Below are 144179 nucleotides of genomic sequence, written 5' to 3'. Positions count from 1 at the left end.
CCATCTCTGTTATAATTTATTTATCTAATTTTAATTTGACATGTAATTTTAAAAAGTTATGAATTTTTCATTTTATAATCTTAAACTAGATTTATGTAAATGTACAAAATAGTTTCTAATCTTGTGGTTCCAAACATATCAAGGAAAAGTTGAATTTTTGGAAAAAAAAAACTTGTTTTTTTTAAACAAACTAAAAAAGGAAAGTAAAACAAACAAATTAAAACTAATGAAATAATTAAATAAGAAATTAAAAAGAGAATTTTTTTAAAAAATAATTATCATTTGAGCATCATTAAAGATCTATCTGACCTCACCGAAAACATGATACGTTACATTTACTTACATTTCAAAAATCATATAAGGGAATTATTTTACAAATAAACTTAAAAATCATATAAAGGTTTTAAAATTGCTATAAGCTGGTAATTGAGACTGTAATTTAATTATTTTGATATATGAAATTGCACCACCAATAATTGTGGTGCAGTAGGGCTGATTTCGAGTTTTAATTATGACAAAAAAGTGCGATTATTCTAACTTACATAAATTTGAATTAGCTGAATTTTAGAAAAATTTACTACTTCACCTAAACGGAATGTAATAACTCAAATAATTACTTAAATCTTAATAGAATACCAGCATAACAGAAAGTCACATTAGCCTCTTTCATATGCATTGTTATATTTTATTTTTTATCTTAATAAGTGAAAATCAAACTTATTCATTTTTATTCTCATTTGGTATTTGGAGTTTGGATTGCACACTGCATGCCATATTCGATGGTGTGTCTTTTAACAAGATTTTGTTCAAATTTAAAATTTAAACTAGAGATCTCTAATTAAAAATACTAACAGTTTTACTATGCACTCATAAACTTACCCACTTAATTCTTAATATTTCAATAGATTAGCATCATTGTTAATGATATATCCAATTGTAAAATTCAACACTAATAAGTCATAACAAAGATTCCACCTTTTCCTCAATTTCTCAACAGACTCCATCAATAGAGGACTAAAGTTTAATTTGTTCAATTTCTTCAAATAATTTACTTGGCTAGTATGAATAATAAATTAATAATGCAGTAGGTTGAGTACAAATCACTTCAATGTATAATAACCAATATTTGAAACTTCAATGATGAGTCTGGGTTTTCAAAAATAAATAATAATAATAAAAAAAAAAATATAATAATAATAATAATAATAATAATAATAATAATAATAATAATAATGTAAATCCATGTTAAACTTAGGATTCATTCTAAGAGAAAATTGTGCAGAATAACGAACATTTAAATGATATAGCTATTGTCTTGAAAAGTTGTAATTCATAATCATAGTTTCTTCAAATTTTGCTATTTGTTTAATTTGTCAAATTTATATAATTCGCCTGATTGTAAAATTTAGAATTTTGTATAATTTGGTTTTTAATTGTATATGTCCAAAATTTGAATATGTTTACCTTAGCTATTTGTATACGATTTATGAAAAAAATTCACAATAACTTACCCCGTTTGTATATTGACAAGGAAATATCCAAACGAAATTCTGAAACTTCCTAAACATATAAATACATAATTTGTATATACTTATTCTATTAGTATATTCACAAGCGAAATATGCCATGGACAAGCTATACAAGTCGCACGAAATATACCACGGTCAAGCTATACAAGTTGCACGAAATATACAAACCACAACCTCTATAACAAACAAAACTATTAGATATAAAATGCGATTATCAAAACTATAACAATAAAACCTTATTATGTCTATTATATTTACTATTTTTAAAATTTCCTTTTTAATTTAATGACATGAAATAGTCTTTAAAATATCCATAACACTCAACTCTTGGTGCTAGGGATTTAGTTGTATTTGCTTTCTGGGAGAAAAAAAAACTTAAAATGAACTTATTTCTCGAAGTCCTCATCCTTGTGTAGGTCGTCCTTTAGCTTGGGATCAATCAAACGTTTGAGAATTGTGAAATTTTTATATTTGGTATAGGAGTAATAATTATAAGTTATGGTATTATTCTTTTTATTTTTCAAGTTATAATAATAAATTTTGCAGATTTTGATATTGCGGTAAAATAAAAAATGATTTAAATAACAGCAAAAAATAATTAGTATGAAAATTAAATAAGATAAAACGGATATATTGGTAATAAATAATTTGATAACTTAATGATAACTAAAATGAGGCATAGAAATAAGAGATTCTGTAAAAGAGTTAAACAAATGCATTGATGTACATTGAAAGTATATTGAAGCATATAGTATATTATGGTGAGGATTACATACTAGATTATAGCTAGGAAGAATTAGTTACAAGTTAGTTACAAAGTTGTTAGTTAGTAAGTTGTATATAAATGATGTATTGTGTGACATTGAAGATTAATGAAGAAATTTTCTCCCTTCCAATTGTCTTGCACTCTCTCTGCGTGTTCTTGAGCTCCAACAGAGCTTTGGCTATGGATTCTTGTTAGAATCTGTAACCTTTACATGGTATCAGAGCCACTGATTCTGTAAACGAGAAGATAAAGTTGTTAATTCGATGGTTTCTACTGGAGATTCAGGAGGGGAAATCACAGGAACATCAATGGCATCCACGACCGTTGATCATCTTCATCTTTTGTACTTGCATCCATCTGATGCACCTGGCTCACTCAACATTGGAATAATGCTTACAGGAACAGATAATTACACTTTGTGGAGCAAAGCAATGCAGTTGGCTTTGCTTGGGAAGAACAAAGTAGGATTCATTGATGGAACAGTGAAACGAGATCAGTTTTCAGGGAGTTTAGCTCAACTGTGGGATCGATGTAATGCCATTATTGTTTCATGGATTTTGTGCAATGTGAGTAAAGATCTACACAGTGGTGTTCTTTTCTGTTCAGATACACATTTGATTTGGGGAGATCTAAAAGAAAGATTCAACAAGATCAAAAGTTCTCGTGTGCTTCAGATCTTCACACTTGTTCAAGGTGTGTCTTCTATCTCAGTATACTACTCAAGACTCAAAGATCTTTGGGATGAATATGATAGCATCATGCCACCACCAGCTTGTAATTGTCCTAAGTCTAAAGAGTTTTTTGAGCATCTTCAATATCAGAGAATGTTGCAATTTCTTATGGGACTTAATGATGGTTATGCTCAGGCTCGTAGTCAAATTCTATTGATGCATCAACTTCCTAGCATTAATCAGGTTTATGCCATGATAAGTCAAGATGAAAGTCAGAAACTAGCAGCAAATTTAAGTAGGTCAATGCCAGAAAGTTTAAATCCTACAGCAATGTATGCATCGAGATCTAATTCTAGGAATAAGAAGCCATACAATCCTAATGCCTTATGTGATTATTGTCACATGAAGGGGCATATGAGAAGTGATTGTAACAAACTATTGAAGTGTGATCATTGTCACAAAACTGGCCATGTAAAGCTGGATTGTTTCAAACTTATTGGATATCCTTCAGAGTTCAAAGGAAAGAGGGACACAATTGTTGCAGGGAACTCAATCTATGAGGAATCATCCATCCATCATCATGCTCCACAAGCTACTGTTTGGCATCAAAGGCTATGTCATGTACCTATGAGTGTAATCAGGAAGATTCCCAGTTTAAATAAGTTTGGTAGTAAATTTACACTGCATGATTGTGAAGTTTGTCCACTTGCTAGACAAACTAGGCTGCCCTTTCCTAACAGTACTAGTAGATCAACAAATATTTTCCAGCTGGTTCATTTGGATGTTTGAGGACCATATAGAGTTGAAACTTTTGATGGTATGAGATATTTTCTTACTATTGTTGATGACTATTCAAGATGGACATGGACTTTTCTAATGAGATTGAAATCAGATGTTGTTAGTTTGTTAAAACATTTCTTTACAGAAGTTGAAACTCAGTTTGGTAAAAAGATTCAGAAGATAAGGACAGATAATGGTTCTGAGTTTTTTAATTCTAATTGCAATGAACTTCTTAAGTCACATGGTGCTATCCATGAAATCTCTTGTCCATATACACCTCAACAGAATGGTGTAGTGGAAAGAAAACATAGACATATTTTAGAGACAGCAAGAGCTATTAAGTTTCAGGCTGGTTTTCCAGATAGATTTTGGGGTTTATGTGTTCAAGCTGCAGTGTATGTGATCAACAGAGTGCCTTCTACTAGTTTGAATGGTGTATCATCTTTTGAGAAACTATACAACAAGCCTCCTTCAATTGATCATTTAAGAGTGATAGGCTGCTTGTGTTTTGCTACTAATCTTACTAAGCAAGACAAGTTAGTCCTAGGGCCATAAAGTCTGTCTTAGTGGGGTATGAGACTACACAAAAGGGCTACAAATTATACAATTTGGAGAGTAAAACATTCTTTGTTAATAGAGATGTAGTCTTTGTTGAGTCTGTGTTTCCCTTCAAAGACAATTCTACATCATCAACTGATCCTGTTTCCAATACAGAGTTGTTCAATTATGATGAAATGATCACTATAGTGCCACAACCCACTATATCTCATTCTAGTTCAGATAGTGTTGCTCCACAAATGTCACTCCATCAGGATGTTCCTACAATAAGAAAGTCTGCTAGGAGTGTTAAACCTCCAATCTGGCATAAGGATTACATTACTACAAGTGGGACTAACAGATGTTTGTATTCAATAACTTCAGTACTAGATTATTCTGGATTGTCCAACAAGTATCAAAGTTTCGTTTCAAAATTATCAGTTGAAAATGAGCCAGCTACTTATGAAGAAGCTATACAAGATGTTAGATGGGTGGATGCAATGCAAAGTGAAATAAAAGCTCTAGAAGATAATCAGACTTGGGAATTAGTAGATTTGCCAAAGAACAAGAAAGCCATTGGCTGTAGATGGGTTTACAAGGTGAAGTATAATTCAGATGGTGGTGTAGAAAGATTCAAGGCACGACTGGTGGCCAAAAGTTATAATCAAAAGGAAGGTTTTGATTACCAAGAGACATTCTCACCAGTGGTTAAAATGGCCATTGTAAGGTCTATTATTTCAATTGCAACTGCTAATCATTGGCACATTCATCAAATGGATGTGTACAATGCCTTTCTACAAGGAGATCTCTATGAAGAGGTATACATGACATTGCCTCAAGGTTTTAGTAGAAGGCAGAACAACAGCAATGGAAACAATCAAGTGTGTAAATTGCTAAAATCACTCTATGGCCTGAAACAAGCATCAAGGCAGTGGAACATCAAGCTTACACATACCTTGATTGAATCTGGATTTCATCAAAGCACAAGAGATTATTCTTTGTTCACAAAGAGAAAACAAGACAAGATAATGATAGTTCTTATATATGTAGATGATCTGTTATTGACAGGAAATGATCCAGTGATGATTCAGCAAACTAAGGAGAGGTTACAACAAGCTTTCAAGATCAAGGATTTGGGAGAACTAAGATACTTTCTTGGGCTGGAATTTGCTAGAAGTGATGCTGGAATTCTAATACATCAAAGGAAGTATGCTTTGGAACTCATATCAGACATGGGGTTGGCAGGTGCCAAACCAGTCTCAACTCCATTGGAATTGAATCAAAAACTTACTACAGTTGAATTTGATGCTAATATTTCATCTACATGTCCTGATGAAACATTAAAAGATCCTACAGGATATCAAAGGTTAATTGGGAGGTTGTTGTATCTCACAACTACTAGACCTGATATATCATTTGATGTACAGTGCTTGAGTCAATTTATGCACTCTCCAAAGACTTCACATATGGAGGCTGCAATGAGATTAGTTAGATATGTGAAATCAGAACCACGACTTGGTATTTTGATGGCGTCAACAGGTGGAAATGATTTGCAGGTTTTTTGTGATGCTGATTGGGGTGCATGCATTAATAGTAGAAGATCAATTACAGGATACTTGGTACAGTATGGAGGTTCACCTATATCTTGGAAATCTAAGAAACAAGTGACAGTGTCTAGAAGTTCAGCAGAGGCAGAATATAGAGCAATGGCATCTACAGTTGCTGAGATTGTTTGGATTGTTGGTTTGTTTGATGAACTTGGAATCAAGATTAATCTTCCTGTGCCATTGTACTCAGACAGTACTTCTGCGATTCAAATAGCAGCTAATCCAGTGTTCCATGAGAGAACAAAACACATAGATATAGACTGCCATTTCGTGAGGGAAAAGATACAAGAAGGATTGGTTAGTACAACACACTTAACATCATCTGAACAGCCTGCAGACATATTCACTAAGGCACTTGGACGAGATTCTCATATACATCTTGTATCCAAGCTAGGAATGAAGAACATCTTCATAGTTCCTAGCTTGAGGGAGGGTGTAAAAGAGTTAAACAAATGCATTGATGTACATTGAAAGTATATTGAAGCATATAGTATATTATGGTGAGGATTACATACTAGATTATAGCTAGGAAGAATTAGTTACAAGTTAGTTACAAAGTTGTTAGTTAGTAAGTTGTATATAAATGATGTATTGTGTGACATTGAAGATTAATGAAGAAATTTTCTCCCTTCCAATTGTCTTGCACTCTCTCTGCGTGTTCTTGAGCTCCAACAGAGCTTTGGCTATGGATTCTTGTTAGAATCTGTAACCTTTACAGATTCATACAAAAAAAAATACTTTATTTTTCTTATTTCGCTCAAAATAGTTAAAATTCTTTGAAAACAATTTTTTTTATGCAACGTTTCTCTCTTCTTAACATTGTCTCTAGTTAGTAGTCACTCTCATCTAAGTTCTTTTCATTTTTATTTGATAATCTTCATTTTCTTATAAAGAAACTTCTTATCAATATTAATATAGTATAGTTATAGATGTGATCTTCAGATTAGTGTTTTTTGCAATGTTTTATTTGTATAAAAGTCAAACATAAGAAAAAAATATGAACAGTGATAGTAAAAAAAAGTATTCAAATTTTGTTTGTGTATAATAATTTTAATTATGGCGTTGAATGTTGATATGAGGAAAGATTACTGGAAAATGCAGTGAATTTTGTGAATGAATACTGATTAAATATGAATTTTGTATAATGTTTTTATTGATTAATTTGTGAATGAATACTGATTAAAAATGTTTACAACTAATGTTCATTCTTTGTATGGGTAATTATTGATTTTTTGGTACGACTGGTAAAAAATTGATGTAAATTTTGTCTGACATTGGGATATAATATATCAAATTTGTATGAAAACTTATAATTTTTATAGCACAAATATAATATGATTCAATTTTTGTTTTAACATTATATTGGTATGAAATTGTGTATAATAGTAGGATTGAATTAGTTTACTGAAACAAACAATTATAGTTGTAAATTGTATGATTTTGTATTCTTTTCTATATGAATCTGGTATGAATTGGTGTTTACATTTGGCATGAAATAGGTATAAAAAGTATGCATAAAATGGTATGAAATTTGTATACTGATATAACATATGTATAAAAGTTATTTGTATTTTTGTATCATGTAATTACTAACACAATAATTTATGATAAAACAAGAAAATATGCAATTCAAAAAATTGGGTCGGAGTATAGATTAGTGTGATTTGATTAAAAAAGAAGGGAAGATTGTATATAATAGCAAACTAATAACCTAAAATAAATGAAGTAGTTAGGGTTTGATTTAATTATGCTCCATATCAAACGTTTACAAGAAATTGCCAGGCGCCTCTCTCCCAAATATCTCGCTCGCTACTCTCCTCCAATCTCTCGCTCGCTTCCTCACTTTTTCTACAAACACAAGTGTATAAAAATTGTTTCTAATTGTATAAAGCAGAGAAAATTGTATAAATACATATATTTTTGTTCCCCTCTCTCCCCTCTTCTAGATCTCGCTCGCCACTCTCTCAAATCCGCTCGTCACCCTCGCCTTTCTCACTTATACAAACAAAAGCGAAATGTATAAATTGCGTTATTGTTTGTATAGAGCGTGAGAAAATTGTATATACACATGCAAGTACATATATTTTCGTCCTATACAGTTATAATTATACAATAAAAGTACTCCGCTGCCCAGTTTTTTTTGCCTTTCTCTCTTTCTCGTTTTATACAATTTTCAAATTGTATCTAATTTCTCTCTTTCTCGTTTTATACAGTTCGATTCAATTGTATATTCCTTGTCAAGTCTCTTTTTCTTTCTCTCTTTCTCGTTTTATACAGTTCGATTCAATTGTATATTCCTTGTCAAATCTCTTTTTCTTTCTCTCTTTCTCATTTTATACAAATTCAAATTGTATATAATCGTTCTGTACACTTATAATAATACAATTTGTTTTATACACTTCGTTTTTATACAGTTCTCTGCCCAAGTGTCTTTCTCTTTCTTGTTTCATACACTTCATTTTATACAATTTGCTTCAACTGTATATGTATAGCGAATTACACAATTTCTATGTTTGCTATGGAGCACAATTATGCAAACTTTGCTATAACATACAAATATGAATTTTTTATTTGCTATATGTGAAAGTTGTCCCAAAAAAAATTGTTGGGAGACCACAACTTGAACGCTGAAAAGAGTTTGCTGATGTGAAATTTAAGACCTACGTGTAGTACATGTTCTCGGGAGGAACACACTACATGAAGACATGTTTAAATTACCCTAATGAAAAAGACATATTTTTTTTAATTATGATTTGATCGTTTTATTGTGGCAAACTCATATTTTCATTTATTTTATCTTTTAAGTTAATGATTATGATTTTAGAACATTTATTATGTGTACTAATTAATCATTTGTGTTTTTCGTATTTTTAATGAATAGTAAAAAATTATGTAATGTTGGTATGCAATTGATATTGACTGAAAAAATTAAATCAAATCTTAGTATGAAATTGATATACATTTGGTATCCAACTGATGTCGCAATGAAAAAATTGAAAAAAAAATATGTAATTGAGATTTCAAATGAACTAGCCAAAGCTAAATCTAGTTAATGTTGTATCCAATTTGTATAAGTTGGTATCAAACTGATATCCAATAGAAAATTTTGAAAAAACAACATGTAATTGAGATTTAAATCGAATTAGCCGGCCAAAGCTAGTTAATGTTGTACCCAATCGATATACATATGGTAAATAATTGATATCCAATTGAAAAAACTATATGTAATTGAAATCTCAAATGAATTAGTTAGTCTAAAATAAGTCAATTTTGTATCCAATTAATATAAATTTGATATCAAACAGATTTTTCATTAAAAAAATTGAAAACCCAACATGTAATTGAGATTTCAACTGAATTAGTCCGCCAAAAATAAATTAATGTTGTATCCAATTGTTATACATTTGTTATCCAACTGATATCCCATTGAAAAATCATAAAACCAACATATATACGGTTGAGATTTCAATCAAATTGGACAACCTAATGTCACGACCCAAATCGGGTCGCGACTGGCACCCAGACTTACCCTCCTATGTGAGCGAACCAACCAATCTAAACCTTAACATTTCAATATAATATCAACAGAAAGTAATGCGGAAGACTTAACTCATTAATAAAAACCAATTCAATAACTTCTAAAAACTCAACAACTATTATTATCCCCAAAATCTGGAATTCATCACCACAAGAACATCTATGATCAAATTACTAAACTAAGAGTATTCTAAGAAGCTAAAATAAGTAAAAGCTAGTCCATGCCGGAACTTCAAGGCATCAAGACATGAAGAGGAAGATCCAGTCCAAGCTAGAAGTATTAGCTCACCCTGATATCCGGAGTAATGAAGACTGGCTAGAGTTGCGGTTGAGTTGAAGACGACGGTACGTTTGCTGCACTCCACAATTAACAAGAAAACAAAACATAAAAGTAGGGGTGGTCAGTACAAACACAAGTACTGAGTAGGTATCATCGGCAACTCAAAATAGAAAACAGTATATATCAGATAACAACATAAAATCAACTAATATCCTTAGCATGCAGCATTTACAATTACCATAACCCTTGGTTACAACACCAAGCACATCAATGAGGACTCACGCCTCCTCATCATACTCATTTGGGAATTAGATTCATTAGATTGAGTATATTAACATCTTTCAAGATTCATTATCTTTATTCCTCTCGTGTCGGTACGTGACACTCTGCTCCTCATATACTATCCTGGTGTCGGAACGTTATACTATCCTGGTGTCGGAACGTGACACCCGATCCATATTCTATCCTGGTACCGGAACGTGGCACCCGATCCATATTCTATCCTGGTGTCGGAACGTGACACTCCGATCCTCATTCTATCTTGGTGTCGGAACGTGACACTCCGATCCTCATTCTATCTTGGTGTCGGAACGTGACACTCCGATCCTCATTCTATCCTGTGTCGGAACGTGACACTCCGATCCTCATATACTATCCTGGTACCGGAACGTGGCACCCGATCCCCTAATCTCACTACTTTCGTTCATCAAGCCTTATTTTACACTAAGGCATCATCATTAACAAAGTAGATTAGGGTTTCTCAAGATTTAGGATTCAATAGCTTCATCATGCTTATTTTATCACAATTACATAATCACATTCATGCAAGCATACAATTAAGCATATAGAAGGGTTTATAATACTACCCATACATATCATTCTCTATTACGAGTTTACTACGAATAGTATAAAAACCATAACCTACCTCCATCGAAGATTCGTGATCAAGCAAGCAATTTCCCAAGCTTTGTGTTTTTCCTCTCGTTCGATCCTCTCTCTATCGTTTCTCTTTATTTCTCTTTGTTCTTTCTATTTTCTTTATTCAAACCCTCTTTCTTTTACCCTAATTAGTATATAATTAAGAATAAAAGATGGCAATAATAACCCACTAATTAACTTAAGGTTACCTCTTTTAACCCCCAAGTAATTAGACTTATTAACATTAACTCACTAACTTTATAATTAAAGCAGGAATAGTCAAAAACGTTCCTTAAAATGTATAAAGAAATCCGACCCAGACTGGGATTACGCAATCTGCGACGGCCCGTCGTGCCTGCGACGGTCCGTCCTGCAGGTCGTCGCAATGTTCAGAGACTGGATTTCCACTGAAGACTCCGTGACAGTCCGTCACACCTGTGACGGTCCGTCCTGCCATTTCGTTACGAAGTTCAGAGAGTCGATTTTCAGTACCTAATTTCAGATTTTCTAAGTGTTTTGAAACGAGACCCTGCGACAGTCCGTCGTGCCCATGACGGTTCGTCGTGGGGTCCGTCGTCTCAGCCAGTTTTCCAGAAATAAAATCTGCTGCTCAAAAACGACTAAACAGGTCGTTACAATAGGTACCAATTTACCCATCGTTCGTCCTCGAACGATCAAGAAGAAGGAAAACAAGGGCGAAAAGGGGTACCTGAATCTGTAAACAGGTGTGGATATCTTTCTCGCATATCGGCCTCCTTCTCCCAAGTTGCTTCTTCAACCGGCCGATTCTTCCATTGCACCTTGATGGATGCAATCTCCCTTGACCTCAACTTGCGCACTTCTCTATCTAAAATAGCTACAGGCTCCTCCTCATAAGACAATTTTTCGTCAAGCAAAACTGAATCCCAACGAATAATGTAGTTTCCATCCCCATGGTATCCTTTCAATATAGAAACATGAAATACCGGATGTACTCCGGACAGCCCTGGAGGCAAGGCTAATTCGTAAGCCACCTCCCCTACTTGCTTAAGCACTTCAAAGGGACCAATATACCTTGGGCTTAGTTTACCTCTTTTACCAAACCGCATCACCCCTTTCATTGGCGAAACCTTCAACAAGACTTGTTCACCCTCCATGAACTCTAAGTCTCTAACCTTTCGATCTGCATATTCTTTTTGCCTACTTTGCGCCGCTAGAAGCTTTTTCTTGAATAGATTTCACTTTCTCTAATGAATCCCTCAAAAGGTCAGTACCCCAAGGTCTAACCTCAAATGCATCAAACCAACCAATGGGAGACCTACATCTCCTACCATACAATGCTTCAAATGGGGCCATGTCAATGCTTGAGTGATAGCTATTGTTGTAGGAGAACTCTGCTAAGAGTAAGAAGTTATCCCAATGGCCACCAAATTCTATCACACATGCACGAAGCGTATCCTCCAACACTTGAATCGTTCGCTCAGACTGACCATCGGTCTGAGGATGGAACGCAGTACTAAGGTCCAACCTAGTACCCAATTCCGCATGCAATGTTTTCCAAAACTTAGAAGTAAACTGCGTACCTCTATCTGATATGATGGAGAGTGGAACCCCATGCAACCGAACAATTTCTGAGATATAGATTTTGGCTAACTTCTCGGCATTGTAAGTCACCTGGACCGGAATGAAATGAGCAGATTTAGTTAACCTATCAACAATCACCCAAATAGAATCAAACTTTCCCAATGTCTTTGGAAGACCAACCACGAAATCCATCGCAATCATTTTCCACTTCCATTCAGGAATGGGCATTCTCTGAAGTGTTCCTCTGGGCCTCTGGTGTTCATACTTTACTTGTTGACAGTTTGGACATTTGGCAATAAAGTCAACAATATCACGCTTCATTCTTCTCCACCAAAAGTGTTGCTTTAGGTCACGATACATCTTGGTTGAACCCGGATGTATCGAATACCTTGAACTATGAGCCTCTGTCAGAATAGTGTTGATCAAATCATCGACGCGGGGTACACATACCCTTCCCTTAATCCTCAAAACACCTTCCTCATCGATTGTTGCTTCTTTAGCCTCTCCTTGCAACACTTTTTCTCGGATCCGGATCAATTTCTCATCATTAAACTGCTTTCCCTTAATCTTGTCAAGGAAGGAAGATCTTGCCTCTACACAAGCCAACAATCCTCCCTTCTCATTTATTTCTAACCTCAAAAGGTCGTTAGCCAGCATCTGAACCTCTCTAGCCAAAATGCGTCTAGAAACTTGCAAGTGAGCTAGACTTCCCATGCTTCTCGCTTTTCTACTTAAAGCATCTGCCACAACATTTGCTTTTCCCGAATGATACAAGATAGTGATATCGTAGTCCTTTAGTAGCTCCATCCATCTCCTCTGTCTCAAGTTCAAATCTTTCTGAGTAAAGACATACTGAAGGCTACGATGATCCGTGTATACTTCACACTTAACCCCATATAGATAGTGCCTTGCTTTAATGCAAACATTACCGCAGCCAATTCCAAATCGTGGGTCGGATAGTTACGTTCATGCACCTTTAATTGCCTTGAAGCATAAGCAATCACACTCTTTTCTTGCATTAGCACTGCACCCAAACCAGAATAGGATGCATCACAATAAACAATGAAGTTCTTACCCTCTACTGGCAAGGTAAGGATAGGTGCGGTAGTCAACAACGTCTTGAGCTTCTGAAAGCTTTCCTCACATTCGTCCGACCACACAAATGGAACATTCTGCTTAGTCAAGTTCGTCAATTGGGAAGCAATAGAAGAGAATCCCTTGACAAATCGGCGGTAGTAGCTAGCTAACCCAACAAAGCTCCTTATTTCTGACACATTAGTGGGTCTTACCCAATTTTTCACTGTCTCAATCTTAGAAGGATCCACCATCACTCCTTCCTTAGAAACCACGTGCCCCAAGAAGGACACTGCATCTAGCCAAAATTCACACTTAGAGAACTTGGCATAAAGCTTTCTCCCTCAACATTCCCAATACCATTCTCAAATGCTCTTCATGTTCCTTCTTGCTCTTTGAGTACCAATATATCATCAATAAATACGATCACAAAGAGATTCAAATATGGCTTAAAAATTCCGTTCATCAAACTCATGAACGCAGCAGGGGCATTCGTAAGACCAAAAGACATCACTACAAATTCGTAATGCCCATACCTGGTTCTAAAAGCAGTCTTTGGCACATCCGTTGCCCGTATTTTCAATTGATGATAATCGGATCTCAAGTCAATCTTAGAGAAGACACAAGCACCTTGTAACTGATCGAACAAGTCATCAATGCGAGGAAGAGGATACTTGTTCTTAATAGTTACCTTGTTCAACTGCCGGTAGTCTATGCACATCCGAAAACTTCCATCCTTCTTCTTCACAAACAAAACCGGAGCACCCCAAGGAGATGCACTTGGTCTAATGAAGCCTTTGCTCAACAACTCTTGAAGTTGGGCCTTTAACTCTCTTAACTCCGCGGGAGCCATTCTATAAGGGGGTATAGAAATGGGGCGAGTGCCCGGTTCAAGATCAATGCAGAAGTCAATATCCCTATCTGGTGGCATACCAGGAAGATCTGCAGGGAACACATCCAAAAACTCACGGACTATCGAAATCGACTCAATCGAAGGTACTTGAGTAGTGTCATCCCTGAGATGTGCCAAGAACACTAAACACCCTTTACTAACCATTTTCTTAGCACGAAGAAAGGAGACGATACGAACCGGATTGGAAGTGTAGTCGCCCTCAACACTAACGGATCCGTCCCAGGCTTGGCTAACGTCACAGTTTTAGCATTACAATCCAAGATTGCAAAATTCGGAGAAAGCTAAGTCATACCCAGAATTACATCAAAATCAACCATTTCTAAGATAACCAAGTCTACATAAGTGTTGCTCCCCACAAAAGTTACCAAACAAGACGTATATACTTTTTCAACTATCACAGACTCACCCACCGGAGTAGAAACACGAATAGGTATGTCAAGTAATTCACAAGGTAAATTAAGACCATTAGCAACTGAGGAAGATACATACGAAAATGTAGAGCCAGGGTCAAACAATACAAAAGCCATGCAATCACAAACCGAAAGATTACCTGTGATGACAGCATCTGATGTCTCCGCTTCTGACCGCCCAGGGAAAGCGTAACAATGGGCCCTCTCACCTGTCTGTCCGTTGCCCCTACCATGTTGTGATGTAGCGGCTCCAGTTTGCCCATCACCCCGGCCGTTTTAGTGACCACCATTACCTCGACCACCGCGTCCTCCAGAATGACGGCCTCTTTCATAACCACCTCTACCTCTAACATTTGGAGGTCTGTAACTCTATTTCGGACAATTTCTCCTAATGTGCCCAGTCTCCCCACATCCATAACACTCTCTGGATTCAAGCATAGGTCTTTCAGAGAAGTGTTGACCGGTCTGAGGTGGTCCCCCAACTACAGTCTGTAGTGAAGACTGAATTGGTCGAACTGAGTAACCTCCGGAACCCTGTCCTCTAGAGTAAGAACCATTAAACTCACCTCCCTTTCGAAACCTTTTTGATGTAGTTGCCATGGTGAAGACATCTGGCTTCACTCCCTCTACCTCTATCACGAAGTCTACCACTTCTTGAAAAGATTTCGCTATAGCTGCTACCTGTAAGGCTGAAATCCGCAACTCTGATCTCAACCCCTTCACAAAACGGCAAATCCGCTCTTGTGGACTGAAACATAGTTGGGTGGCATACCGGGATAATGCACGAAACTTAGCCTCATATGCAGTAACCGACATGCGACCTTGCTCTAGGCTCAAAAACTCATCCCTTTTCCTATCCCTCAAAGTCCGGGGGATATACTTCTCCATAAACAAACTAGAAAATGATGCCCAAGTCATAGGTGGTGCCTCTATTGGTTGACACTCAACATGTGACCGCCACCACATTTTGGCGTTCCCTTGAAACTGATAAGTCACAAACTCAACACAAATCGTTCTACTATACCCATCTTGTGTAGTAGCTCATGACAGTCAACCAGAAATTCGTAGGCATCCTCGGATTCAGCACCCTTGAAGACTGGAGGTTTCAATTTCAAAAACTTACTGAAAAGTTCATGCTGATCATTTGTCATTACAGGCCCTGCAGTCAGACGAGGAAATGTGCCTATTTCCAATGAGGCATCCATGCGGGGAGCTACAGTAGCCGCATGTTGTACCTCCGGACCCTGAGGTGCTGGTGCAGAAAACACTGGAGGTGTTTGACCTTGATCAGATAACCCACTAAGATAAGCAAGAACCTGATTGATCATCTCTGGGGTAGGTTGGGGAGGCAATCCCTCATTCTGTACTTGTTCAGTTTCCCCTTCCTCACCCTCTCTTACTACTTCTTCAGTTGGTGGAGGAGTCACTGCCCTAGTATCAGATGGGCTAGGTGCTCGTCCTCTTCCTCTAGAGGACGTCCTCCCACGACCTCTACCACGGCCTCTTGCCGCTACTCTTCCTCGAGCTACAGCCCTAGTGGCTGGCTCAGACGCTTCTTGTCTTGTCGATGTTGATGTTGGCGCAGTCGTTGCTCTAGTTCTAACCATCTGCGAAATAGAGTGAAGATGGTCAGATACCAATTTGTATCACCTAGATACCAATTGGACCCAAGTAATAGCACGAAAGAAAGAAGGAAAGAATGGAATTTTCCTAAAGTCTTATAGCCTCTCAAAGAAAAGTAAAGGCGTCCCCCTACCGTTCCTTAAAACTCTACTAGACTCGTTCTTGTGTGATGAGACCAACGAACCTAATGCTCTGATACCAAGTTTGTCACGACCCAAATCGGGTCGCGACTGGCACCCACACTTACCCTCCTATGTGAGCGAACCAACCAATCTAAACCTTAACATTTCAATATAATATCAACAGAAAGTAATGCGGAAGACTTAACTCATTAATAAAAACCAATTCAATAACTTCTAAAAACTCAACAACTATTATTATCCCCAAAATCTGGAATTCATCACCACAAGAACATCTATGATCAAATTACTAAACTAAGAGTATTCTAAGAAGCTAAAATAAGTAAAAGCTAGTCCATGCCGGAACTTCAAGGCATCAAGACATGAAGAGGAAGATCCAGTCCAAGCTAGAAGCATTAGCTCACCCTGATATTCGGAGTAATGAAGACTGGCTAGAGTTGCGCTTGAGTTGAAGACGACGGTAGTTTGCTGCACTCCACAATTAACAAGAAAACAAAACATAAAAGTAGGGGGGGTCAGTACAAACACAAGTACTGAGTAGGTATCATCGGCCAACTCAAAATAGAATACAGTATATATCAGATAACAACATAAAATCAACTAATATCCTTAGCATGCAGCATTTACAATTACCATAACCCTTGGTTACAACACCAAGCACATCAATGAGGACTCACGCCTCCTCATCATACTCATTTGGGAATTAGATTCATTAGATTGAGTATATTAACATCTTTCAAGATTCATTATCTTTATTCCTCTCATGTCGGTACATGACACTCCGCTCTTCATATACTATCCTGGTACCGGAACGTGGCACCCGATCCATATTCTATCATGGTGTCGGAACGTGACACTCCGATCCTCATTCTATCCTGGTGTCGGAACGTGACACTGCGATCCTCATTCTATCCTGGTGTCGGAATGTGACACTCCGATCCTCATATACTATCCTGGTATCGGAACGTGGCACCCGATCCCCTAATCTCACTACTTTCGTTCATCAAGCCTTCTTTTACACTAAGGCATCATCATTAACAAAGTAGATTAGGGTTTCTCAAGATTTAGGATTCAATAGCTTCATCATGCTTATTTTATCACAATTACATAATCACATTCATGCAAGCATACAATTAAGCATATAGAAGGGTTTACAATACTACCCATACATATCATTCGCTATTACGAGTTTACTACGAATAGTATAAAAACCATAACCTACCTCCACCGAAGATTCGTGATCAAGCAAGCAATTTCCCAAGCTTTGTGTTTTTCCTCTCGTTCGATCCTCTCTCTATCGTTTCTCTTTATTTCTCTTTGTTCTTTCTATTTTCTTTATTCAAACCCTCTTTCTTTTACCCTAATTAGTATATAATTAAGAATAAAAGATGACAATAATAACCCACTAATTAACTTAAGGTTACCTCTTTTAACCCCCAAGTAATTAGACTTATTAACATTAACTCACTAACTTTATAATTAAAGCAGGAATAGTCAAAAACGTTCCTTAAAACGTATAAAGAAATCCGACCCAGACTGGGATTACGCAACCTGCGACGGCCCGTCGTGCCTGCGACGGTCCGTCCTGCAGGTCGTCGCAATGTTCAGAGACTGGATTTCCAGTGAAGACTCCGTGACGGTCCGTCACACCTGTGACGGTCCGTCCTGCCATTTCGTTACGAAGTTCAGAGAGTCGATTTTCAGTACCCAATTTCAGATTTTCTAAGTGTTTTGAAACGAGACCCTGCGACGGTCCGTCGTGCCCATGACGGTCCGTCGTAGGGTCCGTCGTCTCAGCCAGTTTTCCAGAAATAAAATCTGTTGCTAAAAAACGACTAAACAGGTCGTTACACCTAAAATAAATTAATATTATATTTAGTTGGTATTGATATCCAACAGATATCCCACTAGATAATAAAAAAATTAAATGCAATTGATATTTCGATCAAATTAGACAAGCTAAAATAAGTTAATATTGTATCTAATTGATATCCAATTTATATACATTTAGTATCCAACTTGAAAGTTTAGAACAAATAGTATAAATTTGGAGAATAAATCTCACAATATAAAACAATGCATATTATATATTGTTGTAAAAAATTGTAGCAAAAAATATATATCATTATCCAAAATTCAACGCATGTAATAATTAAAAGTCTAAACTAAAATAATTAATATAAAGTACTATAAATTTTAAGATTTTATTAATGATATGAGATCATAAAATCTTTAATAATGAGTGTATATATATATATATATATATATATATATATATATATATATACACGCGCGTAGTTATAAACACCAAATTTTAGAATTAAATATATTTATTTCACCAAAAAAAATGTATTTTAGATATGAGAAAACACACCAGAAGGAGTTCAAAATTTAAGTTTAGGATTAAAAATAAAATAAAAAACGAAATAAAATTTTAAAAATATCTTATTTATAAAAAAATCAGACTAACAAAAACATCAAAATTTAAAAAAAAAAACATCAAGAAAAGCAAAAAAAGATAAATTAAAGAGAGAAAAATTACTTGTTCAAACCTACGGTGAATAGTAATGAATATTTATCTTTGGAATAATATCAAAATAAGAGTCAACTACTCGAGAAAATCAAGGGAAAAATTTATCTTGTCAATTACTAAAAAAAATAGGACTCTGGATTCACATGTGATAAGTTTTTTAAAAAAATTAAAAGGTGCAACAGATAATTGCAAATTGTTTTTCTCTTATTAATATTATTTCTCACGTATTAATTATATGACATTATATAATATGTATTTAGTTAATAAAATATAATAGTTATTTAATTTATAAATTAAAACTAATATGTTAATACTAGTAATTAATTGAACTAATTACAACATATCATATATATTCTCTCTATCAATACCCTCACAAAATCTGATTTCACATCAATCAACGGTATTTAAAAGAAACAAATTATGGATGATTTAATAATTTAATAAGAAAATAAAATAGTTAAAGTATCTGAAGAGAAAAAACCAACAAATTTATAAATCCATTTATATATTTGGCCTTATCGAAGTAGTAATTATAACAATCATTCATTTGTAGCGGTCAAATATTATTTGAAATCAATTCTTTCATGTTATATTTTGGAGTTACTATCTCATTACACAAATAATTTATTAATTCTTTTTCTAGTTTGAATAATTTTGTTTTGTCTTATTAATTAATAATTTCACATCCTATTTTAAGTGAGATACACCTAGAGACATGTTTTTTGCAATTAGATGTATTGAAAAAGGGAGAAATGAGTGAGATTTGTCTATGTATCTCATATACATGCTATATACAGTAGGTATATACTACATACATGTGTCTAATGTGATTCACATGTATCTAAGATACCCGATATGCGAGCGAGATAAGAGAGCGGCGAACTAGATTTGTATGTCTATCCACATACATGTGAATCCACTTGAATATAGTATATCTAGAACAAATTACATATAATTTTGACCTCATGTATCCCAAAATAGATATACAAGGACATATCTGGACACATCAAAATTTGATGAGATTTGTAATATAACAAAATAACGTGCATCTAAGTAATAGCACATACACTAGTTAGATTTTTTGTCAATTACCCATGTATTTAACTATATTCATATAACTATTCTACCTATAACAACAATATCCGTCACTATCTACCTTAAAAAAGGAACAACAAAAAATTTGTAAGTGTAATTTAAAGGATAAGATGATCGAATTGGTTAGATAGACGAACCAGTACTGTTGAAAATAAGAACAAACATTACTGTCTAATAAAAATAATTACATCGACATAGTTCACATTTTCGCATTACACCCGCATAGTCCATTCTCGTATGATATAGAATAAAGTTTTTTACATAATTAGACATATTTCACTATCACATTTACTATTATTATTTTTAATTTTAAGATATTACGTATTTTGCCCCTTAGTAAGAGTTTCCTACAATAATTGAGAAAGATACACTTAGATACATGCATTTTTGCTATCAGATACACTAAAATTAGAAGAGAAGCGAGCGAGCTAGGGAGAGAGGCGCAAGAGATTCGTTATCTATCCTAGATACATGGAAATCGCTCTCTCTCTCTCTCTATATATATAGTTTGTTTATTTGGTGTGATTCACATGTATCTGCGATACTAGATATATAGGAATACAAGCATTCCACTTGAATACACAATGTATCTAGAAAAAATTACATCTAATTTTGACATTATGTATCCCAAGATATATGTACCTAGACGTATCTAGATGCACCAACATTTTGTCAGATACATAATATTACAAACCAGTGTGTACCTAAATAACAATAATCCATAAACCATTAGTAAATCATGTTTGTAAAAACTTTAGAGGGCATACCACATCACAACTTCTAAAACAATCAAAATATTTCTTTTTTGTGATTCAATAAAGTTTAAACTTATTAATAAAATGAACTCTTATTCAAATATACATGAGTGTATTTTGTCATATATATATATACACGTAATCAGACACAACAATAAAAGCTAGATACACATAATCTTAATTTGATAATGTGTCAAACACATACATAAATCTTTCACAAATAGTCATTTTTTTTCAAGCAACATTAAACCTCAAAGTAGAAAAAAATGATAAACAACATAATACTGACCACGATGGTGTTTGCTCCATCCTTTGGTTTGTTACTGTGAGCAACTGTGCTCCGTGGCTATGATTTATCGTCAACATTGACGGAGTCTGAGAAAGAATAACCGGTGCTTACAATTTTTTTATTTTTTTAAATGCCACATAGAATTGTCATGTCATTTTGACCTTACCACATGACATTTATACGAAAATAAAAAGATATTCTGATTCATAAACACCTAATTGGACCCATAAATCAACTTCTTTTAAATTCACTATCCGACTCATTTTTAACAATTTTATTTAATTTTTATTTTTTCAATAAATCTCAAAAATGAGTAATTGATTAATAAAAAAAGGAAAAATATAAAAAAAAAGTGTTTTAAAACAACTTCAATCTTTTCAAGTTAATACATATTTTAATAGAACTTCAAGTTTAAAACTATTCCAAAAAGTTTTTTTTTTTTTTTATTCTTTTATAAAATTAATCTATAATTGAATGCTAGCTTAATAAAATTGTCAGATTCAAGTTGAAACTCGAATACTATTCCAAACTAGTTTTCCAACCTCATTTTTCAAAAACTGCAGAAAGCAAAAAGTGTATACAATTCCGTATTTAACTTCAATTGATAAATTTCAAAGTAAATGATAGGTGTATACATTCTCATTCAGTCTATTTATCTTCCTTTTCTTTTTAATCTATTTTAAATAACATTTATTTTTTATAACATTTTAAGTTGAATTATGACATGACATATTTAAAATTAGAAAAAGGTTAAAAATGCCTTCCTTCCACTTACTAGTCAAAAATGTCATTTCTTTCACCTATTAAATTAAAATGTCCTTAACATATTGAAAATAGTTAAAAAAAAATGCCCCCCTTTGAATAAATAATGCCTTAATCCATTAGAATGGTTCAAATTTAGTCTTCCTTCTACGTATTAGATAAAAAAATTCCCTAAGCGTATTAGAGATGACTCAAATATTTCTTAATTCTAATTATACATTACAATAATTTTTTTACTGTACCTTGACAATTATTTAGTTTTCTTTTGATTCATAACATTTTTTCTAGAAAAATCTAAATTTTTGTCTTACCTAATATAAGTATTTGCTTTAAATAAAATATATGAACTAATGTGTGAATTAACCTGAATGTATGTTGTATAAAAACATTATCCTCCTAGTCATGGAGAAAGAAGAATTTCATTATATATGCCCATAGTAAGATGGTTTTTTTTTGAATTTTTCTGAGTGTAAATACGGTAATATCTCAGTATTTTTAAATGACTAAAATGGTTACATAATGGAAAAAGAATATAAGTAAGATGCTAATACAAGTAAAATGAATTAAAAAATTGAGTTTTACTCTATTTAAATTTGAAGGCTAAATAGAATTTTTAAAACTATTTTAATATTATAAAAATATTATATATATTATTAAAATATAGTAAGATCACACAAAATGCGGGTATATTGAATAACATTTATTAGTTGATAATCATATTTTTAGGTAGAAAGAGGGCAAATTTGAACTATTTCTTATAGGTTATGAGATTTTTTGACCTAATAGGCGAAAGGAGGGCATTTTAATATTCGAAAAGGGTTAAAACTATTTTTTAATTACGATAAATAGATTAAATATATTGTTAAATTATATTTTTTATTCAAAAATGTCCTTTCGATCTAACTATTTGACCCTTCTATTTAATAGAAGAGTTATGTGACATCTCATGTTTGTGTTAATATGCCACATCAGGTACACCGTATTGAGGGTCCGATTAGACATCCTTTATTCGAAAATATATCATGTATATAAATAAAATAATATTTAAATAATCAAATAATATATCTTGGACAACTTTGAACAATAAAGTCTCTTATACTACTGGTTTCTGTTGCTCAGCCAACGATAAGGCCTTTGCCACCAGCCGTGTAGGATTGATTCCCCTTGCTACAATTTTTATTACATTTCAAAAATGCTCCTAATTAACTTCTAAATCATAGTTAATAGTCCATCTTTTATTTTTTTTAAAAAAATAAAAAAATAATATTATCTATTAAATTATCTTAAATTAGAGACTTACAACTTAAAAAATTAGGGGGGAAAAGGTTATTAGCCAATTGAACTTTTAATTGATTCACTTTTGATTTTCCATAAACAATTAAATAAAATTCAAAAGTAATTATTTAATATAAAGTTAATTAGCAAATTCTATTTATTTAATTCTATAAAGCTACTAAAAGTGATAAAGGTTTCATATACAATTTCAATAAATTCCGTTTAATTCTACTTTTTGTTTTCATGTCTCGTTGTTAGTCATCAGAGGTTCGTGAAATCTTGAAGCATAAAACCCATGGGTAAACTAAATTTTTCTTTTGTTTTCTTTGTCCATTCACTTCCTATTAAAAAACATGAATATTAAAGCTAAATAATATGTTGTTTGATTTTAATTTTTTGGTATATTTTTAATTAAGAAAATTAATCATTAATGTTACATAGTTTGATTTACAAATTTTAGTGCACCCGTTTGTTAAATTATTTTTATTTACCTATGCGATTTTTGTAATATATATGTGGCACATATATGTTTTTTCTTTCTTTTAGTATAGATTCCTAAAGTTTAGTCTATTCATTCCTGCGTGGTAGTAAGGACATGGTCTTGATGCCCTTGTTCATAATGACTTGTTTGTACGTGAATATGTATCATATTATCACAATTGGCAATGCCCTTTTACTTTGTTTATTATGGATTGTTTGTTTAGATTTTTTCCCTTAACTGTTTATGTTGTAATAAATAAGTAACCCATGTATGCTTTTCTTTGTTTTAGTACATATTTCTAAAGTATAAGCACTTATTCATTTCTACAAAGTAGTAAGGACTTGATCTCAATGCCCTTTTTCATGAATGATTTGTTTATATGTGAATATGTATTATTTTCATTGAATTTGATGTGTATGGTCCCAATGCCCTTAGTTTATTACGTCCTATGTTTAAATTTTTCCTCTATTGTCTAAGTGTAATAAACATGTGGCCTTTATATTTCTGCATAGCAGTTTGGACTTGGTTCCAATGTCTTTTTTCATAAATGTCTTATTTGTTTGTAAATTTTTATTGTCTTACTTGAATTCGATGTGTGTGATTACAATGGCAATTTTCATTGTTTACTATGGTCCATTTGTTCAAAGTTTTCCCTTTATTGTTTATGTCATAATAATCATATGACCCCAGTATGTTTTTGTCACAACTCAGGGGTACATCTTTTGTAACGATTTGAAAGTACCCCATAGAAGTTAGGGAGAACCCACGGGTCGGAACAATTGCGTACTTGACCTTTCAGAGGTCTTGTACAAGCCTTAGCAAACATTCATTACATAAGACATGATAAGTAGTGTGAAATTAAAATTTTTCACGAATAATTAATAAAGGGAACATTTTTCATAAAAGCTAAGGATTTGATCTCGTCTACACAAGCCAACTTAAAGACACGATATAATACCTTAGGGACACGGCCCTTTACATTAAATAAAAAAAAATAATAAGTCTTTAAAATAGAAACTAAGATATACGACTACGCCTCGAATATATAAAGACATATTTAGTCTTGAGAGAATCTTTCCCAAGCTTGTCTTCTAGTCTTCAAACGCCTCCAACCTATACTTATTAAGTTTAGAAAAATATGGGATTAGTACAAGACAATTTACTAAGTATAGCATATGCAAAAACATGCGAAAAGGGACATTTTAGTAAAAATAAGCTTTCATGCCAAATAAGTAAAACTTTCATGATTTAAGAGTTGAAATAGTATAATAGTCATCATTTAGCACATAATAAAAGAATTCCATAATTTTAGAACCAAAGGACACATTACAGTAACTTCAAGAAATATTACAGTGAAATAGTGACATGTTACAGTGAATAATTTATTCCAAGCAATGTGAAATCATTTCCCAAGATGTTTCCCTAATCAAGTTATCCTAAGAATCCATAAGGTAAGACAAGAAGGGAATACCCATGCACCCCCTTCAAGACACACCAAAGTGATCCTTAAGAGTGCCAACCATAGGGTTACCTAGTTCGGGAATCAAATCCACACTCTTGGCTAGATATTTGAGACACATTCATACAAGAAGGATTTCATGTAAGTACCCTTCTCCAATAGGACCTATAAGTTACACTAAGTGCAATGTGAGAATAGCATCCCATACTATTACTCCCACTTAATGCTCCTTGAAGATTCCCTTGGATTAAGCACCCTACATTAGTCACTTCTAAATTTTTCACATAAAATTTCGTTTTAACATACTTTCTTAACAATAGACCTTAAGTTATCTAACTTCATTTAAAACACATGATAGAACCCACCAAAACTCCCTTTCAGAAGGTCTACTTAGTGCAATGGATAGATAGCGTCACATACCATCACCTACCCTAAATAGTAACTTCTTTTAGGAGACTTAATTCATAAATTTCATATAAAACACACCAAAACTCCCCTTTCGGAAGGTCTACTTAGTGCAATGGATAGATAGCGTCCCATACCACCACCTACCCTAAGTAGTACGTTCTTTTAGGAGACTTAGTTCTTTCATTCTTTTGTGGGAAAATATCTTTAACCGACATAGACCATGAGAGCTAGACATGGAATACCGATACTACCCTTATCGGATGAGAATCCCCCCACTTGCCTAGGGTGGGGTCTTTCTCTTAGCTTTTACATGGCTTTGTCCAATAGCTACACCTATGCGGGCGCATAGTTAAGGGTAAGGAGATTACTACTAAGTAACTCGCTCTCTACTAACAAGGGATACTCATCTCAAGAGTTACATTGGGTACGATATCTCTACTCACAATGTGCACCCACCCCTTCTTCATATCCTCTCCGTGCTAAGCATAATTTCCCCCACGGAGTCTTAAACATTCATTACTAAAGGTCAAGGATAACTTTTGGACATTCCATCTCAACTCACAATGGGTATCCATCCTCCAACCTACATTAGAAATCTCTTGGGAGTAGTGAGATTTCTACTAACCACTTCATCTGAACTCACAATGAATGCTTACCCCAAAACTCTCCTTTTCATTCACATTCTTTAACTTCATTCATTCATTAATTCATTGAAAGTGTGATTGTGTGTGTACATGTGAGCACACCTTTCACATAAATCATTACTTTCATAACATTTAATTCTAGGCATGCTTACATATTTATTCATCATTTCTCACACACTAGCATGCTCAACATATACGTTTATTTCTTTTAGACATAATCTAAGCAAGGCATTCACTTCAAGTTTCATAATACATATCAACAAGAATCAACTTCATTATCACTTCTTTTCACACATTAGGCCTTCAAAGCCATACTCACAATACATACCAAACATATCCAAATACATCAAGTAAACACTGCCACCAAGAAGGTGGACCATACCACTCAAGAGCAATTTATAATAAAAATTATACAATGTAAGCAACTCACCATTTAACCAAGCCATCACCACCTATAATAAATTCCTCAATATTTCATCATAATAAGGTCCTTAGGGAAGTATCAAAATCATAATAACAACATAAGAAAACTAAAGTTCCTACACATACATGTTTGTTTTACCCATCCCTTAAACTAAAAGTTGGATATTTTCGTAAACATGAGTTCATTAGGGTTTTGAAATTAAAATTATCAACTAATACTAGAAGAAACACATTTGAATCATTAAAACACTTTTACAAGAGGGCCCATGCTTAGAAGTTGAGTTTGAAAACTCTTTTTGAAATGACTCCTTGAATGGAAAAGGGTTCAAGAATGGATACCATGCCTCAATGAGAAAGAAAACCACTAATTTTTATAAAAGAAACACTTCCAACCATCCCTCCTAGTTCTTCCTTGAGTCTTAGCTCTAATGGTGACTTGAGAGAGTTTTTCTTTTGAGAGGGAGATTGAACATTTTAAGTGAGGGTTCTTGTCTAGGTCTAGGACTTAAAACTAATCTCTATAACTTAAAAACCCTAAAAATATCATCCTAGGGTCATAAAAGACTTGGGGTGAATTTACAAAATACCCCAAGTCATTACAGGAAAAACAACTTTTTTGGACAGCCTTCAATCGACAGATTACAAGCAACGGACCGTCTGTCCATGAACGGTCTGTTGGTGGCGTTTCGTGGGTGGACACTTAGATCCATTTGGGGATTGGATAGCCTACCTTTCAGGTCCATTCGACGGGGCAAGTTGACGCGCCGTTGGTTGGACCATTGGCCGTCGTTTGCACTAGTTGGTGGACACTACCAAGGCAGTTTTAGGTCCTTCTCTTGGGCCCTTTGTGGGTCCTAGATGGGGTATTACTTAGACGTTAAACCCTTAAATATAGTATTCTAGGTCTTAGGAACAACCCCCATCAATTTCGATTCAAACAAACACGTAAAATTTGCTCAAACACATCAAGACACACAAGCACTATCTAAGACACACTTTGCGAACGTCATGGACGTTTGGCCTCCAAACGTCACCAAACTTCACACACTGCCTAAGAACATCAATATAACTGATTTTAACTTAAAATTAACTCAAGAAACCATCACGTAGCTCTAGTTCACCTTAGTTTATTTTAGGGCGTTAGATCTTTGATGTAACATGGCGTATAGATACCCGAAGGACTTCATACAAGCCACTTAGCTCTCATAAAATAAGAAATAGAACAATAAGATTAAAACAATAGTCCAAGTTTAAAATATTTTATAACGAAAGCTGAAATTTAACTCATATGTCATCATAGTCATCCCATACATCATGTCCAAAAAGGAAATACAAGAAAGAAACTAAAATAATACACTCCATCCTTGAATAATTAGGACTCACCAAGCTCAGAAAAATAAGTAAATTCAAGCTCTAGCTAGGATATTGGGAACCTTATCTGTCGGACCCTATATTTGGGGGAAAATGTAAGCAAGAGTATGCGTTAGTACAAAATGATGTACCAAGTATGATAGCTATGTAATAAAGATATTTAAAACATGCTAAAAGGTACATTTCATTTTATAACATGCAATTGACCAACTAAACATAATATAAGAGAGTTAGAAAACATAAGTCATAAAATCACATTCAATGCAAGTTAACATCATCATAAAAAACCTTTGAACTCATATGAGATAGTTCTTGAAGTAAACTTAGTTTATTATTCATCTTGTTACGGGGAAATTAGCCTTAACCGACATAAAGACCATGTGAGGTATAACATGATCCTCCGGTGTCTGCCACACCGAATAGAGTTATTCTACTTGCCTAAAGTAGAACCATGAACTTCTAGCTTAAGTTGATCCAATAGATAATCATACTACGGAGGCACATCGTTTATGTGATAAAGGAGATTGTTACTAGAAACCTGACAACTACTAATGGAAGAGATTCGATCTCAAGAGATTACTTCTAGAAACACGACCTCTAGTAATGGGAGAGCTTCCATCTCACATCAATATCCACTCGGTGCTAAGCATATTTTCCAAGAATAGTCATTTCTTACTTATTCTATCATTCATGGAAAGGAATCCTAGGATAATCAATCCAAAACAAGTTTCATTACTATACGTGTTGCTCTATGATTCAATTAGGCGAGAAAGCCTTTCAACCTAAGAATCTTTATTATGTGAGAAAACCTTTCACATCATCCTATTACGTGTTTATGAAAATAGCCTTTCACAACACAACATTCAAACATCATCATTGACACTTTACTCTCAAAGCACCCTTAAAACAATTACATAGATTTCATACAAATCATGCATAACTCATACTTTGTCCTTTCAAGGTTCAAAACTTACTTGCAATCACCACATATAGAATTAAAGATTATATCATAAATTTATGTGATTTTATCACTTCATGTTTTAGTTCATAAAACTGTTCTTTCATAATCAACAACCCACATCATATGATCACAACTTGGAAAACACGAGAGTTTATATGGGTTCATAAGGGAGACATCATAAAAGAATTCTAAATCATCATTACATGCATATTAAAACATAACTCAATTATTTTAGATCAATAATCAAGAGAATCCATGGTAATTGAAGAAAATCCCAGCTAATTTGGGAAATTTTACTTTGAAAATAGAGAAATTTGGGGATTCCATGAATGAAATGAATAAATGGATGAAAACTACTATACCTCAAGTCCAATTTCTACCCTTCAATGGAGGAATTGGAAACTTAGCTTGAAACCCTAGGTTGAATCTTCTTCTTCAAGTTCCAGTTAGAGTAAGTTTTGGTTGTCTTTAGAGGATTTGGAAAAATGAATTAAATGAGGTGAATTTGAGGATAAAAAAACTCATATGAGATTTTAGACTTAGGCAAAACAATATAGTATATGAATTAATTAATTAGGAAAAAATGCAACTGCCCCTACAAATAACTACCACTCATCAACGAACCGTGAAAGAACCCACGGTTCATCATGCAAGACCATTGATGGTGGTCAGGGAGTTGGAATTTGGCTATCAAACCACGGACTGTCGTCTGTTCGATGGTTTGTTGGTCAGGCCATGGTTTCATGGCTAAATGGAGTTCTTGGATGCTCAGTCCACAGACCACACCTACAGTCCGTGGTCCCATCCACGGGCCGTGGGTGGCCTCCGTTGGTGGCATCTGCAACCTGTTGTAATTTGTTTCAATTTTATTTTTCAAATACGGGGTGGTACAATTTTTTCTTTCTTTGAGTACAGATTCCTAAATTGTATGTTATTCATTTTCGTTTGTTCAGAATTTTTTCCCTTTATTATTTATGTAGTAATAAACAAGTGACCCTTGTATGTTTTATAGCAGTAAGGACTTGATCTCAAATGCCTTTTTTCATAAAGTGTACCTTGTTCATTCCTGCAAGTTTTTACTTCCTTTATTTTTTTTAGCATAAGTTCCTAAAATATATCTTATTCATTTTCTGCTCATTATGTCACTTTGTCTAAGGCCCATTACGTTTGCTTATTTTTTCAAAGTTTAGTATGAAAGATCTTTTTGTTGACTCTAGATTGCATTATGGGGGTAATGAATTATAAAATCGCAACTAGAATATGATAAGAAGTATGGTGTAATTAGGAGAGACATTGATAAAAATTTCTTAGGCTATGATAAGATAATGTAAGAGCACACACATAACTTAGAGTTTGTGCTTGTGAAACAAATTATTTGTGAAAAGGTCTTCTGAAATATCTTACTTGATTGAATGGTTTGAAGGTATTGTGAAACTCCAAATCCTATTGAATGAACAATTTAAGGTTCTTTATTTCTTTGTTGCGGATAATTTTTGAAGACACTATTTTTGTACCAAATATAATTCACCATAGTGAAGCATACTTGATTGAGTGTAAATATAGAAGCAATGCTGAATTAGAAAGTGGTTCTAGTGATAATGACAATTCTAGTAACTGAGTTGTTCATTTACTTCTCTAATTTTTTGCATCTTAATGAGAAGTAAATGAACAACTCAGTTACTACAAAGAACTTCATCTCTCCATGACTTTCAAGAACTTTAGCACAGTAATTTCAAGCCTATAGTAGTGGAAAAAGTGGCAGAACAAGACTGAATTATAAATGCATGATTGGTTGTTCTTTTGTCCTTCTTATTTCACAAGATGATAAGGGTCCAGGTTTTAAGGTTAAAACACTTAAAACAAATCACAATTGTCAAGATGCATTTAAAAATCCTAGAGCTTGCACAACTATTTAGCGCAATATTTCAAGAGTAAAGTGCAGAATACTCCTCAATACAAGCTTAAGAATATAAGACAAGGCTTGAAGGACCAATTCAACTTAACTGTTTTTTCTCAAAGTTGAAAAGGGCCAAAAGGATGGCTTTTCAAAAATTACAAGGAAGTTTCTTAGATGATTACAAAAGACTTAAGTCTTATACAAATTAACATAGGTTAAGCAATTTTTGACAGTGATATTGTGATTAATTTATTTAAATATGGGTTGAAACAGGTAAAAGAAAGTTTCATAGAATGTGGTTGTGATGGAAAGAGGATTGAGACCCTTCATTAGACTAGATGAGACCTTACTGAAGGGTCAATACAAGAGATAACTTTTGGTGGCTATGGCACATGATTGCCAGAGTTTCTTACCTATTAGCATGAGTTATAGTTGATAAATAGACAACCAGGACATGGATGTGATTTCTACAATTTTTGAACAATTCACTGAAATTTGAAAGATGGTGAAACTGTCACCTTGAATAACCTTGTCCTATTTTTATAACAATTTATAGTTGTATATTTAATTATTTGACATGTACAAAAAACTATAAAAGTAGTAAAAGATGTCATTCCTTTGTCTAAAAACAAGTACTTTAAGTTGCTTTAATTATTTTGTTCTCTTGAATTTATTATCTATCAAAATTTTATTGATTGTAGGTACTGTGTTATAAATATCAAGGCCAACTGGTTAAAGATATTTAGGTCAAGAGAGATGAAGAAACTGCTTTGGTAGCTTCTTGGAGTACTTATGAAGAAGATTTCAAGGATCAGTTGATGCAATTGGTGCATTGTCAAATAGTTCTGACAAGAATTTTCTTAGGTATCCACCATCTACCATAGAGATGATGCAAGACATATTTGGATACTATATGAAAAAATCAAATGGTGGATAATAATTTCACTAAGTTCTTCAACTTTAAGATCCTGCAAGCAACATGCAGGACAATTTGAAAATGCTTGAAGATATAAGAATCAAGATAATGAACAAACTAAAAGAGATAATGCAAGAAAATGGACTACTAATACAATCTTAAGTGCATGAAATTGTTCACTGCATATATGAAGATAAGCCAATTATGTAATGTTGATTTCAATGGTGATCTTGGATATGAAGTGCCTAAGGGAGAAGATAGGCACGCATTAAACTTGGTGGAGAAAAAATACATGTCATGACAGTCAACTAGCATTCCATATCCTCATACCATCAAAGTTATGTTGTACCGGTAGATAGAATCAAAGAAAGAAAATTAATTAGTGGTACAATAAGAAAGCTTACTTGATGACATATAGGGCCAAGTTGATGCCATTAAGAGGTGAACTTTTTTGAAATGTGTTACCAAAACATGCAATAGATCCATCTGATCTTCTGAAAACAGTTAAAATACCAAAGATCAAAAGAATTAAGAAAAACGATGCAATAATTAAAAAAGTAAGAGAGTGGACTTACTCAAGAAAAAGAATTAAAATAAGATGTAGTAAGTGTGGTGCATAACCCATAATATAAGAACATGCAAGGTAAGGAATTACTATGTAGTTTGCTATACCATTTAAGTTTTTAGCTCATCTTATTTTAGGTTGTTGAAGAAGATCAGGGGGCAACATTGATGAAAAAGGGGGGGGGGGGGGAGAATAGAGGAAGAAGTTGAAGAAGAAGAAGCTCATGAAGACGTTTATGATTTTAATAGTTCAGTCCCTCAATCAACACAGTATGAACCATTGGGTTTTGCTAGAGAGCCTGAAAATGATCCAGATATAAGGTCTTAAGTCATATATAAAGATCACACAAAATTGAAGATGATGATGAATCTACAAAGGGCAACCGAATATAGAGATATCTTTTAGAGGTGATCAAGGAATCAGAGAACTTACAAATTTACCCTTCTCATCTACCAAGATCACTTGAAAAGGGTAAGAAGTTATCACTACCAACTAGTTGAAATGAGAGTGAGAGAGAAGAATAATAATATGGGCAAGTGTAAGAAAAGAAAAGCTAATGAGAGATCTCAAATTTAAACTATTTTGGATAGTGCAAAAATTAAAGTTGACTACTTTAATTTATTTTTGCTTGAAGTTGGTAAATGCAAAACAATGATTGTGTTTGTTTATTTTGGGTTGGATTTGGTAGATGCAAAATAATGATGTTTATGTTTATTTTGGGTTAAATTTGTAGATGCAAAACAATGAATGTTTGTGTTTGTTTTTGCCGTGAAGTTGGTGTTAACTTATGAAGTTTGGTGAAACATTAATTTTTGGTTTTGTGCAGATTTTATGAAGTTTATTTTCAGTTTTTACTTATTGTTGTTAATGCATTTCTTCATCAGTTCTCTACTTAGTTTATGTCCAGATTCTGTAAATTTAGTTTCAATTTCTCAATTCAATCTCGTGAAGCATTAATAATTGATTTTTATTCAGATTTTGTGAAGTTTATTCAGATTTTACTTAATGTTGATACTGCATTATCGTTTCAGTTCTCTATTGTCCAACTTTGGTACTATACATATATCTCACTTATGTAATAATTAAGTAGTTTTTCAAAACATATTTGTCCAATTTATATTTTTTCAAGTCAACTTCATTACAATCAAATGAAATATTCAGTTCTACATAAAAACTACAACTTCTTTACAAAATACAAATTTCATAAGTAATACAACATGAAAAAAAATTTAATTCATACATTGAATCCTAAACATTCACTTCATTAAGAACATTCACTTCATGATCCTCACAACAAACACAATGAACAAAACATATGAAATGAAAATGATAGTTTCCAACTTTTTGATTTTATGTACCAAAAGCAAAACTTTCCTGTCTTTTGGGCTGAAATAAATTTTTTTTCTTCAAATTTTTTTTTTCAGGTTGTCCTTTTCAACCTCGTATATTCCATAGACAATCTTTTTCAATTTCTTCTTTTCAGCCTTCTTGACATATAATTTATCATTTAGATCTATTATGATTTAGGGTTTAAGGTTTAGGGTACACTTACCGCTCTTGGTGTGAGTTGTTTATCTTGCCATTCCAATATGCACATGATGTGACATGCATGTATTGTAACAATTCAACCATCAAATTTGCAGAAATATTTATTGCTAATTTAACCAACAGATGTTCGAATATAATCATATAAACCTCCAATTAATTTACAACTTATGTTGCGTCTTGGACATTTGTAGAACCCCTTGCATCCAAATAAGTTCTAACCGTCAAATTTTGTGCATTGAGACCACAATGATATCTTCTTGCATACGATGTTTCAAGTGAATTAACAAATGATTCTGACATTGTTTTAAAGTCTATGTGGTGAATGAAATCTTGTTAGGTCTTTTAATGGAGAAAGAGTTGAAATGAGGAAAAGGAGTGAAAATAAGATTGGTGAAAGGATGAAATGAGAAAAAGGGTGAAATTAGGGATATTAAAACGTCGATGTAGAGGTAGATGAAATGGGTATGCACATGTGGAGGTCCATATGACATTTTAATACATACCTGGAATGACATATCACTCTATTGTTAAAAAAATGGTAAGTTTGGTCCAATAGTTAGACAGAAATGATACTTTTAAATTGAAATATAATTAAGAGTATATTTAAAGAGATTAACATGTGTGCATTGTTAGTGTAAAGTTTTTCTACACAATCAGGTAAATTTAACGGTAACAACCGCACTCGTTAAGCGATTAACTTGTGTACACTGTTAGTGTAATTTTTTTTAACACAATCAGTTACATTCAACGGTAACAACTAGATTCGTTAAACCTCATTTTTATTTTATTTATTTTTAATATTTTTAAATACTCATTTATTTAGTTTTTCTCTCTCTCAGACTCCATAACGATTGTTGGACTTGAAATTCTTTTATTCGTGGTTCTCTCTCACCTAAGCTCTTCATCTAAGGTTTTATGATCTCTTTTATTTTTAACACCTCGTATCCAAAACAAACCATAAATCAGCTTTTCAGAAATCTCCAGGTGCAATCAACCGTTACCATCGATGGACTGTAGTCTGATCTATGTCCAGTATGTTGCATCTATCGTTTTCCACTGAAGCTTCGACAAAAACTCAGCCCAGAAAATTGACAAGTGTCGATCCACAGACAGACTTACGGTCCGTAAGTCAGACTACAATCCGTGTCTGTGTCCATGGATTGAGGCTCAAGTTACCCAGCCTCTGACATGAACTACGGATGACCAGCACGGACCGTCATTCGATCTACGGTCCGTAGGTCTGATCGTAGGTGAGGTTAGCAGTTTGTTAGGGGGAATTTGCTGATAGCGTCGACTTCAAAGGGTTATAACTTTTATCACAAAATGAATTAGGTTCTTAATGACCTATTATATGAAAGATAATTGAATTATATTTCCATAGACACCAAGCTTGAAAAAATCCGACCTCTGAGTAAAATGGTATGCTCATTTTAGTGAAAGTATGTCGAGCAGACCCAAATGACAGACCGTCGATTGAACGACGGTCCGTCAGTTCAGGTCGTCGATTGGTCTGACAGCAAAATTTTCAAGGGTATTTGTTTTTTTCCTAGTTCGTTTAATACCTAAAATACGTCATTTAAGCCCTAAATCATGAGATTTTGTAAGTTTAAGCCTAGAAACATAACAAAAACTTACCCAAGTAAAAGTCATAAATCAAAACTTAGAAAATTTAAAACATGAGTAGAGAAAAAGGTCAAGACCCTTGTTCAATAATGTATCAAGATTCTATCAGTTCCAGCCCCGAAATCTAAAGATTTCTCCGTGGATATCATCACCTAGTATGTGTGATTTTACTAGTGGGTTTCTTTCACCCATTAGATCCTTAGTTTTCTGTCAGTTTCTTGATTACCATATCATGATTAGACCTAGGGTTTCTAGAACTTCATTAGATTATCATGAATTAGTTAGTTTTATGTTCCAAATTAGATTACCACGTTATTACTTATATTATTACATGAATTTCAGAACCCTATCTATGTATTTATTTAGTTCTTGAATTACAAATGCCAGGTCAGATATTTCAGTTACTTCAGATATACATGACTCAGTTATTAATGCATTATCAGATTAATTATTGCATTCTCAGTTTGCATGTTCAGTTTTGAGTATCCAGTATTTATAGAAACTCAGTCATAGTATGTTAATCACTTAATTCATTGAGAGTAGCATAATACCGAGTTGGACTAGGGTTCAACGTACCAAAATAGTCCTAGAACTACTAGCCAAGTAGGTTGTAAGTCCCCTATGTGGGCATCAATTTAGTGATCACGCCATTATGCCTTTATACCTTTTTGCAGGGTATATTGGGTCCTCTAGATAGGGGGCGTATACATCGCATTCCACATTTATCTCATGTGGTTTAATTATCGGTTATTAGTAGCTCCCACAATTCAATTAAACTCTATTGCATTGACCATATTTACATTTCAGTTAGTATTCAATCTCAGAATATCATAAATTTGGTCATTGCATCAAGTTGCTTAGAATTCAGTATATCATGTTCAGAATATTATACTTGCTTTTGTGCTTGTTCAGTTATGTTTTATTTCAGCTTTACTCTATCCTACATGCTCAGTTGCTTTCAAGTACTGACGCATACGTGCGCTACATCTTCTCAGCATCCAGATCACGCTTAGATCGATTTCCAAGTTCAGCAGAATTAGTGGTGAGTCCTCATTCTCCGAGGACAATATTCATGAGTTATTTATAGTATTTTAGTTCTTTAGTTTCAGTTTTTGCTAGACTTAGTTGGGGCTTGTCCCAACATTTCTAGTCAATTAGAGGCTATTTTCATACATAGTTAGTTTTAGCTTAGTATAGAGTTAATATTTTATTTGTATTAAACTCATCGGTTTCAAATATCTCACTTATAGTATATGGGTATTCCCCATCTTTTAATTTAAATTATGATTTAGCTTCCGCATCAGTTAATTATCTTTTGTATGCTCATGATTATGCCAGCAGGGTTAGCTTAGGATCATTTGTGGTCCTAGGTCCTGTGTACGCGTCTCGAGGGGAGCTCAGGGCGTGACAAAATTGGTATCAGAGCACTAGTTTTAAGTTTCCTAGGATGTCTGAAAAGCCGCACTAAGTAGAGTCATGTTCATGTGTGTGAAGTGCACCACATCTAATGAGAGGGAGGCTATGAAGTGTTTTAGGAAAAATTTCACTTCCTTGTTACTCTTATTGTACGTAAGGTATGATATAATTCCATTCTAACTCGATGTTCTACGTTTCAGATCATGCCTCCCTGTAGAGCTAATGCTAGGAATGAGAATGCTAGGAATGCAAATGCAGCTACTATAATCCCAGATCAGGCAGTCTCCATGCTGAATTAAGAAATTCCATTCAGACGTTGGATCAAAGTGTTGCCAACCAGAACAATCGGGTTCAAGCCCCTTTGAATACTAATGGTGGATCAGCAACAGCAAGGGTCCATGACTTTGTTAGGATAAATCTGCCAGACTTCTTGGGATCGCAGAGTAGTAAAGATCCACATAATTTCTTGGATGAGATCAAGAAGATCTTAGAGGTGATATAGGTCACTGGAAATGATCGGGTTGAGTTGGCATCATACCAGCTGAAAAATGTTGCTCATATCTGGTACACTCAGTGAAAGAAAAATATGGGTACATATGTAGCTCCTATTACTTGGTATTGCTTTAGTTAGACCTTTCTGAAGAGGTTTTTCTTAATAGTGTTAAGAGAAGCAAAGGCTCCGGAATTCATGAATTTAGGGAAACATGACGGTCCAAGAGTATATGCTCAAGTTTAACAAACTCTCCACGTATGCTCCTCACATGGTTGCTAAATCCAGGGCTCAATTGAATAAGTTCTTATATAGAGTGTCAGATTTGGTGAAAACTGAGTGCAGAAGTTCTCTGTTACTTGAATATATGAATATCTCTAGGATTATGACTCATGCTCAGCAGGTTAAGGTTGATAAAATTAGGGAAAATGCTAATGAGAATAAGAAGGCTAGGACTGGGAACTATGACTACTCTCAGCAAAAATCTGGTGGTGGAAATCGCTCGTAGAGTCAGCAAAAGTATTCATTTTCCAGCCCCTTCAATAGCTAGTGTTCTATCATCCAAGAACAGGTATGATCAGAAGGTCAGGGCACCAAGCTCTAAGTCTTAAGGAAGTGTTTTAGGCACTAAAACTTACCCCACCTTCCCTAAGTGTAGTAAGAACCATCCAGGCGAGTGCCTTGCAAGAAAGGAAGGATGTTTTGGGTGCGATCTGTTTGGTCACATGTTGAGGGATTGTCCTTCTAGACAAGGTCAAGGAGGTGGTTATGGTAGAGCTCAGTCTACAACTTCAGTAGCACAAACAAGTCACCCGACTTAGTAGGGTAACTCGGTTAGAGCTAGAACAGGTTGTATGCTTTTCAGGATCACCATGATCAGGTTGGTCCTGATCTAGTCACCGGTACGTTACGAGTCTTTGACCTTGATGTTTATGCATTGTCAGATCCAGGGACTACTCTTTTCTTTGTAACTCCTTACATAGCAGTCCAATTCAGTGTTAATCCAGAAACTCTCTCAGAACCTTTCTCAATCTCTACTCCAGTTAGTGACCCAATTATAGCTAGATGGGTTTACAAAAATTGCCTATCACAGTCTCTCAAAAAGTCACCTCAACAGATATTGTATAGTTAGAAATGGTATACTTCGATGTCATTCTAGGAGTGGATTGGTTATTTCATGTTATGCCTCGGTCGATTGTAAAACTATGATTATTCTTTTTCAATTTCCAAACGAACCAATCTTAGAATGGAAGGTTAGTAGCTTAGCGCCTATGGGACGATTTATTTCTTACGTTAAGGCTAGAAAGATGATCTCTAAGGGCTATCTATATTATTTAGTTCAGGTTAAGGTTTCTAGCTTTGAAACCCTAACTATTGAGTCAGTTTCAATAGTCAGTGGGTTTCCAGAAAATCTTCCCGGAGTCCCTTCTAAAGGGAAATCGACTTTAAAATTGATCTCTTTTCAAATACCCAACCTATTTCTATTCCTCCTTACAAAATAGCTCCAACTGAGCTTAAGGGATTGAAAGAGTAGTTGAAAAATATTTTAGATAAGGCCTTCATCAGACCTAGTGTTTTGCCATGGAGTGCACCAGTGTTGTTCGTAAAGAAGAAAGATGAATCTCTCATAATGTTTATTGACTATAGATATTTAAACAAGGTCACAATCTAAAATAAGTATCTCATCCCCAATATTGGACTTGTTTGACCAACTTTAGGGTGCTAGCCATTTTTCGAAGATAGACCTCAAATTAGGTTATCATTAGCTTAGAGTCAGAGATAGTGATATTTCAAAGACAACCTTCAGAACTTGGTATGATCATTATGAATTTGTAGTTATATTGTTTGGACAAACAAATGCTCCTGTAGTTTTCATGGATTTGATGAATAGAGTGTTCAAATAGTACTTAGACTTGTTTGTTATCGTCTTTATTGATGATATCCTCATCTACTCTAAGAATAATGAAGAACATATAACTCATTTGAGAGTTATTCTGCAGACTCTCAAAGATCGCCAGTTATTCACTAAGTATAGCAAATGTAAGTTCTGGGTTGCAATCTTTTGCATTCCTTGGTCACATTGTATCTAGCAAGGGGATCCGAGTGGATTCGCAGAAGATAGAAGCAGTGAAATAATGACCCAGACCTAACTCTGCTATAGATATTAGAAGTTTCTTAGGTATAGCGGGTTATTACAGAAGGTTCGTGGAAGGATTTTCATCTATAGCCTCACCATTGACTAGGTTGACTTAGAAGATGGTCAAGTTTCATTGGTCAAATGATTGTGAGAAAAGCTTTGCACAATTGAAAACTAGATTGACTACATCTCCTGTCATGACTCTACCAGAGGGTTGAGATGGTATGTGATCTATTGCGATGCATCTAGGTTTTCCCTAGGTTATGTGTTGATGCAACGAGATAAGGTTATAGCTTATGCTTCTAAACAGCTTAAGGTGCGTGAGAAGAACAATCTAACTCATGACCTCGAGCTTGCAGCAATGGTTTTGCACTCAAGATCTAGATACAGTACTTGTATGGTGTTTATGTAGATGTGTTCACAGACCATAAGAGACTTCAATATGTGTTCACCTAGAAAGAGTTCAATCTTTGCCATAGGAGATGGCTTGAGTTCCTTAAAAATTATGATATGAATGTCCATTACCATCCTGGTAAGGCGAATATGGTAGCAGATGCTCTTTGCAGATTATCTATGGGTAGTGTAGCCCATGTTGAGAAAGAAAGAAATGAGCTAGTGAATGATGTTCACAAGCTTGCTCGCTTGGGAGTTCACCTTATAAGCATATCAAAAAGTGGTGCAACAGTTTAGAATAGGCAAAATCTTCTTTGGTAGTAGAGATTAAGGAAAAGTAAGACAGTGATCCAATCTTGCTTGAACTTAAGGGTGCAGTCCACAGTAAAAGAGTAAATGTTTTATCCAAGGGGGAGATAGTGTACATCGCTACTAGGGTAGATTGTATGTTCCTGACGTGGGTGAGTTAAGATAGCATATTCTTGAAGAAGCTCATAACTCCATATATTTTATAAGAGACACTAAGATGTAGTACGATCTGCGGGAAGTCTACTGGTGGAATGACATGAAGAAGGAAATAGTAGATTTTGTAAGTAAGTGCTCCAATTGCCAGCAAGTCAAGGTAGAACATCAGAAACCAAGGGTTATGACTCAAGATATCAACATTCCTACTTGGAAGTGGGAAGTGATCAATATGGATTTCATTACAGTGCTACCTTGAACTCGCAAACAACATGACTCCATTTGGGTGATAGTTGACAAGATGACTAAGTCTTCTCGCTTTTTGGCGGTCAAGACTACAGATTCGGCGGAGGACTATGCCAAGCTTTACATTAATGAAATTTTGAGGTTGCATGGGGTTTCGTTTACTATTATCTCAGATAAAGGTCCTCAGTTTACCTCTAATTCTGGAATTCATTTCAGAAGGGTCTTGGTACTCAGGTTAACCTTAGCACATCATTTCATCTGCAGATGAATGGACAGGCAGAGCGTACCATTCAGACTCTAAAGGATAAGTAGAGAGCTTGTGTGATCAATTTCAAGGGTAGTTGGGATGACTACCTTCCTCTTATTAAGTATGCCTACAACAATAGCTACCATTCCAGCATTCAGATGGACCCTTATGAGACACTGTATGGGCGTAGATGTAGATCTCTTGTTGGTTGGTTTGAAGTAGGTGAAGAAACTTTGATAGGGTCAGAGTCCTTTATGATATGGAGAAAGTGAAACTCATTAGAGATAGACTTTAGACACCCAGAGTTGTCAGAAATCTTATGCAGATGTAAGAAGAAGGGAACTAGAGTTCCAAGTTGATGATTGAGTTTTCCTAAAAGTGCCACCTATAAAAGGGGTGATAAGATTTGGTAAGAAATGGAAGCTCAATCCTAGATATGTAGGCCATTACAAGATCTTGAAAAGGGTTGGCAAGGTGGCATATGAGTTAAAGTTTCAAGCTGAACTAGCAGCAGTGATCCAATCTTCCACATCTTGCTCTTGAAGAAGTGTGTCGGTGACCCAACTTCTGTAGTGTCATTAGAGAGTATGGCGGTGAAATATAGTCTTTCTTATGAGGATATATCAGTTGAGATTCTTGAACATCAGGTTAGAATGTTGAGAAACAAAGAAGTCACTTCAATCAAGATTCTGTGGAGGAGTCAGTACGTAGAGAGAGCTACTTGGGAAGCAGAAGCAACCATGAAAGCCAAGTATCCTTACCTCTTTCCTTCCAATTCCACTCCAGCTTGATGTAATAGTTCCTCTTCAGTTCTTCAGTCATTCATGCGGGAATTCAACCATAGAATCATGTGCCCTCAGTTTGTACTTGCATTTTTCAGTGTATTTACATGTTCTTGGAACTCAATTCAGTCAGAAACTCAGTTCTTAGTGTTAAGTGGTAGGGTTTGCAGCTCTCTCCCTCTATTTCAGCTAGTTTAGTCTTCATTCGAGGAAAAATATTTCCAAGGGTAAGATAATGTAACACCGGTATCCAAAATAGACTAGAAATCAGTTTTTCAGAAATCTGCAGGTGCAATCAACTATTACCATCAACTGACAATCATTTGCCACTGAAGCTCCCCCAAAAACTCAGCCCAGAAAATTGATGAAGTGTCGATCCACGGACAGACCTATAGTCCGTAAGTCAGACTACGGTACGTGGTTTGTGTTTATGGATTGAGACTCAATTTACCCAACCTATGACATGAACTACAGATGACTAACATAGATCGTCGTTCAACCTAAGATCCCTAGGTCTGATCGTAGGTGAGGTAGCAGTTAATTAGGGGGAATTTGCTGATAGGGTACTTCAAATGGTCATACCTTTTAGCACAAAATGAATTAGGTACTCCATAACTATGGACCGTTGATTGACGACAGCCCGTCAGTCGAGGTCATCGATTGGTCAAACAGTAAAATTTTAGAGGTATTTTGGTCTTTTTCTAGTTCGTTTAACCCCTAAGATACGTTTTTTAAGCTACCAATCATGACATTTTAGTTAGTTTAAGCCTAGAAACATAACAAGAACTTACTAAGTCACAATCATAAATCAAAACATAGAAAATTAGAAGCAAGAGAAGAGAAAAAGGTCAAGAACCCTAGTTCAAGAATGCAACAAGGTTCAATCAGTTCCAGCCCCGAAATCTAAAGTTTTCTCCGTGGATTTCATCACCACCAGGTATATGGGATTTCATTTGTGGGTTCCTTTCACCCATTAGATCCTTAATTTTCAGTCAGTTTCTTGATTCCCTATCATGATTAGACCTAGTATTTCTAGAAATTCATTAGATTATCATGAATTAGTTAGGTATATATTCCAAATCAGATTATAGTGTTATTACTCAAATTATTGCATGAATTTATACAACCCTAGATATGTATTTCTTTAGTTCTTGAATTACACATGCTAGGTTAGATATTTCAGTTACTTTAGATATACATGCCTCAGTTATTAATGCATCATTATCAGATTAATTGTTGCTCAGTTTGCATGTTCAATTTTGAGCTATCGAGTATTTATAGAAACTTAGTCATAGTATGTTAATCACTTAATTCATTGGGAGTAACATAATACCGAGTTGGACTAGGGTTCAGCATACCGAAATAGTGAGTAACATAATACCGAGTTGGACTAGGGTTCAGCATACCGAAATAGTCCTAAAACTACTAGCCAAGTAGGTTGTAAATCCCCTCTGTGGACATGAGTTTAGTGATCACGCCAACATGTCTTTATACCTCTGACAGGGTATAGTGGGTCCTCTCGATGGGGCGTATACATCGGAATCCACATTTAGCTCATGTGGTTTTATTATCGGTTATTAGTAGCTCCCACAGTCCAGTCAGAATCTATTGCATTGACCATATTTACAGTTCAGTTAGTATTCAGTCTCAACATGTCATAAATTTGGTCATTGCATCTAGTTAGCTCATAATTCATTACATCATGTTCAGAATATTATTCTTGCTTTTGTGCTTGTTCTACGATGTTTTATTTCAGCTTTACTCTATTCTACATGCTCAGTACCTTTCAAGTATTGATGCATACGTGTGCTACATCTTTTCGTTATGTAGGTTTAGGTTCTCAGCATCCAGATCACGCTTAGATTGACAGAACCAATGGTGAGTCCTCACTCTCCGAGTTCAATATTCATGAGTTATTTCTAGTATTTTAGTCCTTTATTTTCAGTTTTTGCTAGACTTAAGTAGGGGCTTATCCCAGAATTTCTAGTCAATTAGAGGCTATTTTCAGACATAGTTAGTTTCAGCATAGTATTGAGTTAATATTTTCGTTGTATTAAACTCATCAGTTTCAAATATCTCAGTTATAGTATATGGGTATTCCCTGTCTTTTCATTTTAATTATGATTTAGCTTTTGCATCACTTTATTATCTTTAGTATGCTCATGATCATACCAGCAAGGTTAGCTTGGGATCACTTGTGGTCCTAGGTCCAGTATCCGCGTACCGGGGGTAGCTCAGGACGTGACATTATTCATATGAAAATATCCAGAAAAGGTCATCAACTTTGATTTCTTGGGGGAATGATTTTAAATGTGCAATGGATATTTGTATTTGAATCTATTATTGATTTGGTTAAGCTTTGTAGATATGTGAAATCTCTACGAAAAATTCTTAACACTAAACGAGTCATATGAAACAAGTCTATGAAGGGAAATTCAGAGTCTTCAAATTATATTCTAAGTTTTACCTCAATAAGACAAAATGTGAAATTGTTAGACACCTATTTTTGCACATAAAATCTCTGAAAATTTCACCTATTCATAATTTTCTCTCCTCCAATGCCCTCTCTGAAGAAGGTCTGTCAATTTTTTTGATTTTCTTCCTTTTGTTTTTGTTACTCCTACCATTTTATGCACGCTGATTTCTTCTGATGAACAAACATATATGTAAGCACCTGTGTTGATACATTTTTATATTTATATGTATATGTTTATACATTTTTATATTTAAGTTGAAATGTATTTTTAGTGTGTATGTATTTATCTATGGATTGATTGATTGACACATATAAATTGATATATATATAGAGTGATATATATATATATATATATATATTAGATAGGTTGATATATATATCTACATATAGAAATAGAGATAAATTGATAGAGAGAAGTTTTCTAAAATTTAGTGACTTTTGGATGCCTTACGTCATTATGTGTTACAAGATATCTACAACCTATGTTGCTTGAGATTTTAAAAAATGAAAAAGGGTCAAACAATACCCTTGTACTATGAGAAATAGTTTAATTATACCCTTTGTTATACTTTCGGGCTAAATATATCCCTCCCGTTATACTATTGACACATATTTACCCTAATAACTAACAGAATGACACGTGGATGACTAAGATAAAAACAACTCATCCAATATAAATCATACCCAATCATAAGTTAATCCGCCCCACCAAATCAATTTTCCCTAACCCAATTCATATTACCCGACCCAATTTCAACTTCAAACATAAAAAAAATCTAAAGACAGTGTTATATTTTGTTTAAGATTTGAAGAAGAGTGTCCAGGTTTTTGTTGAGATGATTTTGGATCTTGTAACTTGGGTTCTGCTAAGAGTTGCGTCAAGAGAGCTACAATCAATTACACATTTAGATATTATCACGACTCATTTTTGTTCTACAAGCTCCAAAGAATTTTATGTAATTTTTCTTTTTGAAAGAAAATAATTTAGCAGATTGTATCAAGTCCATGACTGACTTAATTTTTATAAGAAAAAAAGAAAAAAGATTGCAATTACATTACAACAGCCAAGAGATGTCATGTTGAAATTAATCAACGTTGGAAGTTTCTAAGAAACGCGACCAGACATCTAGTATTTTGGAACAATTTATCTATAAATCACCAAACTGAAGATTGAATTAGAAGCTTTCTTGCCTTCTCCTACAGTTTCGACCGGCCTTGGACCCAATTTTAGGTTTTTTATATTTGAAGATTAAATTGGATTGGGCAAATTGATTCGAGCGGGTGGGTTAGTTTCAAATTGGGTATGGTTTAAATCGAATGAGTTCTTTTAATCCTAGTTGTCCGTGTGTCACTTGGTTAGTTATAAGGGTAAATATGTGCCAAAACAGGAACGGTATATTTAGCCCCAAAGTATAACGAAGAATATATTTAAATTATTTCTAATAATACAGGGGTACATTTGATCATTTTCCGTTTAAAAAATATTGATGCAAAATGTACTACGGTTGGAGTATCGACACATACACCCATAAATATTCTTATAAAGTCTGAGCAGCTAATCTTGTCAAGCAAAGCAAAGTAAATTATTGCCACCAGTTTGACAGTGAGACCTCTCAAGAGAGATTCGGCTTCTCAATGACACCACAACAAATTTCTTTCATCTATTCATAATCTCATATTAAAGGACTTGATTCTTACAACATATATTGTTAGGAAGCATACTAGGTATTATGTTGATGGTTCAAAGATAATGAATTATTACTTGATCCCTAGGAACGAAACAACACCAAGTAAAAGTTGGAGGCCTTTTCAACAGTTCACGAAAAGCTTTCAAGTAAAGGGAAATGTAATGCTTAGAAAAAGGAAGGATATTTTTTTTACTACATCACAGTTTCTTATTTTTGAAAAGCTCGAGTAACATAGGTTATAGACATATTTTAACCCATAATGATGAAACACAACCAAAAGTTACTAAATTTCTCTCTATCAATCTATCTCTATCTTTATATGTAGATATATATCAACCTATCTAATATCTATCTATCTCACTCTCTTTATATATATATATATATATATATATATATATATATATATATATATATATATATATATATATATATATATATATATATATATATATCAATCTATCTCAATCAATCAATTTATCGATAGATGCACACACATTAAAAATATATTTCAACAATAATATAAAAACGTATAAACATATACACACTACCTATATATATATATATACACACCCTTACATATATGTATGTTCACCAGAAGAAATTGGTGCACGTAAAATGGTAGGAATAAAACAAAAACAAAAAGGAAGAAAATCAAAAGGATTGAATGACCTTGTTCAGAGAAGACATATGGTAAGAGGGAACCATGAATAGGTGAAATTATCATACATTTTCAGTGCAAAAATAGGTGCATGTTAATTACACGCTTTGTATAATTAAGGTAAAAGTTAGAATCTAATATGAAGCCCCTTCACAGGCTTGTTTCATACGTCTCGTTTAGTGTTAACAATTTGTCATAGAGATTTCACAAATCTACAAAGCTTAACCAAGAAATTGTAGTATCATATTTCGGGAAGGCAAATACAGAGCTTGGCCAAGGTAATAACAACAAATCCTTGTGCAACAACACTCGTCTAAAGGCATAACCTTTCTGAGATTTACTCGTTAATTAATTATAGAAGAGGTCCCCAAAACAACATAATGAAAATAAGTTACAAAGTAACATTTACATTCAGTGAAATAAAAAAGTATTTTTTTCACATAAATATTCAACAAGATTTGTAAAGCTGAATTTTTTGCCTAAAATACAACAAAGTTGGAAGAGTCGCGACCGAAAACCTAATTATTGTCTTGCCTATAGGATCTCATGGCCTCGACGGCTACTGGTCACCTTCCAACCGCAGAGGCAGGAATAATCACAATCTAAGTCTCTACTTTTGAAGAAAATTGCATATCTACATAGGGAACCACACATAATATGGAAAGAGGAGGAAGTAGGCCAGATGATCATTAATGAGAATTTACATATGGGTGGCTGAACATACAAGAAAGTTGATACCTAAACAATATGAGTTGAAAGGGGAGGTGAATATAGGATTATTGAGTAATAGATACCTAAACTAGTTTTCTTATTAGCAGCACCTGTGGGAAAACCTCTACAGGTCAACATGGAAACTCATAACTAGACTAGACCTAATCATGCTAGGGTCAAAGTAGAAGTGGATCTAATCGGAGATTTCACTAAATGAATTAACATAGGAATGAGGAGAAAGACTCGAGATATTAAGGAAAAGTGGATCACGGTTAAATATGATTATGTTCCAAAGTATTGTCAAACCTACAAACTGTACGGACACAGTGCAAATGAATGTTTCGTTATTCATCCAAACTTCTACCTCAAGGAGGAAGATAAAGATGAAATAAAAGAGGATAGAAAGAAAAATAAAGGATAAAATACAATGATGAAAAAGATATGCAGAGGAGATGGAGAAAACTCAAAAACAGAAAAAGACAAAATAGGGGAAACCAATGTATTTTAGGAACAAATGAGAAAATATGGGCACAAAAAGGGGAGGCTATAATGTATGTGGTATAGGGGAATAAGTGTGGAACCCAAGACCAGGACAAATAGACAGAACATTGGAAACCACTAACAAATTTTGAAGTCCTGGGTGATGGTTAATCAGGAAGTTTATTAAAAGAAGAAAAAGAGAAGAATTGGATAGACAAAATTAATGAATAGGGATTTTTTGAAATTGCAAAAGAAAATCATAAGGGGGATACTAGATGTGAAAATGAGGATCCTAAAACCGATTGACCCCAAAACTAAAGAAAATCACGCAGATGCACACACTGGAGTATGAGAATCAATTAACAAAAGCAACATGGATCACAATTACCCATTATCAAGTATTCAGTTAACAAATACTAAAGGGGAAGGTAACATACTACAGAGGAGAAAAGTAAAGAAGTTGAGAAATGACCACTTGAAGCATAAGAGGAGGGACAAAGTCAGAAAGGAGACTTTGATAGAGAGAGTCAAGTAAATACAAATGAGACAACAAAGTCACCTGAGATAGATAAGATGACGGATCAAGAAAAGAGAGAGAGGAAAGAAAGAGAAGAGGATAGATATATGGAGAAGAATATTGAAAGTATAGGGGAAGATGGGGATGTGTCACAAAGGCAGATTAATCAGCTAAGGGGGAAGAATAAAAAAAAGGAGAAAAGATTCAAACACAATCATAAATCAATTCAAGAAGCAAGAAGAGGTCAACATCTACAAGTAATCAATAATTGATAAATTAATATTTTCAAATATTGGGTCTGCCCAAAGCAAATGTATATAGTTCGCAAAAATTTGGATCTTTTTAAATGAAGAATGGGAAAAATAAGAGCATATTGAAACTAGAAAATAGATTCCAATTAATTTTCAAAAAAGAGAAACCAATGAAGCATTCAGTGTGATAACAATATATGCAAGGTGTAGTGCTTTGGAAAGATTGGAATTGCAAGAATATTTTGAAGAAATAGTAGGGAACATGCAGAAACCTTGGTTGGTCGAAGGAGATTTAAACACTGTATGTAGTGAACTGGAAAAATTGGGAGAACTTCGATTAACATAATTGGAAACTATAGATTTTAGCCAATGTATTAGCTCGTGTGCTTTAAATGAACTCAATTTTACAGGAAGCTCTTACACTTGGTGGAATGGAAGAATTGAAGCTGAATGTATTTTCAAAAGGGTCGACAGGGTCTTTAGAAATGATGAGTTCATGAATTTGTTACAAAACAGTGAAGTTCACCATTTGAATGCCCCTTTACATGTTATATGTAATACTTCACATGAACATGTTATAAAGCCATTTAGGATTTCGAATTTTTGGACCAAACATGAAAGTATCAATAGTTTAGTTACTGATGTGTGGAAAGAGGAGAAGATAAATGACAACACTTTTTAGGTGGTTCATAGTAAGATGAAATGGGTTAAAATGGAGTCGTCAAAGTGGTGCAAGAAGACATTCCGCAATGTTTTTCAGAAAATAGCCACATTAGAGAATGTGATAAAAGTGAAGGAAATTAAAATAGAAATAGCACCCACAAAGAGCTATAGGTTAGAATTGCACAAGAAGGACGCAGAACTGAAAAAATATAAGCGTATAGAAGAAGAATTTTGGAAATAGAAGTCGAGAATAAAATAGTAAGGACGGGGACAAGCCACGAGATTCTTGCATGCTTATCTGAAGGAAAAAAGAAAAAAGATGCAGATTAATGTAACCCATACAATGTAGGGAGACATGATCACCACAACTTAGAACATTAGGGAAGAAACCGTTAATGTTTTCAAAAAATAGTTAAAGGAGGAACAAGAGGTTACTAATTACACCATGTTAATTAACACACATCCCTTTTGTTATCACAAAGGAGAAGAATTACATTATGGTTAGAATACCTACTAAAAAAGAAGTTAAGAAGGAGGTATTTGCTCTAAATAGGGATAGTACAAGTGGTCCAGATAGTTTTTCAGGCTTGTTTTTTCAAAGTTGTTGGGATATTGTAAACAAAGATGTGACCAACATGGTGAAGGCATTCTTTTGTGGGCAATAACTTCCTAGATTTATTACACACACTATTTTGGTACTGATTTCTAAGAAGGAGAAGGTGAGCACTTTTAGGGATCTCATACCAATAAGTCTTAGTAATTTTACGAATAAGATCATCTCCTAAGTGGTTTATGAATGAATTGTCACAATGTTACATGAATTGATCTAAAAAAATAGATAGGATTTGTAAAAGGGAGAAGTATCACAGAAACTATATTGTTGGCACAAGATATAGTCAGAGATATCAACAAAAGAAAAACCAGAATGTAGTGGTGAAGTTGGATATGACAAAGGCTTATAATAGAGTGTCGTGGAATTTCTTGGTGAAAGTAATGCGAAACTTTGGATTCGCTAAAACAATGATAGATATTATTGTAAGACTCATTACCAATAACTAGTATTCTTGTAACGACCTAACTTCCTTCGTTAAGAAAAAGCTGACGGGGAAAGAATTGGGGCCAGAAAACTTTTCAATAGTAACTTGAGATTTCCTAGCCTAGTCCGAATTCAAACGAAATCGGAGTCAGTGACGTCTAGGGAAATATGATAATAAATGAGAGATATTAGTGAATTTACTACATAGGTAGATAACTAAGACGTTAAGGAACTCGTACGACTTTACGATTTGATTTGGATGAGTAAACTCTCAAAATTTTCTGAGTGTCATGGGATGATGGTGTATTATGAAATGGGGATTTGGAATTCTTAATTTTTCTCACTGTTTCCTTTTTTCAAGCCAGTGGCAGGATTAATCCTGCTAGGACGGGACGCTATGGCGGGTTGGGGCCGCCATAGCGGGACAAACGCGACTTAAGTCGGAAATAAAACCTCAAAAATGTTTTATTCTACACTTTTTGACTTTGAGAGCTAAGGAACGACTTTACTGTACTCTAGACAAGTTTTCACCATTTTTAAGACTAAAGGTAAGGTTTTACTCCCCGAATCTATGTTTCGATCGATAGAATTAGTTTCTTGGGTAACTATCGATAAAGAAGGGTTTAATCTGCAAATTATGATTGGGAAGACCCTAATCTGGGTATGTGTAATTGATTTTATTATAATCCATATAATTAGACCTTTGATTGTTGATCCTCACGTATAATTGTTGTTTGTGGACTTAGAACAAGCATAAAGAATCTGAAAAGGGAAGATTCAAGTGCCTTAGGGGTTCAAGCTTGGATTCGAGGTAGGTGATGGTTGTGATTTCATATTAGTGTGATATATGTTTGTTCTTTCTTCATTATGACACATGTATGTATGTGAATGTTGTGTCATTGATCACACTACTCGTAAATAAGGATGATTAAATAATGGCATGTCATGAAATCATGAATTGATTGTATGAAAATAAAAATTTACATTATGATTGTGATTGTGACTTGTTGAATGGATCGGGTGTTACATTCCGACACACTAACTTTGATTTGTCACATTCAAGCATGAACATGGAATCGATTACCACGTTCTGGCATAAATATTGGATATGGTACCATATTCGGATATGCTAACAGTTTGGGTGTGGGTTCCATGAAAAGACCATTGAATTGGCATAACTATAAATCTTGACAATTGTAAAGTTGTGCGTTGTTCGTAAGTGATGACTAATATTGTATATGCATGTTTGTTATTGTTGTAATGACTTATACATGTTTCACCTTTTGGGATAAGTGTGTGATCCTACCAGTACACTGTGGTTGTGTACTGTTACTGCACTTGCTTATTCTTTGTTGAGTACCATCATCGTCTTCAGGCAGCTATTGATAGACCTCTATTGAGCTTGACCAATTTCAAAGGCGAGTCAGTTTTTTCTAGCTGCCATGGATCTTCCTTGTTTAAGTGTACTCTTTTCGGACTTACACTATTTGTTTAAGGTGTTTTTTAGTCTCGCGGTTGTACTCCTTGCTACTAGACTTATCGTTAGTAGAGTTTTGGTACAATGATTTTAGGTTCTAAGGGTTAAGACTTTCGCATTAGTTTTGGTTATGGAGTTTATGGGAACTCCGTATTTTGGGATAATGCACAAGTACCCCCTCAACCTATGCCCGAAATCCCAGAGACACACTTATACTATACTAAGGTCCTATTACCCCCCTGAACTTATTATATAAGTAATTTTCTACTCCTTTTTAGCCTACGTGTAGTTTGAAAAAAAAGTCAAACTTTATTGGGCCCACAAGATAGTGCCACGTAGGTCGAAAAGGGGTAAAAAATTATTAATAAAATAAGGTCAAGGGGGTAATAGGACCTTAGTATAGTATGAGTGTGTCTCTGAGATTTCGGGCATAGGTTGAGGGGGTACTTGGGCATTATCCCCCGTATTTTTATTCTCATTTAAACCTGCTTTTTTATCTTTAACTGTCTTAGTTTTCAAAATTTGTTAACTGGATTATACTAATGAATTTTCCACGGGAGGGTTAGCTGGTGAAGAAAGTCATGAAGAGAATGAACAATTGGAAAAATAAGCTATTATCCTTTATATGAAGGTACGTTCTTATTGCACATGTGTTATAATTAATACCACTCTATTTACTACATATGCCATGAAATCTCTTAAAGGTGTATTAGACCAGTTACAAAAGATTTTTGCAAAGTTCTTTTGGAGCAACTCAACATGATATAGACATAAGCATTGGGTGGCCTAGGAAAAAATGTGTTTTCCAAAAGAGAAGGGAGGTTTAGTATTCAGGTCATTGCATGATGCATCAAAAGCTTTTAGTGCAAAACTTTGATGGAATTTCAGAAGTGCAACAACTTCATTATGGGCATCCTATATGTGGAACAAGTATTATAAAAAAAAAAAGCATACTATAGAGCATAACATTTGGTGGCTAGTTAAATCGGGTAATTCTAATTTTTGGTTTGATAATTGAACTAAACTAGGGGCATTGTGGCATGTGGAGAATACTAATGCAGGGAAGAATTAGAGGTAATTTTACAGTCAATTCAGCCTAGGAAATAATCATATCCAAACATGAAAGGAAGGCATATTATCATTTATATGGAATAAGGGGCTACCTTTTAAAGTGAATTTCTTCTGGTGTTGTGGAAAAAAAGAATTTCGACTGATGATAATATGAAGATGATGAAAATTCAGATAGCGTCTTGATGTTGATGTTATTCAGATAAGAAGGAGGAAGTAATGACACATGTTTTTCTAACAACCCTCCATAAACATCATGCTTTAGAAGCAATTTGCTAATTTTGTAGGTATAAATATGGAGAACAAGCAATTACAACACCTAATAATCACCTGGTGGAAGCAAAATCAGAATGCCAAATTGAAAGTGGTGTTGAATGCAATGCCAACAATCACCTTGTGGACAATATGGAATAGGAGGAATAGCTTGAAGCATGAATGAACTACCACATACAATGAAATAGTGATGAAAGTACAAGAAGCAGTGAGGAAGCTCATCAAAGTATTATACCCCTGGATACATCTTAGGAATGACACATGGCCCCAGATTGTCACAAATTTAAAAGAGTACAAGCCTAAACTATATGATCACTATGTAATTCGAAGGAAACCTGAAAGAAATAGAGTAAAATGCAAAACAGATGAGGAGACAAAAGAAAATCTCGGTGCAAAATCAATAGGTTTTGTGGTGAGAGATGCGGAAGGAGACCCGTTATATACAAGGGTGAAAAGAATAGGCGAAGCAAACAACATGGAAACATACATGGAAACAAAATCTCTTACTTTGCTAGAAGCAGTTCACTATTGTCAAGAGGAAGTTTTAAGAGAGGCTATAATAGATTCAGGCTCACTATGCGTAAAAATTGGTGGAACGAGAGTGGAAAGTATCGTGGGACATAGTAGAAAGAACTGAGGAAATCAGGAAGGTCATTCAACCATAAATGCCTAATCACACATACTTTTAGAGAAGGAAATTTTGCGATAGACTCTTTGGTTAATGAAGTAGTAGAATCGCAGGAGACAAAAAACTATCAATTTTTTCAAGAGCTACCAAGCATTACAAGGAAATATCTAAATATAGAAAAGGCGCATACACCAACTAGAAGGTGAAAACACACAAAATGAACATTCAATGGAAGCAGTGCAGGAACATAAAGGAAATAACATAAATAAACATCACGGAGATAGTCACGTAAACAGAATGCATATTTAAAAAACATCAGACACAAGAGGAAGCATAAAGCACAAATATTTCAAGATGAAGTATGCTTCTTAGAGGGAAGTAAAATTGAGCAAAACAAAGCTACAAATAGAGTTTCTAGCTATAAAAGAAACTTTAATATAAAGGGGGCTTGTTGGTCAAATTATTTGAGTTGGGAGTTAATGACACCAGGAATAAACGGAACATCAAGCGCACAATCGGAGTCAAATATGAGCAAAAACGAAGCCCACCTATGATCCCTTGGGACTACACCTCGATCTGAAAGGGAACGAGAATCAGTAGCTCATACACGAAAGAAAAAGAAGGATATAAGGACGAAAATCTTACATGTAAGCAAGGAGGGCGGTAGAACTTCAAAGGCATTCAAGGAGCTAGATGGAATGATACCACGTCAAAAATCACAAAGATTACTTGGTCAACCATGAAGGAGACAACTTAGAAACGGCGGAGAAAGGATGGAAATGGGGTAGGGTTTTAAGAAAGTCAAGTGAAAGGATAGTTGATGGAAGAGTTTTGGAAACTCTACATATTATTTCCTTTTGGACCCGGGTACTACTTTTTGGGCCAAGTCATTTGTTGTTTCATGTACTAATCGGGCATTAGCCTACACTAATAAGATGATCTTCTATCAAAAAATTAATTTTAAAAAACATTTTAGTGAATTATGATTATACAAAGTAATAAAAAATCTTAATCGAACATACCAAGAGGTTGCTAAGATATCGGAGATAACAATATTAGATTAAACCATCATAAGAATCAATAATAGATTCAAATACAAACATCTACTGCAATTTAAAATAATTCCCCAAAATATCAATAGGTAATGATGACCTTTTGTGGATATTTTCAGATTAATAAAAGAGATCATAAAACTCTAGATGAGGAATTCAACGGCTCAGGGGGAAAGAGAACCATGAATAGAAAAATCCCAAGTTGAACGATTGTTATAGAGTTTGAGAGCGAGAAAACAATTAAACAGATGAATATTTTTAAATATTAAAAAGAAATAGAATAGAAATGAGATTTAACGAGTGTAGTATAAAAAACTTTACACTATAGTGCACACAAGTTAATTCTCCTATTTCAAATAGTTAAAAGAATAATTTTGGCCCTTTTTGTGGCTTAAAAAAAGGGGCATTTTCCCTCCAAATCGAATTCCTCAAAAATTCACGACAGCAGCACACGACTATCATGATTGCACATAACTTGTATTTGAATTAGTTTTAATTATCTCTTTATCTTTACTCCAACTCCACGTCTCTCTCCCCTCTCTTTTCTAGGGTTTTTTGGATCTCTCTCTTATCCCACTTCGCCACTTCTAGGGTTTCTTCCAACCAGTAAGTTTCCTCTTACTCCTCTCTGTTTACATTCATTCATGAAGATTTTAGGTCTGATTTTGTTTTGTATTGTTCCATTTGTCTATTCCTTCAATTATGGTTGCATTTCCTTCTTTTTTTTCATCATTTGAATGATATTTTCTGCTTCGTTTTAACGAATACTGAGACTCACTTTTAAGTATTTGAATTAGAATATAGTTTATGTTTCAGTGTAGATTTTGATGGAGTTCAATGAGTTATGCCTCAAATCTTAGAATAGTTGATGTAGACAATGTGAATCATTTGTATCTGTTCTGCTCTATGTGTGCCAGTTTTTAGTTTTGTTTAGTATATTTAGAAATGGACATTGAAGGGAAATGCATTTTTTAATGATGGCCTTAAGGATGAAGGTGTTTGGTTGGATTTTGTTTGTACTAAAATGGAAGAAATGTGATATAGTGGGATTTGTGAACTCTTATTCATGGCTCTGCTGGTTACACTTATTCCTTAAGACCTTCAGTGGCAAGTATTATTGTTTTTGTTTTTCTGTAGTACTCTGTAGAAAACTTGAGAAGTCCCAGTGATTTGAAAGAGGCATGCTTAGTTCTTGATGGCTCCTTCTATCTAACAACGCCGGACAAATGAAATAGTACAAAATTTGTTTTGATTCCGTGATCGATCAATCTTCGTCTTCAAGAGGAAGGGAGTGAGGGAGAAGCAAAAGATGGAGTCTTTAGTCCTGTGGCTATCTGAAAATTTTCCCATTAATCAACACAAAATGCCAATAAATCTATTTCTTATTTTCTCTTGAATTCTATTTGAATTATTGCTTGATGCAAGGGAAAAACCAAATGCTATAAACTCAAAAACTTTGAGATATGAACTCAAAAACTTGCTCGAACCTTGACTAATTCCATGTGGTACCTTCTACCTTCACCAACACAATTACCAGTTAACTCTGTCAACCAAGGCTTAAACAAATAAGAAGAAATCACCTAGTGTTTTTGCTGCTGATGGAAAATGAACTCATGATCTCATGGTTCTCAACCCCTTTCCTTGACCACTGGGACACACCCTTGGGTGCCTCAAGCATAATGAGTTTTTGTGTGATATTTGCTCACAAACTTTAGAAATTACTTTGGGAAGTAAAAGAATAGTCATCTTGAATCATGGATAGTAGCTTATCATAAAAGTGCATTTTCTTTTTATTTGGAGATGAGATGGCAGCAAAAATGGAATAGTTCACCACCTTTTGTGAGCCTTTTGGCCCTCTACAAAAGGGAAACAATAATACTTCAATAGATTAATCGAGCTCTTAGCCTTCTAATGGTAAGTGCTTAGATTTGCTCAACTGACAAGATATAACGGTTAAAAGTCTGAAGTCAACTTCCTTTTTTGGATCAAATATATGATTTATCATTTAGTTAAATACATTGTATTTGGTGCACAGGGGAGATGTTTCGTTTGAGGAAGATATTACCTTATTGCACCAGTGTGATGCTTGTATGTAATTTTAACTCTTGTGTCTGTGTTTTGCAACTTATGACCATGACCTGAATGTCAATATGCACGATCCTTACTGTTATCATATGACTAATATCATTTTAGAAGTCTTGCATTTATTGGTCATTCTGCTAGTGCAGTGAGATAAAATAAATCTGCTGATCAAGTGACTGCAAACAAGATGCCATCTGTACTTATTTTATGTGCATTGCAGCACCTCAGCTGAAAAGCTTGGAAGGTGCTGAGAAAAGACAAGAAATTGGAACAATTTAATATTAACTGACGTCAAATGTCAGAACTCAGAACTGTTTGTTGCTACTTGCTTGTTGTGGGACAACTCATGTTTATTATCCTGAGGATATATACTTGTAAGAAACATTATTCAAATGATAGACTATGGAAGAAATCTTCCTTTTTCTTTGAAACTCAAAAGTAACAGTGCTGTGTGGAAAATAGCGAAGCTTGTTGCTGATAATGCTTGGTGGTTAATTGTTAGTCTTGTTTCCCATAGTACTTTCTTGTGGAAAGTACCACTAGGCAGGTGCGGATCCACATAGAGCTTCGGTGCTCGAGCACCCATGGACCCCTACGTGAAATGTATATAGGTATATAAAAAATACTATGCAACCTATATAATTAATTAGTAAGCACCCGTTAAATAACTGTTGGATGTGACTCGTTGGTTAGTAAGTGGGTGCTGAAGCTGTGGTACCGCAGGTCACGAGATTGATCCTCCACAAGTAATTTTTATATACTTATTAAGCTGTCTAATTTTCTATGTTTAGCATAAGATATTCACGAGTGTAAGAGATGTTATTATTACTCATTTTAATTTTAAAATGCGAAAAGTCGTCGAGTACATTATAATTTGACTCAGTCTTCTTTCCCGATAGTAATATTAAACATGACTTTTGCGTTAATGTTTTTCACTATTGTGTTTAAATAGTATTTGCACTTGTACTAAATGAACAGTAAAATTTAATGTTAAAAAAAGTGAAGCACCTACTAACTTCAGATCCTTGATCCGCCACTGCCTCAGATCCTTGATCCGCCACTGCCTCTAGGTATATCTTATCAATGTGTAATCATTTATTGAAGTGGGTTGGAATAGAATTATTTGTGATTGTAGTAATGACATATTAGATTTGATCTTATTCTGATCACGCAGGTGCTTTGGCATAATCTTTGCACTTATTTAGATGTTAAGAAAGTTATTGGATAATCATTTTCTTGCATGTGCCTGTAGAAGGATTCATTTTCCTTCAAGTTTCCTACACATTTTGGAGGATTTAACATAGAGGAAGGTTTTTACCATTTTTCAGACAACTTTCATAAATGCAAGAAAGTTAACCATCTGGCCCCTTTCTTGGCAACCACACCATAGTGTTAGTGTAACAATTTGTTGGGCTTCTTTTGGAAAGAAAATGCTCACTAATTGGAAAAATAAATAAAAGCACATCGACAATTGTTGAAGTGCTTATCTTTTGAGCTCAGTCACTGACATGCTGAAAACATACATATGTACCCTAAGTTGCTCGGACTTGGGTGCGATGTCTGATACGCGGGTGTTGATCTAGATGTCGGATCCTTCATGATCAAAATTTTACGATCCAGGGGTTTGTATACCGGTGCAAGGTTCAGCTAAAATAATTTAAATATCTAAATGTTGGATCCTTTATGAGACATTATGTTGAAAACGTCAAGGTATTCCGTGGAGAAAATACTAATCAAGAGGAGAATCCCAAAAGGAAAGAAAATAAAAGGAAAAAGGACTGACATAGAAATTTCTATTTACAAGCTATTTCATTTTCTTCAATTTCATCCTAGTTTTTGTTTTGATTACAGAAATCACAGGTATCTGTACTGAATTTCTCAGTCAATTTTGGTCAAATTATTCAAAATTGGTTGACCAAATCCATTAAGGATCCCACACCCCATGTCGTATCGACATGGATGCAATACCAGAAGTGGAGTCCGAACAACTTAGCAGTTCCAAGCACATTTGTTATTGTTTTCCTTGTACTTGGAAGCCGTTATGTTCAGTATTAGTGCTGCAAAAACTCAAAAGTTTATTAGAGAGTGTCCTTGAATAATTTTTGCAAAATTTTAAACAGAATATATGGTTGAGCATCTCCTTACGCTTCCTTTGTTGTATGAAATGATCTTCTGATTGCAACTTCTTTTCCAGGCTATTGAAGATGGATTCTGCAGGATTCTCTATGAAGCTGTGGCCCCCAAGTTCGAGTACCAGGCTAATGCTCGTGGAGAGAATGACCAAGAATCTTATTACTCCATCCATCCTATCCAGGAAATATGGTCTTTTGAGTAAAGAAGAAGCTGAAGAGGATGCCAAACAAATAGAAGCTCTGGCTTTTGATTCTGCCAATCAACATTTTGACAAGGAGCCTGATGGCGATGGAAGTTCTGCTGTGCAACTTTATGCTAAGGAATCTAGTAAGCTCATGTTAGAAGTTATTAAAAGAGGCCCTCAGACAAAGGAATCTGCAGAAGGTATTGTATCTGAGAAGGTTAAAGCATCTAATGAAACTACTATTTTTGATATATCCAAAGGTAGACGGGATTTCATAAGCGCAGAAGAGGCGTCTGAGTTGTTGAAACCATTAAGTGAACCAGGGAATAATTATAAAAGGATATGTTTCAGCAATAGAAGCTTTGGCGGGGATGCTGCTAAAATTGCAGGACCGATTTTGTCTTCTCTTAAAGATCAATTGACAGAAGTTGACCTTTCAGACTTTGTAGCAGGTAGACCAGAGGAAGAAGCCCTGGAAGTCATGGAAATCTTTTCTTCTGCTTTGGACGCCTGTGACCTGAGGTATCTCGATCTTTCTAACAATGCTCTAGGTGAAAAAGGAATAAGGGCATTTGGGGCACTTTTAAAGTCACAAAAGAACTTGGAAGAACTCTATTTAATGAATGACGGCATTTCAGAGGAAGCAGCAGAGGCAGTTTGCGAGCTAATCCCTTCAACTGATAAACTTCGTATCCTTCATTTTCACAATAACATGACAGGGGATGAGGGTGCACTTTCTATTTCTAAACTTGTGAAGCATTCTCCTGCATTGGAGGATTTCCGGTGCTCATCTACAAGGGTAGGATCTGAAGGTGGGGTTGCTCTTTCACAAGCACTTGGAGAATGTAGGAATTTAAAGAAGGTTGATTTGCGTGACAACATGTTTGGTGTGGAAGCTGGAATTGCCTTGAGCAAAGTACTATCAATCTTTTCCGGCTTAACTGAAATTTACTTAAGTTATCTAAATTTGGAGGATGAGGGGTCCATAGCTCTTGCTAATGTCCTCAGGGAATCTGCTCCATCCCTTGAGGTTTTGGAGATGGATGGAAATGACATCACAGCTAAAGCTGCTCCCGCTCTGGCAGCCTGTATTGCTGCAAAACAATTTCTTACCACGTTGAAGTTGGGAGAGAATGAATTGAAAGATGAGGGTGCTATATTAATTGCAAAGGCATTGGAAGATGGTCACGGTCAATTAACTGAAGTGGATATGAGTACCAATGCAATAAGAAGAGCTGGTGCCAGGTGCTTGGCACAAGCTGTAGTGAACAAACCTGGGTTTAAGGTGCTGAACATCAATGGCAACTTCATATCTGATGAAGGAATTGATGAGGTTAAAGATATTTTTAAGAATTCACTTCATGTGCTTGGTCCTTTGGATGACAATGATCCTGAAGGAGAAGATTATGACGAAGAGGCTGATGAAGGAGGCGATAATGAGAATGATTTGGAGACCAGACTCAAGGATCTTGATATCAAGCAGGAAGAATAAGCCAAGTCTAAATTCTTGTTATAAGCTAGTTTAGCTTATAAATCTTATCATTGTGTAGGTTAGATTTCATTCCCATTTCCTGCCAAAATGTCAGGTTCAAACACTTCTTCGGTCCAACCTGTGTGTCTATGGAGGCTGAGAATCGTTCTTTGATATTTCTCTTATAATTTTATCGATTTCATGTGTTACTTGTATTATTACAGTACTTTGAGTTATTGGAGAATATTTTCCTCCAACACATCTTAAACATAGTCCTTTTTTCCTGGATCAAGTATCTAATGCAGCTGCAGCAATGATCTGATGCATTATGGATGAGTAATATAATCACATTGCTCGGTTGTTGAATTTGACCAATTTCTTACAACATTTAGATGATTTGTAATAAAGATGGACAGGGATGCTCATTCCTCTATAAGTAGCACAAATTTGATTAGTTGAAGAATGTAGGAAAAAAATGGTGGGATGAGGCTAATCAAGCAGCAACTGGTACTTTTAGAGATTCTAGTATCTTATCGTCTAGTTCAAACTTCATTTCTTTCTTGTCTCTGCCAATTTTCACGTACTCCTCATATCGCTCCTTCAAATCTTCCGGTAAGTTAGTTGTAGCACTCCATCCCAGAATCTCATTGGCAGCTCTAGGCTCAGCATAGAAGTGCTGCAAAGTAAAGAACTGATCTCAATAGAGAGAACAAGATGTTCCGAACATGGATATGTCTATCAATAAATAAGGGAAAAGAGCGTGATATACCCCTTGTTACAAAAACACAAATGGCTCGTATGATAAGGGTATATGTGAGCCACGAGGGTATATCAGTTCTGAATTGCAAAGTTGAGTGGTGTATCACACTCTTTTGCCAGAAAATGAATTATGAAAATATGGATACATACCATGTTGCGGAAAGGAAAAGCTTTTTTAGCATCAACTCCTACTGCCTTGGGGTCATAATGCACAATTTCAACAGAGCTTCCTGCAGCTTTAGCGCATAATCTTGCCATTCCATCCAATGTCACAGCACGGTCACTAACACAGTTGAAGATGCGGCCACTAGCAGCAGCTGGATTCTGGACAGCCAGAGTAAGCATGGATGATAAGTCCCTGACATGAGATATGTTGGTTAGCTGCATTCCAGAGCCAGGAATTAGAACTGGTCGTCCACGAACAATACCTGTATGATACGATAAAAAGATGAGACACAGGCCATACATTATTCCTTGCACAAAAACTAGAAGTGCTTATATACGCAAAGCTTGTTTTACATACGATCAAAGAACCATTCCTCACAATCCTTGTTATTGCCAGAGCCAATCATGTACTGAGGACGGAAACTTGCCCAACTACCAAATATCTCGGATATGTATTTCTCGACTAATACATGACCAGCATCAGCTTTCACAGCATCCTGTAAGGTCGAAAGTTAACTTGACAAAGCAAATTCTTGTTATATAGGTGGAAGCAAAACATTAATCGTACCCCTTCAACATGAGGAGGTTCATCTGTGGGCTTGTAGATTCCAGCGCTGCTGATAAACAAAAATTGCTTGACACCAGAACTCTTGGCCCAGTCAGCTACAGGACTGAAGTAGAAACGATGATATTAGAAAACTGTGATTAGCTATCCATCTTTTCTTTGAATGCTATGTACTGTTTTCCTTATTAGTTGTCATGTTTTCTTTACTGCCGTATTTTCTTTTCCACTACTTTGAGAAGAGGGTCTTTTGGAAACAATCTCTCTACCTCCACCGGATTTGTATACATTCCACCTAACTAAGTCAGTCATCATCCTACATTTCTAATACTTTAGTGTATCACTACATAAACAAGAAAATACTATGTGATCAACAACGTCTAATCTGAGTATTTGAATCCAAAAGCATCATACACTACTCGAACGTTAACAAAAACTTAACTAAAACTATGATTAAGTATCATGAGGAAGGAAAAAAACAAACCTTACAGAATCCAAGTCTTTACCATTGTTGTCCAAAACAGCATCAAATACTTCACCCTCTAAAATCTTCCCAACATCTGCAGGATTACCCCATACGGTTCGACCACCAGCACCAGTAATTTCCTGGAATTAGCCAATAAACTGTAAGCATTACGCCAGATTTAAACAAACACAGAAATTATCAAATTAATCCCTCCGTCCCAATTTATATGGGTTGTTCAATATTCTCCACAACACAATTTTCAAGAACTCAAATTTTTGAATTTTGATATTGTATTCTCTTTATCAAACTAACGTATCAAGCGTTGTTCTAGTAGCACCAATATACTTTATTTTATATTGCATTCTTTTTCTTTTTTTGGTATTTTTTTCCTTTCAAAAGTTAAACTTCGAAAAATATATGTTTACTCATAAAAATTTTTAAAAATAAAAAAAAAATGCATTTTCACTTTTTGGATAGTATTAATAGAATGGATAATAATCTTAACTGAGAATCTGGTAAAAGGGGTTTTCTTCATTTTATCAGAGCTCTCTTCTCCAACCGTAAGAACAGTAACATCATGACCAGATCCCAAAAGCTCTTTAGCAAAATAGAACCCAATAACTGCATGACCACCGCTATTTGTATTAACAATAAGCACCTTCTTCTTCTCAACTGCACCACTCGCCTGAACAACACTAGTACTGGAGTATGACTTAGGGGAAACCCGCCTTGAATTTAGAGAAAATGCAACGAAATATGGGGAAATTGAGAGAGACGAAGAGAGCGAAGAAGAAGGGAATTTAAGTGAAATTCGGGAAACAGGGGAGATTGATGGAGTTGAAGAAGAATTGAAAGATGAAGAAGAAGAATGTAGAAGAGAGGATGAAGAAGCAAGAGTAGCCATTGATAGAGAGTTGATGGAAATTTTCGGGTTGATTTTACGAGAGCCAGAAAATTTATTGATGCTATGGAGATAAGTGATCAGTTGATATGGGCGCTATGTTTTCTCAAGGATGATTGTTACGTATTATTTCTATCATATACGTATAGTGTTGTTATTGTTTTAATGGATACAAATATTCTGATAGATATACTTTTAGCATAGTTATATAAATGTTTTTTAGATTTTTTGTATTTGGTTAAAATAAAAGTTTTGAAAAATATTTTGCAAATCAACTCATTTTCTTCAAAATTAATGGAAATGACTTGCTTCAAAAATTAATAAAAATATTTTTTAAAAGTCTCCTCCAATTTCAAATTACATTTTTTTTGGAAAAAACATCAATTTTAAAAAAAATATTTTCAATTTCAAAATTTTATTTTTTCACCCAATTCTTGACCCCCCCACCCACCACCACTCCAAAAAAAAATTATTTTTTAAAAAATATTTTCAATTTCATGAATTATTTTTTACTCTAGTAAAAATAAAACAAAAACATGTTTCATTCATCAAACACTAAAAATTATTTCGGAAAAATATTTTTTAATCACCAACCAAACAGAAGAAAATAAATCCAAAATCTACTTATTTTTCAAGAAAACATTTCTAGGAAAATATTTTCATCCATATCAAAACACACCCATAATATCACATATCAATAATTTGAATTATAAACTTATAAGAAAAAATTGTGTATGAAGTAGAACTGTTATAAAAAAAAATAAGATAAAAAAATAAAATAAGATTATTAAGTTATTAATAAAGACAAAATGAAAAATAAAAATATTGAAGCATTGGCGTGATCATATCAAATCAATCGGTACACAAAGTGATTTTTTTTAATTATTATCTAATAGTGAATTTAAACAATGTGATACAATAAAATTTAAGAAAAAATTAAAATAAATTTAATATTTAACTAATATTTTCTTTGTTTAAAAAAGAATGATCTTATTTGACTAGTGACGAGGTTTAAGGAAATAAAAAAGAATTTTGAATTTTGTGATCTTAAATTAAAGTTATGTGAAAATGTACAAAACTATCCTTTAATCTTGTGGTCTTAGACATGCTAAACACGGTTAAAATATGTCTAGTCGTGTATTTTTCTGCATTTCACTTGCAAATCTATTGTAATTTTGTGAGATTTGTTTTTCCAACTTTTAGGGATTGTTTGGTGTGTTCGATAATATCAAATAATTTTGAAATTACATGACAATGATAAATAAATGTTTTGTTTGTAAGTTTGGAATAATTTATTTTGAGATTAATAATTAGTAACAAGATAAGTTATCCTTCTCTTAAATGGTTTAATAATTTTGAGATAATTTACTTGATAAAATAGACAAATGACAATACACATTTGAACCTTATTTATAGAGAAAATGACATAAATAGTTCATTAACTATAGGAGTAGGTCTAAAATAGTCTCTTAACTATATTGTTGTCGGATTTAGTCCTTCAATTATTCAAAAACTTATTAGATTTGGTCTCTTAACTATATATTTATCGGTTTAAGTTCCTTAACTATACATTTATAGATTTTGTCTCTTAACTATATATTTATCGGTTTAAGTTCCTTAACTATACATTTATAGATTTTAGTCCTCAAGTATTTAAAAACTTTTCAGATTTGATCTCTATCCATTCTTATAGAAACAACTTAAATTTATATTAACAGAATATATACCTCGCGAAATTAATCATTTAGTCATTTCTTTAGTTGTTTCTCGTTCATCGCTATTTTTACTTCAAATTATTTTTATATGAAAAACCTTAACCTCAATTATTTAAAATAAAATTCAGGAAAAAAGAAAGTATAAATCATAATTTTATTCAGCTAATTATAAGTGAAGCATATTATTGCTACTAACGACTTGAATATGCTAAACTTTATTATTAAAAAAATTTTACTCGATGAATTAAAAAATTGCACTCTACGGCTTTATTGAAGGGAATTCGCTTAATTTTTCAAAAGTAAAAATTTATATTAGTTTTTTAGAAAAAAAGATTGATTTTATTAGTTTATTATATATGTAGAGAAATTTAAGTAATAACAACAATTTTTTTTATGAAAAATAAATTAAAAATATTTGTGCTGATTATGAATCGTTAATTCAAAGAACATAACACAACATACTCAAGCCATTAGCAATAATTATATGCTTTATTTTATCCTTCATTGAATAAAACTTGGACTCATATCTTCTTTTCTCATTAATTTTATTTGAATTGTTGAGGTTATTGCTTTTTTCATTATGGTAATTTGAAAAAGAAAAGTTGCGGGGATAGAGAAACAACTTAAAAAATGGGTTAAAGATTTAATTTCACGAAGAGTTTCGTTAATATAAACCTAAACTATTGGAAAAAAGGTCTAAAATAGATCTCAACTTTGATCAAAATTGTGTAACAATATCGAACTTTGGAAAGGATTAATAGTGTATTTTAGAGGTATATATGTACTCACGTGCACATCATAAATATTGTATCATTATAAATAGTAATGTATCCACTTGAGCACATATATAGCCTTAAAATACACTATAAAATAGTGCAAGGGGTAAAAGGTCCTCCATAAAGTTTGGTATTGTAACAATAAATTCGACCAAAGTTAAAATATTTTTCAGACCCTTTTTCCTGAACTATTTTTATGATTAAAAAAAAATAGACAAAGACTAAACCTAGTAAATTTTGTAATACTTAAAAGACTAAAATTGGTAAGTATATATTTGAGGGACCAAAGGAAATAAGTGTTGAATACTTGAAAACTGATAAGTTTTTAAATAGTTAAATGACTAAATCCACCAAAGTATAAAACTTTGAATTAAATTAGTTAAAACTTATTATCTACCAGTAAGATTTTTGGACAAATATCAACAAATTTTATTAGAACAATTGTCCTTGTAATTCTTCCACATCGCTTCTTCTTGATCAAACTTAAGTGTTGTGATTTTTTTGAAGCACAATAAGCATAATTATCTCTAAAATCGAAAAAAAGATTTTACATATCTCTTAACGGATTAGCAAGAGAACACCACATAAAGAATCCTGATAAAAATAATGAAAAAGCAAACATAATTTTCTATTTCTTTTGTTGTTCAAAATATAGGCTTTAAATCTAATTCCATGTATGAATATACATGGTAAAGCATATCTTTTTATTCTGTCCTATTCAAAATATATAATTTATATTTATAAAACCGTTCAAAATACAAATTTATATCTATTGATAAGAGAACTTCCCCTTGTTCAAAACACATGTTTTACCTCTATATAGAAGGATTTCAACTTCTTGATGATCAATTGATTAATATACAATCGATCCCTCAAAAAGAAAATAAAGGCATTAAATTTCTTATTTAATATTAGTTAAGAAAATAATACTCTATAAATGGGTAAAACTTATTTGCACCGGTGTTTACACCAAATCAATACATGTATGTCATGTGTTTAAATTTATAGTTCATTTTACTTTATTAAATCATGTAACAATGGTGTAAATTTTGTATATAGCATTTTATATAGTAATATTATCAAGTTATGGCATTAGAGTTTCAATTTCATTGTGTAGCATTTAAAATCTCACTCTATAGCATTTTATTAATAATTATATTGTTAATTATAATTTATTAAAAAGAGTTGTTATTAACAATTAATTAAAAATTAAGGGGATAAAGTAATAATGGATAATTAATGTTAATAATTAACACACTGACAACACAAATTATGAAACTTTTGTTTCTTTATTGCTACATTTAATGCAGCACATTTGTTAATATGAATAGTTGCACTTTTTAGGTAGTTTAATTAAAGTTAAATATATGATTAACACGTTTTTAGGGATATTAAACATTTTCAAATTATCATCATTGCCTTAAATATCTCTAGTTAGTTAAAATAATATTATTTTTTTGAATTAATTTCTCAAGAAACTCAACCAGATAATAACAAATATTTTTGAATTTTCAGAATACTTTCAGATTATCATTTTCAAACATATTTGGATCAACGTTACAAGTAGTCTTCTTTCCAAAATTTCATGATTATTTTCACATTGCTTTCAACATATAAGTCATTTTTTCTAAAAACACAAGAATATTTTCATAGTTGCATATTTCACTTCTTTTTTTTAAGTAACCTGATAAATTTTGGCGTACAATATATGTTTATATTTAAATTATAATATATATTTTTATATTAATTTTGTATTGAAAATGTATTGTGTTTGTTTAATTGGAGTATTGTATAGGACACTGAATGATATATTAACTATGTATGAAGTGTGTTTGAATTATATGAACTGATTATAAATTTGTGTAACGTTGAAGTCTGAATTTTTTTTAATAGTGTATGAAGATTATACGAAAACTGTATCATTTGTGTATGAAAGTCCAGTTATTTTTTTCAAAATTACAGTGTATGTTTCTAATGAAATTAGAATATATGTTTTGTATTAATTTTGTACAGCGCGTAGACCAAAACTTGAAAAATGGAAGGGATTTGCTGACGTGAAATTCAAAAGGACAAAAATGACTTGCAGTAGATGTCATCAAGTTGGACACTATAGAAAGACGTGTTCAAATTATCCTATGCAAAAACAATGATTTCATAATGTTACATTTGTTATTGTGTTGTTTTGAATGTTAGAAACACATTTTGTTTTATTGAGTGCAGTTGTTATCATTGACATTTATAAAGTTTGATTTCGTAAAAAATTGTCATATATATATCATTTGTTTGTGTTACATATGTCAAAGTTCTATATGACATTCATAATTCATACAATGTTTATACATTATAAATATACATTGAACTATACTGTCATTCATAAAATGTTCATATAATATTTATACAATGTTCATACAGTGTTCATACAATGTTCATATATGTACCATTTGTTTCTGCTAACATATATCCAAGTTCAATATGGGATTCATAATTCATACAATGTTTATACATTATATACATTGAACTCTATTGTCATTCATAAAATGTTTATATAGTATTCAGACAATGTTCATATATATACCATTTGTTTCTGTTACATATATCAAAGTTTAATATGACATTCATAATTTATACAATATTTATACATTTTTCATACCATGTTCATATATTTTTGCATATTGCAATCGAAATTTATACAAAAATCATACACATTTAATAAAGTGCAAATATTCATTTAAGCATACTACCATTAAATACAACAATTAATATATTATGACATATATAGTTAAATATATCTTGTACAACATGCAGACATGAGTGTTACAAGATCTTTACTGCTGGATTTTTGTGAACAAGTCAAAATCATTTCTTGGTTTCACACACCAAGAAGACGAAGAAGAAAAAAAATTGATGAACTATGTGATTCTTCACTCATTTCGTCTTGTTCTTCATTAACAACCGGTTCTCCAATCATGTCCGGGACAAAAATTTTTACTTTCCTCCTCTTGTAACATTTTTTTTCGATTGCTTTCACCGTTGACACTACTTTCCTTTTAGAAGGACTAGACCTTACTAGTTCATCATTCGACTTCTTCTCTAATTCCATCGCAGTTGTATAGCCTGAGATTTGCAATTGAATTTGAGTTATACATAGATCAAAAGATGGTATATCAACCATGAAGTTACTGGTATAGTTTGTACCTCTTGTGAATCTCCATAGGGCATTTGGTTTAGACATTGTATTCAACAACTTAGATCCTAAATATTTATTGATAAATAAATATTAAAGAATTTGACATGAACAAATATAAAACTTGAAGAAATCTGCATTATATATACAACGTAAATTTCTCCTAAAATCAAGCAACAACATATAAAAATTAAATAATTTGACAAAAGAATCAATGAAAGAATAAAAACTTTAAGAAAATAAACATGTTTGATGATCTATACAACACGATTTTTTCTGAAAATAATGCAATATTGCGAATTTGATGGTTGAAAAATAAAAAAACTGTGGAAGATTGATAGAGATGTAGTTGAATAAGGATTTTAAGATTAATCTGATTTTGAAAAATAAGTTTAAGGCTTGAAAGGGTTTGTACTTGAAGATGACATTAAGCCTGCGAATATGTAAGCTCAGATTTAATATGACAGAGAAATTAGGCATGTTGTCCTTAATTAATTAATAGAGAGAGAAACGTGTGCTGTCTTTAATTAATAGAGAGAGAAACGTGAAAAAGGGCGTGCAAAATTAGTATGGTAGAAAGAGAAGAGTGTAAATAGGGGAGAGGTTGAGTGTATTGGGGGAAGATAAAAGAGTATTGGTTGATATGGGGGTGGATAGTTATTGGATAACCATATAATATGAAATTAATTAAAATCAAACCCCTAATTTTTAGATTTTGTTTTATAAAAGATAACTATATAATATGAAGTTTAATTAATATTTAATAAATAATAATTTATTATTTATATTAAAAATCTATACAACACGATGTTTTCCGAAAATCATGCAATATTGCGAATTCGATGTCGAAAAATAAAAAACTTAATTTTGTGGAAGATTGATAGAGATGTAGTTGAATAAGGATTTTAAGCTTAATCTGATTTTGGGAAATAAGTTTAAAGCTTGTAAGGAATTGTACTTGAAGATGACATTAAGCGTGCGAATATATATGCTCAGATTTAATATGACAGAGAAATTAGGCGTGCTGTATTTAATTAATTAATAGAGAGAGACGTGTGCTGCCTTTAATTGATTAATAGAGAGAGAAACGTGAAAAAAGACTTGCAAAATTAATATGGTAGAAAGAGAAGGGTGTAAAAAGGGGAGAGGTTGAGTGTATGGGGGAAGATAAAAGAGTATTGGTTGATATGTGGGTGGGTGGTTACTGGGTAACCATATAATATGAAATTAATTAAAATCAAATCCCTAATTTTTAGATTTTTAAAAAAAAGGTAACTATATAATATGAAGTTTAATTAATATTTAATAAATAATAATTTATTATGTATATTAAAAACATTAAAAGGTAATTGATTAATATTTAATAATATATTATTTATATTAAAAACTTTAAAAGGTAATTGATTAATCAATAATAATTTAAAAGGTTTTGTTGATAAAAAGTAAGTGAATAAATGAAACTAATTATTTAAACAAAATAATTATTAGTTAAATAATAAAATAATTTTTTTTATTAATATATTATTAGTTAATATGATATAACTTGATAATAATATGCTATAAATAGTTTATTTTTATTTTTTTAATTAATATATTATTAATTGATGTGCTATAAGATGATAATAATATGCTATAAGTAGTTTATTTTTGAAGAGTACGATTACAACTTGATATTTGTCTTCTTAAATGTGTGTGGGATGTTAATTTTACACAATGAAAATTACATTAATTTGATGTATATCCGGTACGGCTAAATTTTTTCTTAAATTCTTAAAATTGTAATTGATTTTAAAGTATTACAGTATTAGAACTTAATTTAAATAAGGAAAGATTCAATAAACTAAATTTTAGTCAATTTTCAAAAATTAAATTTAGAAGTTTTGTCTTACAAATAAGTAAATATTTAAGATGTATAACCCAAATAAAATGATAATAAAATGTCAATCATTTCAATGTATGCATTTTACAAGTATAAATTATTTTACTTAAATTATTATTTAACTATATTTATAATATTTCAAGTGTCTCACATTAGGGCTGATTAAAATTGAATCAAAATCGATAATCCAAATTGATAATTCAGTTACTGGATCAATAATTCAGGTTAATGACTTAATGGTTCGGGTCTCAATTTACTATAAACTTTTGACGGCTTATCAATTAGGGTCTCGATTTGATCATATTTCTAATCAAGTGTCCTGATAACTTGATAAAAAGTTTAATTAATTAGATTTATATTACTTAGGGCTTTAAGCACTTAGGGGTCGTTTGGTAAAAAAATGAATAATGCAGGGATTAACAATGCAGGGATTAGCAATACAGGGATTAGCAATGCAGAGATTAGCAATGCAGAGATTATTAATGCATGGATTATTTTTATCAAGTGTTTGGTTCATTGTTTCTTATCTAATTTTGTGTGTGGTTTAAAAGTTTTTTTAAAAAAAACTTTCCAATTATACCCTAGAGTTATTATGAGATTTTGTATTTCATGTAATTGAGTCAAAGTAGATAATTAATGGAGAATATTACTTTTTTATGACATTTTTAACTAGTTAGGAGAATAAAATTTTTATTGTCGTGTTCACTATTTTCTCACTTAAATTATTTGAGAGTAAATAATTGTCATCTTAATAAATTAAAGTTAATAACTCAAAAGGTCACACAACTATAATGATTATAGAGAAAATTTATTGAACTTTGTTTTGTATCAATAAATTTTAAAAAACTCTTTATCATAAAATAAAATAAATATAGAAAAATAAATTAAACTATTTTTATACTCGAGATGTGCGTGTATATATATATACACACACACTCTTGTTTTAGACTACTTGTGTAATGTTTAATGAACTTTCATTAAGAGACAATATTTTACTTATGAATTGTTCTTAAATTCATACATCAACATAAACATATTAGTCGGATTATAATATTTTATATTAATAATAAATAGATTACGTAATTCATATTTTAAAAACAAAAAATTATATATAAATAATAAAATTTGTAAGCTAATTTATTTAAATAACTTTATTAGTATAAATATAAAATATAAAATATAAAATCAAAAAAATAAATAAAATATTAAAAGGATTTGAGGGGTATTTTTGTCTTTACCTAGAATAGTCCCATGGTATTAGAGTTAATACCTCCAAATGGAAGGTATTAGTAATACATCACATAATACCATGTAGGATGTATTAACTAATCCATGGATTAGTTATACATAGGCTCACATTCCTACCAAACACAATATTAAATTATACCACATCTAATACAAGGATTATTTCTTTTAATATATCCTACCAAACGCCCCCTTAGCCTTTAGGGTTTACACTTCAGTCTTCAGACTCTTTACTGTGACTTTATAGTTGACACTCAAATTTCACAATAATATTTCAAAGTTGCGACATCACTGATTTATTTCCTTACTTTAAGTCTTTGTTTTTATCTTTTCATTATAGTGAGTGAGTCAATGAGATATGCCTACAATATTGCAATACTCCAATCTGAAATGAATTTTTTTAAATTAGTAATGGTCTCATGATCATTAATAGTTTTCGTTAGTAGTACTTTAATGATTTCTCTTTATAGTTCATATTGAAATTAGCTTGGTTGTCACGAGGAATCTTTTTGAGTTTGCCAGTTTAGGAATATTGATATCTTTGTCCAGGTTAATATGAAGTTTTACTAAGTGTTTTAGGTAATAATAGATTAACAGGAAAACTTCATCAGTGATTACTGACTACTACATATTGTTAAGGCGGAATGGTCTGGTGCACCCTTGTACTTGTATCAGTTTGTATTCTGGATACTCCTACTAAACCTTTTGTCATCTGGACCCCTGAACCTGAGATTTTTAAACCCCTATGACCATGTGTGTAGCTCACTCTCCTTCACATAAATGACATGTCATATTCACGTCAGATATATTAATGTCATGTCATAATTATTTCATAACTATTTTTAAAAAAATTATTAATTGAAATTATTTAATAAAAAAATTAAATGATAAAATCTTAATTTATTTTTTAGAGTATTATTTCACCATTTTCTATTCAACTTTTTCTTCAACTTCATTACTCCAATTTCATGTTTTGCATATTCATATGTTTTTATGTGTTTTGTTTGATCTATTGATATGGTTGTTTAATGATAGAAAAAGTGATGAAGATCTTGGTGAGCTATAATGGAAAAAGATGAAACCTCCATACATCCGATTTCCCAATTCACTGCCAAAATCCATGGAGAAATTTTATTTTTTCCCATTCTTCATAATCATTTTCAGTCATTTTCATCCCAAACACAATCTTTTTCTTTCCTTCTTCAGAATCTATTAACATCAACTTACCAAATCTTGGGTATAACTTGAGGCCATTGATTTACTGCCGACAGAAAGCGGCATTGGTAGTATTCATCGGAGCACTAAATCACAATCGCCGGAGACCACTATTTCACAATGGAGTAAGGGAGAGAGAGTCGGCTCCGATCAATGTAGAGAAGAACGAGGTGGTGAGGGTGCGAAGTGATGGCGGTGAAGAGGTTTTTCGGTCAGATTTGGTGGTGAGGTGACTTAAGTTGTTGATTTTGTGAAGGTTGGAGGAGGAAAGGAAAATGGTGATGGTGTGCAGTGGAGATGTAGACAGGTGAGGGAGAGAGTTTATTGATTTCGCCGGCAAAAAGGCGACAACAGTGGTGATGGCTTTTTCATAGACTTTGGATGAAAATGGTGAAAAGGATGGGATATTTGGTGAAGAAGAAGGAATTTTTAATTAATTATTTTTTTAAAATTTATTTATTATATAATTTTAATTTTTTTAACCCAAAAATGTCATTCGCTCGCCTTAAGGAGTGTGAAATCACACACTTTCGCCAACTCAGCCATCTTAAAGCCACATAAGTATGGTCAATGGTCAGAATGGTCGGATATATTGTGTTTTATTGAGTCTAAGGGTCCAAATGACAAATAGATAAGTAGAAGGATTCAGAATATAAACTGATACAAGTATAAGGGTCCACCAGACCATAATTAGTGATTAGTCCATTAGTAATTCTCAATAAAAATTATGTGAACAATTAATGGTTAACCTGATAACTTAATCAAATCGATAATGATCACTAACCGATAAATCAAATATCTTAACAATTTCATAACGATTTAGCATAATTACAAACCAATAACCAATAAGTAAAACCGATAAAATCCAAATTAAACTGAACAGACCAATACACAACCTTATCTCATGTATGAACCTATATAGAATTGAAAGGGCTATAATGCCACACCAAACTGTCGAAAGAAAAGTAATAAAAAGAACTTATTAATTTTCATAATATTTTGAAATAAAAGTAATAAAAAAAAAACTTATTAATTTTCATAATATTTTATGAGAGGAAAGTTTTTTTTCTTTAAAAAAAACCTAACACCTCATTTGTTTTATTTTATTAAGATTAAGACGTGTAAATTTGAATATACATCTAAACATTAAGATATGCATTATGATTAAGTTGTTAGATTCTGAATACACATCTGAATATTGAAATGTGATTTTTAAGTCTAAACACTGAATCATTAAGATTGTTTGTTTTCAATATGAAGGTGAATAGTTCTTTGTTTTTTTTATATAAAAATAGGAATTAAACACTATATCAATAAAAATAATAATAATCCAAACTCATGATAACTTCTTTCAAAAAATTATTTCAAGAATAAGACTATGAACACCACCTAGAAAATCAAAAAATTGATATATTTGTTTTCTTCAACAATTTTTTTTCAAGAAACAATGATAAGTTCTTTCAAATAATTTTACAAAATGAACTAATTGTAACAAGAAGAGTCATTCATAAATATCAATTCACTCAAGAATATTACATACATTAAAAGGATTTGTAAAAGAATATGAACACGTACTTATCTAAAAGAAAAAAAATGATATTTGATTGGAAAGTGAGAGAAAGAAACTTGAAACTTGCCCGGTAGAGAAGCAAGTAAGAAGAGATACTTTTTTAATAAAAGAACGTTTATTTTTTTAATACAATCTGAATAATACTCTGCTATAGATCTCATTCATTAAGATCCATTAAGAGTTTTTTAAAAAAAAAAACAAATGAAATCTGAATGATTAAGATTCAAAACTAAAAACTAAACGTACTTACTGGACTGAATCTAAATGATTAAGATTTAGAGCTTCACTAAGTGTTAACAAATGAGGCCTAAACCTCTTATATATTTAGGAACAATAATTTTCATTCCAATGTGTTTTAGGAGTCTTTGCCATATATATATATATTATATGATGATATGAAGATAAATTAAATAATAATTTGAAGAAAAAGGTGAAAAAATAATTTGTCTAAAAGAGAAACTTTTAATGAAGGCAAAAAGTTCAATCAATTATGTGAAATAGACGAAATTGTATAAACCTTAATAATTTGCAATTAGGATGGAATGGATGGAACACAAAAATTAAGAAATTGGTGCTAGCATGTTAGATGAGTTCGAGGATAAAAGTGTAACATTTACTAAGTAGCAATCCAAAAATAAAAAAGTTTATGCTAACTAAGGGCTTCCGATTTTATTGAATTAACCGATCGACGTGCTAGCGGACATTTATTTTGAATTCATCTTCAATCCTATTTTCTATTTCACTCTCCATTATATTCTATTTCACTCTCCAAATTTAAAGTTTTCTATTTTTTCAGATAACCAACTTTAACTCAATTTTCTATTTTAGACTTCTAAAAAAAGATTTTCTCCTTAATATTATATTATTATTTCTATTTCATTCTTATTGTCATATTTCATAATATAAATTCCTTCATCTTTTTTCAAAATAATCACTTTGATAAAATATTCATGTACTATTATTTTTTTCAAATTCTTTTTTAATATAAAATAATATTTTATCCAAAATTCTTAAATAACATAAATTAAAAAAATATATATATACACAAATTAATGAACCATTCAAATAAAAGTGAAATCATTAATGAAATATGATTATACAAGAATTACATAAATACTAACTTTCAAGACTATTATGTTGCTCACATAAATTCTCTATTAACGCATTTTGAAATTCAAAATGAGCATTTTTTCGTAATTTTTATTATGTCTAGCTAAAAAAATATTCAAATAAAAATTTTTATCTACACCATTTTTGTCGTTGCAGCTGGAGCCTTTACAATATCTTAAATTGGTGCATTAAGATTATGTTCATCCTCGATTATCATGTTATGCAATATATTACATGTAGCAACTATATCATGTAGAATTTTCTTTTTCCAAAACGCGATTGTCCTAGAATAATTGCAAAAATGTGATTGCAAACCTTTGAATGTACGTTCAACATCTTTTCAGCTTGATTATTATTTTATCGTGTAATATTACTTCTTTTGAGAACGTGGATTACGAATATTTTGAACGATTGTAGACCATTTAAAATTGTGCATTCTCTATAGTGAAAATTAATAATAAAATCAAATTATATTAAATTGACAAAAAAATTAAAATATTATTATTATGAATGAAATAGTATATATTAAATAATATATATTTTTAAAATATCATTTACATTCAAAAAAATCATAAATCTTAGAATTTAATTTAGTCATATATGAAAAATAATATGTAAATTACAAATAATAGAAACAATAATAAAATATTAAAAAAGCAAAATAGAAAGTGTTTAGAGAAATACTATTCAACTCTATATATATGGAGAATAAAGAGTGAATTGGAGGACGGTTGGAGAGGTCAATCTCTATTTTACTCTCTAAAATATAGAGAATAGAGGATAAAATAGAGTGGGATTGAAGATGGTCTAATAGTCACAACTAGGGGTGACAAAATGGGTAAACGATATGGATGTCCATTTATGTTATTCATTTTAAATGGACTGGGTATCCAACTCATCTAAAAATGGATAAAAACAAGTAATATTTATATTACTCATTTAAAAGTGTGTAATTAAATGGATAAAATGAGTAAAAGCAAACAAAAAAAAGTGATAAAGGATTGAATAGTAAGGAATTCTTTTTTAGAAAAAGAAATCTATTAAAAAAAAACTTTTTTTTAATTTTGGGATAGGGGTGGTAGGAGTGTGGGGGTGGGGGGGTTGGTAAGGGGGTGTATTGGTAATCCTTTTTTAAATTTTTGTTAATTTTCTTTTGATGGAGTGTGGAGGGTGGGGGGGGGGGGGGGGGGGCTTGTAGGGGGTGGTATTTTTCAAAAAGAATTAAAAAAAATTGTTTAATTTTTTTTTTGGAATGGGGTGTTGAGGAGGGGTTCTGGTAGGGGGGGTAGGCGTTGTGGCGAGGGGTGGTGTAGTGAGATTTTTTTTAAAAAAAATTTTTAATTTTTTTTTTTTTTGGATGTGGTGTGAAGGGGGGCTGGTAGGGGATGGGGTCGAGTGAAGTGATAATTTTTTTAAAAGCTTTTAACAAAATCTCTAGTATAATATTGGTAAATATAATTATCTGTATTATCTATTGGTAACTCATTTTTATTAAAAATATGAATCAAGTAGAGTAACTTACACATTTTATTTAACTCATTTTTTTATCAACTCATATTCAACTCGACTAGCTCTATCTTCGCCCTAAGTCACAACACACAACTCACTTTTGCAAACCATACCGAATCGTTGTCTTTGTTTTCAGAACAAATAATTATCTTTACTTATCCACTTTTTTCTTGTAAATAAATACAAACTGAATAATTTTGTCGCTAAACCTCTACATACCAATTCTATTTAATATAACACAAAATATTCAAAAAAAAATTTGTTTTATGTCAAATAAAAATGAAGCCATACCTCAATTAATTGAAAATTTATGTATAATGCAGCAAGTTGTTTTTCTATTAGTATGTAGAAGTTGGGGCAAAGTAAGGATTTAAGACTGAGGATATATTAAGATAAATACAAAGTTTGGACCAAACCTACGGGTCTCGTTCGAACCCATAAAATACGAGTCTCCCTCCTCCCCTAAAATAGAAAGGGCACTAATCTAGCAGGCTTCACCATTTTGCAAAAAAAGATGAACACATCATCAATGGAAACAAAAGGGTGTGCACACATCACTTAATTTCATCTGGTTCCAGTGTCACTAGTAAATAGAAGTAGTAACAACATTTTCTGGAAAGAGGACAAAGCAAAAATCTTTCAAGTTAGCTTTTGCATACTTACATACATGCATCCAAGATTGCAGGAGAAAACATGGAGCAAAAACAAGAAAGTTTCACCAGACATAACATTTTACTAAAACCATATAGAGCAAAAGATATATAGCTTACGCCTTTGGATCTGTTGAAGGCGACTAGTCATAACAAACAAAAATCTCCTTCCACAAGGATGAGCGCACTTCCTACTGGTTTTTCTTCATCCTCTTAACACTGTGCTTTCTCTTTACAGGAGGCGGTTTGGGTGCATGGGCAGAGTTTAGTGCAGGAGCCGCCTCTGGATGATGTTCGACTGTTCCATCAGATAAGTTCGTCACAGCACCTGTTGATCTCCAACCATTTGAAAAAGCAACCATATCCTTGGCAAGCACATTCTCATACTGCAAAACAAGATTATTAGTCGTTACATCTTGCCAAATGAAAAAAGGATTAACAATTAAACGTGGGGAATGTCAGGGAAACTTGGTACAACAGTGAGAATTTCGAAACAGACATCATCTACAAATATATAAGTAAGTGTGAAACTAGGCCTTAATAGTTGTACACTCATATGTCTTGGGAGTTTTGAGTAATTATCCAACAATTTGCAACGATAGGTAAAGTCTTGAGTACGATTAGGCATGGCAACAAGATGTCAGTCCATCAGAATAAACTAATACTCTAACAGCCTGACCTTGGTATAAGAAATGTGACGACTCTCAATGATACATGTTAAATTGTAACAAAGAGCAGTAAAAACTACTAATGTATATGATTTGAAAATGAATTCAGTCTTTAGGTGGATAATTCCAATTTTTGACAAATTGAAAAATAAAATCTGCAATTATCGTCAAATCATATGTCATACCACGAAAAGAAAATGAAGAGTCAAATATAGTAATGGCCATCCTGCCGATCACCAGTCAATAATGCTGATCTTTGGTACAGTAGAAGTACCAACCTACGTATTTTGTAAAAAAACAAGCTAACAAAGGGTTTGAAAGACCATGCAGTGTCTTCAAAACATTAGCCACTATCTGGGGACCACGACAGTTCAATAGAGGAATAGAGAACACAAAAGCAAAGTTGGCAATGAGACCAAGCTTGAGAAAGCTGTTAATAAATGTTCAAAGGATCAAAATGGATCTATGATGCCACTTACAAGTTCTGCTCTTGATAAACGTTTATTCTCGGAGTTCCTCCAAAAAAATTGGATACATTCAAATTCGTCTTTCACACAACTCCAGTAATATACTTCACCAAGAATAGCTAAGGACATTAGCGAGCAGATGGTGATTTCATACCAGGAACAGAATAACATCCACAAGGTAATAAATCAGAATACATCCAGTATAAGGAATATCACTTACTATCTTGACTTTTCCAAACATGTAGTGTAATTTCTGGGCTTGTTGATAGTTTTCCTCCGTCAAGGCCTCGATCTAGATAGCGATAAATATCATCCTGATAAGATTTGAAAATTTTACCACAAAATGAATAGAGACAGACAGACTACCTTTTTCACTGAGTTAGTATACAGAATTTCGTAGTTGAGGTTTGTTGGCATAGCTTCACTTGGAAAGGGCCTTTTGCATCTCTGTTAAGTAATTAAAGCTACAAGCTTCAGGCATAGCAAGATTAAAGAAGAAAAGCAAGTAAAATGACAACACAAGAGACACTTACAGTCTGGACCAAATGATCAACTATCATTTCTGAGCTACTCACATTCAGGATTGGTTCAGGACAAATTGGCTCTACATGCAGCTCTGTGTCTCTATCACAGTCAGTAGGATCAACGTGATGAAGATCTTCCCCCTGTCTTTTCCCAAATGACCCTAAACTTTCACGCTGACCAGGTTGTCTAACAATCATGTTATTGGCCTTCAATGTTTTCCTCTTTGAAGAAAATGCTCGAGAAACTTTACTTTGCGCGTTAGTGAATGCAGAGTTTGTTGGACCATCAGCCTGTTAAACATTATCGAGACATTGCAATCAGTAAACTCAAGGGGCAGAAGTATCATGTACTTCTATAATCCAGCTTGTCCATTGAGGGAAATGAATAAGCAAATACATAAATCTTTGCTAGGTTATATATAGAGTATGAGCACTAAGGAAAAATTCCAGGCATAGCAAGATACAATAAGTAAAACATCAAAAACAAGAGATATCCTTACAGTGTGGACCGGAAAATCAACTTCAATTTCTGTGCTACTCACACCCCTGATTGGTTTAAGACTGATTGGCTCAACATGCAGCTCATCATCTCCATCAGAGTCGGTAATATCGATATGCTGAACAGGTTCCTTCCCTTGTCTTTTCCCGAAGAACCCCAAGCTTCTAAGTCGATTGGATCGCCTAACAATCATGTTATTGCCCTTTGATACTTCCCTCTTTGAGGTAAAGGCTACAAATTGAGGACCTTTACTTTGCACGTTATCAGTTGTCACTAAAGAGTGACTTGGACCCTCAGCCACCCGTGAACATGAGCAAGACATTCAATGAGTCTCAAGATATAATGTATCTCTATAGTACAGCTTATCCAAAGTAGAAAACGAATAAGAAAATAAATAAATCTATGTCAGGCCTTAAAGAAGGAGGCATTTAGGAATAGGTTTAACATGCAAGGTCAATTAACAACTACTATATGCACACTGTAAGTATCAAATGAAGCCGACATATTAGCGAGTGCTTCACTTTTAACCAAAAGAGCGCTTCACTCTTAACCGAGTGAAAATCTTGTCTAGAGTGCCACCTTCAAATGGGCCCTCAATTCGAATTTAGTCCGAACTTCAATGTGGGCTTCGAACACCAAATGAAAAAAAAAAACAGAATCGGAGATGTAGCTAAGGAGCATAAAAAAAACTCATCTTTTTTCCATAACCACACAAAAAAACAGAGATACCCGCATTATCAACAATCTGTTATGCTCAACTTCTTCCGCAAAATCAAAATACATGCAGTTCATTTCGTTAATGATCATACCTCATTCTGGGATGCTAAAGATGCCTTTTGAATATTCTGGTCTTCCTTTAAATACACACACAAAAAAAAAAAACTTCAGAAAACGAGAAACGGTAGAAAAATAGGTAAAGAGTTTGAAAAATTGTTGCGTAAAAACAAGGGCACAAAATAGATACCTCATTGTGGCTTACTTCCATGTCGGCTTTTCTCTTCCTCCATCTTTCCTTTGCGGCTATTGACAACTTACTTGCTGCCATTTTTTCTTTTATCTCAAACCAAGAAAGACTTTTTGCTTCCTCTTCTCTGTTATATTTTCAGAAGTGTAGCAAAAGCTGTAATTTTAATGTGAGCAGAAAAAGCGGCAGTAGCGCGTGGTGCGGTGCAGTATTTGATTTCTAAAATTATGCAAGTAAATTTTTACCATATTAATTTAATTTGATGTAGTTTGATATTTTGAATTATTTTTTTTTTGATATTTAATGGTATGTAAATTGGTTATTATGGTTTATTTAATTTTTCGATAATTAATATATATTATAATAAAATATTATGATTTTTATAATTAAATAAAGGCATAACACATAAAAATGATCCTTAATTTAGTGTTAATTATTAATTGTGATTTTTAATTTAGAGCGTATATAAATAAATATTTAAATTTGTATAAAATTGAACAGTAGACATTTTATCCTATATTACAGTATTGTATTCAATATTATGTCATTTACAATAAGTATTTCAACTTGTTCAATTTTATACAAGTTTAAATGTCTATTTGTAGACATTCCAAAATTAAACGACATAATTACTTGTTGAAATCATATTAAAAATCATGTTTATCTATATTAACAAAGGACTTCTTGCTAACACATTACATATATACAAATTTATATTTAAAAAAAACTACGGACAATTCATTTTGTTAATTAATACACTTAAAATACATTTTCATCAAAACAGAGTAGTTGCAGCTTCAACTTCTAAACGTCTGATTTATTCTATTAAGCTGCATATCTGTGTAATATTTTAATAATATATATGTATATTATTATGTGACTGTATATACTTCAATAAAGTATTCAATGTTTATGTAATTTTATACTCAATGTTTATGTAATTTTTAAAATATAAAATAAAACATTTAAAATACATATCAAATATCATATTAAATATAATATAATTTTTTTATATGACATAGCAAAAACAGTGGCGTTCTATTTCTCGTTTTTGATTTGATAATGGGATTCGTTGGACACGTTTGAGACAAGAACTTTTTCACGTTTTAGGAAAAAAATCATTTTATTTGGAAACTATTTTTACCAACATCTCATTTGATTTGATTTGAAGAAAAATATGTAGAGTTTAAAGAAATATAAAAAAAAATCAAATTTTTGTATTTCAAAATAAGTTAGATATTTATATACTTATAAATTATTTTATTTATAAATAAAATTTTAAAATTAAAAATGTTTCTAAATAAAGAAATATGTCAATTTATTTAATATTGACTAAAAATAAAAGTTGATCATATTAATTGAGATAAAGAAAATATTTAACTGTGAAAAGATAAATATAATATTTAGAATATAAAAACATCTAAAATTACATTTTTACTATGTATCTTTTTAAAAATTTACTTTTATAAAAATTATCATATTTAAATTATAATTTATGTTTTTTTATGAAAAATATATTTAAACAGCTAAATATTATTTGTAAAAATTATAACCAAAACAATTTATCTTTTAAGTCTAACTTAGAAAAATTCTAAATAAAATGAAAGAAAAGATCATTTGTAATCTGAGAGATTAATGAAAATACTTCGGACAGGGTGGAACTAATCTAGTAATGCGTGATGGACAATATGAAAAAAAGGGAGATTACAAAAAATTTAAGATTAAATTATTTTAATGACAGAAATATAACGATTTTTAAGCGGATTAAAAAATATCACATAGATTAACAAAAAAAAAATTCTTATTACTTATTTTAATAATATAACAATATTTTATTCTATCTTAATATTAGTGAGGTATGACATTTTTATGATGATTAAAAAAATATATAATATATAAAGAAAATCAGAAACATAACTTCAAACTTTTCCCAATGTGAAGCATTTATAAAAAGAATTGTATTTTGCCAAAAAGGAATAAAAAGATTATGGTAAAATGTGCTAAATCAGGGATAATTACTGCGTCAATTCATTTTTACTGCGCCTGCTGGACTGAAATCTGTCGTACCGTCTTTTCCTTTCATTTCAGTTGCCTTTTCAAATTTGATTATTTTTTAAAATTAAATAAAATTATATTAATTTGATATTTTAAATTAAATTAAATATTTAAAAGTGATATAAAAATATTATAAAATTATAACATTTTACATATTAATAAAAAAAATATCATAAAATATTAATTAAAATTTTTATAGTTTGAAAAGAGAAATATAACAAAAGTGGACGAAGAGAATAATATGTTTTGAAGTACTATTAATATTTAAGTGTCATTAAATCTTGTAATTTTATGAAAAATGCACAAATATCTCTCAATATATGTCTGAAACTCTAGAGACACATTTATAGTATATTACAGTCTTAGGGCCCGTTTGGATGGGTTTAATAAAATCAGCTTTTAGAAAGTACTTTTAAAAGTGTTGAAACTTATTTTTAAAATAAGCAGTTATGTGTTTGGATAAAAGTACTGAAGTTGTTGTTATGTCAAACGTGAAAAAAGGAAAAATGGAAGAAAGAAATGTTAGGGTTATATGGGTAATTTGGAGATTGTATAAAAATATTAAGAGCAAAAAAATAAAAATGTAGTCAACTTAAAACAGATAATAAGCTAAAAAAAAAAGCACCCTTACCCTAGCTTTTAACTTTTGGCTTAAAATAAGTTTTTTTAACTTAAAATAAGTTATTTTGAGTATTGCCAATCAGCTAAATAAGTCAAAAATCAGCTTTTAAGTCAGTTTGACCAGCTTTTAAGCTGAGCCAAACAGGCTCTTATTATCTCCTGAACTTATTTTATAAGTAATTTTTTACCCCTTTTCAGCCTACGTGGCACTAGCTTAAAAAAAGTCAATCATCGTTGGGCCCACAAAATAGTGTCACGTAGGCCTAAAAAAGGTAAACAATTATTAATAAAATAAGTTCAGGGGTAATATGACCTTAGTATAGCATAAGTGTGTCTCTGAGATTTCGAGTATAGGTTGAGGGGGTACTTGTGTATTATCCCTAATTTTATTTAAGTTGAAATAATTTTTTAAAAAAACTTATAAATTGTGAAATTGTTAAATTGGACACATAAATATTAGTATTTTTAAATTTTATTTCAGCTTTTAATTTCAATCTTTTATAATTTAAATTTTATAGTCTTAAGTATGTCATTAAATCATGAAAAAATGTTAGAATTAGATACATCACCAATAAACCCCCGTACACCCCATTCTGTCACATAACATAATAAGAGTCTGTTTGGATGAACTTAAAAGCTTGTGAAACTAACTTAAGAGTCACAAGCAAACATAATAAGTTTTTTGACTTATTAGAGTGTTTGGCACATAGCAAAGTAGCTTATTTTAAGTCAAAAATAACTTATTTTAAGCCAAAAGCTAAAAATTAAAAGTCTGTTTGGCTCAGCTTAAAAGCTGGTCAAACTGACTTAAAAGCTTATTTTTGACTTATTTAATTGTTTGGCAATACTCAAAATAACTTATTTTAAGTTAAAAAAAAACTTATTTTAAGCCAAAAATTAAAAGTTGGGTAGGGGTGCATTCTTTTTTTTTTAGCTTATAAGTTGTTTTAAGTTAATCACATTTTTACCTTTTTGCCCTTAATATTTTTATACAATCTCCAAATTACTCACATAACCTTAACATCTCTTTTTTCCATTTTTCCCTTTTCACGTGTGGATGATAGACAATTACTATTATTAATGAATGAAAAAAATAAATCTTAAATCTTTCAAGTGATCTATTCAAATTATATATTATTAAAATGTAAAATAAGTTGCACATATAACTTAAATAAAAATTTATATTTCTCTTATAAATAATTTGTGATAATAAAGAAATATGTGAATGATAAACTATTATTATTACCTATGGATGAAACTAAAATAAAATCTTAAATCGTTCTTTGATCTATGTGAATGATACATAAGTTTATATTCCTCTTATAAATAATTTGTGATGAGAAAGATATATGTGAATGATAGCAAAATATAATTATTTATGACTGTAAATTATAAATTAATTAACTTTTATTATGTTAACATCCTTTAAGGGTATTTCATACATTTTGATTTAAAAAGTTGTTTATCAGCACATATTTGTCGAACACATCAACAACTTTTTTTTAACTTCAGCACTTTTATCTAAACGCATAACTGCTTATTTTAAAAATAAATTTCAGCACTTTCAAAATTATTTTTTTAAAACTGCTTTTATTAAGCTCATCCAAACGGGCCCTAAGTGAGGTATGCTTTTTATTTTTCAACTTAAAAGTCATTTTATGTTGACCGTGTATATTACTTTTTTACCCTTAATTCTTTTATTATTATTATTATTATTGTTATCGTTATTATTATTTATTTATTATTATTATATTATTATTATTATTATCATTATTTATATTTAATTATTATTATTTATATCTAATTATTATTATTATTATTATTTTCATATTATTTTACTATTATTATTATTATTTTCACATTATTTTATTATTATTTGTTATTATTATTATATATTATTATTATTAATGTTATATTTATTATTATTATTATTATTTATCTTATTTATTTATTTATTATTATTATTATAATTATTATTATTATTATTGTTATTATTATTATATATTATTATTATTATAATTATTATTTATAAACAATTTGTAATAATAAAGAAATATGTGAATGATAGCAAAATATAATTACTTATGGATGTAAAACATCGGGATAATGCACAAGTACCCCCTCAACATATGCTCGAAATCTCAGAGACACACTTAAAGCCTGTTTGGCTCACCTTAAAAGCTGGTTTTTTTACTTATTTAGCTGTTTGACAATACTTAAAATAACTTATTTTAAGTTTTGGAAAAAAAAACTTATTTTAAGCCAAAAGTTAAAAGATGGGGTAGGTTTTTTTTTTTTTAGCTTATAAACTGTTTTAAGTTGACCACATTTTTACCTTTTTGCCCTTAATATTTTTATACAATCTCCAAATTATCCACATAACCCTAAAATCTCTTTCTTTCATTTTTCCCTTTTCACGTATAGATGATAGACAATTACTATTACTAATAAATGAAAATAAAAAAAATCTTAAATCTTTCAAGTGATCTATTCAAATTATATATTATTAAAATGTAAAATAAGTTGCACATATAACTTAAATAAAAATTTATATTCCTCTTATAAATAATTTGTGATAATAAAGAAATATGTGAATGATAGACAATTATTATTACCTATGAATGAAACTAAAATAAAATCTTAAATCGTTCTTTGATCTATTCAAATTATATATCTTTAAAATCTATAATAAGTTTATATTTCTCTTATAAATAATTTGTGATGCGAAAGAAATATGTGAATGATAACAAGAAATAATTATTTATGGCTGTAAAATATAAATTAATTAACTTTTATTATGTTAACAACTTTTAACGGTGTTTCAGACATTTTGATTTAAAAAGCTGTTTATCAGCACTTCTTTGTCAAACACATCAACAACTTTTATCCAAACGTATAACTGCTTATTTTAAAAATAAGTTTTAGCACTTTCAAAATTGTTTTTTTAAAGCTGCTTTTATTAAGCCCATCCAAACGAGTCCTTATACTATACTAAGGTCCTATTACCCCCTGAACTTATTTTTTAAATAATTTTCTGCCCCTTTTCGGCCTACGTGACACTATCTTGTGGGTCCAATGATGGTTGACCTTTTTTTTCAAACTAGTGCCACGTAGGCTGAAAAAGCGTAGAAAACTACTTATAAAATAAGTTCAGGGGTTAATAGGAACTTAGTATAGTATAAGTGTGTCTTTGGGATTTTGGGCATAGGTTGAGACTTGAGTATTATCCCTAAAAGATCAATTAATTTTATTTCTTTTTTTTAAGTAGAAAAACCTTAAATTAATTAACTTTTATCATGTTAACAGCTTTTAAGGGTATTTCAGACATTTTGATTAAAAAAAATGTTTACAAGCACTTATTTGCCTAACACATCGACAATTTTTTTTAACTTCAACACTTTTATCTAAACAAATAACTACTTATTTTAAAAATAAGTTTCAACACTTTCAAAAGTATTTTTTAAAAGCTATTTTTTTTAAGTCTATCCAAACGGGCTCTAAGTGACCTCAAATCCTCGTAGGAGCATGAGACTCTTAATAAAAAATGAGAGAAATGTTTAAAAGATCTCTAATCTTAGTGGGAATTTAGGGGGGTATATTTCACGCATGTTGCAAGATCGGGGTATATTAAAATTCAATTAGTTATACAAGAATATATTACCAAAATGATCAATAATTCAGAGATGAAACTAATAATACATGCCGAAATTTGGTATTATTGTTAGAAACCAAAAATTATTTACGAAAATCATTTATTTTGAGTAAAATATATTTATTTTGAAAAAATAAGGTTTTTGACTAAAAAGTAAAACTATTTTTAGATAGAAGCAGAAATAGTATTTCCGCGGTTAGAAAAAATCTAGAAATCTACTTCTTAATAAAAATTATAAAAAATTTTCTTGCGAGACCAAAATAGTCATATATAATGGCAGTATTTAAATATTAATGGTGCATATTTTTAATTAATCAAAAACCTTAATCATGAGTAAATTACTATTTAAATTTATCTAATTATTGCTATAAAAAAATACATCTTACAATTTTTTTACACCATAGTTCAAATTATTTTCGTTATTTATAGTTTTTCCATTAACCCCCCAAAAAATATTTCTTCATAAACTAAATTTTTATCGATAAACATTTAAATTATTTTATGGAGAAAAATGTGATAAATCATAAAATTGAATTTTTAGCATTTTAGATATTAATAAAAAAAATATTGAAAAATACGTTGCCATAAAATATCAAAGAAAATTAAAAATTAGACAATTTTTTCCAAAAAAATAGATATAATTGATTTTTTTTAAAAAAAATATAATTTTTATCGTGACTCTAAGTTGATAAACTTAAAACTCTTTTTATATAAAAAAACATAATGCTATTTAATTGACGTAAATCTATTTATCCTCAAAAAATTGGAAAATGAATATTTTCTTACTTAAGTTGACAATCTTAAATATTTTTTAATTATGATTAATTAGTATATTTTTTTATTAAAAACTAATTAATTTAGACTTTGATATTTAAGTAACATAGGTATCATACATCTAAATAGAAACTTGAGAAAAATGTAGAGAAGAAAAATGGAGAAGGGTCAGATCTAAATTTGAAATAGTAAAATATTTAATGAAGTATCTAAATGAATTATACGAATAAATTTAAGAGATTAAAAATGACTTAAATCGAAATTAAATTATTGTCACATGTTTTGTATTAATTAAACTATACATAAAAAGACATAACTTGTGAATTATTAATTGAAACCTCTAACAATATTATTATACTTATATATGTTTGTAAGGATCAAGTGATATTACTTATTATGCTTTATAATACATAACTTGTTGTATTATAATGTAAAAATATAAACTTTGTGTTATAATTTTTTTACGTCAAAAATATTTTGCATATATTTTTATTACATGACAAAGAACATAAATTAAAGTCTAGCGAAAAATAAAGAAATTCGTGCTAATGCCCCAATTATTAACATGGAAAAATATAATAAATTTTGCCTACTTCAAAATTATTTTCGAAATATTTTTTTTTTAAGCAAAGAAGTTAGTTTTGGAATTCGCGCTTTACTTGAAGCTCCTCCATTGATTCATTCTGAGCACAGTACAATTGGATAAGATAAGGCCTCGCCGATATCCCTCCTCTTCCACCGCCGCCGTCTGCCGTCCGCCGTCACCGTCACCGTCACCGTCGTCGGAAAAACCGTAGCATCCGTGCGCGCGAAATTCATTATTCTCTATGGTATCTCTACAAACTATATACTCGAGTGTCCGCTCTCCACCGTGCCCTCTCTTTATCCACCCTAGGCGCCGCCAGTGTTTCCACTTCCGGAGTCGCCGAAACTGCGCGAATAGCTCCGTGTACTCCCCTGTGGATAATGTGAAGCTCGTGATTAACAATGTAAACCGACCCGAGCAAACTCCTAGAACTCTTTTCCCTGGTGGATTTAAGAGGCCGGAGATCAAAGTGCCGGGTTTAGTGTTAAAGGTGAGCTGTGAAGATGTATTGCGAGATGAAACAGTTGTCAATGAGATAGACCAGGCGATCTCGGGTCGGGTTGATGTTGTGGTGCTCAGTGGGGGTGGAGCAAGCGGCGGGAAGTTGTACGAGGCTGCATGTTTGTTGAAGTCCATAATTAAAGGCATGGCTTACTTGTTGATCGATGGACGTGTTGATATTGCTGCCGCGGTTAATGCCAGCGGTGTTTTGCTCTCTGATCAAGGTTGTGTTGTGCTAAATTGTACTTACCGTTTTGTATTTTGTGCTTCACCTTACACAGTGAGTTTGTGCTATAATGTTTGAGATAAATATTGTGGAAAATGAAAAACTACCTTACCATACTTTTGGTGACTGCCTCAATTTATCACCATTATCACTGAAATCCTACTAGTTTGGGATTGAGTAGGTGATTGATTGATACCCATAGGCTTTTATCATAGTATCTTTTGCTACATAATGTTGTGATCTTGAGTAAAGACGACATGAGCTGGATGACCATTAATCTAATAATCTAAAGTGATTGTTTAAATGTTACTAGTATCCGTTGCTAGTTATTTTCTTATATATTTCTAGCAACTAGTACTAGTGAAGTATTACTTGCAAAAAAAAAGAAAAGAAAAATGTTACTACTAGTTGCGTTACAATTATTCATGATGGGACGTTGAGTGAAGCTGGTTTCTACAGATTCAATCCAAGCAATGAGAAATTATTTAATTGTAACACATTAATTATCACATACTCATTGATATAAATGTTGCTAATTACTATCTAAAGTGGTTCAATCTGAAACTAAATGTGTCTGAATAATAGTTCAAACTTCGTGAACAATGGTGAGAATTCCTAACCAAATTGCAATTAGCCATCACTAGCTCTCAATTTTAGATTCATTCATTTGGCTTTGCTGGAATGCAAATGTTCACAAGATCTGTAATTGATCTTCTAGATGCATGGTCTGCTGTCTAAATTAAGTAGCTGCCTGCATTAATCATTGCTTGTGGATAACTTATTCTCCTTTCTAACAGATCTTCCTGCTATCGTGGCCAGAAACACAATGATGGATTCAAAATCTGAAGACTTAGTGGTTCTTCCTTTGGTAGCTAGAATTGTACAAACACCGGCTGCTGCAGTGGATGCCTCAAACTCTGAAGGAGCCGATTTTCTTATATATGAAGTCGGTGTCAATAGTAAACCTGAGGAGCTGGTGATCTCTGTATTTGAGCGTGTGAAAATTCCTGTTTTTGTCATGATTGGTTCTCTTGGGGATCGAAAGTTGTTCAATGAAGCATCAAATTTACTTGAATCAGGAGCCAGTGGATTAGTTATTTCGATGGAAGATTTGAGATCTGTGAGTGATGATGATTTTGGCAAACTGTTTTACAGCCCATCTGCTTTGAAGAAGAAATCGGAGGAAAAATCTCAGAGTAACAGCCAGCTTAATTCGGACTTGGGGAATGGCTTTCCTGGTAGGAAGGGGGTGGCTGGCTTTATAGACTTACGGGATAGAGAAGAAAAATTGCTGGAAAATGAGAGACTGGTCTTGTGCGATGCCATAAATGTTATTGAGAAAGCTGCTCCAATGGTGATCTTGTTTTGTCAAAATTTAACTGCTGAATTGTGGTACAGATAATAATTCATCTGTCAGCAGTTTTCTTTAGACTAACCTGGGATATTACTGAAATGGCAGATGGAGGAAATCTCACTTCTCAAAGATGCTGTTTCTCAACTTGATGAACCATTCTTACTGGTTATAGTGGTAATTGAGCGCTGAACTTCAGCAAATTCTGGTTCCAGGGATATGCATGGGTATTAGCTCTGAATTTCAAATGAGTATTTCCTTCTCTGGTCCAATCTAAATTTTGAGCAAATGCATAAAACTAAAATATTATAGACCTGAAGATGCTGTTTATGCATGTTTCTTGTTATTTCTTTGGCTCTCTACTTCTCTATTTTCGGTTTCTGGCATTTGTGACCTTTCTTTCTGTCTCTGTATCCGTCCCTGTCTCTCTTCTCTTCCTCCATATTACTGTGTTTTCAAGACCACATATAGTGTCTCATTCAGCATAATCATTATTATTACTGTTTCTTCATCCTCTTCGTTTTCCTTTCTGAATGCAATTTCTTGATAAACTAGGGAGAATTCAATTCTGGAAAATCTACTTTCATCAATGCTCTTCTTGGGAAAAAGTACTTGAAAGATGGGGTTGTTCCTACAACCAATGAGATAACCTTTTTGTGCTATTCGGATGTTGATGAGTCACAGCGTTGTGAAAGGCACCCAGATGGTCAATATGTTTGCTATTTGCCGGCTCCAGTTCTTGAAGAGGTGAGTTGTCTAGTCTGAACGTGAAGATGACTTCCAATTTTACATTTCATCAGTGAATTTAATTGGAAATCTAGTTTACGTGGGAAAATTGTATGTGCAAGTAAATATGCCAATGCTATCTTCTACTTATTGGGGGGACTTCATTTGACTTACCATTTTATGTTCCTCACTTGTTGACTATGTGCAGTTGTCTGATTTGAGACACATTTTGTAGTTATACATCATTATGTTGGTTTGTTATGCGATTGTTAACCTTAGTAAATCATATGACGCTGTTATATGCAAATGTTTGTTGAAGTTTCATAATTGATGTCAGATATGATTTTCACACCAGTTGTTACTGATTTCAGTTTCAAAGAGTTATTGCACATTTGCTTTTGATCCCAATGGTTTTCGCCACATATTTTGCTGGTTTTTTTTTATGCTAGATGGTAGGTGCTTCCTAAACTGTGCATTTTTATAATTGTACACTATATTTATTATTTTGCAACTGATATGGGTTAATTGTGTTCTAGATTAAGTGGGCATTTGGACATGAAAATTGTGAAATTTGGGAAAAAAGTAGTTCTCCCTCTGTCCCAATTTATAGCCACACAAATATCTCACTTATTTTAGACCCAAGTTGTTAAAGAGTCTTTCTTTCTTGAATTCCGTGCCGAGTCAAACTAACTCATATAAAATGGGAAGGATGGACTTTTTGTTTTCAAGTTGAAAATGGTATTTGAAAATTAGAGTTGTGTTTGGACCTAAATACAAATTGGAATTGTTTTTGAATTTGATGAGTGATTTGGAGAGAAGATTGTGAAAAGAGCTATTTGGAGTTTTTCGAATTCCGGAAAATTAAGTTGAATTCTGGAAATCTGTAACACTTCTATGTCCAAAATTCCAAACAGTTTTCCGGAATAAAATTCTGGAAAAAGTGAAAATTATCCATGGACAAATGGGCACTAAACTTTAGATCTGGACTTCAAATGGACTGGAGCAACTCTCCACATGCCTGTGTGGTCTCTGGTCCTAAATATGTATGGTGTATAAAACTCACTAAGGTGTTTATAATTGGTAGTCTAAAGGATACATTTCATATGTTACAATTTGGTAGAGTTCACTTTCATAGAAAGTCAAATTTCCTGCTTTTGCATTTGCCTAATCTAATATTTGATAGTCTCTCTATGATATAAGCCTCCTTACAGCTTGATTTGAGTTCTTAATTTCCATGCCCGGCTCTCCAATTTTTTTGTTGTTATATTCTGGCAGATGATTATTGTTGATACTCCAGGAACAAATGTGATTCTTCAAAGGCAACAAAGGCTGACGGAGGAATTTGTGCCTCGTGCAGATCTGCTTCTGTTTCTCATGTCTGCTGATCGACCATTAACTGAAAGTGAGGTATGGTTTTGTCACTTGTATGAGTACCACTTCAGTATTTTTAAGGTTACAGAATCTAGGACCTTGTATGTGGCTTGCTTGTGTTGCCGCCCCTCAAGAATGAGGACTTTGGGTTTCCGGAGATTAAGGTAGGATTTTGCATCTGCTTTCAAATTTTTGTAGCTAGAATATCACAATTTTGTTTGCTTGTCTCAAACAATCAAGAAATACAAGTAAAATTATACCGTCGCAGTATTCCCTCTGTCTCAAGAATGATATCTTTCTGTATTTAGAAACAATTTTATCTTATTTATAGTCATATAAATATTATGACTTGTTTTAGATCACAAGTTTCAAAAATTTTGTTTCCTTTCTTAAACGCCATATGAATGGGATGGAGGGAGTATTCCATAGGGTGATGCATTAAAGTAACTTACCAAAAGGGAATCTTGTTTTTTGTTACATGCATATTGCTTTTGGTTCACTATGGCCCAAAGAGACAACCTTTCCTCTCAGTCGATTCTGACAAACTAGGTTTAAGTGTCATAGTTGTGGGATGGTGGAAAGAGCACCACCCCAATTGGGAATGAGTGAGAAAAGCTATTTTCTTGTGATAAAGCTGCTGCACTGGCCAGCCACCTTTAAGCAACCTTTACATTTCATGCTCAAGTGTGGTAGCTAGATTGGATTTGGTAAAACAATTGCCCGTTGATTGGAAGAGCTGTGGTTTCTAAGGAAACTAAGGATTGGTCTTCTGGAAATGTTGTTGATGTCACCGGAGCTTCAGTAGCGATATCTATTCCTTCTGTCCCCTAGAAATCTCAGACTTGTATCTCAATCTACAGTTCAGATGTGATTCGGTGCTGTAGTATTCTCAAGGATTTATAAGACCTCTGTTGCAATTTGATTCTTGCCACTTGCTTTATATAATGACAGTAAAAGACAATGTGATATTCTTCATGCTGCTTTGCTTTTAGCTTTTCCTATTTACTGAATTTATAGTGAATACTGACTGTTAGGATCCGTTAGTTGCAGACACTTGAGTGCTAATGCCTAATGCCAACCAATTTCATATTTGTGTCAGTCCATAATTGGAGTTTGAACAAGTAGATTTTTGTTTAGGATTCTTTATCAGACAGTCCTGTATTTATGTGCATTCTCTGTAAATTCTATGCGCCAGTTACACCGTGGAAGCACTGACTGGACCATACCGTTAAGGAAACCATAAAGCAGAAAGTGTTACTTTACTGAAACAAATTATTTCTCGGTAGTCTGGCTAGTTCTTTTAGGGATCATCCGGAAGCGCTGCTGTGACTTGTGACTAAATTTGTATGTGTTAGAAAATAATGATCGTGTAATACTTTCTTTTGTCCAAACAGGAAGTCTTTTATATGCTTTGACCATCACTTCTTTTTGATCAAGTAATAAAATAATTATATTAAGAAGGGGCAGGAAACAGGGGCCGTATAAAAGAAGTATACCAAAAAGTAAAATATCTCATGAAAAGAAATGGTTTTCTATGGAAGGCATCCAATCCCGTACACATATAGGAACCTTGTGGTTGCTCCAAAAAGAAAGAGGGGTCGTTTGGTTTGGTGTACTAGATGAAATAATTCTTTTGTTCAAATTGGAGTTTTTCTAATAAGCAAGAAGCTGATCGCTTTGAGAATGCAACGCCAAGGTTAAAGTTGGAAACAACGTTTTATCCATCTTAAACTCAAGACACATTTCAGATTATAGAAATTTATATTCCATTGTTAATACAATAATCAAACATTCAACTAAAAATGCATATAAGTGACTAAATAGTCCCTTAACTATACGAGTAGGTCTAAAATGGTCCTTTAACTATACACTTAACGGATATAATCTTTTAACTATTCAAAAACTTATCAACTTTGGTCCCTTAACTAACACTTATCTGTTTTAGTCCCTTAACTAACACTTGTCTGTTTTAGTCCCTTAACTATAAACTTACCGATTTTAGTCCTTTAAGTATTCAAAAACATAGCAGGTTTGGTCTTTGTCCATTTTTTAAATATTAATAGCTTAGGTTTCTATTAACGGAAATCTTTGTAAAATTTAATTTTTAGCCCATTTCTTAAGTTGTTTCTCTATCCCTGCCCTTTTTCCTTCAAACTACTCTTATTAAAAGAACAATATGTCAACGATTTTAAATAAAATAAATGAGGAGGAAAGAAGATATAAGTCCTATGTTTATTTAATGGAGGATAAAATTAAACATATAATTGTTGTTGATACTTGAATCCACACTTGAATATGCTAATCAATTCAAATTTTATTTAATTTATCCAAATGTTCTTACTAAAATAAAATGAATAGAATAATAAAATTAATCTATTCCTAAAAAAAAATAAAAAAATTTGCAAATCTACCATTTTATAAGCTTCAAATTCTGAAAAATCAAACAAATTCTGTTCAGTGAAGTTGTCAGAGTACAAACTTTGGATTTAATGGGTAATGATTTTTTTCATTTATAATAAAGTTTAGCATATTAAAGTCATTAGTAGCAATAGTATGCTTCATTTTATCCCCGGTTGAATGAAATTATGACTTCTATTTTCTTTCCTCACGAGTTTATTTTAAATAGTTGAGGTTAAGGTTATTTACACAAGATTAATTTGAAAAAAAAGGTAGCGGCAATAGCAAAACAATAGAAAAAGTTGCTTTTTCTAAAGGATTTAATTTCTAGAGGCATGGATTCCATTAACATAAACCGAAGCTATTTGTATTAAAAAATGGACAAAGACCTAAGTTTTTGAATACTTAAAGGACTAAAATCTGTAAGTTTATAGTTAAGGGACTAAAACCAGTAAGTGTATAGTTAAGGGACCAAAGCTGATAAGTTTTTGAACAAGGACTAAATCCATTAAGTGTAGTTAAGGGACCATTTTAGACCTACTCCTATAGTTAAGGGACTATTTATGTCATTTTCTCCCAAATAATACATGGACTATTAAATCCCAGTATTATAATCCACAATCTATGCTGCTTGGAATCTTCAAATGTACCTCCAAGTGCATGTTGAATCCTCCACAAGCAATGCATTTTCGGAGGATTTGCCACGGGTACAACATTATTTTTGTATTATTCGAGCTACATAGCCTGCACAACTTTATTCCGTAAATGAATGCACCTAAGAATTAGAAGCTATCCTCAAATGTACAAATCCTTCTCTATTCCATCAAAAGCTCTCTTATTTCTCTCTTCATATGGTCCACAAAGTGCTAGAGGAGAAACATTTCATGCCCTGCTTCTTCCTATCCGTCTTCTAAAAGTCCAACTAAACGCCAACTGACACAAGTAATCTTCCTCTTTCTCTTCCTCAAGTTCTTTGGCTTCAAGATCAACTTCTTCACAACTAACCAAGCAAAAAAAACACTTGTTCCTCGACACGCTAGGGATCTATACTGAAATTTGTAGAAAAACTGACACCTCCCTTATCAAAAGCTTCTCATAATAGGACTTAATAGAATCTATGTCGTTGTTATTCCTGTCCCTTATCTCCATACATGGTTATCCAGCGTAGTGCTTTGGTTGTGAGGTATTCACAAACTTTGGAATTCTTTTTTATTTTGAATTGGACCAAAGGTTGTGAGGCATTCACAAACTTTAGAATTCTTTTTTATTTTGAATTGGACCAAACTTTGAAACTGTGTGCTCCAATCGTGCAAAGTCCTCCTAAACCTCAAATTCCAATGCTCTTCTCCACCTTGCAGACTGCATAGTTGTGGGACTGACATCTCTTTTTGGCATGAGATTCTTACATACATGTTTGGAAGTTTAATTTGAAAATATTGTTCCCATACCACATATGTCTCCATTCTCCCCTGCTCCGATTCCTCACCCTGATTGATGTGTTCCCTATAGCTACTTCCGCCCCTTCAAAATATTTCTCCATAGCGAACTACCATAGGGAAGTGAAACACTCTTAGTCCTTCACCACCTTCCAAAACAGCATGCTTCTTCGTGATCACTCCTCTCCAAAGAGCATTTACACCTGCCTAAAATCTCTATGCCATAGAAATTCCCACTGAAATTAATGCAACTTCTCTGTGACACTGCCGTGAGCATGTAGCAAGAACATGATATATGTGGGGATACTCAATAGTTGGCTCTTGATTAATACTTCCTCTTTCCCTTTTGATAAGTACCTCTATCACCGGATTCTTATCTGATTGGTTTTTATTAGATGTTCCTAACGGTAAATCAAGATGAGTCGTAGGAAGAGCCCCAACTTTGCAGTTCGCCAATTCAACACCTGTGCTAGGGCCTCAGTATTCTCTACCTGCGATTTTACTATCACAAATTGACTAATCTTGAACTGGGACCTTTTTCCTTCATTAGGCATTACCTCTGGCATTATACTGATTCGAAGGGTTTTACAAGCTCACTTTGTCTTATAAACCGTAATCTTGCCAAAGTCATCGTATACAGCTCTTGAATATTCTCACATTCTGTGGATTGTCATAGTGAGGCAGCAAAAATACTATGATCATAGATGCTGCTTTTGCTGTTACAACACCGAAGTGTTAAGGAGGGGGTGGGTTATTTGAGCCTCTTAGGTGTTGAAGTAGCTTTGATGAGATTATTACTTCTGGAAATTTAGTCAGCATTTGACCACAAACACAAAATAAAAAATCACCTTATTTGGCATTTTTTAAGTTGGAGTTGGAGTTATGTTTGACTTCACTGTTTGCAAAATTAGAATTTGAATGTATTTTTTCCAGATATGTTTTTTACCCCCAATTTCTAAGAGCTAGCAAAATCACCCAACTCGATTAGATTCGCTCAAACATACAATCAGATTTTCTCTAAACGAATAATATCCCAAAATAGATAGTCACACGATGTCATAGATTAGGTCCCATATATAAGCTACTACATACTACTAAAGATATTTTTTTTACTTAATTTGGAATTTTTGAATTTGGAGTTGAAGATACAGTTGTGTTTGGTTATAATTTTTGCAAATAATATCTGGTTGTTTGAATGTACTTATTCTAAAAAACATGAAATGTGATTTAAAGATGAAATAGAATTTACATGGGAATATTTTTATAAAGAGGAAAAAAAATTAGGGTATATATGAAAAAAGAAAAATATAATGAAAGTGCATACAAGGTTTTGGGTGTTTCTCAAATTCCAAATACAATTTCAAGTTGTATTTGGAATTTTCATGGCCAAACACTTATTTTCAAAAGAAGTGAATATTTTCCCGAGTATATTTTTTTTAGAATAACTTTGTGGTAGTGTATTATATTTTTGTTATGAACTTTTGCTTGTTTGGTAAGTTTGTATAAAAGATTGAGACAATTGTAATAGTTTTTGCAACTTTTTGTAAATCCTAACCATCTAATTAATTAATTGACTAGTTACTTAATTGATGACAATTAATTTAAAATGTTCCCTTTTTGACAAAAGAGGTTTTTTTAGTATTTTCATTCTTATCCACACAAGTTCAGCGGATCATTTTTGGTAAAGAAAACATACCCCGTCATGATTCGTTAAAAATTAAATTCACATAAACAATATAGCTAAACATTTGTCCAATTTCCTTTATAATTTACCGGATTAAATTTTATGGATGATCATCCAAGTTTTTGGTTGATAAAAAAACTATGACTTTGATTTATTAATTTTCAGTTAGAAAATTAACTTTTATTACGAAATAGTAGTTAGACTATAGTTATGTATAACAAAAATAATATTAGTCTGCTAAATACAAGCAGCTTGCAACAATGTTTAAATTGTCATCTAGACCTACTTATTGATGTCTTGCCCCTTCTTATAGTTTAGAAAAAAGAGTTCAATTTCTTGTGATTTTCAGGATATCTAATGTCTTGCTTTTGCTCTTCTTTTGCCAAAAGTTAATCTCAATTGCAATTCTGGTGCTCATCAGGTTAGTTTTCTGCGTTACACTCAGCAGTGGAGTAAGAAGGTCGTATTTGTGCTGAACAAGTCTGACATATACAAGAATAAGGGCGAGGTTCGTCATACACTTGCTGTTGTGATATTGTCGAGTGAGAAAATAATTTCTTACTATACATGGATATAGAAGCTGGACCATTTTGATTGAAGTCATTTATTCTTATTATTTTATGATATAGTTGGAGGAGGCCATTACATTTATCAAAGAAAATACACGGAAACTGCTGAATACAGAATCCATAACACTGTATCCAGTATCTGCACGGCTTGCTCTTGAATCAAAGCTTTCTACTTTTGATGGTGCCCTTAGTCAAAACAATGGGAGTTCAAATAATGATTCTCACTGGAAAACCGAGAGCTTCTATGAGCTTGAAAAGTACTTGTCTAGCTTTTTGGATTCATCTACAAGTACTGGAATTGAGAGAATGAAGCTGAAGCTTGAAACTCCAATTGCCATTGCTGAACAACTACTTTTAGCTTGTCAAGGACTTGTGAGACAAGAATGTCAGCAAGCCAAACAAGACTTGCTGTTTGTTGAGAATCTTGTCAGTAGTGTAGAAGAGTGCACAAAGAAGCTGGAAGTTGATAGCATTTCATGGAAGAGGCAGGTTCTATCTCTGGTATGGGGTTGATATTGTTGTGACTAATATCAATTCTCATGTTTTTCACTAACCTATGGCATGTGTCCTTAGTAGACTTTTGCACTAACATGCAGATAAACTCTGCTCAAGCACGTGTTGTCCGGCTTGTAGAATCAACGTTACAATTGTCAAATGTTGATCTTGTCGCTACATATGTATTCAGAGGAGAAAACTCTACTCAAATGCCAGCCACCATTAGTGTCCAAAATGACATACTCGGTCAAGCGGTTCTTGAAGGACAAGTGAGTGCATTATTCTCTGCTGTGACTGATCAGAGTTGAGCTCAATTGTCCTCTTTTCTTTTTCTGATAAGTTAATAGTTGTCCTCTTTTCTCCTTTGCTATCGGAAGTAGCACTGTTGTTATTTGACGCGGTCATTCTCTCCAGCTATTAGCAAATTAGAAGTATGATTGAAATGGTTGTTCGTAGTTGTTATTTTCCGTCAATTTCCACCATGTGAAAGTGGATATTTCCAATTTTGAATTTTACTGGTCATTAGATGAAGAGCTCTGAATATAATTTGGAAAAAATAACCTCCTATGACATTTGTTGTGATTGTATACGTGCATGTGAAAAAATTACGTGCAGCAGGTAGAAATACTGCAAACTTGCCTTCTGGATTTGAAGGCAAAGGCAAAGTGATCAACCCCTTCTATTCCAAATGGATTAGATGTGGGTATATCAATAAATGCTCATAATATTATCTTTCTTCTAATTCATCTGGCAAGTTAGTTTACTGTCTTTTTCTCTCATCTAGCCTCTAAGTGGGCTTCATTTCTTCTAGTGAAGATAACTCCTGTTGATTTCTCCTGGAATGAAGTTTAGATTCCAGGACGTATTTGATTTACTTTAGGTGCATGAGTCTGTTTTCTTTTTCACACCAGGAAATTTTAGGTATGTTTCAATTTTCAAATTGGGCTCAATTGTTTGACTTGTATTTGATAGTGACCTTTTTGTGCCTAAGCCGGTGGTATGGACGCCTTTTGGTCTTCCTTTCCTTCCTTCTTTGATCTTCCATCTAGTTATAATAGTGTTATCCCAGTATCCTAGTGCAGACCTTAATTTCATAGCCGAAGATATTTTGTTTGATTCCTGTTGCTTTGACTTGTGTGAATAAATTTCTATAGCTAATTTTATTCTCCGTGAAAATGATCTTTGGTGGCAGAACCTTCTCGGGGAGTACACTAAGTGGTTACAGTCAAAGAGGGACCAGGAAGTACAATTCTATAAGCAGTCTTTTGAAAAAAGATGGACTTCATTGGTGAATCCGTCTGACCAAATTGAGTTAGGAACAACTGGTGTGCTGGATAGAAAATCTGAAGTTACCATAAGTGTCATAGAGGATTTCAGTGCTGCAGCTGCTTCAAAATTGCTTGAGAGAGATATTCGTGAAGTGGTGCGTTTTTCTGCTAATGCTAATTAACTGAAATGGTTTGTTCTTTCTGCTGGTGTTTTGGACCCTGTTAAGTTGCTGATTTTGACATGTTTAAAGTCAGTTATCACTTGCATGAATTTATATTGTATCCTTTCTTTGCCTCATTACTCTCCCCCTGCCCAGAATAAAATAAAAAAGATAGAAAACCTCCCAACCCTTAACATCATATTTTAATAACATCATGACCTCATTAGAAATTTAGGTATGGTTGCGTGTTGTTGGGTTGTGACATCTTCTTAATATCATTTTATGTCAAGATGCTTCTTCTGGCTATACATTCTTTGTTTTTTCTTTCTAACAGTTGGGATCTTTTCTCTTTTGGGAGTGGGGAATCAGGTAAAAATTAAAATGGGTAGAAATATGTCATCCGTGGTAATAGATTTAGACAGAGGTTAGTGTGGAGTTTTTCTCTTTGAGAAGCCTCGTGGAGCTTTCTTCGTCTCTCTCACAGGCAAGGGAGGGGGAGAATTGTGTTATTTTGTGTTATTTTTTCTTAGTGTCAAATAAAGATTCCTTTTTTGCCTTCGCCTCACACCTTTCAATTTCTTCTCAAGTTCTATGCTTATCTTTGGTTCTGGAATAGAATTTTCTATGAATAATAACCAAAAATGTGGAGGTTTTTGTAGATGCTTTATTGGAGTGTAGAGATCAGCGCTAATGATATCCTATTGTTTTAAGCTCATCTGTCTAGTTTAATCCCCAATAAAACCACATTTCACTGTGCTATTTCAAGTTGGGTGATAGATTATATGTTTTTTCACATTTTTAGAGAGTTTGACCTCTTTTCAGGTCCCCTATAAAGATTCGAGATAGTTAGGAGAAGAAATCAGTCACAAAGTTCATCTTTTGCTTTCTAGGTCTTTTGCAAAGCCATTTGTGGGGGGTGCAATATGAATGAGTAGAGGTGTTTATAAATTTGAAGGATACATATGTTAGTTAAAATATGATATACATAAAACAAATTTCTGAGGAAAGTTCATTCACTTTTCAGTTCTTGGGTACTTTTGGTGGTCTTGGAGCAGCTGGTTTATCAGCGTCGCTTCTGACATCTGTTCTTCAAACCACATTAGAAGACCTCCTTGCACTTGGCCTTTGTTCTGCTGGCGGGTAATCCTCTTATTTTCAATTTAAATTTTCTAATGTCTTTAATTTCTCTAAGTGTTGCATCTTTATTCATTTATGAGGATTTCCAAAACTTTTTGCTGCTTGTATAGGTTGCTTAACGTCCAATGCTTTTGGATGATGAATCAATTCATAATGTTAATAGTAGCTCTGATATGTATTCTGTTATTTGCGAGCTGATGTGATTTCTTGGGCACACAGATTACTATCCCATTGGAACATCCTAGGTTGTCTACTCAGAGCCTTTTCAGTGCACTTGGTGGATTTACCTAACATTAAGAGCCTGTTTGGCTCAGCTTAAAAGCTGGTCAAACTGACTTAAAAGCTGGTTTTTGACTTATTTAGCTGTTTGGCAATACTCAAAATAACTTATTTTAAGTTAAAAAAAAACTTATTTTAAGCCAAAAGTTAAAAGCTGGGATAGGGGTGCTTTTTCTTTTTTAGCTTATAAGCTGTTTTAAGTTGACCACATTTTTATGTTTTTGCCCTTAATATTTTTATACAATCTCCAAATTACCCACATAACCCTAACATCTCTTTCTTTCATTTTTCCCTTTTCACGTTTGGCATAGCAACTTCAGCACTTTTATCCAAACGCATAACTGCTTATTTTAAAAATAAGTTTCAGCACTTTCAAAAGTACTTTTTTAAAGCTGCTTTTATTAAGCCCATCCAAACGGGCCCTAAGTCAGTTAGAGCTTCTAGTTTTGTTTTAATATATTGTAATTGGTCGTTAACTGCTGGCTCATAGAGGTCAAAGATTCCTGTTTCCATGCAAATCAATGTTCATAATGAATACACTAATTTAAGCAAATGTAGATCCTGATCTGAACACGTGTAATGCTGTTCCGTTTCTTCCAATTAAAAGTCTATAATTTTTGTTGTCTTTTGTGGATAAGAGAGTGACTTTTGGATTGGGAATGTCTATTTAAATCTTTATTGCTGTTATGTAACATTTTCAGTAATATTGTTTGCTCTCGAGTTTCTGCATGTCTGGAGAAAAGTTACGAATTATCTTTTATTTGATAGGATTTTCCCCCTATCTTCAGCAATTGTTTGTTTTGTATCATAATTAAAAATTGTCCCTTTTATAGTTTATTAGCGGTCTCCAACTTCTCATCCCGGAGACAGCAAGTGGTAGATAAAGTAAAGAGGACTGCTGATGGCCTTGCACGTGAACTCGAAGAGGCTATGCAGAAGGAGCTCTTGGAGACGACTAGTAATGTGGAGGACTTTGTAAAACTCATCGGTAAGCCATATCAAGTTAGAGCTCAAAACAGACTGGATGAACTTTTAGCGACTGCAGAAGAATTGACAATTATTGAGAAGAAACTGAAATCATTGCGAATTGATATCCAAAATCTCCATGTTTCATAACAGGTGGAGTCCCTTTACCTATTCGTTTTGGAGCTAATAATTTTCTCACATAGGCTGTTGTAATGTCTATATATAGTGTCCACTGTTTCATGTCAAGATTCCAATTAGTTAATGTATAAGCAATCTGATTCAACTGAAATAAATTATCTGGAATTGAATGGCATACCTATCACAAGCATCTGATAATGTTAGAATATTGGGGACCAGTTAGTATAACATGTCATCAGGTTCTATGTGGTGTTTTTAACCGTCTTATTTTAAGTTTTTGACTCGAACCGAATCGAGTCAAAAAACACTTACCACAAAATCAGGCATAAATACACACACTTCTCATTATAAACTTACATGAGTATAAACAAAAGATGCTCTAGCGAGAAAAACACACGAGCTGACCCAGGAGTAGGAGTGTGCATCGGTTGGTTCGATTTGATTTTATGTATTATTGGTTCAGTTTATCGATTTTCGGCTTTTAAATATGCTAACCTTATAACAAGCCAATAAAATATTTTTCATCGGTTTTTGATCATATTATTGGTTCGGTTTTTGATTTACCTTTTAAGAAAATATACGCAAAATATTATGTCTTCTCACTTCTCTAAATACTTTGATATAGTGAAACAAGAAACACAATGAGAAATTGCATTAATAAGAGAAAATATAGTACGAAGGTTATAATTACATGTTAGCACCAAAACATAGTACGGAATTTTTTATGTTAATCAAATTACGAATCTTTGTAAACTTACAAATGCTACAACCTGCAATTACAAAGTAAAACTAAAATAAACTAGTCCAACAAGACTAAAATTAAAAGTAAAATTATATAGTTATAATTGTGAACTTCTTACTCTAATCTTTAGGATTTGAGTAAATAGTAAAAACTAGTTTGGTGTGAAGTTGGTAGAATACTAAAAATTTGATATAGTTATAGTGTTTAACTATATATATTAAATTATTAATATTTAATAACTAAGAAGGGTAAAATAACAAATTATTATCGTGTTATTGGGTTATCGATTTACCCAATAGTAAAAATTGATATCGAATCAATGACCTAATAAATTTTTGTTATAAACTGATTAAAAACTCAATAACCCAATAACCTAATAATAATAATCGAATAATGTTCTTTCGATTCGATTTTTGCACACCACTACCCAAGAGGGGTTCAATAATTTTGGTGACTTATAAGTCAAACTTTTAAGGAAAGGGTTAAATCTTATTTTTTTATTAAGAATTTGTTTTATTTTTAAAATTTTAAAACTAATTTTATACGAATTAAAGACAATTTTTCTGCATTTACTTTTCTCCGTGAACACACCCAAATGAGACATACAAGGTTGCCTGATTCTTATTAGTTCACATTAGATATGGGTGAACCAATGAGACAAACCATCAGAGGGACATAGTTCTTCATTGCACCTTTTTAGATGACATTTGTAACTTCAAAACAAATCAAACAGACCACATTTTTGGTATTTTAGCTTACACACATTTTGATAAATTTATATATTTATACTTTCATTTCAATTTACGTGATACTTTTATTTATTCAAAGCCACACAATTTAAATTTGACTAAAATTTATACATAAAATCTTTAATTTTTTTAAAACTTAAATATATAACAATAATTATTTAAAATTTGAACATGAAGTCTTACTCGTCATTGACCTATTAGCCACACCCATTGGTGCTAAATCATTTATAACATTCTTTTTCTTCAAGTATACATCTACTATAATGAGGTTAAAGAGAAGATTGACCAATGGTGAGGTTACACTCTAAAGGCAAAGAAATGTTGGGACTCTTTGCACCTCAAGATGCCACATTTGCACTCTTTAATAGGGGATTAGGTAACTAATAAATCTATTCAAGTGCTAAGAGGACATCATTTGGTCGGTGATTTAAGCAAATGAAACCTTGTCATATTTTTTTCACAATCAAGTCACCTAAAAAGTTACAATTATAATTAATTATTTATTATAAGTGAATTTAGTTATTAAAAAATATAAAGAAAAAAGTTTGAATAAAATAGGGGTCAATGTCAAATTTTTTTTCTATTAGAAAGACGTGAAGCTTTAGGTGGATGAATAAACGAAAAAAACGATTCAAAGTACAAGATGATATTACAAGTCATAATACATAAATATGTCATTTAACTTGATTTTAATTGACATCTATACCTTCTAATTTTTTATATGCACAAGCATACACTTAAACATGTATAAAATCTAATAGGTAGATGATACACACGTCCTACTGATATAATACATGCAAGATGCCACATCGGATACAAAATTGACACACAGGATATGATAAATGTGTCTATTTATTTAATTTTATACAAATTTTAATGCCTACTTGAGTACATTCAAAATTGAAGGAATAGATGACAACTAAAGCCTTTTTAGAAAGCAAATTTATATATTATGCCAAATTACCATTACTGAACCCTTAATCCAATTTAGTGTTTTTTTTCCTCTTCATTATTGAAGTTGCTCAAATGATGTAAGACTAATTTTAGGTTTAGGTTTCGTCCTAGTCCAATTTAAAAAAGGAAAAAGGCTTAAATATGCCATTAAACTTTCAAAATAGATTTATTTATGCCATCAGTTTAAATTTTGACTCATTTATGCCATTATCGTTAAAGAAAAGACTCATTTATATTATTATTTTTCAACAGTTATTTTGCAAAACCATTTTTGACACATGACCAATCATAATTCCGCCACGTCATCAATTTTTTTAATAAAAAATAAAAAAAATTCAAATTTTGATTTTTTTATTAAAAAAAATTGATGATGTGGCCAATTATGAATCGGTCACGTCATTAATTTATTTAATAAGAAAAATAAAAAAAATTAATTCAATTTTTTTTAAGAAGTATGATTTTTTTAATTAAAAAATTGATGACGTGACCGAACGTGTTAAAAATGATTTTTCAAAACCACCGTTAAAAAGTAATGGAATGAATGAGCCTTTTCTTAACAGTAAAGCATAAATAAACCAAGCTTTTAACTGATGACATAAATAAATTTAATTTAAAAATTTAATGACATATTTAAACTTTTTTCTTAAAAAAAAAATGGATTAAAAAGCACAAGTGAAATGAAGGGGTGGGGGTGAAAAAAGCAAAATGTATATATATCATAAAAAAAATATCAGAAGGAATCCTTTTTGTTGGTTCACTTTTAGATAGGAAAAGAGAACAACCCACCAAAATCCACACGTTATTTAATTCTTTCTTTCTAAAAGAAATTCTTAAAACTCACCAATCAAATTTTAGCTTAAGGAAAGAGAAAAAATAATAATGAGCTTTGTCCAACTTCCAATTATTTGTAGCTTCCCACTTTTCTTTGTTGCTTTCCTCAATTTTATTGTGTGGCAGAGTGAAACCTAAATAATTCTAGTGGCACCAAAAGTTCAACTCCTCCTCTTTGCAAATAGAGAAACCCTCCTTCAATTAGTGACAGAGTCAAAATTTTCATTAATAGATTCAAAATATAAACGAATTAAAAAAAATTCGACATCTACTATATATATACATAATAAAATAATTTTAACCATATATAAGTAATGTATTTTTTCACCAAAGAAGATTCCGATGAACTCCTAGGCTCGAGCCACCCCGCTCAAAAAAGAAAAAAAACCTTAAGTGGTTACTTTTTGGTCCTATAAATTCAACCTTACCCCTTTCACTTCTCTTTCATGTTCTATCCATTCTCTACCTTCCCTTTTTCTATCCTTTTTCTTTCTTCCATTTTTACTTTCAATTTGCCACCCTCTTAAGCATTATTACTTATGGTTAGGTACATTTTAGATAACAAACATGGCTTAATGAGTTAAAAAAATAATTATCCTCATTTAAGCACATGGTTTTCTCAACACTCAAAAACTTTACATTTCTACTTTTAAGTAAATATAAAAAAGTAGACCAAATCCTCTGTTTTTCCCCCTGTTCTAAAACATGACCTCAACTTCCACACTATATCAAGGGCTACAATCTTGTCTAGAGCCCAAAATGGCACCTCCTAGACCAAATTTCTCACAACCTATCACATTGCCACAAAAGTCTAAAATATGTCAACATGAAGATGAAATTGAACAAGAAAATGACAATGTTGGTGGCTTGAGCTTTATCCAAGCACTTGCAAATCCTTGTCAATACTCCAAAAAAGGCGACGAGAAGGACGAAATCTATGTTCATCCTTTGGTGAAACTCTCTTCTCTCAACACAAATAGTTTGAATATGTGCACTGAAAGCTTAGGAAGTGAAACAGGCAGTGACATTAGTGAAAACATTGACGAAAAAGAAACTATTTTTCACGGAGCTCAACGATCAAAATGTAGAGAATTTGCGAAAAAAATCAAAAGGGTAGCTAGTTATCCACCTCCACTAACTTCAATGAGTGGAAATGAAGGTGTCCAAATTAGGCCTCATCGCGAGGGTGGTCGTTTATTATTAAAAGCAACATCAATCACTTCTTGGAACTCTAGTTTTCGAGTGGAACGTGCTAATGGTAGGCTCAAGCTTTCTTTGTTAATGCATGGAGAAGAAGATGTCATAATCCAAAATGATGAAGAAAGTTGTAGTAGTAAATTAGGAGAGTATTCAAGTAGACCAACAAGGTGCAAAGCAAGTGGTAGTAGGAATAAATGGATTTCATGTTGGGAGCCATTTTGGGTGGCTATATCTTGAAAACTAGAAAAGTTTTCTTTTGGAGGTTTGGTAGTTGGATCACTTGTCTTTCTTCATCAATGTTGCTACTATCATGTTGTTTCTTTTTTTCTTATTTGATTATGTAAACGTTAGTTATTATGGTTATTGGACATACTATCGCGTCTACCAAACAACAAATTATAATACTCATTCATCCTATTTTAATTGTCGTTTTACTTCACAAAAGTTTGTCCAACATAATTGTTACTAATAGTAATTCAAGACTAACATTGACAATTATTTCCAACCGGCAACTATACATATTAAAAAAAGTAATGTACAATATTTTAAGAGGAAAAATTAGTCTACCTTTATATTTATTAAACAGGGTTGACTCAGTAGCGGCTCAAACATATTAGTGACCTAAAACAAAAATTAAACGGGGCCTTAAACTTGAATTGTTAATAACTTTTACATAGTTGATTTCTTCTAGTTTTCGATTGATAATATAACCAGTTTTATTTTAAATTATTTTTTTATGAGGTATAGTACTCCCACTATGTCAATTTTTTTTAAAATAATTCCTTCATTTTCATGAAAAGTTTATTTTTTTTTTACAAATATTATTTAATATTTGTTAAAAAATAATAACTTATAACCTATTATTTTTAAAAATGAGACCCCTTAAATTTAAGGACGTAAGACACATGTCTTTTTTTTTAATACTGTCGAGCCATCCATGGGTAGACTTAATTAGTAAGTTATGAGCCTATCTTTGTTTTTTCAGACGTGAAAAATGATAAAATGATGGTTAAAATAGAACGGATAGAGTATAATTTATATTTCAATTTATCATTAATCAACTATCATATTGTGTGAGAAGTCGAAAGGAAAGAGGGTGAGGATCTGCTAGGATCGATATGGAGACCTCTTATTAAGGGCAAATCGGAGGATTCTACACTTTCAATGATCTCATTTTACATAGGAAAAACTTGTAACCTTCTAACTATTTCAAACTTGGGAAGGTGGAAGAGGTCCATTTTTGTTACTTGGTAACAGGGGCGGAGCCCTATGCATGTCAGGGTGTCTAATTAGACATCTTTCATTAAAAAAAATAATACTATATATATACAAGTGAAATGATACACGGAATTATTATATAACACATTTTGAATATCTTTGACAAAACATGTTATTGTAGTCTAATGATTTAAGTCCCATTGAATGGGTTTTAGACCACTTGAATGAGGTGTTTGAATCTCGTAGCAGTAATTTTTTCTCCCGCTTTTTAAAAAGAGCTTTTGTTATGTTATTTTTGATAAATTTCTAGCTCCGCAGCTGCTGATTATAACTCATAATCATCAAGATTGTACTAAGATGATTACATCAGCATCACGAGTCCTCACTTTAACATCACTAATAATAATACTAATAATAGTAATAGTAATAGTAATAATAACAATAATAATTTTTGTGACTCAAAAATATCCCTAAACTCTTGGGTATTTTTAAAGATGAAGATCTCGATATATTCCACAAAAATCATGAAATATTTATATAGAGGTCAGATCTAAATTATCCTACTTCGAGAACTATATCATTAACGGCCTTCGAATCATGGATAAATCTTACGAGAGGAGAATCAAGAGAGGAACAAAATTGTACCCACAATCTTGATGAATAAAATTATGTTTCTTCACATTTTTTTGTGATTGCAATTTATTTTCTGTAACTTTAAAATTTGTTGCAAACAAATTCCCCTTAAAGGCATCTCAAAAATTTTCAAAATCTCGAAATATTCCACAAAAATCGTGGAATATCATATAGAGGTCAAATCTACATCATCCTAGTTCGAGAAATACACCACTAACAACCTTCGAATCATGAATAAATCTAAGAAGAATAAAATCAACAAAATTATACCCACATATATCAATAAAATCATGTTTCTTCGTAGTAAAAGAAAATCTGTGATCACATGCATGTCCATTGATCCATATTCCTTTTCATATAATTTATAAGATCAAATTTGGGACAATATAATGTAGAAAACACACACACATATATATATATATATATGTCTCATGCAAGTGGGCTTCTGTATTGTACGTAAGCCTTGTAACTGTCATTGCTCCGACCATATTGGACCTCCCATCATGCTCGATGCCAATATATCACATGTCCCATGTGCCCTAAGTCTAACCATCCAAGACTAATTACTAGGGTTTTCATAAATTTTGGATGGTGCCCTAACATATATTATATGCTCCAATAACTACGAGTGAAATCCCCTTCGTCTCAAAATTATACTATTTATTTAATATCACGTTAGAAGGACAACACATCAAAAGCTATCTAGTAAAGTCGAAGAGCCTAAGATTATATGAGCCTCACATCAGCTCCCCATTTAACCAATGCGGGACTTAAAGTCCCAACAATAATATTCGACATAATACATAAGCGTGCCCTTTAACTTAGACTTCAATTGATGTTTATGCCTTCTCATTTTGGGTGTGTAGACACTTACACATGTATAAAATTGAACAAATAGATACATTCCTCTTACGTGTATTATTATACCATGTAGGACACGTGTGTCTACTTGGTTACTTTTATACAAATTTAAGTGCATACTTCTGCATACCTAAAGTTGGAGGACACAAATAATGTTAGCTAAAGTCAAATTAAGAGACATATTTATGTATAATATTATCACAACAAACCACCACACCCTACATCCGTCATGCTGGATGGTTGTGCACTAGACACCGAAACCATTGATACAATTTTAAGAAAATTACACCCCAAAAACTAGCTATTGAATAGTGAGAGCCCAAGACTATATAAACCCCACATCAATTTCCCATTTAATCAATACGTGACTCTAAGTCTCATTCCTTACAATAATATCATAACATTACTATGCAAATAAGGTAAAATAATATGTATACATAAATTGTTGATTCCCTTGAAATAGAAGCAAATGTGACTTGAAAATTGCTTCTAAGGCATAACATTTTTAAAATTTCTGACTCTGCTATCTATCGTACGTCATGTGCAATTTCATGGAGGTGGTCCTAGCACTACACACTAGAGTAGTTCACTAGCCTTTTTCTCTTTCCCTGCACCTAAAAAAAAACAAGAAATTAGGAACTAAAATCAGATATTGTTACCTTAGAAATAGATGTGACTTGTAGAATGAACCAATAAAGAACATGGAAAGAAGGCTCCATATATATCTTTGGGAAGAGGACATAAATGACCAAGCGTGGACTCAAGCCTTCCATACATTAAGGTTCCTTGTGACATACAAAAGCAAAATATGTAAAAAAAGAGAGTTACTGATAAGGGAATATGCCTAACTGACACTATATCAAAAATTATTTTTAACGACAATAGCTTAATGGCTATTAAATATGTAATTTTAGAGTAACTAAAGTTTTTTCTATATGTCTATAAAGTCTTTAACGATATTGGATCCAATGCCAATTAACTAATATCCGTAACGATATTATTGTAGTATTAATATTTTTATTTTCTTATTTTGAACAAAACAAAAGTTATTTTTTACATAATCATGTCATTTAAAAGGTATTTACAATTAAATCAATCTCTACGATGAACTTAATTAATGAGTCAATAAAAATAGGGTGACATTGCATCAAGTTATATTACATTTCTTGTGTAATTAATCCTTACATGGTACGCACATGACTTGGGATTATCATCATTTGTAATATTGTAAAATTATTTCCATTCTTTCGATAAAATGTCAAATCTTTAATGTTGGTCCACTCATAAGAGATGTTTATTAGTTCATTAATTAATTAGTTTGTTCTTCTTCTAAATTTTATTTATAACGTACAAATACATCATTATGAGTGTTGAAATATAATTTTTTTCACCATAATATGACGATTAAGGTTTATAAAGAAAAAATAATGTACATCTTCTAGAGAATATTTAGTTTTAGACAAAGGAAATATATTCATATGATTCGACAGAGGTTTCCATCCGTACCAGAAAAGTAACAATCAAGTGGTCCATCTTCTTTTATAAAAAAATTCAAATCGAATTTACATTATATACGATTAAAAAAGAATTTTGCATCTAATTAAAATTAAAAAGACTATCTCACGAGAAGGTGTTGTTTGAACCATATTAAAGAGATCGTCGTTCCATAAACCATCAACGTGGGACTCTTCACAATCGAATCGATCAATAAATCGAACCGATAAAATGTTATTAGGTTATTGTTATTGGGTTATTGGGTTTTTAATGGGTTTAGAAAAAATAATTATTGGGTTATTAGGTAAACCGATAACCCAATAAGACGCTAGTTATTTACTACTTTACCCTCCCTCAATATTAAATATACATAATTCAATACATAAATAGATTTAATATTAGCTTTTCAGGCTATGTGATTTTTTGGTTTGGAAATTGATGAGAACTTTGTTGATTATCTGGTGGATCAAACAACTGTTCAAGATTATCTCATTGAAATATTTTATTTTAGTTTTAATTCTAGTTCGTAATTGTAGGCGATAGCTTTTGCAAGTTTGTGAATGTTAGTAATTTGATCAACATTCAAAGTTTTCTATTATGTTTTGGTGGTAAGTTGGTAACATGTAATTATAACATACGTACTATTATATATTGTTTGATCGACATTTTCTTATTGGGTTAACCGAAACCGAACCGATAACACCAAAAACCGATAAAAGATTTCTTATCGATTTGTTATTGGGATAGCATATTTTAAAACCGAAAACCGATAAACTAAACCGATTATATGTAAAACCGAACCGAGCCGACCAATGCACACCCCTACTCTTCACGTCCAAAAAATTAAATGTGCGAATAATTAACATGGAATCCAACAGGAAACAAGAATTTGGATAGGTCGTGCTTTTGATATAATGTTAAGAAGTATATTTTGACTCGTGAAAAAAGAATTCCTCAAGCTATATTAATTATAATACTTATTTCTTAAACCACTAATCTAAAACTCGTCACATGTGACTTGTATATATTTTACACTATCAAAATATTTTAACATTTTCTAGTATATCACCAATACCATTTCTAGATCACAAATTCCATATAATGTGAAAAATCTTTTATATTATCAGTATAAGTTATTCTACTTTTTTTTCCCTCTTATTGTAAAGACTAGCTTAGTATCAAAGAATTTCAGATCAAAATAAGTATTTTAAATGCCCAGTCTACAAAGCAACATTGTGCATGTTACTGAATATAAACTAATATTAATTATTTATTTAAGTGGTAAAAATCTGAAGATATAATTATCTACTAACTAAAATAAAAGAAAATAAATAATGAACTTTAATTAATTGATGATAGTAGATTTTATGTTATTACTGATGAACGAATTTGATGTAAAACTATGGTCTATTTAACAATTATCTTATATTCTTTAATTGATTCACCAATTGATTTTTTTGAGTTACTTGTTCCATATTGTTCATATTACTAATGCTTTTTTATATCTTATGTATTTTATAGATCGAGTTAAAAGGGTATATTCCTATCCATATTAGCAAAATGATTTCCTATGTATAGATGTTCATGTTCAATTTATTCTTCTTGTTATTATTATTATCATATAATATAAGAAAACTGTGAATTACATGAGAATTTTTCTAAGAATTAGTATGAAATTTACAGAAAAATAAGTTTCTACGAATTTTCATACTAATTCCCAGAAAAATCCCTAAATAATTCACATTTTTCTTATAGTCGGAATTTCCTCTTCCAAGTCTAATTAATAAGTTATAAATAGTAGCATTTGACAAGTGATGATGAAACAATTAAATAATCGTGACAAGAATAAATAAATAACTTGATGATATAAGATCGAAAATAATATCCCAATAACAATAACCATAAAGAATCATACCCCCACAATGAGAAATTTACCTCCACATAGATATGGAGAAAATACAACAAATCATTTAAAAATTCTATAAGAAAATGCCAATTAAAATCTGAATTTCACAACATCAGCCTATTAGATAATCTTCTTTATTTTCATACGTGTTTTTCATTTTTACTCAGACTTTAAAGTCCTCAAGCAACGTTTTCTTTATTTATATTCATACAAAAATAAATCGAGATAGCTTTAGTCATTTTTAGAATATGTTTGAAGCAATTCAGGATTTTGGAAATCTTTCCAAGCTATTACTAAAAGAAAAAATAAAATTTAGCGGCATTAAATATTGACACTAATAAAGAGTGTTAAAGTCTTTATCTGCATTAGTTAAGTGCTATTAGAACTAATGCTGCTAAAGGCTTTAGGGACATATACAAAGAGTGACAATAGCGGCAATTGAGAATTAAATACCGCTAATGGTCATTTTTGTTGTAGTGTATGTATATTGGGAATCTGGAATTCATAAGATTCTCTCGTCTTCTTCCCACCAAAACCAATAATATGATACTTTCGTTCCTTTGTTTCAATTTATTTACCGTATTTTTCTAAATCCATTTTTAAAATTATTTTTGCAACTTCTTGATATATTCGAACTTTTCATAAAGTCTAGCTTTTCATAAAGTATGTTTAAAATTAAAAGATTAAAAGTATTTTGATACATTCCACGCATATACATTTTTTTAATTTAAGAGGTCACAAAATTAATTTTTTTTTTTGTAATATTCTAAACTCCATAATAAGTTGAAAATTGAAAAACATTTTTATTCATACCAAACATACCATTAATAAATGTAATTTTTACAGATTCCTACGCCCTTAGATTAATGAGGATGCACTTAATGAATACTGATAAATTATACATATAATACTATGAATAATATAAATTGATCTATGCCTAATTCACTTTTAAATGATTAAATTATCAAATCTTTTTAAAATGAATTGAATCAAACAAATAATTATAAATTTGATCCATTTTGTCTCTCATTTCTATGATTGTGCCCGTACGTTAACAAAATGTCCTTGATTGTTTCATTATATGCTCGAGGACTAAACTTTTTGGAAACTAGTTCTTGGGAAATACATATATATTCTCCACCTAATCAATAATAACAATTAATTAACGACAATAATTTAGTATCACTAAATATTTTCTAGAAGCGATTATTAGTGAAAATTATATTTTAACATTCTTTATAAATTTCGCTAAAGCCCATAACAACATTAATTTTAATAACAAATTAACTAATGCAACTTTAGCATTCTTTGTTAATATCCATATTTATTGACGCTAAAAATTATTTTTATTATTGTGTCTATATTTACTTCAAATCAATAATAACATAATATGCGTCTTTCACATACTCCCTTTGTCCCTAATTACTTATCAACTTTTTTCCTTTTTAGTTGTTCATTATTACTTGTCTATTTTAACAAATCAAGAAAAAATAATTTCTTTTCACCTAATACACCCTGAATTAATTTCTTTGAAAAATTTAGAACTTTTTGAAAATCTTAAATTTTTAATTCGTCCATTTCATAATTAATAGAAATAAAATGATAAATTTACTATATCAATTATTATTTTCTTAATAACGATATCAATTTAACAATAGATAAATAATTAGGGATATCGGAAATATTTTTTTTTATTGCTTGAACATGGTAAAATAATATCACTAATACTTCGGTATCCTTTTCAAGCAATTTTTCAACATTTCATACAAAACATGTGGAGAAAAAAACAAATGTTGAAGATTTGAAGAATAGATACAGCTAATTCTTCAACAGCATCTGATAGTAAATACGTTTCGTGTTCCCATTGGCTTTGCATTTTTTTTCTTCTTATTTCTGAAATTAACAGAGGCAAGACTTGTATTTGTATTTCTTCAACTGAATAATTAATATTACATGACTTTGTTTGATAAGATGTGTTAGAATATATATATATATATATATTGCTTAGGTATTATTTAATATTTTATTTGCTATAGTGTATACAAATTTAAATTATCACATATATGACTAATACATAGCAATTTATGTTAGTAATATTAGTGTTATTACTCCTTTCTCAATTTTTGTTACCCTTTTAAAAAGTTTGGTTAACTTTTTTACCCTTTTTGACTGAACTCAAAGATAAGCACAAGATTAGTAAGAGACTTGACATGACACTTATCAATTATGAATGGCCTTACCTCTTACCTATAAATAGGTAGACCATCTTTTAAATAATGGCTCCAATCACAACTTCTCATGTTATTTGTAGTAAGGGATTGTTTAGTAGAATGTATAAATATAATGTAAGATATAATATATTAATAATATTTGTATTAGTAACGTTTGTATTAGTTATGTTTATATTGGTTATGATAAAAATTTTATGCAATGTTTGATTAGATGTACTAAAAAGAATATGCATTATATAATTTTTTAGAAAAATATTTATTTACAAATATATTCTTCACAAATATAATGGAAAAGGTGTAAAAAAAGGTTTTTGAGGATATTTCTGTCTTTAATAATGTTAATGCATGCATCAGAATCCATTGCATTGCTAATGCATAGAAATAGATGGTATTAATAATACACTCTTCAACACACAATAAAGTGTATTATTAATAAAAAAACATAAGTTATGCATACGTTTAAAAAGTGTACCAAACAAGGTACTAATAATATATCAAACTAATGCAATCATTATTTTCTCCAATACATAGTTTTCAGGAGGTTATTTGAAATTATTTCTTATTGAGCGTTTGATTTGTTATGTTCAAAATGGTATGCATTGTACAATTTTTAAGAAAAAATTATTTGTTTATAAAAGTTCTCTTTATAAATGTAAAAACTGATATAAAAAAATGGTTTAAATGGATAACTTTGTCATTTATCTATTTTATCTCGAAATGAATTATCTTGGAATTACTATATCATCCAAGAGAAGGAATAACTTATTCCGATACATTTTCTTAATCTCGAGAAAAGTTATCTGAGACTTGCCAACCAAACAACAAATTAAGTGACACTATAATTTAGTTCCAAGACTATTTGGTGTTATCCATAACATCAAACGATCCCATATAAAATAATAACATAGCTTTCCTCATAACATATTCCTTTATTGTTAATTAATATTTGCATAACTGTAACTAACCAAACAACCCCTTATGTATATCTTAACCTCAATAATTTTAATCAATCATAACGAATGAGTGCGTTGATGTGGATGTAGGTATGAGTAATCAAGTATTTTAATATAAAAATATGTCATTTAACTTAGCTTTAATTGATATATACGTCCTTTAATTTTTGGTGCGTCCTGATACTAAAAGTTGTATCAAATTTAACAAGTAGACACACATATCTACTTAACATTCGACGTGCATTATGATATATAGAATATGTATGTCTACTTGTCCAATTCTATCTAAATTTAGTACACATTCAAAATGAGAGGTTATAAGTATCAATTGAAAGTAAATTAACGAGGATATGTATTATGCCTTTGTAGTAATTTTTCAATGTTTCATAGACAACAGATTTATGTAGAGAAAAACCAAATGTCAGAAGATTTTAAAGAGTAGATTCAGCAAATAAAATAGGACAAGTTTAGCTTTTATTTTGAGACGGAGAGAATATTAATTTTGAAGTAGTTGTGTTTTCTTTCTAATTATAGGAGAGACCAAATGTTATATTTTTCAACAACACCTGCTAAGAGGAGTAACGTTTCGTGTTCTCATTGGCTTTGCACCTGTTTTTCTTTCTTTCTTAAATTAATAACACAGAGACAAGACTTATATTTCTTCTCCTCAATGAGTAATAGTTATAAATTATAAGATTCAAAGGCCCATAGATACCTAAAGTTGAATCAACTGCGACATGCGGATGGAAATACATGTTACGAATGATAGGATCGAGTTTGATATATTAACCGTTTATTCGATATTTTTGTACGAGTCCATAATGACTAAGCGAGATGAACCTTGATTTGGTGAATTGAAGTTGGCCTTAGATATAATAGGACTCTCAGTTACTGTGGGCGATCGGCGATAGAGCCGGACGCTCGGGTCTCGATTCAAAAAGATGAAGGACCCAAAAAGTCTAAATAGGGAGTGAAAAATTTCTCATCTCATTGGGGGCGAAAATATATCGACATCTCAATGTGATACAACCCTTTCGATTTTAGTTCGGACCTCTTTTTCTTAAATAAGATAATTGGGTTTCTTAGACCACTGCGATAAATGAGCTTTAGACACTCCGTTTTGTTAACAACATGTACTCTTTCTGCTTTACTTTAATAAGTAAGCAAGTAAACTACCTTCACAGGTAAGGATCATCTGCCCTATGAAAACTCATAGCCTCGATAGAGGTCTAAGGCAAGAAAGTATGATCAATCACGTGTGCCAAGGAGATGTCGATAACATTTAATTGACTCCGGTTCGGTCACTATTAGATTCAAGGCCCCTAGGTACCTAAAGTCGATTTTATTAGAGAACATTTTTTTTAAAATTTTAATATGACATTTTTTACACACATTAGGATTTAATCAAATTTTAATATAAATACTAAACACCAGGTGAAAAATAAAATATGAAAAAAAGGTCTGATACATCACTTTAAATTTCTACAGTTGGCTGTTTTAATTTTAAGATTTAGACTCATAACCACTTGATTACACAACGATAACTATTACTCCTTTGGTTCTCTTTTACACAATGCAATTTTACTTAACATTGAGTCTGACAAAGAAAGAAAAAAAGACTTTCGAAATTTTTTTAGTATAAATAAATAATAGATATATTTAAAGTTATAAATCATCTCATTATAGATAAAATAAATATTTAAAAGTTAAATTATGACAAACTAAATTTAAAAATATATCATTTTTAATAAACTGGTCACTATAAAAAAAATGAATTATATAAATTGGTTATATAGAATACTATTAAACATAGAATATTTGGGGTCCCCAAGTTTGTGTAAATAATTGCTTCGTTAATAAATCAGATCCCATGGATCTGTTTGGATTTTTTTTAAAAAAAAGTTGGGTTCAAGTGAAAATAGGATTAGTTTGGGTTATGAATTGGGGCCGAGCTGTGGTTATTATTGCAATGTGGACTGAGAAAAAAAATGCATGTATCACGTAGACTAAACAAAATGTAGTGTCATTTTTGTTGGCTAAATATTAATCGGATGACTTTAGAAAGATACAGGCAAAGTTGGTGTATCATCTTGGTCTAAGAAAGCACAAATTTTAAGAAAGAACTAAATTGGAAAGAGCTAAATTGAGAATTTATAAATTAGTTTTAAATTGTGAGTTTTGGGTTAACTTTAAACGATCATAACTTTCAACACAGTATTAGTTAGGTGACCCATAAGGTATCAAATAAACGATCTTGAGTCCTCTTTCCAAAGCCGCAGAGTTTGCTAAATTTTGAGTTCGGATGAGGGAGATATGTTCGTTTGAGTTCAGCCTGTCCGATTAAGGAAATTTATCCAAATTAAGGAGGGATATTTTGGTCTTTTTCCTTACCTCATTAGCCTTAAACATTTTTCCCACCCAAATAGGGGCCTAAAATGATTGAGATCAGTTTTCACAATCCTAAACACGCTTAGAGTTTTAAAGAGAAGTTCAAGAGGAGGAAATGAGAAGTCCAAGCGTTCCTTCAAGATTCATAAGATCTTCGAGGAATCTCGCCAAGGATTTAATCCTTAAGAAGTAGTAAGCTTTCATAGTGATGGATTCGTTCATTCTCATGCCAACCATGAGTTTCTTGATTAAATTTCGTCCATGGAATCTATGTATTGAAGTTTTTGATGAGTTTTCTTGAAAGTTTCGTTCTTCAATCTTTATTATGGAGTTTGATGAGTTCCTAAGGCGGGAATTTGAGTTTGAGGGTTGTTCTTGAAGAGATTTGATTAGACTTTTGTTTACTTATGTTGGGTACACGAATCTAACAGAGTTTAAAAGAAATCAATTGATTCTAGGTAAATTAGGACAAATTTTTTGTTCTAGGGAGGCGTGCCCATTTATGCACCAGGGAGGCTGGCGCGCCACGCCTGCAATGCGCCAGAGATGGGATGCAGTCGAGGTGGGGTTGGCGCCAGGGACGCCTGCCCCCGTTCATTTTCCGTCGTTCGTTCCGTTTGAGTATTTTTAAAACATATGTTTGCTCTCTTCCTATTTTAACCATCCAAACTACATCTAACAATGAGAAATTCGATATATCCAAATCATAACTCTTGAATTCACACTTCAAATTCAAGACGGAGTTAAGAGTAAAGTTCAGAGGAGTCCTTTGGATCGTTTTGAGAAGTCTTTTACAAATTTTTAGAACTTGTTTTAAGACTTGAGTACTCGAACATGAAGATGACAAAAGTTGATTTCATGTTTTCCAAATGAATATAAGGGAACTAAGTATTTCCAAGAGTAAATATTTATATTTGAAATGAGAGAAAACTTGATTTCCAAATGAGTTCATGAGGAGTTTTGAACACTATCACTTTTAAGATAACTTTTTCAGTAATACTTTCAAAGTTTGAGGATGAGGAAATGTTTTTAAAGATATAAGCATTAGTTATATCATTGGGAGTAGTATTGAACAACGATATGAGGAGTAGTTCAGACAATTCAAAGTTCTCATAAATCATGTACACCAACATGGTAAAAAAGGAAAAGCTGATTCCTTGTTTCTTTTAAGCATAACTTAGTAGATCCACTTAGTTGAGGATGTTTTATACACCGAAAAGGTATAGGACAATTTTGACAGCGTGGGTTAGACGATGTATCATCACATGGCTCATAGCGATGATTGTCGACTAGAGAGTCTCCCAAATAAGAGTAAAATATATTATTGTATTTTTAAATATATTGAGTTATTATCTACTTATTAAAAAAATTCGTTATAATGTATCTCTATTGTTGCTTTTATATTGAACTAAGTTGTGTATTTCTCAGTTTAAGTATCTTTGAGTATCTTGACCATCCTTGAGTTGAGTTTAGATAAGGTTAGCATGTTCTTCTTTTTTATCAGTTCAAACTTATGTCTGTGTTTAAGAGTTCCCCTTGCATACTCATACATTTCATGTACTGACTCTATTTGGCGTGCATCTTTCTTGATACAGATACATGTAATCAAGGTCATCAACAGGCGTTCCATTGATACCACTTGCAGTTTCAGGTTGCTTTGGTGAGCCTCCTCGCTTTGGGAGTTCCATATTTGCTTTCAATTATTTAGGATGTCGTGGGTCTTGTCCCAACTTCCATCATAGTTGTTAGAGGCTTCATAGATAGTTTAAGGATTCTTTTCATTTCATTATATGTTAAATGTTTTAAATTAAAGTTCTCTTTTGGCCGGTTGAAAAATCTTATGAGTTATCTATTTTGAGATATTGAGTTAAATATTTACTTTAAGGTTCATTTATTATTGAGTAAGTCTTCTGCTTAGATTTCAGCCAGACCAAGGGTTCACTTGGGACATCAATGGTTCTCGGGTGTCATTTACGTCCAGGGTGTAGGCACGGAGCGTGACAGTTGGATGGTCTTCATATTACAAAAGCAAAAATAATCTTGACTTTTTTTAGACAATTATCAATAGTTGAATGACTTTTGAGTTGTGGATCTAAACTAATGAATGATTTTTGAACTAGTGAGAAGGGTGTCAAATGGGTTGGTTGGGTTGAAATTGGAGATATTAGATGGGTTAAAATAGAAACTAGGTTGGATCTTGACCCGTCTAAGTTTACTTTAGGCTCAAATGGTCTAAAATAGGGTTGTATCGTCACCTGCCCAATTTGACCTGCTTAATTTCAAGGCGGAATAGTCTGGTGGACCCTTGTACTTGTATGCGTTTGTATTGTGAACCCTTCTACATACATGTTTGTCAAATGAACCCTTAAACTCAATTATAATGAGTCTTTTAAACCCCTCGAACGATCTGTGTAGCTCAATCTCTTTTATATAAATGACATGTCATATTCACATCACATATATATATGCCATGTCATAATTGTTTTTAAAATTATTATTAATAAAGTTGTTTAATAAAAGAAAAAGAATAAAATATTAATTATATTTTTTTACACTGGAACTCCGTTACTCTCTCCTACTCACACTATTTCACCGCCAAAGTCGTCGTCGGAAAATCATTTTTTCCGGTGATACCACTCATATTCTCACCTTTACATGTCTTCATCTCCTTCGCACATTATCATCATTTTCCTTTCCTCTTTCGACCTCCACAAAACCAACAATCTAAGCCACTAACCATCAGATTTAGGCAGTTCGTCGCCGTCAAATTTCTCCCTATTTGAATAACAACAGAAGAGAAATCAAGAGCGTAAAGATGAGTTGCACTACTTCAACATTGCTGAGAATGAAGTAGATGAAGAAGATTAAACATGGCTGTTCAATGCCCATTTATCTTCTTATTTTGAACCTTATATCATCTGTTTCATAAGACTCATTAATAACTCAATAATCTTTACGCTCTTGATTTCTCATTTCCAGATTATTGATTTTTTGTTCCCTAAAGAAAACGTTACTTTGATTAAAAAAAACAACAGATTTAGTCGAACACTATCACCATTTTCGCCTTCATCTTGGAAGCAAACAATCACCACTTTGTCTCCACCCTCTCAACTTTTATTTATTTGTACTTTAACTATTCCAAGAATATTGATATATCTCTGCTTCATTCAATGGCACACTGATACTCTTTCCCAGTATTCTTTTTTGTATTCAGGATGCAAGGAAAACTTTCTTGATTGTATTTCTATTCGAGCAACTGCTAGTAGTAGCAGTAATAGTGATGGTGGTGGCACTAAGGATGAAATTCCAAGAAGAAGAGAGAAAGAGGGCTGAGGCAGAGGAGAGACGAGTGAGAGTGGGGTGGGAGATGGGTTTTTATTTTTTTTTAAAAAATTGATAATTATTATTTTTATTTAAATATTTTAGTGTAAAATATCTTTCCCTCGCTGTCAAACGTGTGTTGTCACGTAAATTTCTAACTCAGCATTAGCAATGACACATAAGTTCGGTCAATGGTCAAAGGGGTTTAAAATATTGTTTTCTGATTAGTTTAAGGGTTCAGTTGACAAACATGTAAGTAGAAGGGTTCACAACATAAACGCATACAAGTACAAGGGTCCACTAGACTATTCTGCCTAATTTCAATAATTTTACATATTGTTCTTTAACTTTTACAACCATAATTTGAATTACAAATCAAGAACTTAATTCATTTTTAAAAGAAATATATTAAAAATAAATAGATAAATCCTAAAATATATAAGATAGATAATAATTCATACATTAATTAACATAGGAACATACATTACATTAGTGCAAATAGAAATTTTTAGAACGAGTTGAAATTAAAGATTAAATTGGATTCAATTAAGGATTCTCGTAAAATGAATTAAGATTAAACCCAATTCTAATTATCTTGAACTCAAGCCTTCAAATACTCAGTGAATTAGACAGATTACATATAGTGACTCATTTTTAACACCTTTAATTAGTATAAAACTTGCTTTCGTAACTTTTCCAGATTTGTAAATTATACATATGATTTCTTTTCCATATTTGCACATGCCTATGATGTGACAATGATAGCTACTTTAACCAAATTCTAGAGTCTACTCCATTTGCGAGCTACAACTTGAGTATAGGTCCCAAAACCAAAAAACACTTTCTTGTTAAATAGTAGTGTGCCCCTACAACATTTTTTAAACGCTCTCTTGTGCTTTGGGACACGTATAATGATTCTGGGGACACAAAAAGAAGAGGAATAATTGGGAAAAAAAAGTTAGAATGAGTGTTGCTAATTATACACAAAGTAAGTAGTGAAGAATTTAAGGAATAACATACATTGATTTACTGAGGTTCGTATTGGATGGAGATAATATAGCGTCGTGCAGAAGTTAATAATAATAAATTTATAACGAGAGAAATAAAAAATAAAGAGGAGTATACTAAAATGTGCATAGTACTTAATATAATTTGGACAATTGACTTATATATTAAAAAAATAAAGATGGTTGTTGGTGTTTGCCTTCAGTTTCTTGTCATATTTGGGTTTTTCTTTTCCTAAAAAGAAAACACGAAGTCTTCATATTAGGCTAATCTTTTTCTTGTTAAAGAAAAAAATTTATGATTCTATAAATATAATAGAGGTTCATTCCTTCTAACTTAGTAGATTCACAATGTAGTTCTGAGAGTTTTGTGTGTGTGGTTGGGGGGGGGGGGAGGAATGGTGCGACACAAGTGTTATGTTAAAACTTGTGTGAGCCTCCTTTTATTCCGAGTGAATTGTATTTGTACTTTTATATTTATATAGTGGATTGTTCATATCATTTTACGAACGTAAATTAGTTGATCAAACCACATTAAATATTTATGTCCAATAGTATATTTCTTCTTTATTTTTCTTACTCATTATCTTTCAAGATTCAATTTACCAGCTTTTGCATGACACCAAATTATTTCGTTCATATCAAATAGAAAATTCCTTTGAATGGCCTGCTGCTTTTTCTTCAAACTTTGACCATACCATAATCTTTTTGGGGTCGAGTCGAAATTTGAATTCAGTAGAATTATAAGTGGAGAGCGTTTACTAAATGTACTTGAAATGTAGTGGGAGACTGAAAATTAAGTTGATGATTGTGACAAAGACATTTCATAAAAAACTTCAACAGAGATAGATACACTAGCTTCCCTAAGATCACACTAGACTTTAGTTATGATTGGTAATATATATGCAATGTTAATTTGTGGGCAAGTGGCCTCTTTTAGCACGTTGCTTGTTTTGTCATTTTAGGAGCCTATATCATTCTGAGTAAATCCTCTAAATATAGATAGTGATTTGTGTATAATCTACTCAAATTCCAATCAACGTCAATCTTATAACTAGCTACCTAGATACATCTATTTTAAGATCCATTTAATTTGTACAAAGCTGCAACAATATATCCCCCAACGCCCTCAGCACTTGACACCAATTTTAATTTGTCTGCTTGTGCAATTCCAAGTCCAAAAGTCAAAATGCATCATTCATTTAAGAGAAACTTTCAAAAAAAAAAAACAAATATTAGGCCTAGGGTTTTTTAGCTACAATTTCACTAATTACAATTGAAGCTATATTTGGTTTACTATGCATGTATATTTGTTGTATTTTTTCGTGAATTTTGGAGAAAAAAAATACAAATACAAACTAATTTATATCAAAATGAATACATACGAGATCGAGAGAGGAAGGAGAGAGGCGAGTGAGATCTCGAGAGGCGAGAGATGATGAATACATGTTCTATTCATTGTATAACCGTCACAACCCAAAGTACACCCTAGACGTCATATGATGTATACAATCCCGAAAGGCCCTACACAAGCCACTTAGTATGCATTATACAAGATCATAAAAAATAACCAGTTTAACAAAAGCAAAAGTCTAAACTTAAGTCTCAAAACCATCTATTACATCAAAAGACGTGATTTTGACGTAACTCATACATCACATACAAAATCTGAAATGAAAATAACATAAAAGCAATAAAAGAGTCGATATACGAAACATGAGGATTTACCAATCTTTAATGTCTATGAGGATCACTAGCCACAAGTATGGAAGGTAGGAGCGTTGAACCCTATATTAGTGAAAAAATGGAAGCACAAGTATCTGCTAGTACATGGAATGCACCAACTATGATAGCAATGCATAAGAGATGAAATCATGCAAAAAGAAATTTATATGACATACAATGACCAAGTTAAATTATAAATAACATGTTAGAAAACATAAGTCGTGATCATGATCAATACAAGCTAAAACATCTTTAAAGACACTTGTGAGATACTTTTAGAAAGTAACTTTTATTCATTATTGTGGAAAGTTTGCCTTTGACCAACATAGACCATATGAGGCATAACATGGAAATCAATGTATATTCAACACCAAAAAGAGATATTCTTACTTCTCAAGCTAATAACCATAAACTTGAGCTAAAGTGGATCCACTATATTTCTATCTAAGACAAATTTATGGTGGCCACATAGTTATAGGACATGGACACTTGTCCACTCGATGCTAAGCATAAATCCTACCGATTAGTTATTAATCTTAACTTGTCTTATTATCTATGGAAATGCACAATTAAGTAGTCAATCCAAACTAGAGTTTATTAGAATAACTTTTTAATCTTGATTCAACTTAGGTGAGAAAATATTTCAATCTTTTATGAATCCTTTGAGAAAACTTTTTCACAATCATGTTTTGAGTAGAATGTGAAAAATCTTTCAACAACAACAACAATAACATCGATGTTTTACTCTCAAAACAACCTTAAATCTTTTATCAATTTCATAAGAAACACTCATATCTTCATAAATTCATCTTTGATAGTTCATAAGCTTCATCATGTCATGTGAATTTTACTTTAAAATCTGTAATTACTTTAATTCATGCATAAAAAAATGGAAGACAATCAATTGAATCATAATTGAAAAAAAGATATGAGATTGCATAAAACCCTAACTTCAATTGGAGAATTCTAACATGTAAAATTGGAGAATTTAAGAACCCTACGGAGGAAAGAACTTCATAGGTGAATTCTGTCATCATACCTTGATGTCAAAAATCCACAGAGATTGGAGGATTTAAGGCTTGAAATTGACATTAACTCTTCTTCTTCGGCCTTAAACTCAATGGAATTTGGGAGGATAACTTTGGTCAGTTTTAGGAAGATTTGAAGAATGAATTGAAAAGTGGCTAATTTGGGGCTTAAAATCATTATATATGGTCTAGGGTAGAAGGCAAAACAACATAATTTAGGAATCGATTAGGAAAAGAACTAAAACCCTTAAAATATCTGTCACGACTATCTACAATTTGGACCTACCCTTCTATGGACCGTACTGGTCAATCATAGAGATTAATCAGAGACTCTAAATTTGGCCAACATTCGATGGAACCTATATAAGGCTCGTAGGTCTTCCTATGGACTATGCATACCAACCGTAGAATCCAACTTTGAGATTTCAAATTTTACTAAGATTGAGGTCACCTACGAGACCTATTTATGACTCGTATATGAAATGACATGTCACGCCTCGAGCCTACACTCTGGGAGTGACTGACACTCGAAAATCATTGTTGGCCCCAAGTGAACCATTGGTCTGACTCAACTTTCAGCGGAAGACTTACTCAACATAATATGAACTTTACTGAATTGTCTCAAAATATAAACTCAAAATGTTTTGAAGGCAACATTCAACTAGTCAAAGAGGCAACTCGAATCTTTAAACATTAATAACTGAAAATGAGAAAGATTCATAAACTAATATTGTTTATCTATTTGCGAAACATCTAATACTATGATGAATGTCTAGACAAGACCCCAGACATCTTAACATACAAAAATAGATAAATATAAATAAAGGATCCTCCATAAGCAAGGAAGCTCACCAAACAACTCTACAACTCAACTAGATCAACAAAGCGCTAGTTGTGATCATGGTCACTTGTATATGTATCATGCGAGATGCAGGTCAAATGATGTCAGTACATGGAATATATAATCACATATGGAGAAATCCAAAACATGACATACGCTTGAACTGAAACTAAAGAAACACCTTATCTCGTCTCAATTTAACTCAAGATACTCAAACTTACTCAACTCAATTCAATATAAAGTAGTAGCAAAAGATGAATTATAAAGAAAGTTTTTGAAGATAGTGAATAACATCTCAATGTATTGAACAATATAATAATAACTCAGTTTATATGTAAAATTCCAAAATAAACTCTGTTTTGGAGATTTTTTAACTGACAACCATCTTCATTATGAGTTTTGTGATGATGCAACGTCTCGCCCACGCTGTCAAAATTATCCTATACCTTGTCGGGGTATAGAACTTCTCAAATAAGTGGATCCACTAGTCTATGCTTTAAAATCAATAAGGAATCATCTAAAAAGTATGATCATTTTTACCAACATTGGTTACATGATTTATGGGGGTTGTGAGTTGTATGAACTCTCCCCCACATCGGTGTTCAATACTACTCCCACAATAATACTTAGCTCATATGTTTTTTTTTAAAAAAAAACATTTTGTCTTACTCAATTTTGAGACTATTACTCAAAAGATATCTCTAAAAATAGATAGTACTCAAAACTGCCGAGGAACTCTTTCGGAAAATAGTGTTTTCTCTCATTTTAAATGTTAAAATATTTATTCTTGGGAATACTTAGTTTCCATATATCATGTTTAAAAGAAAATGAATTCAACTCTACTCTTCCTCAAATTCAAATGTTTAAGTCTTAAAACAAGTTAAATTTTTTTTGTAAAAGACTTCTCAAAAGACTCGAAAGAACTCTCACGATTTGACTGTTAACTCTACCTTGTATTTGAATTATGGATTCAAGGTTATGATTCACATTATGAATGGTTTATCTATGTTTAGAAGTAGTTTAGAGGAGTTAAAATCATAGGGGAATAAAGGTATCCTTTTAAAGAACTCAGACGTCTTCCTTGAATTTCGGCTTGATTTCTTAGTGTTGATCTTCAATCCATCCTAGATATTTAGGAATATCTTCTTTCCTTCTTTAATTCTTGTTCAGCGGAATTTTCAGAAGGATAGTCAATCTTTGTTATGTTATTTCCTGTAAGTTGTCATTTAGGCAAAATATAATGAGTTAACAATCTCCCCCTTTTTGATAATGACAACTAAGATTAAATCAGAATATAATTTGACTTCCCTGCTACTATGAAATAACACATGCTCCGTGCTCCCCCTGTTCATGTGCTCCCCCTTTCTTCATGTCGGTATATTTTCTTCCCCTTTGACATAATCAAAAAGGAAAAAGAGACAGAATAGAATAGACAAAAACACATATACAACGCAAAATGTATGGGGTCAGAAGGCCTGAATTACAGTCCAAAAAGGAGATATAAATCCACAACCTTAATGTCTTGAACAAAAAAATAAAAGGGCCCTAACTTAATATTTGGCCAAAAAGTACGTCATAGAGTTGATCACGTTCCTGCAGAAAGTGTTAAGAGATTTCTCAACAGTTTTAGAAAAAGTAGGGTAAGAAGTATGCACAGTGATAGCCAATTCATTATGAGCAGAGTAAGCTCCATCCTTGATGGAGTTGACTTCTTTGAGAATTTTATTGACTGAGCGAAGAGCCTCCTTCTTAAGTTCCCCTACTTCAAGACGTAACTTGCCAACATCTATGTTGGAATCCTTGTGTAGTTGTGGCACCCTTCCAAGTATATCCTTTATAACCTGCATATGAGATTCCAGACCATCGAGCCTTACCTTAATATGTTCCATTTCTTTAAGTAGCATTGCAGCAGAATCGACAGAAATGTGAGTCGCCCGTGGTGTCTCTCAGTTCTAGACTAAACAGACACCCCATACTTGAAAGTGCTTTGGATAATTTAAAAACATAATCTGAACACGATGGATTCTCAAAACTGGAGGTTGTTTTACGAACACTTCTTCTTTAAAAAAACCATTTAAAAGGTGCTTTTAACATGCATTTGAAAGAGTTTAAAACTATTGAAGGATGCAAAGGCTAACAGAATACGAATAGATTCTAACTTGCAATCGGTGCAAATATTTCGTCATATTCAACTCCTTCCTTTTGTGAGTAGCCTTGAGCTACCAACCTAGCTTTATTTCTGATGACTTTTCCACTTTCATCCAGCTTGTTTTGAAATACCCATTTGGTTCCAATAACTGAACAATTCTTCCGTCTTTCAGTAAGTGTATAGACTTGTTCTTTTCAAACTGATTGAGTTCTTATTTCATAGCCTTTATCCACAATTCATCTTTCATAGCATCATTTATTTGTTTTGGTTCCTTTTGAGAGATAAGATCCAAAGATGCTTGTTTTCGTAGAGAAGATCTTGTTTGCATTTTGTCATCTGGTTTTCCCAGAATGAAGTTTTCAGGATAGTTGGAATTATGTCCCCATTCCCTGGGGATGCTTATTTTATCGACTGGGGTAGTCTACTCATTCTCTACAATAGTTGAATTGTCAGTATTGGTTCCTGAAACATCCCTTGAAACGTCTTTAGTTTGACAGACATGAGAGGTTTCATTTTCACAATTTTCTATTTCATGCAACCTTGGATTAGTTTCATCAAAGACAACATGCACAAATTCTTCAACACATAAAGTTCTTTTATTAAAAACTCTGAAGGCTCTGCTAGAAATTGCATAGCCCAAAAATATACCTTCATCGCTTCTTGGATCAAATTTACCAAGATGATTCTTACCATTGTTATGAATGAAGAACTTACATCCGAAGGAATGAAAGTAACTTATATTTAGTTTTTTTCCTCTCCAAAGTTCATACGGTGTCTTCTTTAATATGGGTCTGATGAGACATAGATTTAATATGTGACAAGCGGTACTTACTGCTTCTGCCCAAAAAAGGTCAGGAAGACTTCGATCCAGTAACATAATTCTTATTATGTCTTGTAAAGAGCAATTTTTCTTTCCACCACTCCATTTTGTTAAGGTGATCTAGGTGAGGAGAAAGTTTGAGTGAAGTCATTCTGAGCACAGAAGTCTTCAAACAACTTATTCTCAAATTCACCACCATAATAATTGTGATTTGTAGTAATGAAATATTCTGCTTCTCTTTGAACTTTTCTACAGAATGCTTCAAAATTAGCGAATGCTTCATTTTTGTGAGAAAGAAAAATTACCCATGTGAATCGTGAGAAGTCATCAACAATTACAAACGCATACCTTTTACCTCCAATGCTGAAAGTCCGAGTAGGACCGAATAAGTCAATATGAAGTAGTTAAAGAGGTTTAGAAGTACTTACAATGTCTTTTACCTTAAACGATGAGTAAGTCTGCTTACCTAGCTGACATGCATCACATGTATGATCTTTTTCAAATTTTAATTTAGGTAGACCAATGACTAATTCAAGTTTGGATAGTTTCTCCAGAGCATACATGCTTGCATGTCCATGTTTTTGATGTCATAGCCAGGGATCATTTGTGACTGCAGTAAGACAAGTGAGAGAGGGAAAGCCAATATTATTTAACACAAATATATTGTTTACTCGATATCCAACGAGAGTGAGCTTCTTTTCTGGATAATTTATGATTCAAGTAGTTCTGTTGAATGTAACTTCAAATCCGACATCTCATAGTTGACTAATGCTGAGAAGATTGTGTTGAAGTCCTTCAACTAGATAGACTTCAATAGAGTCGCATGATGAACTTAGAGTAATGGTGCTGACTCCTGTTACTTCTGCTTTTGCATTGTCTCCAAATCTTACACGTCCTCCATCAATTCTTTTGATAGTTTTAAAATTTTCTTTCTTTCCGTATATATGTCTCGAGCATCCACTATCAAGTACCCACATTCCTTTCTTGTAGGTTTTCATAGATTGCTCCTGCCAAATAATGAAGTTAATTTCTTTTAGGTACCCAAGTGTTTTTGGGTCCTTGATGATTAGCAGTTTTTTGTCTCCAGATCCACTTCCCAGAAGTGTATTTTCTACAATTAAAAGATTTATGTCCCATATCGCCACAAGTTTTGCAAATAACTTTAGAGATAGGATTAGAAGAATAATAACTTGCCAATGATTTATTTGATCCGTTAGAACTGCAATTTTGAGAGTTTCTCCTGTAGAGTGGGCTTCTGTTAGATCGAACAGAACTGTGACTTGGAGATTGTCTTATGCTGTTTAACTGCATCTTTACTTCTTCCAGTTCTTCTGTTAAAAGATCAACTTCAATCTGACTTGCCTCAAGAAGAATTTGCCAATCTTTCTTTTTTTGAGCAAGTTTATTGTATTCGTCAATACCTTTCTGTAGTTCGTCAATGACCATATCCAAGTAATTTTGTAAATCATCATAGTTTTTACAGTTAAAAGATCTTACCTCACTTGTTTCACCTAGGGCCATGAAGCATAAATTTGACATTTCATCATTAGTTGTTTCTCCTTATTCCCATGCTCCGAGACTTTTAGGATCTTCATTTTTCGATGTTCCTTCTCCTTCATTTTGGACATTTTTGTTTGATGTGTCTTGTTTCTCCACAATAGTAGCATCTATCATCATTTCTCTTAAATTCATTTTTCTTAAAGTCGTGTTGAGGCCTTTATCTTCGTTGTTTGAGCATTTGCCTTACTCCATGAGTTATAAGTATCATTCCTTCATTTTAATTTTCATTATCTTCCTCTCAAGCATCAGTTGTCTCAGCAACAAATGTCACACTTTTTTTGTCATCTTTATTGTACCTGTTTATGTGATTTTGTTCGTAGGCCATTAAGTTACTTCGAAGCTCATCATAAGTCATGTTCTGCAAATCTCCATCTTCAAGGATGGCAACTTTTGTTTCCCAAGCCTTAGGAAGACTTCTAACAAGTTTACTGACTTGCAATGAGTTTGAGTACGCCATTCTAAGAGATTTTAGTTCACAAACAATCTTGCTAAATCTTGAGAACATGGACTCAACGTTTTCATCATCGGACATTTTGAATAATTCATACTCATTTACAAGGGAGATGATTCTTGCTTCCTTGACTTTAGCCGTTCCCTCATAGGTTACTTCAAGTTTGTCCCACATCTCTTTCGCAGTTTCACATGTTGATATTTTATCATATTCTGCTTCACTTACTGCACAATACAACAAACTTATAGCTCTAGCGTTAGTTTGAATTACCTCTTGTTGTTCCTTGGGAATATCAAACGATTCTGGATTAAAGGATTTCAGTTCAATCCTTTTCAGTTAATCCTAGAATTGGATTTGGTCCCTTCTTGATGACTATCTAAGCTTGATGGTCATTTTAGGAAATGAAAATTCTAAATCCATCTTTCCGATGAGAATAGTATTGCCCGTTGAAGTAAGGAGGTCGATGTAAAGAATGTCCGTCTTGAAGTAATACATCAGGAATTTGGTATTGTGCCATTTGATCTTTACTCACGTGCGGTTAAACACTAAATTTGTGAGACATGCTCTAATACCAATCAATATTTAAGAGGGGGTGAATAAAATCCTTTTAGTCAGCTGCCTCGAAGAGTCAGTCGACCATCCTGCAGATTAGTTAACAATATAAAAGGATATAAAAATTTATACTGGTTTGGATCACCAATGTGGTGTCTAGTCCAGCCTTTTGGGTTTCAAGGGTTTCCTTCAGAGCTTAATGAACTTGGGTTACATAAAGAGTAATCTCTTCATCCTATCTGATGTGCAAATCAAATGTTCTAAACTTGACGCTGCCTCTGCTTGTATAACTTACTTTCACTATCTTTCCTTCTCTTTTTCTTTTACAATTGTTCACTCACGTGTACAAAGCTTTATCAAAGATGAAAGAGGATGACTAAATAGTTCAAGTGAAGTTGTGTGCTTCACATCTAGGGCTGAGAATGATTTATATAGAGTTTTAGGATTGTTGCTCTCTTTTGGAAAACCAAGCGATTTATCAATCAAGGATCGCTTGATTGCTTCCTTGATTTTGGAGTTGATTTGCTGAATCATGTCCATATTAGATATGTGCATGATTAAATCAATTCTTTCCTTTGTTAATCAACTTGCTGGGAATGCCTTCCTTGAATCATGACTTGATCTTTCAATTCTAGTTGTTAAGCCTTCCTAGATGTTTAGGATTATCTTTTTCCTTTGTTGGGCGATTTGCTAGAGATGTCTTCCTTGAATTTTGGCTTGATTTCTTAGTGCGGATCTTCAATCCATCCTAGATATTTAGGAATATCTTTTTTCCTTCTTTAATTCCTGTTCAGTAGAATTTCGGAAGGATAGTCAGTCTTCGTTATGTTATTTCTTTTAAGTTGTCATTTAGGCAAAATGCGATTTAACAAAGAAAACCTTATATTTGTGTTGATGTTTCCATTGAGTGCATAACAACGATTACAATTAATTTACATATGTGATTTGTATATACGGGATTTCGAACTAATCCATATAGTCCTTTCGATGCTTTTGAATTTGACTATTTTCTGGTTCTGGTGCATGACCATTTTGGTCACTGCTATTGCGAGACTCCATCATCGCGACCACGTAGCATCATCTTGAGGTGCATCGTGATCATGTGAGTTTTTCGCGTTCACGATGATCAACTTTAATGAATTGACTGTCTTACTCATACCGATGGCGATAAGTGCGCATCTCTGACATGGGTAAAACATTTTGTTAAAATCGGGGTTTTAACCCCATTTCACCATTTTTTGAGTTTTGAAAGTTTGAGGAGGTGATTTAAACTAGGTTTTTGAGTAAAATCTATTGGGTAATGTTTCTTAACTTTTAATCATCGATTACCCATAGGGAAGCAGCTAGCGGTTGTCCTGCCAACTTGCTTTCCAAGGTTATTATCATCATTTGAAGTAGTTTTAATCATTTAAATTTATTTATCTTCTTATTACTTTCTAAAAAATTCGAATTACAGTAAGTGGTCAGGGAAGCGGCTATAAAAGTGTCCAAGGAAGCAGATTTTGTCCTGCCAGCTTGCTTCCCAGAGTTATTTTCATCATTTTAAGTTATAAAATTTATGAGTTCAAATCAAAATTTTGAGTTGATAAATTGGGAGATCTTCATGAACTTGAAGTTTGAAGTAGAAGTGAGTTATCAAGTGCTTTTCAAACCCATTTTTGAAATAATTTTCTAAAGCATTGAGTAGGGGTGTACATAGGTCGGTTCGGTTTGATTTTTTATTTTAAAAAAATCTAAACCAATTATTTCGATTTATTAAATCCAAAACCAAATCAAACCATATGAAGTCGGTCTTTTTGGTTTTGATTTTAGTTGCTTCTTTCGGATTTTTTCATTTTTTTTGGTTTTTTACAACTATACCGCATTTGAAAAAGCGATAAACATTTTTCACTTATGTGTGTGATAAACTAAACTTAAAATATGTGAAGTGAATAGAAATTTTTGAAAAGACTGTCAAATTCACATAATTACAAAATATTTGTTTTGAAATATCAACGCTCATTATGCTAAACTAAAAAGATTAAAGGCTAGATGCAAAATAACTGAATACAAAAAATATTTACAAAGTAAATTATTAACTTTGAATTTGAAAAACTATAACAATATAATTATAACTTTGGGTCTTATCACAAAATAAAATATTTACAACTTTTTCAAGTCCAAATTTGAAATAAAATAGGTAAACATTGAAAACTATAAACTAACTTAAAATATATTAACAAAGTAGATTATAAATAATATTTTTTTAGTTATAAATAAAATAAATTTATATATATTATTTACATATAATCTACTTTGTTGATATATTTTTAGTTAGTTTATAGTTTTCAATTTTATATAATATTTACAAGATTTTACAAGCCCAAATTTGAAATAAGATATATAAAATTGAAAACTATAAACTAACTAAAATAATATCAACAAAGTAGATTATTTGTAAATAATTGTATCTATAAATAAAATAAATTATATTTACATATATATACACACACATTGAAAACTATAAACTAAATAAAAATATATTAGCAAAGTACATGATAAGTAATATTTTTTAGCTATAAACAAAATAATATATGTATATATACAAAATTTTACAAATCCAAATTTGAAATAAAATATATAAAATTGAGAATCATAAACTAACTAAAAATACATCACCAAAGTAGATTATATGTAAATAATATTTTTATCTATAAATAAAATAAATTATATATATATATGTGTGTGGGGGGGGGGGGGGGGTTTGATTCTTTTTTTTAATACCAAACCAAACCAAGAGTGATCGATTTTTTTTAATCATCAAACCAATCAAACCGAACCACAAGTCGATTTTTTTTGGTTTGATTTGGTTTATCGGTTCGGTTTGATTTAATAATTCAGTGTGTACACCACTAGCGTTGAGTAATATTTTCAAGTATTATTTTTTCCGAATTTAAGTCTTATTCAGAATTGAGTTTGTGTTGATTGACCCACTTATGAAAAATAATTGATGTGGTTTGTATATTTTTAAAAATTTTATATTCTTTCTTATAATTCTAGCAGAGTTGTGTTCTAAACATCAAAACATACAAATTTTGAATCATAGTAACAATCAAAATTTGAACTTAAAAAAAGTTGTATTTTATGTCAAAAAATGCATTTCTTATACGTTATGTATTTCAAAAATATATTGTATTCAATATATAATTTGTAGAACATCAACTAAATACGATTTCAAATTATTTTGTATTTTAAGCATCAAACATACGAAAAATTAAAATCATTCAATCATTCATTTTTTGTATCTCAAAAGAATTACAGATTAAAAAATATTTTAATTAAACGTAACTTTACTCTAAATATTATTAGATTGAATATACAATTTGTATCACATCATATAAATTATATTTAAATGCAAATGTGTATTCGAAACTTCCTACATATAAACTCTGTTGAATGCCTTGAATCGGACCCGTTACAAATAGAAAGGACGGGGGTCTCGCTGTATGTTGGGCCCAAGCCTGTTAGGGCGTAGCTTAGCACTATATATGTATAGACGCTATGGCAAACCCTATTTTGTAATTCTGTTTTTGCCTCTCCATAATAAAACTGCTCCCTCTTTTCCCGTGGACGTAGCCAATTTATTGGTGAACCACGTAAATCTGTTGTCTTGTTTTTGCGTTTATATTTTCTCGTATTATCTCAAATTCCGCACAACAAATTGGTATCAGAGCCTCTCGGTTAATCGGTGTTCTTGGAGAATTCGAGATGTCTGCTTTGAACGTGAAAATCGACAAATTCACAAGGAGGAACAGTTTCAGTTTATGGCAGATCAAGATGCGGGCTTTGTTGAAACAGCAAGGTTTCTGGGCGCCGTTGTCGAAAGACAAGAACGCCGTCGTTACTCCTGAGATGGCGATTCTGGAGGAAAAGGCGCACTCGACGATCATGCTGTGTCTCGCGGATGACGTCATCACGGAGGTCTCGGATGAAGAGACTGCTGCTGGTCTGTGGTTGAAGCTGGAGAGTTTGTACATGACAAAATCTCTAACCAACAAGCTGTTTCTGAAACAACGTCTATTCGGTTTACAAATGGCTGAAGGTACACAACTCAGGGAACACTTAGAGCAATTGAATACTTTGCTATTAGAATTGCGTAATATCGATGTGAAGATCGAGGATGAAGATGCTGCCCTGATTCTGTTAGTATCTCTCCCAATGTCGTATGAGAATTTTGTTCAATCGTTCATTGTTGGGAAAGATACTGTGTCACTGGAAGAAGTCAGATCGGCCCTTCATAGCAGGGAATTACGGCATAAGGCTAACGGCACAAGTACGGACATACAGCCTTTCGGTCTGTTCACCAGTAGCGGAAAGGGAAGGAAAAACGGCGGAAAGAAAAATAAGCCGATGTCGAAGGGTGCAAAGCCGGATGATGTTTGTAATTACTGCAAGGAGAAGGGACATTGGAAATTTGATTGTCCGAAGAAGAAGAAGCAATCGGAAAAACAATCAGTGTCTGCTACTGTTGCTGAAGAAGACACCAATTCTGAAGAAGATATTGCCCTAGTTGCGGATGAGCACACTCATTATTCAGATGTGTGGGTTCTTGATTCTGGGGCATCCTATCACATCTGTCCTAGGAGAGAGTGGTTCACGACTTATGAGCAGGTAGACGGAGGCAGCATCTCGATGGCCAACAGTTCTGTCTGCAAGGTGGTTGGGACAGGCTCGATCAAGATAAGGACACATGACGGTAGCTTCTGCACATTGAACGAGGTCAGGCACGTTCCATTGATGACGAAAAATCTGATATCTCTCAGTCTTTTGGACAGCAAGGGATTCAGCTGGTCGGGAAAAGATGGAGTCTTGCGGGTCTAGAAGGGTTCAAATTTGATTCTGAAAGGTGTCATGCGTGGTACTTTGTATTTTCTACAAGGTTTCACGGTTACAGGTTCAGCCCATGTTGCATCGTCAGAATTTCACCAGAAGGATATGACTAAGTTATGGCACATGAGACTTGGTCATATGGGTGAAAGAGGGATGCAAATTCTGTCAAAGGAGGATTTACTTGCTGGTCATAAGGTTAAGAGCCTAGAGTTTTGTGAACATTGTGTTTTTGGAAAACTACATCGCAACAAGTTTCCAAAGGCCATTCATAGAACAAAAGGCACACTTGATTATATCCATTCTGATTGCTGGGGTCCATGCCGTGTTGAGTCTTTGGGAGGTTGCAGATTTTTTGTGTCCATTATTGATGACTACTCAAGGATGACTTGGGTGTACATGATGAAGCATAAAAGTGAAGCCTTCCAGAAGTTCAAGGAGTGGAAAATTTTGATGGAAAATCAAACAGGGAAGAAGATCAAGAGGTTGCGAACTGATAATGGGCTGGAATTCTGTTGGTCTGAATTTGATCAATTCTGTAAGAATGAAGGGATTGCTCGACATTGTACAGTCAGAAATACACCACAGCAGAACGGTGTAGCTGAGCGGATGAATCAAACACTTCTGGAGAGAGCAAGGTGCATGCTCTCTAATGCTGGGCTAGATAGAAGATTCTGGGCAGAAGCGGTTAGTACAGCTTGCTACTTGATTAACCGCGGACCACATACAGGCATACAGTGCAAGACACCTATGGAGATGTGGTCAGGAAAAGCTGCTGATTATTCAAATCTGAAAGCTTGTGGTTGTACGGCTTACTATCACGTCAGTGAAGGTAAGTTAGAACCAAGAGCTAAAAAGGGAGTATTTGTGGGCTACGGAGATGGAGTGAAAGGTTTCAGAATCTGGTATCCAGCAGAAAAGAGGGTTATTATGAGCAGGAACGTTGTCTTTGATGAAAGTTCTCTGCTTAGAACCATTGTGAAGCCTACAACTACGTCAGAAACTGGGAGTCTTGACAAACAGGTGGAGTTTCAAGTCATTCAGAACGAGAGAGATTTAAAGGAACCTGAAGAGGAGGATCAAGAGCCACAGACAGAAACTGATATTCCAGAATCTATGCCATCAGATATCCATCAGAGTATAGCTCAAGATCGGCCAAGGAGGGTTGGAGTTCGGCCACCTACGAGGTATGGTTTTGAGGACATGGTGGGTTATGCACTGCAGGTTGCTGAAGAGGTAGATACATCTGAGCCGTCTACTTACAAAGAAGCCATTTTAAGTTCTGATTCTGAAAAATGGTTTGCCGCTATGGGAGATGAGATGGAGTCCCTACACAAGAATCAGACATGGGATCTGGTCATACAGCCTTCGGGGAGAAAGATTATTACTTGCAAATGGGTTTTCAAGAAGAAGGAAGGGATATCACCAGCAGAAGGAGTCAAGTATAAAGCCAGGGTTGTTGCCAGAGGTTTCAACCAAAGAGAGGGAGTGGACTACAATGAGATCTTCTCACCAGTGGTCAGACATACTTCCATCCGAGTGTTACTAGCGATAGTTGCACATCAGAATCTGGAGCTTGAACAACTTGATGTGAAGACAACGTTTCTACATGGAGAGTTGGAGGAAGAGATATACATGACTCAGCCGGATGGTTTCCAAGTTCCAGGGAAGGAAAATCACGTCTGCAAGTTGAAGAAGTCCTTATATGGACTTAAGCAGTCTCCAAGGCAGTGGTATAAAAGGTTTGACAGCTATATGGTGAAGTTGGGCTATACTCGGAGCTCATATGATTGTTGTGTCTACTACAATAGGCTCAATGATGATTCATTCATCTATCTGGTGCTTTATGTAGATGATATGTTGATAGCTGCAAAGAAGAAGTATGACATTCAGAAGCTGAAGGGTTTACTTAGTGCTGAGTTTGAGATGAAGGATTTGGGAGCCGCTCGGAAGATTTTAGGGATGGAGATCATTAGAGACAGAGAGAGAAGGAAACTTTTCTTATCACAGAGAAGCTACATTCAGAAGGTCTTGGCGAGGTTTGGCATGTCTTCATCTAAGCCCATTGATACCCCCAGTGCTGCCAATATCCATCTCACTGCCATGTTCGCTCCACAGTCAGAAGAAGAGAAGGAGTATCTGTCACGAGTCCCTTATGCCAGTGCCGTAGGAAGTTTGATGTATGCTATGGTCTGTACAAGGCCAGATTTAGCACATGCAGTCAGTGTAGTGAGCAGATTCATGGGACAACCAGGGAGAGAACATTGGCAGGCTGTGAAGAGAATTTTCCAGTACCTTAGAGGTACATCTGACGTTGGTCTCATTTATGGAGGTGATACTCAGTGCTTAGTTACTGGCTATTCTGATTCAGACTATGCTGGAGATGTTGACACAAGAAGATCGATGACTGGCTATGTGTTTACCCTTGGAGGATCTGTCGTCAGTTGGAAGGCAACTTTGCAACCTACAGTGACTTTGTCTACTACGGAAGCGGAGTACATGGCCTTGACAGAGGCTGCAAAAGAAGGGATTTGGTTGAAAGGGCTGGTTAGTGATCTTGGTCTGCATCATGATCAGGCTACGGTGTATTGTGACAGTTTGAGCGCAATTTGTCTAGCCAAGGATCAAGTCCATCATGAGAGAACCAAGCATATTGACGTAAGGTATCATTTTCTGAGAAGTGAGAAGAGAATCAAGGTGAAGAAAGTAGGAACTGTTGATAATCCTGCTGATATGTTCACAAAGCCGGTTCCACAGAGCAAGTTTCAACACTGTTTGGACTTGCTCAACATCAGAAGCTGTTAATTGCCCTGCGGGGCAACTCTGAGGAAGAGGGGGAGGCCTGGCACTATCATAGTGCGTCTGAAGAATCTGTTCGGAGAATTCAAGTCAAGGTGGAGATTTGTTGAATGCCTTGAATCGGACCCGTTACAAATAGAAAGGACGGGGGTCTCGCTGTATGTTGGGCCCAAGCCTGTTAGGGCGTAGCTTAGCACTATATATATATAGACGCTATGGCAAACCCTATTTTGTAATTCTGTTTTTGCCTCTCCATAATAAAACTGCTCCCTCTCTTCCCGTGGACGTAGCCAATTTATTGGTGAACCACGTAAATCTGTTGTCTTGTTTTTGCGTTTATATTTTCTCGTATTATCTCAAATTCCGCACAACAAACTCAAAGTCCATTCAATTTAGAAATTGATTCCAGAACAAAAAATGTATTCCTTACTGTCATGTATTTCAAAATTATATTATATCTGACGTCTAATTTATAGAACAACAACTAAATAGAATTTCAATTTTTTATGAATTCGAAGCGTCAAACATACAAAAAATCAAAACTATTCGATCAATCACTGTTTGTACACAAACAAATTACAAAGTAAAAAGATGTATTTTAAAATTAATTGTAATATAAATTATATTATCATGAATATATAATTTGTAGCACATTATCTAAATTGTATTTAGGCGCAAATGTATATTTAAAACAGATAAAAGTTTAAAATTTGTATCAAAAGGCATACAAACAAATAAGCATACAAATTTTGATCTTCTATTGTTGTATCAAAATCAAAATGCATTCAAAATAAAATTTTGAATTGTTATATTCAAAATACTGTGAATTTGAAAGAGAACTTCAAAAAAATATCCTCGTAGACATATTTTGGACAGCAGAGACACATCCAACAGCCTTGGTGGTATTCAACACCAATTTAATAGATTGCACTCGAACGTCAATTTGTATGCTTATTGTTTATATCAAATTTCTTTTTTTCGCAAAAATCTTGATCAATAGTCTTGCCTTCTACGAAAGAGGAGGATCGAAAAATGAGCTAATGGAGGATGAGGAAGACGAGAGAATTTGCTGCCTATTTTAGTCTCCTAATATGTAAAGTAAGTAATGATATATTTTCAACACTATTTAACTTATTTGAAATATTATCTCTCCTGCTTTTCTCTAATTTGTTATTTCTTTGTATTCTATTAAGTTAAACCAAAGAAAAATACATAAATGACTCTCATAGCAAACCAAAATATATCTATTTTGAATAAATATGAAAAGTGTAGCTAAGAGATCCAATGAAATGTTAGAATGTTATTGTTTTAAAAAGTTCTATATTATGTTTCCAGCTTTTATTGTGTTAAACAATAGCTGTTATGGGTATTTAACTAGAATTTTCGGTTGATAGAAATAGGATATCTATTACATATATATATAAGTGACAATAACCAGACAGATCATGGCCAACATGCCTTTTGTCAGCTGCATTATGTTCACTTTCTCGGTAGTTCTTACGTTTTAATTTGTTTCTCTTGGTTTTTCATTTTTTATATATTTAAAATTTATTATATTATATTATGATATATATATATATATATATTAGGCAGGTCATGGTTGACATGCATGCCTGATAACTGCACTAATTTTCCTTTTTCGATGGTTCTTCAGTTTTAATTTGTTTGTCTTGTTTTTTAATTTCATGATGATTGGATACTATAAAAAAAATTGGTGGACAATAACCTGGCAGGTCATGGTCGACATGCCTGCCTGATAGTTGCACTATTTTTCGATGGTTCTTTCAATGTAATTTGCTTGTCTTATTTTTTAATTTTTTAAATAATGTTTTAAAAAATACTATAAATCATGATATTTGAATACTATTAAAAAAATCAATTGATTCATAAAATTAATCTATCTATGTCATATAAATGAGATAAAAGAAGGAGCAAGTATTATTTAATTTGAAAACTAAGTAGAAAGTATTGTAAATCTCAATGATTAACATTAAATTGACTCTTGAAATTATATTCGTGCTACATACATTGAGATAGTTAGAGAAGTAACATACATTATTGAAAATTTACGAAAAAAGTATTATAAATTACAATAATTAAAATAAGTAACATATAATTTGAAAACTTCGTAGAAGATTTTGTAAATATAAATAGTTAACAACATTTGATTGACTCTTGGACTTCTATATGTGCTACATACATTGGGACAAGACAAGTTATATATATTATTTGAAAAATTACATAAAAATACTATATATTACAAATATTAACAATTTAAAATATTTAAAAATCATATTAAAATTTAATTGACTATCTAAATTCTTATCTATATATTACACAGATAAAAAAAATAATAGATATTGAGCTCGTGCTAGCACAAGCACCGGTGTCTAGTACTATTTATTATTGAGGTTAAATTAGTAATTACACTAAGCTGTTAGTGTAGTTAATTAGTTGTTAGTGTAGTTAATTGGTTATCAAATTAATTAGTTAGTTAGGTTCAGAAAGTTTGTTACAAAGTTTGTTTTGTTTGTTATATAACTACTGTAACTTTCAGTTTTGGCATTCAATGAAAACAACACACATTTTCAATGCCTCTTCTCTAACCAAGCCTTCATCCATGGAGGTTTCAGCCTTCTTCAACCTTTAACATGGTATCAGAGCAAAAACGTTTCTGATTTTCTTGCCTCTTTCGTCTTCAATTTGCGTATCAGATTGTCATATTTCATCTTCTGCAGATTTTTGAATTTTTTCTTTGCGACATAAATGGCAAATTCTGCCTCTACGAGCACTGAATTGGACAGTGTTCCTCCTCCATCTGGGATTGATGCAGGGAGTCACTTCTACATTCATCCCTCAGATAATCCTGGAGCAGTACTTGTACCAGTTCCCTTTAATGGTACTGGTTTTCATTCATGGCGTCGTAGTGTGCTTCGTTCCTTGTCGGTGAAGAACAAGCTAGTGTTCATCAATGGTGAGTGTAAGAGACCAGAGGTAAATCATTCCAGCTATCGTCAATGGGTGAGGTGCGATGATATGGTCACTTCATGGATTCTCAATTCTCTAGATCGAGATATTGCTGGTAGTGTTGAATATGTCAATGATGCTTTGGAACTGTGGACAGAACTGGAGGATCGATATGATCAGGCAAATGGAGTAAAATTGTATCAAACTCAGAAAGAAATAAATGATCTTAATCAAGGTATTCTCGATATCACAATATATTACACTCGTATGAAGAAACTTTGGGGGGAATTAAACAGTCTATGTGTTTCAAGTTAGTGTAGTTGTGTGTGTGTGTGGAGCTA

General features: G+C 32.5%; 7 protein-coding genes and 1 long non-coding RNA gene across 11 annotated transcripts; 5 read left to right on the top strand and 3 right to left on the bottom strand.

Annotated features, from left to right (window-relative positions):
* Positions 1–2558: 2558 nt before the first annotated feature.
* On the top strand, positions 2559–3755 carry LOC104649334 (uncharacterized). The gene has a single exon (XM_069289607.1). It carries the CDS (start codon positions 2559–2561, stop codon positions 3753–3755), a length of 1197 nt encoding a protein of 398 aa, XP_069145708.1.
* A 33718-nt stretch (positions 3756–37473) lies between these two features.
* LOC138338633 (uncharacterized) lies at positions 37474–38391 on the top strand. Its single transcript, XM_069289606.1, has 3 exons — positions 37474–37763; positions 37918–38053; positions 38140–38391. Exons 1-3 carry the CDS (start codon positions 37474–37476, stop codon positions 38389–38391), a joined length of 678 nt encoding a protein of 225 aa, XP_069145707.1.
* Positions 38392–54825: 16434 nt separating this feature from the next.
* Positions 54826–60662, top strand: LOC101256036 (RAN GTPase-activating protein 1). Its single transcript, XM_004247116.5, has 2 exons — positions 54826–55110; positions 58781–60662. The coding sequence occupies exon 2, from the start codon at positions 58791–58793 to the stop codon at positions 60393–60395; it is 1605 nt and encodes a 534-aa protein (XP_004247164.1). The 5' UTR covers positions 54826–55110; positions 58781–58790; the 3' UTR covers positions 60396–60662.
* Positions 60663–60702: 40 nt separating this feature from the next.
* LOC544217 (mRNA binding protein precursor) lies at positions 60703–63332 on the bottom strand. Its single transcript, NM_001247727.3, has 6 exons — positions 62832–63332; positions 62345–62466; positions 61867–61969; positions 61657–61795; positions 61284–61561; positions 60703–61050 (listed from the first exon to the last, which is right to left on the bottom strand). Exons 1-6 carry the CDS (start codon positions 63228–63230, stop codon positions 60868–60870), a joined length of 1224 nt encoding a protein of 407 aa, NP_001234656.2. The 5' UTR covers positions 63231–63332; the 3' UTR covers positions 60703–60867.
* Positions 63333–68466: 5134 nt separating this feature from the next.
* On the bottom strand, positions 68467–69558 carry LOC112942164 (uncharacterized). Its single transcript, XR_003248183.2, has 2 exons — positions 68914–69558; positions 68467–68832 (listed from the first exon to the last, which is right to left on the bottom strand). It is a non-coding gene; the product is annotated as an uncharacterized lncRNA (long non-coding RNA).
* An 8398-nt stretch (positions 69559–77956) lies between these two features.
* Positions 77957–81347, bottom strand: LOC104649260 (uncharacterized). 3 transcript variants are annotated; one of them, XR_011211663.1, is made up of 8 exons: positions 81203–81347; positions 81049–81092; positions 80240–80540; positions 79749–80030; positions 79582–79662; positions 79436–79507; positions 79228–79319; positions 78326–78466 (listed from the first exon to the last, which is right to left on the bottom strand). XR_011211663.1 is itself a non-coding variant. In XM_069288992.1 (7 exons), the coding sequence occupies exons 1-7, from the start codon at positions 81281–81283 to the stop codon at positions 78272–78274; spliced, it is 1056 nt and encodes a 351-aa protein (XP_069145093.1). In that variant the 5' UTR covers positions 81284–81347; the 3' UTR covers positions 77957–78271. The 3 variants fall into 3 exon arrangements, 2 of the variants coding, with proteins under 2 accessions (XP_069145093.1, XP_025888758.1); XM_069288992.1 differs by lacking the exon at positions 79228–79319 and having other exon boundaries at positions 77957–78466; XM_026032973.2 differs by lacking the exons at positions 79228–79319; positions 81203–81347 and having other exon boundaries at positions 77957–78466; positions 80240–80599; positions 81048–81070.
* Positions 81348–88891: 7544 nt separating this feature from the next.
* On the top strand, positions 88892–103770 carry LOC101255731 (probable transmembrane GTPase FZO-like, chloroplastic). Of its 2 annotated transcripts, none has more exons than XM_004247115.5 (11): positions 88892–89615; positions 90415–90971; positions 91077–91145; positions 91524–91715; positions 92970–93101; positions 99004–99090; positions 99212–99652; positions 99748–99915; positions 100839–101069; positions 102100–102215; positions 103325–103770. In XM_004247115.5, exons 1-11 carry the CDS (start codon positions 89132–89134, stop codon positions 103605–103607), a joined length of 2760 nt encoding a protein of 919 aa, XP_004247163.1. In that variant the 5' UTR covers positions 88892–89131; the 3' UTR covers positions 103608–103770. The 2 variants fall into 2 exon arrangements, with proteins under 2 accessions (XP_004247163.1, XP_010326373.1); XM_010328071.4 differs by having other exon boundaries at positions 88913–89615; positions 90437–90971.
* Positions 103771–107630: 3860 nt separating this feature from the next.
* On the top strand, positions 107631–123088 carry LOC101261745 (protein FANTASTIC FOUR 3-like). The gene is made up of 2 exons (XM_026032857.2): positions 107631–108252; positions 122970–123088. Exons 1-2 carry the CDS (start codon positions 107631–107633, stop codon positions 123086–123088), a joined length of 741 nt encoding a protein of 246 aa, XP_025888642.2.
* Positions 123089–144179: the final 21091 nt, after the last annotated feature.

This window comes from Solanum lycopersicum, chromosome 9 (assembly GCF_036512215.1).
Source record: "Solanum lycopersicum chromosome 9, SLM_r2.1".
NCBI lineage: Eukaryota > Viridiplantae > Streptophyta > Magnoliopsida > Solanales > Solanaceae > Solanum > Solanum lycopersicum.
Note: the sequence above shows the minus strand (reverse complement) of the source record. Positions and strands in the feature narration are given on the sequence as shown.

Coding starts and splice junctions, on each gene's coding strand:
- LOC104649334 (XM_069289607.1), top strand. CDS start 2,559: ATGGTTTCTACTGGAGATTCAGGAGGGGAAATCACAGGAACATCAATG.
- LOC138338633 (XM_069289606.1), top strand. CDS start 37,474: ATGACGGTCCAAGAGTATATGCTCAAGTTTAACAAACTCTCCACGTAT. Junction 37,764..37,917: donor TCTGGTGGTGGAAATCGCTC/GTAGAGTCAGCA, acceptor CCCTAAGTGTAG/TAAGAACCATCCAGGCGAGT. Junction 38,054..38,139: donor GAGCTCAGTCTACAACTTCA/GTAGCACAAACA, acceptor CACCATGATCAG/GTTGGTCCTGATCTAGTCAC.
- LOC101256036 (XM_004247116.5), top strand. CDS start 58,791: ATGGATTCTGCAGGATTCTCTATGAAGCTGTGGCCCCCAAGTTCGAGT.
- LOC544217 (NM_001247727.3), bottom strand. CDS start 63,230: ATGGCTACTCTTGCTTCTTCATCCTCTCTTCTACATTCTTCTTCTTCA. Junction 61,970..62,344: donor AAAGACTTGGATTCTGTAAG/GTTTGTTTTTTT, acceptor TTTCTACTTCAG/TCCTGTAGCTGACTGGGCCA. Junction 61,051..61,283: donor CTTTTCCTTTCCGCAACATG/GTATGTATCCAT, acceptor TTTACTTTGCAG/CACTTCTATGCTGAGCCTAG.
- LOC104649260 (XM_069288992.1), bottom strand. CDS start 81,283: ATGGCAGCAAGTAAGTTGTCAATAGCCGCAAAGGAAAGATGGAGGAAG. Junction 81,093..81,202: donor TGGAAGTAAGCCACAATGAG/GTATCTATTTTG, acceptor GTGTATTTAAAG/GAAGACCAGAATATTCAAAA. Junction 78,467..79,435: donor TGTTTGGAAAAGTCAAGATA/GTAAGTGATATT, acceptor CTTGTTTTGCAG/TATGAGAATGTGCTTGCCAA.
- LOC101255731 (XM_004247115.5), top strand. CDS start 89,132: ATGGTATCTCTACAAACTATATACTCGAGTGTCCGCTCTCCACCGTGC. Junction 91,716..92,969: donor CGGCTCCAGTTCTTGAAGAG/GTGAGTTGTCTA, acceptor ATATTCTGGCAG/ATGATTATTGTTGATACTCC. Junction 93,102..99,003: donor GACCATTAACTGAAAGTGAG/GTATGGTTTTGT, acceptor GGTGCTCATCAG/GTTAGTTTTCTGCGTTACAC.
- LOC101261745 (XM_026032857.2), top strand. CDS start 107,631: ATGGCACCTCCTAGACCAAATTTCTCACAACCTATCACATTGCCACAA. Junction 108,253..122,969: donor AACAAGGTGCAAAGCAAGTG/GTAGTAGGAATA, acceptor TTTTGTATTCAG/GATGCAAGGAAAACTTTCTT.